At 43.0% G+C, this 121,896-nt stretch overlaps 1 protein-coding gene across 2 annotated transcripts; it reads left to right on the forward strand.

The window, feature by feature from the left end:
- Positions 1 to 56,823: 56,823 nt before the first annotated feature.
- On the forward strand, positions 56,824 to 121,393 carry daam1b (dishevelled associated activator of morphogenesis 1b; the record flags this gene model as incomplete). 2 transcript variants are annotated; one of them, XM_084151270.1, is made up of 25 exons in its annotated part: positions 56,824 to 57,012; positions 74,493 to 74,582; positions 90,108 to 90,179; positions 91,801 to 91,895; positions 93,106 to 93,439; positions 94,365 to 94,475; positions 94,622 to 94,725; positions 94,832 to 94,898; positions 94,994 to 95,111; positions 95,702 to 95,840; positions 96,256 to 96,314; positions 97,149 to 97,336; positions 97,629 to 97,922; positions 98,636 to 98,743; positions 100,010 to 100,039; positions 101,811 to 101,911; positions 107,763 to 107,847; positions 108,216 to 108,322; positions 113,005 to 113,093; positions 113,255 to 113,423; positions 113,596 to 113,703; positions 117,371 to 117,431; positions 118,137 to 118,268; positions 120,004 to 120,174; positions 121,067 to 121,393. In XM_084151270.1, the coding sequence occupies 25 exons, from the start codon at positions 56,824 to 56,826 to the stop codon at positions 121,274 to 121,276; spliced, it is 3,231 nt and encodes a 1,076-aa protein (XP_084007396.1). In that variant the 3' UTR covers positions 121,277 to 121,393. The 2 variants fall into 2 exon arrangements, with proteins under 2 accessions (XP_084007396.1, XP_084007397.1); XM_084151271.1 differs by lacking the exon at positions 100,010 to 100,039.
- Positions 121,394 to 121,896: the final 503 nt, after the last annotated feature.

A 121,896-nucleotide genomic window follows, 5' to 3' on the forward strand; every position in this document is an offset into this window, starting at 1 on the left:
AATGGGCCAAAATACCAGCAACAGTGTGTGAAAACCTTGTGAAGACTTACAGAAAACGTTTGACCTGTGTCATTGCCAACAAAGGGTATATAACAAAATATTGAGAAACTTTTGTTATTGACCAAATACTTATTTTCCACCATAATTTGCAAATAAATTCATTAAAAATCCTACAATGTGATTTTCTGGAAAAAAAATTCTCATTTTGTCTGTCATAGTTGACGTTTACCTATGATGAAAATTACAGGCCTCTCTCATCTTTTTAAGTGGGAGAACTTGCACAATTGGTGGCTGACTAAATACTTTTTTTCCCCACTGTACATCTCTCTCTCATGCGGTCTATGCGGTCTGCGTGTATCTAACATAGCAGGTGTAAAAGTGGATCCATCTCGGTCCGAATTGGAAAAAACAGTCAAAATGGATTATGGTCATTGTAGTTCATTACCACGTTCTTGCGCTGAACTAGGTAAATTAGTTGTTTAACTCAATGGATGCACACACTCCTATTGAATATGCATTCACCTGTATTGTGGAAAGGCTACGTCTTGATTTACCCAGTTTATCAATAGAGATTTACCATTCAAATAAATGATTACAATTATGTAGTTAGATTGCTAAAAACAAAGTCAAATTGATTGTATAATTGATTCATTATAATTGCAAATGTAATGACATTGAACTCGAAAGATGCCCAACTATTGAACAGAGCAGTAGCTGAGTTTATCTGTCTGGACCAAGTGCCATTTGGTGACTTTGGCAAATATGCCTGGTATCGATGTAAAAATTCTGGAATCGTGACAACATTAGTAGATGGCATTGCGGCGACAACCCAATTGCAAAGAAACTCAGGTAGCATTCCTCTCTGAGTGAGCGCTCTATCCTTACACACAGAGTGGTGAGAGCACATGTCCCAAAAGCAATGCGTCGCATGGTCATTTTTAGGTATTTTGGAAGCCATTCAGCCCTGTCATGTTGAAATGTGAGTTACAGTGGGGGAAAAAAGTATTTAGTCAGCCACCAATTGTGCAAGTTCTCCCACTTAAAAATATGAGAGAGGCCTGTAATTTTCATCATAGGTACACGTCAACTATGACAGACAAAATGAGAAACAAAATTCCAGAAAATCACATTGTAGGATTTTTTATGAATTTATTTGCAAATTATGGTGGAAAATAAGTATTTGGTCACCTACAAACAAGCAAGATTTCTGGCTCTCACAGACCTGTAACTTCTTCTTTAAGAGGCTCCTCTGTCCTCCACTCGTTACCTGTATTAATGGCACCTGTTTGAACTTGTTATCAGTATAAAAGACACCTGTCCACAACCTCAAACAGTCACACTCCAAACTCCACTATGGCCAAGACCAAAGAGCTGTCAAAGGACACCAGAAACAAAATGGTAGACCTGCACCAGGCTGGGAAGACTGAATCTGCAATAGGTAAGCAGCTTGGTTTGAAGAAATCAACTGTGGGAGCAATTATTAGGAAATGGAAGACATACAAGACCACTGATAATCTCCCTCGATCTGGGGCTCCACGCAAGATCTCACCCCGTGGGGTCAAAATGATCACAAGAACGGTGAGCAAATATCCCAGAACCACACGGGGGGACCTAGTGAATGACCTGCAGAGAGCTGGGACCAAAGTAACAAAGCCTACCATCAGTAACACACTACGCCGCCAGGGACTCAAATCCTGCAGTGCCAGACGTGTTCCCCTGCTTAAACCAGTACATGTCCAGGCCCATCTGAAGTTTGCTAGAGTGCATTTGGATGATCCAGAAGAGGATTGGGAGAATGTCAGATGAAACCATAATATAACTTTTTGGTAAAAACTAAACTTGTCGTGTTTGGAGGACAAAGAATGCTGAGTTGCATCCAAAGAACACCATACCTACTGTGAAGCATGGGGGTGGAAACATCATGCTTTGGGGCTGTTTTTCTGCAAAGGGACCAGGACGACTGATCCGTGTAAAGGAAAGAATGAATGGGGCCATGTATCGTGAGATTTTGATTGAAAACCTCCTTCCATCAGCAAGGGCATTGAAGATGAAACGTAGCTGGGTCTTTCAGCATGACAATCATCCCAAACACACTGCCCGGGCAACGAAGGAGTGGCTTCGTAAGAAGCATTTCAAGGTCCTGGAGTGGCCTAGCCAGTCTCCAGATCTCAACCCCATAGAAAATCTTTGGAGGGAGTTGAAAGTCCGTGTTGCCCAGCGACAGCCCCAAAACATCACTGCTCTAGAGGAGATCTGCATGGAGGAATGGGCCAAAATACCAGCAACAGTGTGTGAAAACCTTGTGAAGACTTACAGAAAACGTTTGACCTGTGTCATTGCCAACAAAGGGTATATAACAAAGTATTGAGAAACTTTTGTTATTGACCTAATACTTATTTTCCACCATAATTTGCAAATAAATTCATAAAAAATCCTACAATGTGATTTTCTTTTTTCTCTCTCAATTTGTCTGTCATAGTTGACGTGTACCTATGATGAAAATTACAGGCCTCTCTCATATTTTTAAGTGGGAGAACTTGCACAATTGGTGGTTGACTAAATACTTTTTTCCCCCACTGTAATTGTTTGGGCGATTTGACAATATATATCTGAATAAAAATAAGTTTTGCATTTTCTCTAAATAAGCTTTGTTGCACAATTAACGGTCAAACCACTACATGTAAAATTATACTTAGGCAAAATAGAAACCTTCCACAACCATAAGATCCACTAATAATTACATTATTTCATCAAAATAGTTGAACCTGCTTTTTTTGCAGTCTGTCTATAAAAATGCTATTTTTGTTACAAATTTTACCAGAACCATGCACAATGCACATCCACTAATAATGACCAACTTCTTGTAGCAGGATTATAGAAAATTAACACAGGTCTCATAAACAATCTCTCAAGCACAAGCCCACGTGCTAGTGAGTAGCCAGCTAATCTTTATATTTAAAGTCTGGCCAGTTTAGATGTATTTGCTTGCTAACAAGGTAGAACAGTTTAACTGTTATGAATACACCCTCCTGTCAGTCTCCAACTGCTTGAACAACAGCCTGTTCACTTTGTTAAGATATTGAAATCAAGTGGCCTACCTGGATAAGAAGATGCTTATTTCTCAGGATGAGAACAAGTTGCCAATTCCTTACATATACAGTGTGTTCAGAAAGTATTCACACCCCTTGACCTTTTCCACATTTTGTTGTTACAGCCTGACTTTAAAGTGGATTAAATTGAGATTTTGTGTCACTGGCCTACACACAATAGCCCATAATTTCAAAGTGGAATTATGTTTGTAGATGAAAAGCTGAAATGTCATGAGTCAATAAGTATTCAACCCCTTTGTTATGGCAAGCCTAAATAAGTTCAGGAGTAAAAATTTGCTTAACAAGTTACATAAGTTGTGTGGACTCTGTGTTCAATAATTGTGTTTAACATGTTTTTTTGAATGACTACCTGAATTTCAAACACAGATTCAACCACAAAGACCAGGGAGGTTTTCCAATGCCTTGCAAAGATGGGCACCTATTGGTAGATGGGTAAAAATAAAAAAGCAGACATTGAATAACCCTTTGAACATGGTGAAGTTATTAATTACACTTTGGATGGTGTATCAATACACCCAGTCACTACAAAGATACAGGCATCCTTGCTAACTCAGTTGCCGGAGAGGAAGGAAACCACTCAGGGATTTCACCATGGGGCTAATATTCCAAAACATGCATCCTGCAAAAAATTTTTTGGGGGCAAATTACATTTACAGATCATTCGGAAAGTATTCAGACCCCTTGACTTTTTCCACATTTTATTACTTTACAGCCTTATTCTAAAATTGATTTAATAGTTTTTTCCCCCTCATCAATCTTCACACAATACCCCATAATGACAACAGGTTTTTAGACACTTTAGCAAATTTATTAAAAATGAAAACTTGGCACACCTGTATTTGGGGAGTTTCTCCCATTGTTCTCTGCAGATCCTCTCAAGCTCTGTCAGGTTGAATGGGGAGTGTCGCTGCACAGCTATTTTCAGGTCTCTTCTGAGATGTTTGATCGGGTTCAAGTCCGGGCTCTGGCTGGGCCACTCAAGGTCATTCAGAGACTTGTCCCGAAGCCACTCCTGCGTTGTCTTGGCTGTGTGCTTAGGGTCGTTGTCCTGTTGGAAGGTGAACCTTCGCCCCAGTCGGAGGTCCTGAGCGCTCTGGAGCAGGTTTTCATCAAGGATCTCTCTGTACTTTGCACCGTTGATCTTTGTTTTGATCCTGTCTAGTCTCCCAGTCCCTGCCGCTGAAAAACATCCCCACAGCATGATGCTGCCACCACCATGCTTCACCGTAGGGATGGTGCCAGGATTCCTCCAGACGTGACGCTTGGCATTCAGACCAAAGAGTTCAATCTTGGTTTCATCAGACCAAAGAATCTTGTTTCTCATTGTCTGAGAGTCCTTTAGGTGCCTTTTGGCAAACTCCAAGCAGGCTGTCATGTGCCTTTTACTGAGGAATGGCTTCCGTCTGGCCACTCTACCATAAAGGCCTGATTGGTGGAGTGCTGCAGAGATGGTTGTCCTTCTGGAAGGTTCTCTCATCTCCACAGAGGAACTATGGAGCTCTGTCTGAGTGACCATCGGGTTCTTGGCCACCTCCCTGACCAAGGCCCTTCTCCTACGATTGCTCAGTTTGGCTGGGCGGCCAGCTCTAGGAGGAGTCTTGATGGTTCCAAAATTCTTCCATTTTAAGAATGATGGAGGCCACTGTGTTCTTGGGGACCTTCAATGCTGCAGACATTTTTTTGGTACCCTTCCCCAGATATGTGCCTCAACATAATACTGTCTCGGAGCTCTACGGACAATTCCTTAGACCTCATGGCTTGGTTTTTGCTCTGACAGGCACTGTCAACTGTGTGACCTTATATAGACAGGTGTGTGCCTTTCCAAATCATGTCCAATCAATTGAATTTACCTCAGGTGAACTCCAATCAGGTTGTAGAAACATCTCAAGGATGATCAATGGAAACAGGATGCACCTGAGCTCAATTTTGAGTCTCATAGCAAAGGGTCTGAATATTGTAATGTCTGTAGGGGCGTGGATCAGAAAACCAGTGAGTATCTGGTGTAACCACCATTTGCCTCATGCAGCGCAACACATCTCCTTCGCATAGAGTTCATCAGGCTGTTGATTGTGGCTCTTGAATGTTGTCCTACTCCTCTTCAATGGCTGTGCGAAGTTGCTGGATATTTGCGGAACTGGAATATGTACACATCGATCCAGAGCATCTCAAACATGTTCATTGGGAGACTTGTCTGGTGCGTATGCAGGCCATGGAAGAACTGGGGCATTTTCAGCTTCCAGGAATTGTGTACATGGGGCCGTGCATGCGGATGAATGGCACGACAATGGGCCTCAGGATCTCGTCATGGTATCGCTGTGCGTTCAAATTGCCATCGATAAAATGCAATTGTTTTCGTTGTCCGTAGCTTATGCAGCCCTGAACCTTAACCCCACCGCCACCATGGGGCACTCTGTTCACAATGTTGACATCAGCAAGCCGCTCGCCCACACGACGCCATACAAGCTGTCTGCCATTACATTTTAGTCATTTAGCAGACGTTCTTATCCAGAGCGACTTACAGTTAGTGAGTGCATACATTTTCATACTGGCCCCCCGTGGGAAATGAACCCACAACCCTGGCATTGCAAGCACCATGCTCTACCAACTGAGCTACAGGGGATCCATCTCCCGGTACAGTTGAAACCGGGATTCATCCGTGAAGAGCACACTTCTCCAGCGTGCCAGTGGCCATCGAAGGTGAGCATTTGCCCACTGAAGTCGATTATGACGCCATAATTATTCGGTTGTGTAAACCCTTAGTTTCATCAGCTGTCCGGATGGCTGGTTTCAAACGATCCCGCAGGTGAAGAAGCCGGATGTTTAGGTCCTGGGCTCACGTGGTTACACGTGGTCTGCAGTTGTGAAGCCAGTTGGACGTATTACCAAATTCTCTAAAACAACATTGGAGGCAACTTGTGGTAGAGAAATTAACATAAAATGTTCTGGTAACAGCTCTGGTGGACATTCCTGCAGTCAGCATGCCAATTGCACGCTCCCTGAAAACTTGAGACATCTGTAGCATTGTGATATGTGACAAAACTGGGCATTTTAGAGTGGCCTTTTATTGTCCCCAGCAGAAGGTGCACCTGTGTAATGATCATGCTGTTTAATCAGCTTCTTGATATGCCACACCTGTCAGGTGGATGGATTATCTTGGCAAAGGAGAAATGCTCACTAACAGGGATGTAAACAAATTTGTGCACAAAATTTGAGAGAAATAAGCTTTTTGTGCTTACGGAAAATGTCTGGGATCTTTTATTTCACCTCATGAAACATGGGACCAACACTTTACATGTTGCATTCATATTTTAGTTCAGTGTACATTTGAATGCGAAGTCTCAATGCATAGGATGTGTGGTTCCCGTCCTGGAAGCCACACTTGTTCAATTAAGATATCTCAGTCAGTACGTACATGCCTGTCAGATTCCATCATCAGTAGATTTCCCCATCGGAGGACCATCCCCTCCTCTCTCAACTGCAAGAGATGTCTAGTGTTTTGCCACCATGCTTTCTTCTACTTTGCTTCCACACCTATTTGTTCGCCTTTCTTTCGTTACCTGTGACAAGGCATTGTCTTGTTAGTCATTGTTTGGAACTGAGCAACATCAGACACAGGGAACCACGTGAGCAGAGAGTAACCTTCAGACAAGAAATGGAAGAAACTAAAAACACAGCCTCTTTGGGTTAAGAGGACAGAGAGTATAGGGGTCATGGGGCCAGTTGTTCCCCCTGGGTTCCAAAAAGCCCTTCCTTGTTAAAAAAGTATTTCCCCCCACATTTGGAAGATTTGATATTTTCACCATATGTGTGGTTTGATAGTTATTGGGTTTCTCCAAGCCATTTTCAGAAAAGTGACAAGACAGGAGGCATCATCCAAATACCAAAAGTGCTTCAGCAGCGACACAGATTGCCTTGGCTTGTCCTGAACCCTGCTGCTAGCCAGGGCTCTGAAAATACCTAACCTGATCAACAGTATTCCACTAGTTGGTGTGAGGACAGATGCTGGAAAAGAGGCCATTTTTATTTGAAAACATTGCTCTGTTGGGAAAGCACTAGATTTAATGTGTCTTGGGGGTAAAGGGAGCAACAGGGCGGCAGGCTTGAACACTCATGCGTCTTCAAATTTGCTCAACTTGTCTCCAGTACAGAATGTGTTGGTAGTATTTTCTTAATAATTATCCAGAGTTGCTCAGTTGTTTACCTGTAATTGCCAGGGTTGTTTCTGGTCAGTGGCACTGTTCTTTGAAATATTATGCCATTCGATTGAAGGAGGAATACTTTTTGCAAGTCTGGTCAATAGTACAAGAAACAAGGATGTGGAACACTAGCTACACTGAGCCATCTGAGCTGCGTCACCAGCGACCTGGGTACAGCTCTTGAACCAGGGGGCACAGAATGGCGTGCAGTTCAGAGCATTTTCTCGTACACAGTGAAGGGGGAGATGAGCAGCCTTTGAGTTTACTCTCTCTTAAAGCTGCAATATGTAACTTTTTGGGCGACCAACAAAATCCACATAGAAATGTGAGTTATAGATCTGTCATTGAAAACAAGTCTAAGAAGCAGTAGATCTGTTCTATGTGCCCTATGCTTCCCGTTCTTAAGTTTCGTTTTCATGTCTTTTACTTTCGGTTTTGGATACCAGCTTCAAACAGCTGAAAATACAATATTTTTGGTTATGGAAAATCTATTTCACAGCGTTTTAGATGGTAAAATGATTTTCTAAACTATAGTTGCTTATTTTGTCACAAACTGAAATTAGGCAAACTATTAGTTGCAAACAGGAATTTTTGCAAACAGGAAATGGCGAAGCGATTTCTGCATAGTGCACCTTTATGCCTGTGACTGTATAGGACCAGCCCCCCCCCCCCCCCCCCCCCCCCCCCGATCATATCAAGCTTACAGACATGCTGATGTTCATGCTTATGTATAGCTTACTAGCTATCTATGAACTTTAAAGCACGCAAGAGGGTGAAGTAAAAGGGCAAAAGGACAAGCTCTCATTGCTTTGTTTACTCGCAACCTCTGTCATGTACAGTGAGGGAAAAAAGTATTTGATCCCCTGCTGAATTCGTACGTTTGCCCACTGACAAAGAAATTATCAGTCTATAATTTTAATGGTAGGTTTATTTTAACAGTGAGAGACAGAATAACAACAACAAAATCCAGAAAAACGCATGTCAAAAATGTTATAAATTGATTTGCATTTTAATGAGGGAAATAAGTATTTGACCCTTTCTCAATCAGAAAGATATCTGGCTCCCAGGTGTCTTTTATAGAGGTAACGAGCTGAGATTAGAAGCACACTCTTAAAGGGAGTGCTCCTAATCTCAGCTTGTTACCTGTAAAAAAGACACCTGTCCACAGAAGCAATCAATCTATCAGATTCCAAACTCTCCACGGCCAAGACCAAAGAGCTCTCCAAGGATGTCAGGGACAAGATTGTAGACCTACACAAGGCTGGAATGGGCTACAAGACCATCGCCAAGCAGCTTGGTGAGAAGGTGACAACAGTTGGTGCGATTATTCGCAAATGGAAGAAACACAAAATAACTGTCAATCTCCCTCGGCCTGGGGCAAGATCTCACCTCGTGGAGTTGCAATGATCATGAGAACGGTGAGGAATCAGCCCAGAACTACACGGGAGGATCTTGTCAATGATCTCAAGGTAGCTGGGACCATAGTCACCAAGAAAACAATTGGTAACACACTATGCCATGAAGGACTGAAATCCTGCAGCGCCCGCAAGGTCCCCCTGCTCAAGAAAGCACATATACAGGCCCTTCTGAAGTTTGCCAATGAACATCTGAATGATTCAGAGAAGAACTGGGTGAAAGTGTTGTGGTCAGATGAGACCAAAATCGAGCTCTTTGGCATCAACTCAACTCGCCGTGTTTGGAGAAGGAGGAATGCTGCCTATGACCCCAAGAACACCATCCCCACCGTCAAACATGGAGGTGGAAACATTATGCTTTGGGGGTGTTTTTCTGCTAAGGGGACAGGACAACTTCACCACATCAAAGGGACGATGGACGGGGCCATGTACCATCAAATCTTGGGTGAGAACCTCCTTCCCTCAGCCAGGGCATTGAAAATGGGTCGTGGATGGGTATTCCAGCATGACAATGACCCAAAACACACGGCCAAGGCAACAAAGGAGTGGCTCAACAAGAAGCACATTAAGGTCCTGGAGTGGCCTAGCCAGTCTCAAGACCTTAATCCCATAGAAAATCTGTGGAGGGAGCTGAATGTTTGAGTTGCCAAACGTCAGCCTCGAAACCTTAATGACTTGGAGAAGATCTGCAAAGAGGAGTGGGACAAACCTGGTGGCCAACTACAAGAAACGTCTGACCTCTGTGATTGCCAACAAGGGTTTTGCCACCAAGTACTAAGTCATGTTTTGCAGAGGGGTCAAATACTTATTTCCCTCATTAAAATGCAAATCAATTCATAACATTTTTGACATGCGTTTTTCTGGATTTTTTTTGTTGTTATTCTGTCTCTCACTGTTCAAATAAACCTAACATTAAAATTATAGACTGATCATGTCTTTGTCAGTGGGCAAACGTACAAAATCAGCAGGGGATCAAATACTTTTTTCCCTCACTGTATGTCCCTTGCAACTCTACTTCTCTTTTTAACGTTAATGCACTTTCTTGGTTAAACGCAAGTAACACACCCAAAAGTCTTCACATATTCCCAAGAGAAGTAGCCCTTGTAGCTGCACTCTACTTTATACTACTATAAATAAATATACTGGAGATGCATAACTGGGTGACCTATGTAATGGTTTTTTGGGCCACTCTGAACTTCTTACAGATGTGCCCTTGAGTCAAAGGCACAGGCTGTTCTAGTTCTGGTGTAACTGTGCCACCCTCTCTGGTTTCTCTTCAGTGGAGGAGCTACAAGGACCCGCAAAAACGCATACAAATATCAGGCTGTTTTAGTTCTTTGAAAGATTTGACTTGAATCGGGCATCCCTGTAGAGGGCTCAAATATGCAGATTTGGAAACAACGCAGTTTCCGTGTTAACTGTCTGTAAAGCTCATCTCATAATCGACTGGGCTTCCCGAATAGGATAATGTCTGAGATTTAAATGTTTATTTTAAGTGACATCTGGAACGCAGAGGGCCTTCGCTAGAAAGATTAGGGTGACTCCAACAGTCTAGCAATGTAGAGCTATTGGCACAACCCAACAATTGTAGGGTTATAGGCACAACATTTTTTTATTGAATTTCCCTTTAAGAGGGTCGCAGCAACTCCCTCTCCACTGCAGTCTGTGTCAAACGATGGCCTGTTTTAAGTGTCACTTTGTCCCCAAGCGACAGTTGCTTTGCCAGAGAAGCGAGAGAGAAGCCAGAAGCGGAACCAAGGCCTAGATTACCATGATAATGAGCAGAAAATTCCCAAATGAACAGCTTGCAGAACCCTGTCGATGAGGAGAGGGCGTGCAGCACTAACACCCAGTGCAAACAAAGAGTGGTGGTGTGGTGGTGGTGGGGGGGGGGGGGGGGGGGGGTCAGCTGGCTCCAGTGAAGCCGTGACAAGACCATGGGGGGGAGAAGGGGCTTGGTGTATGTGAGGTGGGGGTGTATTTCATAACTAGGAAGACCCTGTTCGAAGTCTTTGTCTCCAGGTCGCACAATTGTAGCTAAAGGATGGAGTGCAGATATTGCCAGTCTGCAGAAGTCCTTGGGTAGGATGCTATGGACTTTAGACTGTATTCAGGATACACTGGGGTCACACGGAAAGAGATGCTTTCATGGTGCCAGAACTTTCAGTTGACAATGTTCTCTGCAGCAGTTAATCTGGGATGCGTCAGCAATATTTCATACTACTACTCAGATTATCAGACCGTTAGGTTTCCTAGCCTTTCCTACAACTAATCTGAGGGCATTTAGCATTTTACTCCATTTATGTTTTTTGTCATGTTATTTAGAGAAGAGCAACCAACAATTGGCACGTGCTGTCGATGAGGGGGTGGAGCAGCAGTAATCCATTCTAACTAATGTTTCCTTAGAAACCAAACACAATGGTAGTCTCCAGCAGGTCATGGAATGGGTTGAGGCGAGCAGACAGTTGTGAGCAGGGGATTATCTATAACTGTTTGGAGGAGCATTACCTGCTTTGCACTGCTCTCTAGCAAAATGGTGACCTACCTTCCAGACAACAAACTCTTGTTCTGACATGTTATTGAGCATGAGTGAGCTTCCATAACTGAATGAAGACAACGGTCGAGTCCAAATACCCATACTTGCGTTCTAAATAGTAAGTATTTTGGGTATGCAATTAATTTTATATAGTACTGTATGTGAAATTCCGAACATTTTGTATGCTTTAAATGCCAGGATGTCATTGTCATTTTGGCTTTTCATCTAGTAGAATTCACTGCACACTATTGAGGAAGAGAATAATCTTTCGAGACTCACGTGCGTTTGACAATAGCTGATAATCAGTTGAGGGGACACGCTGTACCAAAAATGAACGAATGGCGGGAATCAACAGAATTGAGCATAAGATGACGCATTCTCAGTAGGATGAGCCGAGTATGCTGATATTTGTTGCTTAGTGCATTCGTTTTTACTAAACAGTATGTTCTAAATAGTATGTTGTATGATTAGTACACAGTATGCAGTTTAAGTAAGTATACTGAACAAAAATATAAATGCAACATGTAAAGTGTTGGTCCCATGTTTCATGAGCTGAAATAAACGATCGCAGAAATTGTCCATACGCACAAAAAAACATATGTCTCAATTTTTTTTGCACATTTGTTTACATCACTGTTAGTGAGCATTTCTCATTTGCCAAGATAATCCATCCACTTGACAGGTGTGGCATATCAAGAAGCTTGACCTGACTGCAGTTCGCCATCGTAACTGACTTCAGTGGGCAAATGCTCACCTTCGATGGCCACTGGCATGCGGAAAAAGTGTGCTTTTCACAGATTAATCCCGGTTTCAACTGTACAGGGCAGACGGCGTGTATGGCGTCGTGGGGGCGAGTGGTTTGCTGATGTCAACGTTGTGAACAGAGTGCCCCGTGGTGGTGGGGTTATGCTATGGGCAGGCTTAAACTACGGACAAAGAACACAATTGCATTTTATCGATGGCAATTTGAATGCACAGAGATGCCGTGATGAGATCCTGAGCCCGTTGTCGTGCCATTCATCCTCCGCCATCACCTCATGTTTCAGCATGATAATGCACGGCCCCATGTCGCAAGGATCTGTACACAATTCGTGGAAGCTGAAAATGTCCCAGTTCTTCCATGGCCTGATCATCTCTATGTGAAGGAGATGTGTCACGCTGCATGAGGCAAATGGTGGTCACACCAGATACTGACTGGTTTTCTGATCAACGGCCCTACCTTTTTTTTTAAGGTATCTGTGACTAACAGATGCATATCTGTATTCCTAGTCATGGGAAATCCATAGATTAGGGCCTAATTTATTTATTTCAATTGACTGATTTCCTTATGAACTGTAACTCAGTAAAATCTTTGGAATTGTTGCATGTTGCGTTTTATTTTTGTTCAGTGTAGTAGGCAAGACATATTTCGGACACATCCATGTTCTTTATGTAGAATTGGGTAAAACGACCTCTCTCTCCCTCTATTAACCCACCTCACTTTCTCCCATTTACTTTTTTATTTCATCCTCCTCTCTTCTATGTAGGTCTTTAGCCTTCTCTGCCTTTCTCTTTCACAACCATCTGTCCCTTCCCTCGTTTCTCTACCCTTTCTGTTTATTTTACAGTGAGGGATCCTTTTATTGTTTACACCTTTTGAAATGTGATGATACCTCTGGCCCTACTCTCCCCCTACCCTTCTTGATCAGACTAATTTCATGTGACAAACATTTATTTAGAAATAAAATTCGCCTGAACAGACAGGAGCACACAGGATAGAGACCTTGTTGACTTAAGTTTTGACGCTGCGTGGTAAGGCTCAGCGATATGGCCAAAATATCATATCACGATATTTAAATCTTTTCTACTGTATTTTTATGTTTTTGAATAATAACAATTCTAAATTTGCTTCATGAGTAGTGCGTGACCCTAGGGTGGCAACACATACATTCTAAGTGATTTCAATGGGTCTTTCTCCATTCTGATTGTTTTATATTGTTCAATTCAACGTCAACCAAAAATAATTTTCAGCATTTTCATCAATTTCTGCATTTCCTGCACTCATTTGAGATCATTTCCACACTGCCACGTAAGGCTGCACAATATGGGGAAACAATCTACGCCCGTTGTTGTTGTTTTTGTGTGTAAAATGTTGCAATTGCAATTTGACTTGCGATTTTTTGACAAATACTTTGGTGAACTGTTGGAATCATGGAAATAGAATGATTATTCTAATTCTATAGTTCGTTTTTAATAGTGGGCACTTTGAATAAAGTGTTTGACATGAAAATGCCAGGGAGGAGTTATTGTGACAGGGTAGGAACTAGGAAACAAAGTGTTGATAAGTGTTTCCTAGGGGACCCTATAATCTTTGGTTACATTTAATGTTTTTCCATTAGCTACTTCATGTAGCAAACATATTGATGCTTCGTGTATTTCTCTTTGATATAGAAGATACTGTTGCACAAACCACAAACTATCAGGCTGTATAGCTAGTTGCATTTGCTCTGACTCAGTACATTTATTAGCTAGCTAGCTAGCCAGCTATCTAGCAATTAGCATTAGTAGCTAACACGATTTAGGCCCAACTTGCTAAGAAAAGACAAACTAGCCATTTGCAGATGTAAGAAACACAAACTAATAGTGTAATTATTGGGCGCTAGTGGATTTATATTAAGAAGCAAAGTGAAAACAGCATCGTTGTCATCAACATTGTTGCATGTGCTGCATTAACCATGCAGACTGAACGCAAGTGTCTCGTGGTCGAGGAACAACAAATGCCCTCCTTAAGTGACGGGGCGGGGCTAGGTCTGTGTGGAAAGCTGCATGGAGATAGAGAGCGGAGAGAGATGACTGACTCAAGTAGCGCGGCGTAAACAATAAAAATGGACATTACACACGGTGTGTCACATTTAACAAACCAAACACTCAAATATCGTTATAGAAGGTAAAGTAAAAACCCCAAACCGGTCCATAAATCAATACCGGTATACTGCCCAGCCCTACTGGAGGCATAATGTACAGTACCAGTCAAAAGTTTGGACACACACCTACTCATTCAAGGGTTTTTCTTTATTTGTAATATTTTCTACATTGTAGAATAATAGTGAAGACATCAAAACTATGAAATAACACATATAGAATCATGTAGTAACCAAAAAAGTGTTAAACAAATTTATATTTAAGATTCTTCAAAGTAGGCAACCTTTGCCTTAATGACAACTTTGAACACTCTTGGCATTCTCTACACCAGCTTCACCGGGAATGCTTTTCCAACAGTCTTGAAGGAGTTCCCACATATGCTGAGCACTTGTTGGCTGCTTTTCCTTCACTCTGCGGTCCAACTCATCCCAAACCATCTCAATTGGGTTGAGTTCGGGTGATTGTGGAGGCCAGGTCATCTGATCACTCATCACTCTCCTTCTTGGTCAAATAGCCCTTACACAGCCTGAGGTGTGTTTTGGGTCATTGTCCAGTTGAAAAACAAATGATAGTCCCACTAAGCGCAAACAAGATGGGATGGCATATCGCTGCAGAATGCTGTGGTAGCCATGCAGGTTAAGTGTGCCTTGAATTCTAAGTAAATCACAGACAGTGTCACCAGCAAAGCACCCCCACACCATAACACCACCTCCTCCATGCTTCACGGTGGGAACCACACATGCGGAGGTCATCCGTTCACGTACTCTGCATCTCACAAAGACACGCCGTTTGGAACCAAAAATCTCAAATTTGGACTCATCAGACCAAAGGACCGATTTCCACCGGTCTAATGTCCATTGCGTGTGTTTCTTGGCCCAAGCAGGTGTCTTCTTCTTATTGGTGTCCTTTTAGTAGTGGTTTCTTTGCAGCAATTCGACCATGAAGGCCTGATTCACGCAGTCTCCTCTGAACAGTTGATGTTGAGATGTGTCTGTTACTTGAACTCTGTGAAGCATTTATTTGGGCTGTAATTTCTGAGGCTGGTAACTCTAATGAACTTATCCTCTGCAGCAGAGGTAACTCTGGGTCTTCCTTTCCTGTGGCGGTCCTCATGAGAGCCAGTTTCATCAAAGCGCTTAATGTTTTTTTGCGACTGCACTTGAAGAAACTTTCAAAGTTCTTGAAATTTTCCGTATTGACTGACCTTCATGTCTTAAAGTAATGATGGACTGTCATTTCTCTTTGCTTATTTGAGCTGTTCTTGCCATAATATGGACCAAATAGGGCTATCTTCTGTATACCACCCCTACCTTGTCACAACACAACTGATTGGCTCAAACGCATTAAGAAGGAAATAAATTCCACAAATTAACTTTTAACAAGGCACACCTGTGAATTGAAATGCATTCCAGGTGACTACCTCATGAAGCTCGTTGAGAGAATGCCAAGAGTGTGCAAAGCTGTCAACAAGGCAAAGGGTGTCTACTTTGAAGAATCTCAAATATAAAATATATTTTGATTTGTTTAACACTTTTTTGGTTACTACATGATTCCATATGTGTTATTTCATAGTTTTGATGTCTTCACTATTATTCTACAACGTAGAAATAGTAAAAATAAAGAAAACCCCTGGAATGACTAGGTGTCTAAACTTTTGACGGGTACTGTAGATTGTGTGTGCGTAGGTGTATGGACTTCTATGTGTGGTACACGCGCTGCAGGCCAGAGACTGATCCTATTACACAGCAGGTGGCCTCATCAACATCCTCCCAAGATCCTTTCCTCCACCTCGCTCTCTCTCATAAACAAAACATGCAGCAGTTTGTGACCAGCTGTCCCCAAAGTATTAAAGTCTTGATTTTCATCATGTGAATCTGGGGAAGTTGAGGTTATGAAGAAGAGACTCTATATTTACTGTCACCTCATTGCCTCTCTTGTTTTTCACGGTTGAGATTTAAACGTGACACACTTTGAGATGGGGTCGTTCCACTTCAAATGAGCTCAAGAAAGAGGATTTTGACACGCATCATCTCAGATTGTTCCTAAACAATCACTAGATTCACTGGGAATACATTACATAGTGTGGTGGCAGAATTTGGGGTAAGCTGTTGTAACTTTTCTAGGTTTATGCTCTGTTCTGTGTTGAACTGTGATAAACTGCATTTCTTATACTGCACCCTTATGTGTGCACCCTAACACAAGGCCATTGTGTTCTGGAACTGTTGCTTGTATAAAATAACTAATGTAAACAATATAATTGTATTAACACCTCCCTCTATATGAGGGACATGCAACCATCTCCCCTGCGAGTTTCTTCCCTGACTGTGATCAGAGACAGATCTCCCCTGCAGCTGCTTGAATAAAGGTTAATTATTATACTCCAATGACCTCTTCCTACTCTTTGGATAGAGTTTTCCATAACAATAGTACGAAGAAAAAATACTCCAAGCCACAGCTTCATACTATTTTTCAGACATAGAGAACTGACACTGGCCAAACTGGCCATTGGGATAGGATTGGTTTGGGGGATCCGTCTGTGGCTTGCCTTTTTTATTTTAATTTTATTTTGTCATAATCATTGTTGGGAATAAGTCTAGTCCAAATTGGATGTTGGGTACTATATTTATGTAACATTATATGAATCCAATCAATTAAAATGGCCAATATGGTTGCAATCAATTAACTTAAATTATACAATTATAGTTCAATAAAATAATGGTGCAGGAATGCTTATCTTATCTGTTTCTAACTGCAGAAACCATTTCAGAACAATCTGAGATGGTGGGTGTCATGGCTTGCTGAAATGACATGGAATGACCTGATAAGCAGCTTGAGATTTGGCCAGCTGAGCATGTGTGCCGACTTGGTTTCACCTGAGAATTAGTCTACATAGTATGTGTCACAGGAGGACAACAGCCAATCATGTGTCTGGTTGTCCGTGGAATATTTGGACCCAGAAATTTGACCATTAAATTGACTGAGATTAGCCATGAGTTTTTGCATAGTGCAGGGGTGCATACAGTATGGCAGAATGGTGTGCAACGTTGAATTTAACAGAAACGGTACTGGACTGAATGCCCAGTTGAAAAACGTTGTGATTATGGTGGCCCAAAGGGCGATTACCATATGGTGTCCTGCACAAGATTTGCGATTTCAAATGGTCACACCCATATTAATCAGGCCACACCTCGCCACACCCACCTAATGGGAGCAAATCTACCTCAAAGGCTGTTGAAGAACGGTGCACATTGTTTTGAGGAAACCTGTCGTTCAGTACAAACCATCACGCAATGTAGAAAATGTTTAATTGAACTGAGCGCACCCCAGGTGTCTGGGATTCTCTCTTTCACTCACTTCCTTGCCTACCCACACAGTATGTATGTGGTTTTGTTCACCCTGTCCCCTCACCCTCTTTAACCCTTCAACTACAATCGTGCCAGATGTATTGTTAAAACAGAGGCACAACATGAGGCATCTGTCCTCTGGTGCAGGACATGTTATGGCTTGTGTGTATTAGAGTAGGTATTGGAACACAGAGTGCATTTGCATGATGGTATTAAGTGGTCAAGCCAAGAGGCCATCGGTACAGCATCAACCAGTGGTCACTCTACGTCAATGAGCTTTTACACCTAGAAACTTGTTGTTTTATCATCATCACATGACATGTATACAGACTGTTTCAGCCTCCTAAGGTACAATTTTGATAGCCCATGTCTGTTTAGTCAAAAAAGGAGTCATGCCATTAGATCAATTTCCTACTATGGCCAATACTTGATTATATCGCTCAGGATATGCATAGGCCTACATTCCCATTAGTTCTGAATTGAGATCTGGCTGAGGATCAAGTACATATCTCATGATAGTCTCCTTGTCTGCCCTCTCTCATTCTCTCCACAAATCAGCAATGGTTGCTTGAGCTCTTCATAGCATTGAGGCACGTCTGTGGGGGGATCAACAAGTTAGGCCCTAAACCAGAACTGTTAACCCCCAAATTCCATAAATCCAGTGCAAGCACGTTCCCCAACAGCTGCAGTCCTTTGCCTTGATCTTTCCTTTCTCCCATTAAAAGTTTGGAATTCCTTAATGCACAACACGCACAACACATCAAGCAAAGCTCCCATGGAAGGACGTAATGTGCGAGCCAGACAGGCACTAAGTATTTTTTGTGTGGTTGATGTACCTTGCCAGCTTAGAGTTGGTTAATTTATTTAATTTGATTTCATCCTTTATTTAGCCAGGTAAGTCATTGAGAACAAATTCAATAACAACCTTGTTAATTATTTAGATGAAGTGGTTCAACTGGAAAGTATTTCACGTCCCTAAATCAGATTGCAGAATTCAGATTTTGCCAAGGCTGTTTGCCAGAGTTGGAGAGGACATTCAGGAAAGCCTAAAACCTTGGAGGTGGACACCAATGCAAATAGACCGGGATCCCCTGAAAGTTAAAAACACAAGCTCCCTCCCCTCTCTTCTACTCATATTTCCCACTCTCAATCACTCCCTCTTTCCCATTCTCACTTTATCTTTCTTTTGAAGTTCAAAAGACAGCTGCATGGAATAAAATGCTATTTTTACCACAAACAGGAGGAGCAGTTGCTTTTCTCTCCTTTTATTTTGGATCACAGATTCAAAAGCGGTGATCCCTGCCTTGGCGAGATAGTGGCCCTTTTTTTTCACAGCTCCAGTTGTTCAGTGGCATTCAGGGTAGATTACAGGACACAATGCATGGCAAGGCCCCTCGTGGGGCGTCCTGAGGGATACCAGGCGGCAATTACAAGGCCCTCAGTGGGGTGGGAAGGCCTAACGCAACCCTCTACTCAAAGCTTTTAATTTGTGATCGCGAGGGCCCCAAATTAGGAGGGCTGCATTGATGGAATTTGTGGATATGGCCCATCCCTGAATCTACCACTCCTTTTGGTTTGGAGTGGGACAGCTGGGCTTTTATGTAAAACCCCTACACATGATGCACACCCCTACATAGTTTAGTGGTTTAGTGTACTTGGTTCAGAGGCAGGGCACATATCAGACTTTACTCAATGGAACTTTGCCCCTCACACTGCAGAGCAGAAGCCCAGAGAGAGTCGGGGCCGCTCTCCATGGAACAGGACCTGTGTATTATTCCAGCTGCAGTCGGCCCTTTTCAGAGGCGGTGTCCCAGAACAAGATAACTCCTTGTGTTATCCATTGGTTCAACACATGCCCTTTGCTTTAGGTACATCGGTTACATTACTATATTGTTACTAGCACAACTAGAACGGTGATGAACAAAGGAAAACATGTAGGCTGCTTGAGTTGGGGGTCAATTACATGTCAGTTCCAATAGGAGGCCCTACATTATGGACATTTTTGTTAATTTGAAAGGTATTCCCTGTTGGACACATTTTGATTAATATAAGTATGTTCCTTGGAGCATTTCTGTATCCTGCTGTAAATTATGTAACCTCCAGACTAGAATGCTGCGGCTTAAGGCTGCAAAGCTCATCCCTCTGCATTGTGAATAGTGTTGGCCTGACGAGGTTGTTGTTTCTTCAAATAAACAAATGTGAAGACCAGCCTCACCATCTTATTTCTACAAATGCTCAATACACCATAAAAACAAACGGTTTGTGCCATGTCCATCTCTTTCTGACTCTCTTTTAGTATCCTAATACTGATTTAAATGACTTTTTCCACATTTTGTTACGTTACAGCCTTATTTTAAAATTGATTAAATAAATACAAATTCTCATCAATCTAAACACAATACCCCCTAATGACAAAGCAAAAACAGGTTTTTAGAATTTTAGCAAATGTATGAAAAATTAAAATCAGATATTACATTTGCATAAGTATTCAGACCCTTTATTCAGTACTTTTGTTGAAGCACCTTCAGCAGTGATTACACCCTCGAGTCTTCTTGGGTATGACGCTACAAGCTTGGCACACCTGTATTTGGGGAGTTTCTCCCATTCTTCTCTGCAGATCCTCTCAAGCTCTGTCAGGTTGGATGGGGAGTGTTGCTGCACAGCTATTTTCAGGTCTCTCCTGAGATGTTCGATCGGATTCAAGTCCGGGCTCTGGCTGGGACACTCAAGGACATTCAGAGACTTGTACCAAAGCCACTCCTGCGTTGTCTTGGCTGTGTGCTTAGGGTCGTTGTCCTGTTGGAAGGTGAACCTTCACCCCAGTCGGAGGTCCTGAGCGCTCTGGAGCAGGTTTTCATCAAGGATCTCTCTCTACTTTGCTCCGTTCATCTTTCCCTCTATCCTGACTAGTCTCCCAGTCCCTGCCGCTGAAAAACATCCCCACAGCATGATGCTGCCACCACCATGCTTCACCGTAGGGATGGTGCCAGGTTTTTTCCAGACGTGACGCTTTGGCCAAAGAGTTCAGTCTTGCTTTCATCAGACCAGAGTCCCTTTTTTCTCATGGTCTGAGAGTCCTTTGGGTGCCTTTTGGCAAACTCCAAGCGGGCTGTTATGTGCCTTTTACTGAGGAGTGGCTTCCGTCTGGCCACTACCATAAAGGCCTGATTGGTGGAGTGCTGCAGAGATGGTTGTCCTTCTGGAAGGTTCTCCCCTCTCCACAGAGGAACTCTGGAGCTCTGTCAGAGTGACCATCGGGTTCTTGGTCATCTCCCTGACCAAGGCCTTTCTTCCCCTGATTGCTCAGTTTGGCCGGGTAGCCAAGAAAAGTCTTGGTGGTTCCAAACTTCTTCCATTTAAGAATGATGGAGGCCACTGTGTTTTGGGGGTCCTTCAATGCTGCAGACATTTTTGGGTACCCTTCCCCAGATCTGTTCCTAGACACAATCCTGTCTTGGAGCTCTACGGACAATTCCTTCGACCTCACGGCTTGGTTTTTGCTCTGACAGGCACTGTCAACTGTGGAATCTTATATAGACAGGTGTGTGCCTTTCCAAATCATGTTCAATCAATTTAATTTACCACAGGTGGACTCCAATCAAGTTGTAGAAACATCTCAAGGATGATCAATGGAAACAGAATGCACCTGAGCTCAATTTCGAGTCTCATAGCAAAGGGTCTGAAATATTTCTAAAAACCTGTTTTTGCTTTGTCATTATGGGGTATTGTGTGTAGATTGATGAGGGAAAAACAACAATTTAATCAATTTTACAATAAGGCTGTAATGTAAGAAAAAATCTGGAAAAAGTCAAGGGATCTGAACACTTTCCGAATGCACTCAGACACATTAACTAAACATATTTTAGAAGCTTTTCACAGACAGCCGCAACTCAATAATCAGTTAGGCCTATTGCCACGTGCTCTGCCCAAATTGTGGGCTTCCCAAATAGGTATGGGCCTACAAGCTTGCGATTTGAAACAATACACAGCAAAACAGTTTAAGAAGTTAATGATCCTCAATTCCTCTGTGGTTAAGTCATGCTTTTTGGTGAATTATTTTATAGATTTCTTTATAGACCAGAGTAATTATATCATTTTGGCAAATTGTATAATACATTCTATACATTAGTTTATCCTGGATTAAGCGTACATTTTCGTTAACTGTAATTTCATTAATTATGTTCCAACATGTTCTAACACTCCCTCCATCTTGTACAGATATGAGTATTTCTGGCAGTCATGAATAGCTAGCTAGCTAAATAACTGACTAGGTAGCTAACGTCATAACTTTTAGGACCTAGACAGAAAAAACAAGACGTTTCCACTACACAATAACAGCACTTACAGTTGACCTGGGCAGCTTTAGGAAGGCAGAAATGTGACGAACTGACTTGTTGGAAAGGTGGCATCCTATGACGGTGCCACATTGAAAGTCACTGAGCTCTTTAGTGAGGCCATTCTACTGCCAATGTTTGTCTATGGAGATTGCATGGCTGTGTGCTCAATGTTATACACCTGTCAGCAAGGGGTGTGTCTGAAATAGCCAAATCCACTAATTTGGAGGGGTGTCCACATACTTTGTATATATTGTTGCATGCTGTCTTTGTGTATAGCTGTATTGTAATATGTGCTGGTAGCAAATACATTTTCATACAGTCCTTCATTAGTTAATAGCCTTGTTGCTCTAGTTGTGCTATCAGTTATTCTATTGTGTGCAGTGCATTCATTACCTCTGTGTGTGTGTGTGTGTGTGTGTCAATAAAGTATCCTTGTGTGTAACTCTGAGGTTGCCTTATTCCCCTCTTACTGGGGGAGGTGCTAGCGGGTCACAGACCAGCCCAAAGAGAGAGTTGCTCTCTTTCAAACAGGGTATGTAGGAAATTGCATGATTACATTTTTTCCCTATTGATGCCAAGTGTCAATTAACACTTTTTAGTCAATCTTTTTTTTGGGGGGGAGGGGAGGGGGGGGGGGGGGGGGGCTCACAGAGCTCATTTTGCCACTCACAGCTGTCCCCCCAGTGTTTCTTATGAAGTTGACTGGGTAATGAAGAAAAGTGAAGAAATTAGGTTGGCAGTATAGCCACATGTACAGTCCCCACCATATGTATTTGGACAGTGAAACTAAAATGTTAATTTTGGCTCTATTCATACATCTGGAATTGTCCTTATGGTAATAGTTTTCTTTGCCATTTGGTTCTGTTCTTAAGAGGGAGCCATTTTTGGACCCGAGGCCATTTTCTGACATGCTGAAAGCATGTTTACGGTTAATAAAAAGGACAACCTGTGTACAGAAGGAACCTCTGTAGAGGAAGGGTTCAGCTAGCGTGTGTGTGTGTGTGTGATGAACCCATATACGTAAATACCCATCCACATTTATTTAGCAACATTATTTATTGCTATCTTTTTTACACCCTCACTGACACTCAGTCCTCTCTCTTTCTTTCGCTCGCTCTCTTTCTCTCACACACTCAGACATACACACGCACACACAGGCTAACACCTAGGCTTCGTTTTCTCACAACCTTTCTCTAAACAAACCCTAAACACTTTAGCAAACCATAAGGGGGTTAAACTGCCTGAGCTAAACTGCCTGAGTCCTATAATGGTTCTGGCTGTTGAAAAGGGGTGTGTTCTAAAGCCAGTAACATCTGTGCCTTTACCCTCAGCCCCCACAGCATGCTGGTGGAACAGAGCGAGAGAGGGGGAGGGAGAGAGATTATGACGGAGCGAGGCAGGGATAGACCATTTGTTTTCGCAGATTCTCAGGAATAGTAGGGAGAGGCTGCATTTGCCGGCCGGCTGGGGGAAGATCAGGAACGCCTGCTTGTGCTGTGTGCTGTTCACCTCCCACAATCCGGGCTCTGGGAATACATCCAACCAGAACTAGCCTATATTCTTCCTCCCTTTCATTGTGGACAGCCCTTGGGGAATTTTTTCACTTGAGGCTTTTTAATCATGTGCTGAGATCCAGTTAGTGTGTTACCTGGATACTGATAGCTCCCAGAAACAGTATTTCGCTGGTAAGCTGTGATGGAAGCAGCTCTGTAGTAATGTGCTTGTGCAAAACTGGATACTGCAGCAACGTGGACTCTTAAAGGGGATACAGCAACTCTCACTCACTTCAATAGGGGGTAAGAAAATACTGAATTTGATATCCCACATTCCTCCCACATGATGAAACGAGAGCAATGGGGTTGAGCATTGTCCAGTCAACGAGCCTGTCTGCTATCTCTGCAGATAGGAATGTGTTATGCCTGCATGTGATTGTTACCTCTGGGAGGGGGGTAATGCCTTGATTGACTGTTAACCCTTCAGTTGGCGATCTCACTGTATTCCACTCGACGGGAGGTGTGACAGCGTGTACAATTAATTGTAAGGTGGTGGTCTGGTGAAAGGGGAAGGGGGGCTGGCGGTGCCTTGGGCTGGTTTTAATGTAGAGATCTGTCCTCTCTGCATGCGGGGGAATGCCCCATCATGACAAGCTTCGTCTGGAGATGTGCTGAGGTGGTGGGATGAAAAATCGTCCAACCTCCCTCAAAAGTTTTCTTTATCAGAGTATGCAGCCTTTGAGCAGAACTGTGTGTATCTGTGTCTCTAACGTGTGTGTGTGAGGTAGATGAGCTGGCATCCATTTTTATCGGGGGGGGGTGGGGCAGTGCAGATAAGGTCAATGAAATGGAAAGTCACCTTGAAAAGAGAAGTCTCTTCAAGCTGTCTCTCTCCCAGGCATGCTATTTTCCACTCTTCATATGGTCTCTCTCTCTCAACTCATTTTGCTTTGCTTTATCAACATGCCCATAGGAGATGCAGCAAATCCAAGGAACAAACAGTTCAACTTAATGCCTACGTAGATGTAACATGGCGAGATAGTGAAAGGGATTTAAGCTAACAGTTGGGAATGGTGGGGCAGACTCCTGTGTAACCTAGTTCCAATGTGTGTGCAGCCCTACCTCTGGCTTACATCCCTCTCCTCCCCTCCCCTGCCCCCACCCCCATCAGCCTGTAACGTTAAGCAGTGTGTATGTTTTGTGTGTGTATGAGAGTGGGATCCCCTAGCTGGCTGTCATGGCAGTTCCTAGAACTCATCAGTCCATCCATCCATTTACAGTACATCTATCCATCTTTGGGTATTTTAAAACTCCATCAAAACATTTTAAGGTAAGATACTGAACATGCATACTTTAGTGTGAGATATGACAGAGAATTAGACCTTTACCAGTTTTTAAGCCAATATGTAGGCGTGGCCTCTGCTTAGGGAGTGGACGCTCTCTACAAATCCGATTTTGCTTTTGTCTGGCGAATTTGGAAGAAAATAACTTTTCTCCCCACAAATGACAACAAATGGGGGATTAAAGAAAAGGTAATATGTGGAAATGCGATTTTTAAATAACACACAAAGCTTTTGCCAGTCATCCAGCTGGGGGTTGCCATGGAAACTGAGGCATAGCGAAGATTCTGCAGTTTGAAACTGTACCTTGCATGATAACTGGGAAGGGTGCAGTGTCACACATATTTGTTCATATGCAGTGTCCACAGTGTAGTATATAGGGGTCTGTCCAATGGCTATATATATATGAATGGGCAAAGCCATCGACTACATGATACTATTCATTCCTATGTGAAGATTCAATAGCGCATTGAAGCCAAATCAAGTCGGTTAAGATGGCGTCTCATGGAGACATAACATGCACAGCTTGAGCTACTCCAGGAAGTGACGTTGCAGGCTATCTCAGTGCTGGCCCCTCTCACTGAGTAACTCTAGTTGAAGGCCGACTGGGTACTGCAGGCTAACTAAATGATCCTTATAACTTCTTCTGTGTGCGATTTTAAAACAATCTGTTCAAGGACATACAGTGCCTTTGGAAAGTATTCAGACCCATTGACTTTTTCCACATTTTGTTACGTTACAGCCTTATTCTAAAATTGATTAAATCGTTTTTTTCCCTTATCAATCTACACCAAATACCCCATAATGACAAAACAAAAACAGGTTTGTAGAAATGTTTGCTAATTTATGGAGAAAAAAAAACAGTATTCAGACCCTTTACTCAGTACTTTGTTGAAGCACCTTTGGCAGCGATTACAGCATCGAGTCTTCTTGGGTATGACGCTACAAACTTGCAACACCTGTATTTGGGGAGTTTCTCCCATTCTTCTCTGCAGATCCTCTCAAGCTCTGTCAGGTTGGATGGGGAGCGTTGCTGCACAGCTATTTTCAGGTCTCTCCAGAGATGTACGATCGGGTTCAAGTCCGGGCTCTGGCTGGGCCACACAAGGGCATTCAGAGACTTGTCCCGAAGCCACTCATGCTTTGTCTTGGCTGTGTGCTTAGGGTCGTTGTCCTGTTGGAAGGTGAACCTTCACCCCCAGTCTGAGATCCTGAGCGCTCAGGAGCAGGTTTCATCAAGGGTCTCTCTTTACTTTGCTCCGTTCAGCTTTCCCTCGATCCTGACTAGTCTCCCAGTCCCTGCCATAGAGAACATCCCCACAGCATGATGCTGCCACCACCATGCTTCACCGTAGGGATGGTGCCAGGTTTCCTCCAGACGTGACGCTTTGGCCAAAGAGTTCAATCTTGGTTTCATCAGACCAGAGAATCTTGTTTCTCATGGTCTGAGAGTCTTTAGGTGTCTTTTGGCAAACTCCAAGAGGGCTGTCAGATGCCTTTTACTGAGGAGTGGCTTCCGTCTGGCCACTCTACCATAAATGCCTGATTTGGTGGAGTGCTGCAGAGATGGTTGTCCTTCTGGAAGGTTCTCCCATCTCCACAGAGGAACTCTGGAGCACTGTCAGAGTGACGATCAAGTTTCTGGTCACCTCCCTGACCAAGGCCCTTCTTCCACGATTGCTCAGTTTGGCAGGGCGGCCAGCTCTAGGAAGAGTCTTGGTGGTTCCAAACTGAGAATGATGGAGGCCACTGTGTTCTTGGGGACCTTCAATGCTGCAGAAATGTTTTGATACCCTTCCCCAGATCTGTGCCTCGACACAATCCTGTCTCGGAGCTCTACGGACAATTCCTCATGGCTTGGTTTCTGCTCTGACATGCACTGTCAACTGTGGGACCTTATATAGACAGGTGTGTGCCTTTCCAAATCATGTCCAATCAATTGAATTTACCACTGGTGGACTCCAATCAAGTTGTAGAAACATCTCAAGAATGATCAATGGAAACAGAATGCACCTGAGCTCAATTTCGAGTCTCATAGCAAAGGGTCTGAATACTTATGTAAATAAGGTATTTCTGTTTTAAAAAACACACACATATATATATATATATATATATATATATATATATATATATATATATATATATATATATATATATATATATATATATATATATATATATATATATATATATATATATATATATAAAAATCAATTTTAGAATAAGGCTGTAACGTAACAAAATGTGGAAAAAGTTAAGGGCTCAATACCTTACGAAGGTGTATTAGAAGCAGTTACATTTTTATTTATTTACACGACCATTGACCATGAAGATTGCCATTTTTCCATTCACTATAATGGGGATCCTGTTTTCTGCTAACAATACCTGCAGTACCGCAGTAGGCCTTGAACTTCTGTGGCTTCAATGAGAGGGGGTAGTCATTCTCCCCTGGATCTGTCTATGTATTGTATACACAATTGCTTTGAAATAGTGCTCAATAGTGGCACGAACGGTTACCAGTTTAGTGGATTGGAAAACCAGAGAATATGTTGTTTGGGATTCAAATGAGCAATTTATGAGCTTTTCTAAGAGTCCAGTTCAAAGTTCAAAGCTCCAAGGATTCCCCCTGACCCCACCTGTTTTCTTTCTCTTCCCTTTTTGCCCTGCCTTCCTAGGCCCCTTGGCCAGGACAAACAAGCATACACTGCCTGGATGACACCCACCTGACCAAGTATGTTAGCACATTAATGTCCCTCCCAACCGTTTCCTACTATTTGCACTAATCTTATAGTTATGGCCTTGCTTAAAGTGGTCCTTTGCCAAAAACTATACTAATAAAACCCTATGAAATATGTAATGAAGACATTGTGACAACAAGCAACCACCTTTTTAAGTCTTCTGGGAGTGTGGAAAGGATAGACCATTGTCTCTTTGCATTGGAATTTTAATATCTGGCTGACTTTTCTTGTAATGAATCTCTAGTGGCATGTCAAGAAATATAGTTTTAATGTTTGCTTAAAGGAAGGAATTTAGGAGAACAGTCATTTTTGGAGTCATGGGTGCACACTAATTGCCTGGGACATCACGATATTTACAGAAGATGCCGATACGATATGTATTGCGATTTGATATTCCAAACATATTGCTCACCATATGTCTGCTGCGGAGGTTGAAGAGAGAGCCATGAGGAAAGAAAGGTAAAGGTAATATCATCTGCGGTCCTCTGTAGCTCAATTGGTAGAGCATGGCGCTTGTAACGCCAGGGTAGTGGGTTCGATCCCCGGGACCACCCATACGTAAAAATGTATGCACGCATGACTGTAAGTCGCTTTGGATAAAAGCGTCTGCTAAATGGCATATTATTATTATTATTATTATTATTATTATTATTATTTATTTATTTGAGTAATTTGACCCCCATTTTTCTCCCCAATTTCGTGATATCCAATTGCGATCCAATTACGATGTTGTCTCATCGCTGCAACTCCCCAACGGGCTCGGGAGAGGCGAAGGACAAGTCATGCGTCCTCCGAAACACGATCCACCAAGCCGCGCTTCTTAACACCCACTCGCTTAACCCGGAAGCCAGCCGCACCAATGTGTCGGAGGAAACACTGTTCAACTGACGAAGGATGTCAGCTTGCAGGCACCCGACCCGCCACAAGGAGTCGCTAGAGCGCGATGAGCCAAGTAAAGCTCCCCCCGGCCAAAATCCTACCCTAACCCAGACAACCCTGGCCCAATTGTGCGCTGCCCTATGGGACTCCCGGTCCCAGCCGGTTGTGACCCAGGGATCGAACCCCAGGCTGTAATGACGCCGCAACGCTGCGATTCAGTGCCTTAGACCGCTGCGCCACTCGGGAGGCCCGAGAAAACAAGTTTTCATCAGTCATGGAAATAAAAGTGCTGAAAACAAATTGGCTCCTTATTTGAAAAGAAGATGGAGAACAAGCTATGAAGTGCAAAAATAATATTGGGATTCACATAGCTTAATACTGAGAGAGGGTGACAATAAAATAAAACCGATTGGAGATCTTACAACTAGACAAAAATGAAATGGTTATTTGAGAAACACAGACACATTAGAGACAGAACCCATTCCCCTCTTTATTGCAGGATTGTGATGTGATTAATCAACATTGACACTAGTTCATTTTGAATAATAGTTTAAACACTTCAAAGAATCAACACTTCATCACTTCAAAATATACAAATGAGCTAACTCATATGTAAAGATGAAATATCTTAGTCTAAACAACAATAGATAATTGAGTTATAACATATAACACGCTATTATTACTAAATAATCATTTCGGGTTAACAAAAAAAGCTCCATACCAGCGGAGGCCAACCTTGCTCCACTGATCCCTGATCTACTGGGTGAGCAGACTTCTATTCCAGCCCAGCAATAGCACACTCATTAGTTTTGATAAGTTGAATTAGGTGTGTTATTGCTTGGCTGAAACAGAACACTGCACACCCAGCAGACCTCCAGCAGGGTTGGCCTGATCCAATTGTTTGTGATGTGTAATTGTATGTTTTGTATACAACATTTGCTAACATAGGTAGGCCTACACATTTAACCCATGGCATATAGGATATACCCTTAGTCTCTTGGGACATTCATTGGGGCCGCTCTCTTCATCTGCAAACAGGCTTTCACAGCTTTCCATATCTGAGGACAGAAAACATCACAAAGAAACAGGCTTCATTATACTAAAATTAGATGGCACTGAATGTTACGTTGCTATTACTGTATCTCACTGTCCTCAAAGTTTTCCCCTCTAGGCACTGGAACTGGAGAATCTTTTCATAATGTCCTCCCACAAAATTGCCTGCCCTACCCTTACCAAAAAATATTGCAGTTTTGAAACCGCAGTAAAAGTCGACTGTGGTATTTTGGGCGCAGTAATGGCAGAATAACCGCAGCGTACTGCAGTTGAACTGCAGTTATACTGCACTCTAACTGCAGTTATACTGCAGTGTACTGCAGTTATACTGCACTATGACTGCAATCTTTTTTCGTAAGGGTATCCTGTAGCCTACACCCTTACTTTACTGACAGCTGGAGCTACAATTTCACCCTCTTCCATGGCTGTTATCTACAGTGGCGTGCGAAAGTATTCACCCCCCTTGGCGTTTTTCCTATTTTGTTGCTTTACAACCTGGATTTTTTTTTGTGGGTTTATATAATTTGATTTACACCACATGCCTACCATTTTGAAGATGCAAAATATTTTTTATTGTGAAACAAACAAGAAATAAGACAAAAAAACAGAACACTTGAGCGTGCATAACTATTCACCCCCCAAAGTCAATACTTTGTAGAGCCACCTTTTGCAGCAATTGCAGCTGCAAGTCTCTTGGGGTATTTTTGCCCATTCTTCAAGGCAAAACTGCTCCAGCTCCTTCAAGTTGGATGGCTTCCGCTGGTGTACAGCAATCTTTAAGTCATGCCACTTAAATGTTTCCCCTTAAACCACTCGAGTGTTGCTTTAGCAGTATGCTTAGGGTCATTGTCCTGCTGGAAGGTGAACCTCCGTCCCAGTCTCAAATCTCTGGAAGACTGAAACAGGTTTCCCTCAAGAATTTCCCTGTATTTAGCGCCATCCATCATTCCTTCAATTCTGACCAGTTTCCCAGTCCCTGCCGATGTAAAACATCCCCAAAGCATGATTCTGCCGCCACGCTTCACTGTGGGGATGGTGTTCTCGGGGTGATGAGCGGTGTTGGGTTTGCGCCAGACATAGCGTTTTCCTTGATGGCCAAAAAGCTCAATTTTAGTCTCATCTGACCAGAGTACCTTCTTCCATATGTTTGGGGAGTCTCCCACATGCCTTTTGGTGAACACCAAACGTGTTTGCTTATTTTTTTCTTTTAGCAATGGCTTTTTTCTGGCCACTCTTCCGTAAAGCTCAGCTGTGTGGAGTGTACGGCTTAAAGTGGTCCTATGGACAGATACTCCAATCTCCGCTGTGGAGCTTTGCAGCTCCTTCAGGGTTATCTTTGGTGTCTTTGTTGCCTCTCTGATTAATGCCCTCTTTGCCTGGTCTGTGAGTTTTGGTGGGCGGCCCTCTCTTGGCAGGTTTGTTGTGGTGCCATATTCTTTCCATTTTGTAATAATGGATTTAATGGTGCTCCGTGGGATGTTCAAAGTTTCGGATATTTTTTTATAACCCAACCCTGATCTGTACTTCTCCACAACTTTGTCCTTGACCTGTTTGGAGAGCTCCTTGGTCTTCATTGTGCCGCATGCTTGGTGGTGCCCCTTGCTTAGTGGTGTTGCAGACTCTGGGGCCTTTCAGAACAGGTGTATATATGCCGAGATCATGTGACAGATCATGTGACACTTAGATTGCACACAGGTAGACTTTATTTAACTAATTATGTGACTTCTGAAGGTAATTGGTTGCACCAGATCTTATTTAGGGGCTTCATAGCAAATGCACGCACCACTTTTCCGTTATTAATTTTTTAGAATTTTTTTAAACAAGTAATTTTTTTTCATTTCACTTCACTAATTTGGACTATTTTGTGTATGTCCATTACATGAAATCCAAATAAAAATCAATATAAATTACAGGTTGTAATGCAACAAAATAAGAAAAATGCCAAGGGGGATGAATACTTTTGCAAGGCACTGTACAAATGCATTTGGAGACTGTTTTTAATTTACAATGATTACATCAAGATAACTTCATATTAGCTAGCTAACTAGCTGACATTTAATTCACTTAGCTAAACCGTGTGTAAAGTTAGCTACCTAGCAGCTCAGTTGAGTTAGCCTACTGTAGCTAGCTAGTTTGCTAATAATATATCTTATTTTTACATAAAAATAATGTATTTCCTTACTTGAATAGGTTCTCCCGCTGTCCTTACGAAAACAAAAGAATGTAATAAAGATTTAGTGACGCACATAACACGCAGCACCCCTTCTACAGGCGTGTAGAGGGAGGGTTCTTGAAATGTAACATCCAATACTAATTTTTCCGCTGGGAGCCAGAGGATCATTCAAACCGTTTATGCAATACACATTTCTCCAGACCTCCAAAGGAGGTGGTTATTTTAATTTAATTTAGAAAAAGCCTTTTCAGTGTTAAAAATAAAATAATACTCACACGTATTCGAATACTAATATCCATTTGAATATTCGAATAGCCGCGCCATCCCTAATATGAATGATATTTGGGGAGTCACCAGAACACTTCAGGCCAGGTTCACTTTCAAAGCAGTTAAACCTCTGTACCAAACGCTTGCCCTTCCTTTCACCTCAATTTGAAGGTCGACCTGGAGAAGAATGCGAACTCATCACAGTAAAGTTTAGACTGGGGGGTGGACGACAGGTCTTACTGTCTGCAGAACAAGTTTGACAACGCTGCCTGTCTTTCAGCCATGTCTTTAATCCTCCCTCCCAGTCAGGAGGGAGTGTGGAATTTGTCCCCTGTGATGAGTTTACCCGAGAACCTGATTGTCTTTTACTCACACTGTGTAACCACAGTGGGCAAATGCACTGTCCTTACCATGGCTCTGTAAGGGGAAAGACTAGGGCTGGCATAATACTCAACTAAACATACTCTGTAAGCGGTTTGTTACTTCACTACGCACCGTAGTGCAGGGCTCCATACGGGGAGACACTGTCGATGTGGAACACAAGCTCAGACCATGTGACATAGATTCGTTATTCGTTATCATACTCTCTGGAACACAACACAGTCTTTGGATAAATGGAGTTCCTTCCCTTACAAAAAAGATTGCAGTTAGAGTGCAGTACAACTGCAGTATGCTACAAATACTGCGTCCAACATGTTTATTTTACTGCAGTAATTTGCAGTTTTAAAACGGTAATCTTTTTTTGTAATGGATATTCATATAATTGTTCCTCACCTCCTAGATCTTATCACATACTGTACTCTGCAGTATCAGTCCCTAGGTAACTTTTCAGTGTACTACAGCTGCCGAGTCCAGCCTTGACTATATACGATTGTGGAGTTTAGAACCGCCCATCGTAGTTGGCTTGTGAAATAAGTGAATTTTCTCCTCCTAGGTCATGACACTAAGTGTTGATGACTGAACTGTCACCCCACTGATGTGTTCTCGGTTAAACATGGCCCTAAGCCATTTACCCAAATCAAATGTGTTTTTCCCAACAGTCACTGATTCACCTAACTCTAGCCAAAGTCAGTTCAGAGCAAAACTTCCTTACTTCCTCCCTCTTTCTTTTTCTATTTCTCTCACACAAACTCTCTCTGTTCTCTTTCTCTCTGTTCTCTCTGTTCTCTCTGTTCTCTCTCTCTGTTCTCTCTCTGTCTGTCTGTCTGTCTGTCTGTCTGTCTGTCTGTCTGTCTGTCTGTCTGTCTGTCTGTCTGTCTGTCTCTGTCTGTCTCTGTCTGTCTCTGTCTGTCTCTGTCTGTCTGTCTGTCTGTCTGTCTGTCTGTCTGTCTGTCTGTCTGTCTGTCTGTCTGTCTGTCTGTCTGTCTGTCTCTGTCTGTGTCTGTCTGTCTGTCTGTCTGTCTGTCTGTCTGTCTGTCTGTCTGTCTGTCTGTCTGTCTGTCTGTCTGTCTGTCTGTCTGTCTGCGTCCGTCCCTCTTTGTTAATCCAGTAATCTGAGAAGGATCTCGGACGCCACTCCCATGAGCACCCTGGGCCTTCGCCCATGTGACATTCACACTTCAGAGACACTGCTCCCCTGTCACATCAACACAAACCCATTCATAAGAACTCATACTTTTGTGTTCAGGGCTTGCCATACACTTGCAAGAAACTCACGTGTACAATTATGTTATACTCTAAAAACCTGGGGTTAATCCCATTTAAGATGGATCACATTGCTGTTATGATAATGTAGTCCATATCGTTGTTATAGTTTGTTATGCGTGTACAGCACTTAGTCGTTTGGCTCAGAAGTCTAGGGTTATATCCATATTAGACCTAAAGTTCGTTGCTTTATTAAAGGAAAGGTTCATATTTTTAAACCAAATTTACCGGACCTATATGCATTGGGTGCGTAACCTGATTATGGGGTCCACCCACGGTGCTCAGAATGACAGAAATAAACAGCCTATTCAAAACAGACTGGGACAGTTGTGGGACGATAGATCCCAAATTCATACAACCAGTAGGCCTAGGCTACATCTAAAAAACCTAAAGAGCAATGATGCTCATGCAACAGATCAGAAAGTTTAGCTTAAAATGTTGATCAACTATTATTTCTTCATATTATAAGCGCAACAATGCAGTAGGATACGCGCAAATGTTCATTCCATAATGCAATTAGCGGGAAAACACCATTGTCAAAAGTGTATCACACATGCAAGCGGTTTCATGAGCTGGAGATGAAAATATCAATTAGAAATTTAGAAAGAGTGGAGATCTGAAGGTGCAACAACTAGCATGGTTTGCTAATATGACCAGGATTGTGTCTTTGGCTACTGGACAATGAAATAAAGTTGATTTGAAAACCAATAGAACATGAGAGAAATAGGCTACAGGCTTCAATGGCATATGAAAGTATTTATAAAATAATTACAGTGGGGAAAAAAAGTATTTAGTCAGCCACCAATTGTGCAAGTTCTCCCACTTAAAAAGATGAGAGAGGCCTGTCATTTTCATCATAGGTACACGTCAACTATGACAGACAAATTGAGGAAAAAAAATTCAGAAAATCACATTGTAGGATTTTTTATGAATTTATTTGCAAATTATGGTGGAAAATAAGTATTTGGTCACCTACAAACAAGCAAGATTTATGTCTCTCACAGACCTGTAACTTCTTCTTTAAGAGGCTCCTCTGTCCTCCACTCGTTATCTGTATTAATGGCACCTGTTTGAACTTGTTATCAGTATAACAGACACCTGTCCACAACCTCAAACAGTCACACTCTAAACTCCACTATGGCCAAGACCAAAGAGCTGTCAAAGGACACCAGAAACAAAATGGTAGACCTGCACCAGGCTGGGAAGACTGAATCTGCAATAGGTAAGCAGCTTGGTTTGAAGAAATCAACTGTGGGAGCAATTATTAGGAAATGGAAGACATACAAGACCACTGATAATCTCCCTCGATCTGGGGCTCCACGCAAGATCTCACCCCGTGGGGTCAAAATGATCACAAGAACGGTGAGCAAAAATCCCAGAACCACACGGGGGGACCTAGTGAATGACCTGCAGAGAGCTGGGACCAAAGTAACAAAGCCTACCATCAGTAACACACTACGCCGCCAGGGACTCAAATCCTGCAGTGCCAGACGTGTCCCCCTGCTTAAGCCAGTACATGTCCAGGCCCGTCTGAAGTTTGCTAGAGTGCATTTGGATGATCCAGAAGAGGATTGGGAGAATGTCATATGGTCAGATGAAACCAAAATATAACTGTTTGGTAAAAACTCAACTCGTCGTGTTTGGAGGACAAAGAATACTGAGTTGCATCCAAAGAACACCATACCTACTGTGAAGCATGGGGGTGGAAACATCATGCTTTGGGGCTGTTTTTCTGCAAAGGGACCAGGACGACTGATCCGTGTAAAGGAAAGAATGAATGGGGCCATGTATCGTGAGATTTTGAGTGAAAACCTCCTTCCATCAGCAAGGGCATTGAAGATGAAACGTGGCTGGGTCTTTCAGCATGACAATGATCCCAAACACACCGCCCGGGCAACGAAGGAGTGGCTTTGTAAGAAGCATTTCAAGGTCCTGGAGTGGCCTAGCCAGTCTCCAGATCTCAACCCCATAGAAAATCTTTGGAGGGAGTTGAAAGTCTGTGTTGCCCAGCGACAGCCCCAAAACATCACTGCTCTAGAGGAGATCTGCATGGAGGAATGGGCCAAAATACCAGCAACAGTGTGTGAAAACCTTACAGAAAACGTTTGACCTGTGTCATTGCCAACAAAGGGTATATAACAAAGTATTGAGAAACTTTTGTTATTGACCAAATACTTATTTTCCACCATAATTTGCAAATAAATTCATTACAAATCCTACAATGTGATTTTCTGGATTTTTTTTCCTCATTTTGTCTGTCATAGTTGACGTGTACCTATGATGAAAATTACAGGCCTCTCTCATCTTTTTAAGTGGGAGAACTTGCACAATTGGTGGCTGACTAAATACTTTTTTTCCCCACTGTACCTGCATGTTTGTTTGGATTTTGGCTAGGCTACAATAAAGTAGTAAAATGTTCAGGTTTCAAACAATTTATGTTTTCAAAATGCATACTTCTCCAGCTCATTGCAAAGTGGTGTGACACGCTGAAGCCTGCCTATGCATTTGAATGGCGAATGGGAATTGTGCTTCAATTACCAGTTGAGAAATAGAAATAGCTATTTTTGGGCCTCCCGAGTGGTGCAGCACTACAGACCCGGGTTCGATCCCAGGCTGTGTCACAACCGGCCATGACCGGGAGTCCCATAGGGTGGAGCACAATTGGCCCAGCGTCATCCGGGTTTGGCCGGGGGGGCTTTACTTGGCTTATTCCGCTCTAGTGACTCCTTGTGGCGGGCCGGGCGCCTGCATGCTGACTTCGGTTGTCAGTTGAACGGTGTTTCCTCCGACATATTGGTGCGGCTGGCTTCCGGGTTAAGCGGGCGGGTGTTAAGCGCGGTGTGGCAGGTCATGTTTCGGAGGATGCATGACTCGACCTTCGCCTCTCCCGAGCCTGTTGGGTAGTTGCAGCGATGAGACAAGATCGTAATCACGAAATTGGGGAGAAAAAGGGGAGTAAAATACCAAAAAATAATGAAAGAAATAGCTGTTTTTAATCGTAGCCATCAACTGTTTTTAACACGTGATCGCGTTTAGAATTGTTGCGCAATGATTGGGCTTATAAAAGCACGTTTCACTACATTTACATTTTTACATTTACGTCATTTAGCAGACGCTCTTTTCCAGAGCGACTTACAAATTGGTGCATTCACCTTATAGCCAGTGGGATAACCACTTTACAATATGTTTTTTTTAATATATTTAAATATTTTTATTGTTTTGGTTCTTTTTTTATATATATATATTTCTTTCTTTTTTTTTTTTTTGGGGGGGGGGTGGGGTAAGGGGGGGTAGAAGGATTACTTTATCCTATCCCAGGTATTCCTTAAAGAGGTGGGGTTTCAAGTGTCTCTGGAAGGTGGTGAGTGACTCCGCTGTCCTGGCGTCGTGAGGGAGCTTGTTCCACCATTGGGGTGCCAGAGCAGCGAACAGTTTTGACTGGGCTGAGCGGGAACTGTTTTTCCGCAGAGGTAGAGGGGCCAGCAGGCCAGAGGTGGATGAACGCAATGCCCTCGTTTGGGTGTAGGGACTGATCAGAGCCTGAAGGTACGGAGGTGCCGTTCCCCTCACAGCTCCGTAGGCAAGCACCATGGTCTTGTAGCAGATGCGGGCTTCAACTGGAAGCCAGTGGAGTGTGCGGAGGAGCAGGGTGACGTGAGAGAACTTGGGAAGGTTGAACACCAGACGGGCTGCGGCACACCAGACGGTTTGATGAGCTGTAGCAGCAGCTCTTGCGCTTCATCGACTGGTATTTCAATCAATTAATGGGATAAAATGCATTTTCGCAATGGGATTTATTTCTTCTCCCAGACAATTGGCCGGCCCCAATTTTATTTATTGTCTTTTCTGTTTTTTTATCAGCCAAAAGGCTGAGGAAACCCTGCTCCAGACACTTTTTGGGTGAGTCACTTGGTTTTGGGGAACTTACCCCAACCAGTGATAGACTTCCTCATGCTCATTCTGCAGTGCCAGGGCATGGATAAAACATTAACAAAAGCTCCAAAACACCCAAATACATCCTTTTAGACACGGCAACTCTCTTAGTATAGGCTAGTGATGCAGGTCTTTTAAATGTTGTGCACATGAAATTGTGTCATTCCGAACTTTATCCTCAACGTTATATTTCATTGTGTTTGACTCAAGCGAAACTTTTCTGTGTGCGCATGCGCTCACCCAAGCTGTAGCCACTAGCCAAGCCATTGCTTTTTGTGTTGATCCCCCCCTAATGTTCACATTCAGATTGAATTGCAAGCAGAAGTGCATGTTGAGTGAGCCAAAGTCAACGTGATGTCATGACATGTCTTATGGAAAGAAGAGCAAATGGGATGCCATTTAATCTCTCGATGCCCCAGAGGGATTCAAACCGTTATTAAAAATGCACTCTTACTTCCCCTCTTCCCGAAGGTAGCCTAATCGTCAGACTTGACTGGATTAGTGAATCAAATATCAGTGACTGGTTTAAGGAAGGGATGAGGGAAGGCTGTGTTTTGAACATACTCTAATAGGGCTGTGAACTTAAGATGGGAATGTCTTTTCATACTGGAATGGAAGGAATGGTTATACGTGATATGGAGATGAAGTCCTCCCCTCCTTGTTTCTACCCATAAAGGTTATCTGGCACAGTGTTTGAAGCTTGCACAAGCCAAGAGATAAAACATAACATCTAAAAGAAACTGAGTGAGGCAGGGGGAGAGAGAAAGGGGGTCGAAGAAGAGAGGAAGGGGGAGAGAGAAGAAGCAAGGGAGAGCGCAATGAAGAAAGAAGAGAGAGAGAAGAGTGTTGGTTATGTGAGTGAGGGAGCCAGAAGGGAGGGAGGCCGCTGGAGTGAAAGTGTCAGCTCTCATTTGATGTGTGCAGCACAGAAGACCTCCTTTGTGGGGTTGCCTCCAGACTGCCAGCGATGATACACCTCTGTCCACATCCATCCATCACCTTCCTAAGTCTGGTACATGGTTTAGGAACGTGAGCACCACCCACCCACGTTTAGGGCTCTCATCTTCTGTTTTTTTCCCTGCAAGACCTAATAGAGGTGAATGCTTCTTTGGCTTACTCTCAGATACAATACCAAGTACTGTATGTAATGTGCCCTTGTCTCAAGCTACAAGGATTTGATGCTACTCTACACAGCAACTCTGCACCAAGCCAGGAGTAGACTTAACTATCGGAATTAGAATGACAGTTTTTGGTTAGTTTGCGGAATTAGTTTTTTGTGTGCATGTGTCGAAGAGAGAGATATTATTGCAAGTAATAATGTGGTCGAGATTGTGGGAGAACTAGTAATATGAGGTGACAGTAGCTGGTAGGTGTTGTTGTGTGGAAGTTGTTCAGGGTCATTGAGCCCTCCAAAATATGAGTGGAATGTGATCCTGTCTTGACAAGCCAATGGGAGGGGGGGAAACTTGACACCGTCACAGATAACCTTATAGAGGGGCAAGTTCAGGGGCCAGAGTCACAGGTTAATGAAATGACTGTAAACATGCAAACCCTCTGAGGCTTACGGTGACATTACTGCTAATCCGGCACACACATACACACACACACACACACATACACACACACACACACTATCTCTCTCCCTCCCCTGTTTCACGCTCCCTTTATTACATTCCCCCTCTTTCTCCCACAATTTTTCACACACTCTCCCGCTTTTGCTCTCACAAACCTCCTAGCTCTTTAAAACTAACATGGTCTCCCAACTAGAGGTCCGAAAAGGCCCGTGGAAAAGCAGACCCAAACAGACCCATGCCCTTTTGGATGTTAGAGACTCGTTCAGATCCGAGAGTAGAACGAGGGAGAGAAATAAACCTCTGACCTGGCGCAGCCAGCGCCATCAGGGTCATGCCTTTTCATTAGATAGCAGGGGGGGGAAATAATTCAGTCGACATTCATAACGGTTATAGACTATGACGATATTGTCTATCAGGGGTGTCAAATAATGATAATGGACCTACATTTATACAGTTTCTTGACTGTGTCCAGCTCGCTAATAATCACCGGAAATAAACTAAACAGTCGGGAGTATTACGGGCAACAGGTTCAGTACCCATCACTGCATTCTGTATCAGAAAGTAGGCTGGGCCTCTTTTGAAGTCTTGTAGATCGATGCATTGCACTCTTTTTGTTTATAAAGCCCCTTTGCACAAACCTCTGCTGTACTTTACTTCAACGTTAACCTACAGACGTACGAGCTACCAGACCCGGTCTCAGGGATGGTTCTTCAGAGTATAGAATGATCGACAGAGTTCCCTGCAACTTGATGTTGTGTAGCCTCTGGGGCAGTTCAAATTGTTGATTAAGGACCTCTTTGCTAAAGAATTTGATTGTTTTCTTGAATGACTCCCTATGGAAATAGTTAAAAAAGAAATGTGAAAAAGAAACGAGCGATATTGGCCAAATGAGCCAGAATTGCGTGTCCCTAAAGACTACCTATAACAAATTACAAAAATATAATTTCCTTGTGTTTCGATGTGTAGTATATTTAAAACCTTAGGCTATAGCCTATTGAACTCGCACAGTCAAGTCAAAGGGTCGCTAAATGCGACCAAATGGTCACACTCTGGAGCCCTGTAATCGTTGAGCTTGTCCTACTTTAGTACACGTTCATGCCCAATTAAGACTTTGTTGTGTGCCTTAGTCTCTTCTGCCTTATGCGCATCAATATACTGTACTGTATCTAAAGAAATAGGTAACTGGCTTTGACTGTTCTCATGGTTGGTGGCATTTGGGTGACTATCTTTGGACACACTTTTGCCTGTGTCTGTGTCTCTTTCTTTTGGATTTCCAGTATCAGAGTATTTAACTATAACCACAGAGAGACTTATTGTTGTGGCAGACTCAGAGTACTGTGTATTTTTGTGTGTTTGTCAGATGTGTTTCTGAACTGGTACCACAAAACCATTTATCCAAACCACCCCTTTTGGTTAATCCACAATATCACAGGTCATAAGTTCAGCCAAGAGGACAGGGAGTCCATGACACTGGAGCAAACTTAGCTTCCACAGGGATAGAGATGGTAGAATATGTAAATTAACCAAATCCAATCAAATATCAAGATGGATTTCCAAAGACTATACAAAGGGACAATGGGAACCATTTCCAGATGCTTTGCTCTGGCTTTAAGAGTCCAGTTTCCTCCCATTTGGATTTGAGTCTGCTTCAAACATGCACCTGCGCACTGCACTTGTACTCAACAAGAAATGACAGTTTGTTGTTGCAGCGATAGTTCTGCTGCTGGATGGAAGCGCTTGATCACGGAGGTCCAGCAGGGACTAGAGACAGCTGCTGACAGATCCCTTGCTCGTTCGCCGCATGTTTTGTCCATGTTTTGATGCTGCTGTGCTGCTGGCAGGCAGGGCGACCCTTGACTGCTTGCACAGTTAGGGTGGTGGCCAGACCAGATGTATTTTTTTTCTCTCACTGGTATTGGGCAGTATCTGTGTCGGGGTGTTCCACACAACCCTATTGGAGTATCTAGAGATGCACAGCTAGACCACAGCTGGTCATTCTGTGGCGGACTGCGCCTAAATGAGGGGTTGTCTTTGAACACTGGTCGACATTGGTAAACGTTGTCTTATCCCTCAGCAATATTTTAGCCTCCCTCGTTGCTTGAATGAGACAGATTTGCATTCACATGCATTCACAATCATACATGCATAAGAAATATGTTTTTTGTATTTGTTTGTTTGTCGAATCTCTGCTAAGAATGTGTAAAAAAAAGTTGCTTTGTGGTCTGATTGCGTTCAGATCTGGCTGACCACTTCAGGAGGTGGTAAGAGATCGTCCATTTTATCCACGCCAAACTTGGTGCAAACCACACCCACGAGAAACCTAGCAACATTCAAAGCCGTGCTGATTAGTCAGAGTTTGGTTGTTCCCTGTGAGAAGTAAAGGTGCGCGAGAGACGGAAGAACGCTAGAGACTGAATCCCACCAAAACAAAACATTGCCATCAATACCTTGCATTTTCCCGAATTTGGATATGAAGTTGCATTAAACTATGTAGCTTTTCAGTGAGTGATTGCAGCCAGCCTGACCAGATGGATAGCATCGACATCATGGATAGTGGCATTGTTGTTGGAGGTAAGTAAGCTGTGTATTATATCAAAGTGTTATCGCTATCTTAGAACGCCGATTGGGCTGAAGCTATCTAGTAGCGTTAGCTTAGTGTGATTATCTAAGTGTTTACGAAAGGACTATTGAGATACTTATTTTTTATTTTTATTTTTTTTGGGGGGGGGGGGGGGGGGGGGTGGATCAGCTTAATATTGCAGATAGATTGTATCTTCTGTCAATGTAATTGTCTGCATCACTTCCAATCCCCCATGTTGTTTATATATATACTCCCCTTTATTACTTTTCAACCCCGCCATCCTTTCCCTACTTGGAGTAAATTAGTGAACAACAATGCCCAGGCCTCTACTTCCGGTCTATACTTACTATCTACACCTTATGGACAGAGTTAATTTTACAATAATTCTATTATATATATATATATATATATACAGTGGGGAGAACAAGTATTTGATACACTGCCGATTTTGCAGGTTTTCCTACTTACAAAGCATGTAGAGGTCTGTCATTTTTATTATAGGTACAATTCAACTGTGAGAGACGGAATCTAAAACAAAAATCCAGAAAATCACATTGTATGATTTTTAAGTAATTCATTTTCATTTTATTGCATGACATAAGTATTTGATACATCAGAAAAGCAGAACTTAATATTTGGTACAGAAACCTTTGTTTGCAATTACAGAGATCATACGTTTCCTGTAGGACTTGACCAGGTTTGCACACACTGCAGCAGGGATTTTGGCCCACTCCTCCATACAGACCTTCTCCAGATCCTTCAGGTTTCGGGGCTGTCGCTGGGAAATACTGACTTTCAGCTCCCTCCAAAGATTTTCTATTTGGTTCAGGTCTGGAGACTGGCTAGGCCACTCCAGGACCTTGAGATGCTTCTTACGGAGCCACTCCTTAGTTGCCCTGGCTGTGTGTTTCGGGTCGTTGTCATGCTGGAAGACCCAGCCACGACCCATCTTCAATGCTCTTACTGAGGGAAGGAGGTTGTTGGCCAAGATCTCGAGATACATGGCCCCATCCATCATCCCCTCAATACGGTGCAGTCGTCCTGTACCCTTTGCAGAAAAGCATCCCCAAAGAATGATGTTCCCACCTCCATGCTTCACTGTTGGGATGGTGTTCTTGGGGTTGTACTCATCCTTCTTCTTCCTCCAAACACGGCGAGTGGAGTTTAGACCAAAAAGCTCTATTTTTGTCTCATCAGACCACATGACCTTCTCCCATTCCTCCTCTGGATCATCCAGATGGTCATTGGCAAACTTCAGACGGGCCTGGACATGCGCTGGCTTGAGCAGGGGGACCTTGCGTGCGCTGCAGGATTTTAATCCATGACGGCGTAGTGTGTTACTAATGGTTTTCTTTGAGACTGTGGTCCCAGCTCTCTTCAGGTCATTGACCAGGTCCTGCCGTGTAGTTCTGGGCTGATCCCTCACCTTCCTCATGATCATTGATGCCCCACGAGGTGAGAACTTGCATGGAGCCCCAGACCGAGGGTGATTGACCGTCATCTTGAACTTCTTCCATTTTCTAAATAATTGCGCCAACAGTTGTTGCCTTCTCACCAAGCTGCTTGCCTATTGTCCTGTAGCCCATCCGAGCCTTGTGCAGGTCTACAATTTTATCCCTGATGTCCTTACACAGCTCTCTGGTCTTGGCCATTGTGGAGAGGTTGGAGTCTGTTTGATTGAGTGTGTGGACAGGTGTCTTTTATACAGGTAACGAGTTCAAACAGGTGCAGTTAATACAGGTATTGAGTGGAGAACAGGAGGGCTTCTTAAAGAAAAACTAACAGGTCTGTGAGAGCCGGAATTCTTACTGGTTGGTAGGTGATCAAATACTTATGTCATGCAATAAAATGAAAATTAATTACTTAAAAATCATACAATGTGATTTTCTGGATTTTTGTTTTAGATTCTGTCTCTCACAGTTGAAGTGTACCTATGATAAAAATTACAGACCTCTACATGCTTTGTAAGTAGGAAAACCTGCAAAATCGGCAGTGTATCAAATACTTGTTCTCCCCACTGTATATATATATTTATTTATTTTTTTTGCTCCTGAACTTCTTCTACTCTCAACCTCTCCGATCATTTTCATGATGTCCATCCGGTTTGCTTCTATATGCCATATCTTTCTAACTGTGCTCTTTCCCAAAAGCTCCCAACTTACAACCTATATACTTATTATGGACACAGTATGCTTACATTATTAGCTATCTTTGTTATTATTTGTTGTTATTCCCATCCTTCAACTCTGTTCAATACCTCCCATCTATCTCTTAACACCATCCATATAGGATTTCTATTTGCCATATATATTTCAACCGTACTGTGATGTTTTACAAAAGTTCTGAACCTTTCTATTCTCATTGCTTCTACAGATTGTGAATAAAAAATAAACATTTTTGCTAAAACTTTTTTAAATATTCTGTCAAAAAATAAAGGTTTTTTGTCAATTAGTATATTTGAATTTAACCACAAAATTTGTTGCATTATTTGTTCTGTCGTTTCTGGAGGATTAAATTGAAATTGCAACCAACTTTCTATGGCTTGTTTTAGAAATGGTGATATTTGGGAGATGATTTCCTTTTCAAATAACTGCAAATGAGTTGTTGTAATCTGAATAAAGGGAAAAAGGCCTTTCTTGAACATTGGGTGAGACAATCTTACTAATTTGCTTGAGAACCAGTTCGGGTTTAAGTATAACTTTTGTATGACTGAAGCTTTTAATGATAGGTCTAATGCTTTAATATTTAATAATTTCTGTCTTCCGAATTCATATTCATTATATAAATATGCCCTTTTAATTTTGTCTGGCTTGCCGTTCCAAATAAAATTGAATATTTTTTTCTCATATAATTTAAAAAACTGTTCGCTAGGCGTAGGCAAGACCATAAGCAAATAGGTAAACTGGGATAATACTAAAGAGTTAATCAGGGTGATTTTTCCACAAATTGACAGGTATTTTCCTTTCTATGGTAGTAAGATCTTATCTATTTTTGCTAACTTTCTATTAAAATGTATTGAAGTGAGATCATTTATTTCCTTTGGGATATGTATTCCGAGTATATCCACATCACCATCAGACCATTTTATTGGTAAACTACATGGTAATGTAACATTTTTATTTTTTAGTGATCCAATACGTAATATAGTACATTTGTCATAATTTGGTTGTAATCCAGAGAGGTTAGAAAATGTATCTAGATCCTCTATGAGGCTGTGGAGGGATTCTAGTTGTGGATTTAAAAGAAAACATGAATCATCAGCGTACAATGACACCCATTATTATTGGATCTGATTTTAATAGCTAACATCTCGATGGCCACAATAAATAAATATGCCGATAGTGGACAACCTTGTTTCACTCCTCTTGACAGTTTAAAACTTTCTGAGAAATAGCCATTATTTACTATTTTACACCTAGGGTTACTATACATGATTTTGACCCATTTTATAAGAGATTCTCCAAAATTGAAATGCTCCAGGCATTTATATATAAAACCCAGTCGAACTTTATCAAATGCCTTTTCGAAGTCTGCTATGAATAGCAGGCCTGGTTTCCCATATTTTCCATAGTGTTCTATTGTTTCCAATACTTGCCTTATATTATATCCAATGTATCTTCCATGTAAAAAACCTGTCTGATTAGAATGAATAATATCCGACAATACCTTTTTAATTCTATGCGCTATACATTTTGCTAGGATTTTTGCATCACAACACTGAAGTGTAAGGGGCCTCCAATTTTGTAAATGGACTGGATCTTTATTTTTTCCACTTGTATCCTGTTTCAGTAATAATGAGATCAGACCTTCTTCTTGAGTGTCAGATAATCTACCATTTACATAGGAGTGGTTAAAACATGCTAATAACGGTCCTCTTAGTATATCAAAAAAGGTTTGGTATACCTCGACTGGTATGCCATCCAACCCTGGAGTTTTCCCAGACTTAAAGTCTTTAATTGCATCCAGAAGTTCCTCCTCTGTAATTTCACCTTCACATGAGTCTTTCTGTGTGGCTGTTAATTTGACATTATCAATAGAAAAAAAATCTCTACAATTAGCTTCAGTTAGAGGAGATGGAGGCGACTGAAAAGAAAACATATGCTTAAAGTACTTTGTTTCTTCCTTCAAAATATCATTTGGTGAATTATGGGTGACTCCGTCAATTGTTACTAGTTTCATTAAGTTCTTTTTGGTAGCATTCCTATGTTGAAGATTAAAAAAGAATTTTGTGCATTTTTCCCCATATTCCATCCAGTTTGCTTTATTTTTATAATATATTACACTTGATGTTTCTTGAATAAGTTTCTCCATTTCTTTTTGTTTTTCCTCTAATTTATTCTGAGCCTCTATGTTACAGTTTTTATTGCCATCTATCTGTTCTGTTAGACTTTCTATTTCCTTTCTTAGTATAAACTCTTTTGACCTAAATTGCTTTTGTTTTCGAGATGAGTACTGAATTGCATGGCCTCTATAGGCACATTTAAAGGTGTCTCATACAATAAGGGGATTCGCTGTACCTATGTTATGTTGGAAAAAGTCAGTTATAAATTCCTTTGTTCTAATTATAAATAAATTATCATCCAATAGGCTTTGATTACATTTCCAATATCCTCGCCCACGTGGAAATTCAGTAAGAGTAATGTATATGCCTATTATATGATGGTCCGACCGCATTCTGTCCCCTATCAACACTTTTTTTTACTTTTGTTGCCAACGAGAATGAGATAAGAAAGAAGTCAAGACGACTAGCTTGATTCAGTCTCCGCCATGTATATCTCACTAGATCAGTATATTTAAGCCTCCATATATCTACTAATTCTAATGTATCCATGACATTCACAATTTCCTTAAGAGCATGTGGGTGATTGTTTGTGGTGTGATTTGAGATATTGAGATATTGACTATTGAGATACTTAGCTACACGACATTTGTGCTGGTTGGCAACTAAAAGAGATGCTGCAAAGCTAGCTCCTACTGAATGGGCAAAGCTAGCTCCATTGATTCACTATTAAGGACAATCATGTAATGTTAGCTATCTACAGAGTCAATTGTTGCTTGCCTTTCGTTTAGCTCATTTCAAACGAGGTTGCGAAACTGCGCATCTCTCGCGGTTCGTGGTATGGCAGGCACGAGCAAACTCTGAACTCCCTATTAACGGGGATTCCCTCTCTAGCGCTCTTCCTCTCTCACACCAATTTACTTCATCACAGGGAGGCTCCTTTTCATTACAACGTTGGAGGAAATACGTTCCTAGCGTGTGAGGAACATGTTTGCTGGCCTCATAAATGCTAGCTAATATTTAGAAAAAAAATAGGGTTGTGCTAACCAGTTTGCAATCCCTTTTGCGTCGCTTGCTGGCTAGTTAGCTACAGTAGTTAGCTACTGCCATCAGTTGTTGTGTTATCATATCTTGCATATTCCACCGTTTGTAGAATGCATACTGGCATTTGAATATAGCACAGGAAAAGGGAATCTGGACACAGTAGACACATTTAAATGTAGGTGTAGATGCATGACGCGATCGGAACTCAGAATACTAAAGCTGCATGAACTGTCAAGTCTAGACACGGCCTGAGCACAGTCTGACATTCTTAAAGAAGGGGCAGCTGGGAATTCCTCTCCAGCGTCAGATTAGCTGAGATTTGAGGTTCAGCTGTGCCACTGTGGTGTGGCCAGAAGTCTGTCAGGCATCTATGCCAGGACAGCCCTGGCCCCCTCTGAGGAAATGTGGACGATTCCCTCTATTGTGTATAACTTTGCCACTCAGGACTCCACCTTCTACAACTTGATTTTTTTTCCCTCGCCCCATGCTTTGTCCTTGCAAACTCGTTATCTGGGCTACACTGACACATTCACCGATTTGGGTTTTTCCCACAATCGTCCACAGCCCTCGAGCGAAGCAGCTGGGCTGAGATACCATACCGCCGCCCTCTCACCTCTGTCATTATACCCACATTCTGCACAGGTGTGCACTCCCTGCTTGTGCATGAGTAATGCTACACTTGTGGATCACCCTGCTGTGTTACACCACTTGAACTTTCCGGCTGACTGGATGAACTGTGGGGTTGGTGTGGTGATCCTTTAATTCTCAGTGGCAAATCTCATTGGGGTGTGTACAGGAAAATGAATCTGAAATATGGGCTCAACCCACCCCAGTAAAGCTACACATTTACAACTGCTACAGTAAGGACTTCAGGGTGCATGTACCCACAGAGCATCGCTTGGAATGCACACATTTTTGTTTTGCGACAAATGTGGAAACAGATGTTAGCACAGGGCTATGTGAGGCATGGCTTGAGTCCATAAGGCCAAGTGTTGTTTACCCAGCATCTTCTGCTGGCATAAGACTGCTTCTCTGAAGTGTGCACATTTCAGCAGCTCTGAGTGAGGCGGTGACCTCCTACCCTTGTCTTGGCCCGCCCTGTGATAAAATCTCTGGTCCTAGACTGGTGTATGGCTAGAGACAGTAGCACAGTGGTAGTGAAATTTGTTACAAGCTCAAAGGGCTATCGTAGATTGTAGCTGAGACAGCTGACACATATAGCTTTCTGGAAGATTTGGGGAGGCATACTGTGGAAGCATAAAGAAAGTTATATTTTTGCCTATATGGGTGATTCCAGTGTTATGGATGTGACATTTGCATGCAAAATCACAAATGAATGTCTCACATAATGGACAAACAAAGCATAAATTAAAATGTTGACGTATGTGTCTAGTACCGCTTTGGGGGAGTGTATACCCCAAAAAACGGACTCCTAAATATAAATAAATAAATATATAAAACGATCATTTTGAAAAGATTGTCATATCCATTATTACTTTAGAAAGGAAAAACAACCGTTACTCTTCGTTATTGTCACGGTTTCGGCCGAGGCTGCTCCTCTTCCTTGTTCGGGCAGGCTTCGGCGGTCGTCGTCTCCGGAGTACTAGCTGCCACCGTTCTATGTTTCATGTTCATTTGGTTTTGTCTGTTCATAACACCTGTCCCTTATTTGTGTCTTAATTGTTCCCTTATTTAGTTTCGTGTGTTTGGGTCAGGTGTTATGCGTGATTGTTTATTGTCAGCCTGCCTCTGAGAAGTTTATTGTATCTCTCGTTGTTGTTACCCGAGAGCTCGCACTGCGTGCGCTTTTCTTGTTTAAACGCACTGTGTTTTTGTGCGTAATTGTTTGCGCCACCCGGTTGGGTTGGCGACTCATTGTTCACGTGTTTTTGAACATTACTAAAGACGGTTGAAGTCATCCTGGTTCCTGCGCTTGATTCCTTCCACTCATCTACACACACCACTCTGACAGAATCACGCATCACCTCCATGGAATCAGCAGGAGCGACCGCGCCGACAGCCGAGATGGCTGAACGTCTTCGTGGTCAGGAGGACCGCATCAACCAGGTCTGTCATGCCCTGGAGGGGGTGATGAATACTCTGCACCGATGGGAGACCAGCGGGGTTCCCACACCTCCACGAACCGAACCAGCCCCATCGGTCAGCCCTCCTGTCTCATCTCCGGAACCTAGTGGGATTCGGCTCTCGCTCCCGAGGGCGTACGACGGCTCCACTGCCGGGTGTCAAGGGTTCCTGCTGCAGGTGGAGCTCTACCTCGCCACCGTACACCCGGCGCCCTCGGGACACGAGAGCGTCTCAGCCCTCATCTCCTGTCTCACCGGCAAGGCGTTGGAGTGGGCCAACGCCGAGTGGAGGAGAATGGACGCCGCTACCACGAACTATGCGGAGTTCTCCCGCCGCTTCCGTGCTGTGTTCGACCATCCACCAGAAGGGAAGGCGGCGGGGGAACGTCTATTCTACCTCCGACAGGGGATGAGGAGCGCCCAGGACTTTGCCTTGGAGTTTCGGACCCTAGCGGCTGATGCAGGGTGGAATGAGCGGGCCCATATCGACCATTTCCGCTGCAGCCTCCGGGAGGACGTCCAGGGAGAGTTGGCGTGCAGGGACACGTCGTTGACTTTCGATCAGCTGGTCGACATGGCCATCCGGCTGGATACCCTGCTCGCCACCCGTGGGCGTCCCGGAGGAGGGGGTTCGCCCATTCCACTCTCCAGCACCTCCGAGCCGAGCCCTATGGAGCTCGGAGGTGCTGGCGCTAGGGAACGGAGGAGGAGGAGCCCGAGGGGACCCGGCCCTTGCACCAACTGTGGTCGTGGAGGGCACACCGCGGCTAGGTGTTGGGGCGGGTTCTCCAGTGAGGGAGAAGGCAGGTCACGCATTGGGGGGTCCCCCCAGGTGAGTAGGCGCCCTGCTTACCCAGAGCTTTCTGTCGTGCACCTAACCTTGCCTGTTTGTTTCCCACAGGTTGCACCTCGTTCCCAGCATAAGGCGCTGGTAGATTCAGGCGCAGCTGGGAATTTTGTAGATCGCCAGTTCTGTATAGAGTTAGGGATTCCCCTCCTCCCAGTGGATAAGCCTTTCCCCGTCCATGCCCTAGATAGCCGTCCGTTAGGGTCTGGGTTGATTAGGGAGGTCACAGCACCCCTTCAGATGATGGCGCAGGAGGGTCATGAGGAGAGAATTCAGCTCTATCTAATTGACTCTCCTGCGTATCCGGTAGTGCTGGGTCTTCCCTGGTTGATGACTCATGACCCTATTATTAGGTGGCGAGAGAAAGCTCTTAAAGGGTGGTCTGCTCAATGTGAGGGGCGGTGTCTGGGTGTTTCCATAGGGGCGACCTCGGTGGAGAGTCCGAATCTAATGCCAGCACTGCAGATTCCCCCCGAGTATGAGGATTTGGCACTGGCGTTCAGTAAGACTAGGGCGGCGCAGCTGCCGCCTCATAGACGGGGGGATTGTGCGATAGATCTCCAGTCAGGAGCAGCTCTCCCGCGGAGCCATGTGTATCCCTTGTCTCAAGAGGAGAGAAAGGCTATGGAGACATACATCTCTGAGTCTCTTAGACAGGGATACATACGGGCCTCCGTTTCACCCGCTTCCTCAAGTTTCTTTTTTGTGAAGAAAAAGGATGGAGGTCTGCGCCCGTGTATTGATTACCGCGGTCTCAATCAGATCACAGTGAAGTACAGCTATCCACTTCCTCTGATTGCGACTATGACGGAGTCACTGCACGGTGCGCAGTTCTTTACAAAATTGGATCTTAGGAGCGCATATAACTTGGTGCGCATTCGAGAGGGCGATGAATGGAAGACAGCGTTTAGCACGACTTCCGGACACTACGAGTATCTAGTCATGCCATATGGGTTGATGAATGCTCCCTCAGTCTTCCAATCCTTCGTCGATGAGATTTTCCGGGACATGCAGGGACAGGGAGTAGTTGTGTACATCGACGACATTCTGGTGTATAGTCCTACCCGTGCTGAGCATGTAGCCCTGGTGCGCCGAGTATTGAGGAGGCTGTTGGAGCATGACCTATATGTCAAGGCAGAGAAATGTCTGTTTTTCCAGAAGTCGGTCTCCTTTCTGGGTTACCAGTTATCTGCGTCAGGGGTGAAGATGGAGGTAGACCGGGTGTCAGCTGTGCGTAATTGGCAGACCCCAACCACTGTGAAGGAGGTGCAACGGTTCTTGGGTTTTGCGAATTATTACCGGAGGTTTATCCGGGGTTTTGGACAGGTGGCAGCTCCCATAACGTCTCTGTTAAAGGGGGGTCCGGTGCGCTTGCGGTGGTCAGCTGAGGCGGACAGGGCATTTGGGAGACTAAAGGACCTGTTTACCTCGGCGCCGGTGTTGGCGCATCCGGATCCCTCTTTACCGTTCCAAGTAGAGGTGGACGCGTCAGAGGCCGGGATAGGGGCCGTTCTTTCCCAGCGTTCTGGCACTCCACCTAAACTCCGTCCCTGTGCGTTCTACTCAAAGAAGCTCAGTCCGGCGGAGCGGAATTATGACGTAGGAGACAGGGAGCTGTTAGCCGTGGTACAGGCCCTAAAGGTGTGGCGGCATTGGCTCGAGGGGGCTCAACACCCTTTCCTCATTCTAACTGACCATCGTAACCTGGAGTACATCCGGGCAGCTAGGAGACTGAATCCTCGCCAGGCTCGCTGGACTATGTTCCTAGCCCGGTTTGTGTTTAAAATCACATACATCCCTGGGTCCCAGAACGGGAAGGCAGATGCTCTGTCTCGGCGGTATGACGCAGAGGAGAGGTCAGTTGAGTCCACGCCCATACTACCGGAGTCTTGTCTGGTTGCTCCGGTGGTGTGGGAGGTTGATGGTGAGATCGAGCGGGCGTTACGCACCGACCCGAGTCCTCCACAGTGTCCTGTGGGTCGGACGTACGTTCCGCTCGAGGTACGCGATCGCCTCATTTGTTGGGCTCATACGTCCCCCTCCTCTGGCCATCCGGGTATCGGCCGGACAGTGCACTGCCTTAGCACGAAGTACTGGTGGCCAACGTTAGCTAGGGATGTGAGGATTTATGTCTCCTCCTGTTCGGTGTGTGCCCAGTGTAAGGCGCCCAGACATTTGCCCAGGGGTAAGTTACAACCCCTGCCTATTCCACAACGACCCTGGTCCCACCTCTCGGTGGATTTTGTTACCGACCTTCCCCCCTCACAGGGGAATACTACCATCCTGGTCGTTGTGGATCGGTTCTCTAAGGCCTGTCGTCTCCTTCCCATGCCGGGTCTACCCACTGCCCTACAGACCGCTGAGGCTCTGTTCACCCATGTCTTCCGGCATTACGGGGTACCCGAGGATATAGTGTCTGACCGAGGCCCCCAGTTCACCTCTAGAGTGTGGAGAGCATTTATGGAACGGTTGGGGGTTTCGGTAAGCCTTACCTCGGGGTACCACCCGGAGAGTAATGGGCAGGTTGAACGTGTCAACCAGGATGTGGGTAGGTTTCTGAGGTCATACTGTCAGGGCCGGCCGGAGGAGTGGGCGAGATATGTGCCCTGGGCCGAGATGGCACAGAACTCTCTTCGCCACTCCTCCACCCAACTAACCCCTTTTCAGTGTGTGTTAGGGTACCAGCCGGTTCTGGCACCATGGCATGAGAGCCAGATCGAGGCCCCCGCTGTGGATGAGTGGGTGCGGCGCTCGGAGGAGACGTGGGACGCTGCACACGTCCATCTGCAGCGTGCCATACGTCGACAGAAGACGAGCGCCGACCTACACCGCAGTGAGGGGCCAGTGTACGCACCTGGAGATCGAGTCTGGCTCTCAACCAGAAACCTGCCCCTCCGCCTGCCCTGCCGGAAGCTGGGTCGGCGGTTTGTGGGGCCATTTAAAGTCCTGAGGAGATTGAACGAGGTGAGTTATAGGTTAGAACTACCTGTTGATTACAAAAATATTAACCCCTCGTTCCATGTGTCTCTCCTCAGGCCGGTGGTAGCTGGTCCACTCCAGGACTTTGAGATTGAGGAGACTCCTCCGCCCCCGTTGGACATCGAGGGGGCTCCGGCGTACACCGTGAGGTCCATCCTGGATTCTAGACGCCGGATGGGGGGTCTTCAATATCTCGTGGAGTGGGAGGGGTACGGCCCGGAGGAGCGGTGCTGGGTGCCAAGGAGGGACGTATTAGACCAGTCCCTACTGACCGATTTCCATCGGGGTCATCCTGCGCGCCCTGCTCCGCGTCGTCCGGGTCGTCCCCGAGCTCCGGGTCGGCGCACGGCTGGAGCCGCGCGTCAAGGGGGGGGGTACTGTCACGGTTTCGGCCGAGGCTGCTCCTCTTCCTTGTTCGGGCAGGCTTCGGCGGTCGTCGTCTCCGGAGTACTAGCTGCCACCGTTCTATGTTTCATGTTCATTTGGTTTTGTCTGTTCATAACACCTGTCCCTTATTTGTGTCTTAATTGTTCCCTTATTTAGTTTCGTGTGTTTGGGTCAGGTGTTATGCGTGATTGTTTATTGTCAGCCTGCCTCTGAGAAGTTTATTGTATCTCTCGTTGTTGTTACCCGAGAGCTCGCACTGCGTGCGCTTTTCTTGTTTAAACGCACTGTGTTTTTGTGCGTAATTGTTTGCGCCACCCGGTTGGGTTGGCGACTCATTGTTCACGTGTTTTTGAACATTACTAAAGACGGTTGAAGTCATCCTGGTTCCTGCGCTTGATTCCTTCCACTCATCTACACACACCACTCTGACAGTTATGGATGTGACAGTCATCTGAAATCGATTATATCACATTTAGTTGTCATCTGGAATGTTTTAAAAATGTTAGCAGAAGGCAGAGTACTTTAGGGTTACATAATTACAGGTAGCCAGAATAGTATACTGCATAGGCTAAGGCCAGGAAGGAAACACATCCTAATGGGGTCATTTTTATATCTTTAAATACATCAAAATTGACCTTTGACTCATTTTAGACTTTTTTAAATGTATTATGCCTTTTCTGAAATATTGTAATAAAACATGCAAATGAGGCAATATACTGTACATATGCTTACACCGCCAATACACTTTTCGGGACAATGGATGAAGTCAGCATATTTTGGGTGGGTTTATTAAGCAATAAGGTGCCTTATTGCTATTATAAACTGGTTACCAACGTAATTAATGTTTTGTCATACCTGTGGTATACAGTCTGATATACCACGGCTGTCAGCCAATCAGCATTCAGGGCTCGACCCACGCAGTTTATACATTTGAATAACACACTCTAGGACTATCCACAGATTGTGGATAAACACCTTTTTCATCTTTCTAGCTAAAACTCTATCACTAAGTTACTGTCGTGTGAGAAATGCATGTAGGCATATTCTGTATTCAACAATTGCTTCATTGAAAGTCAGAAGAGTATATCTCAGAAGCACACAAAATGTGGTGAATGCACATGCTTCTGAAGCCAAGATAAGATAAGTCCGTATCCATCTAATCTACAACCGTTATGGATGTGACTATATCATAATGCTGGAAAAGGATACTGACAATGAAAAGATGCCAATTCTAGACCATATAAAACCTTGATGGAAGTTGGCTTTACAGAGTAAGTTACAAGATGATCTGATGAAAGGTGCATATTTTACAAAAACCTTTCCTTTTACAAAAACGTTTCATGTTCCTAAAAGACTGTAGAACTCAGGACAGTTCAATGTAGTATTATGATGTCAACTTCATAACAAACACTGGGGGACAGCTGTAAGCGAAAAAAGAAAGAAAAAGAAGCTCTGTGAGCCCTTTCCAAAAGCCATTAAATATGATTGACTGAAAAGCCTTATTTGAGACTTGGCATCATATTCCGTAATGGACAAAATTCATGCAATTTCTTACTTAAACTGGTGAAATAAAGCATACACTCCAACCAATAATTATGAATGTTGTGTCATTTGGAAGTTAATAACTATTTTTGCATACTCAGGTTGACTTTCCCACAGAATTGACCATATGCAAGTTTTCTTTCTTACACAACATTGTCTCTTCTTTGGTTTATTCTTCCCATAAAAATGACTAATAGACATATTACGTGCATGATACTACCTTATCTCTAAGATTTTCATTATAATTGAACAGCTGTTGTGGTTTGATTTAAGTTATATAGCAACTGTGCTCAGAAGGCCTGAGGTTAAAATGCATTTATGAATGTCACGCCCTGTCTCTGGGGACTATTAAATGTTGAGCCAGGGTGTGGAATTTCTGTTACATTTTCGATGTTTTGTTCTAGATCGTTTAGATCTATGTTGGCCAGGGTGGTTCCCAATCAGAGACAGCTGTAGCTCGTTGTCTCTGATTGGGGACCATACTTAGGCAGCCTTTTGGCATTTTAGTTTTGTGGGATCTTGTTCCGTTTGGTTTGTTGTATGACCTAGGACTTCACGTTTCGTTTTGTTGTTTTGATTCGTGTTGTGTACTACGCAATAAAGTATGTACGCCTATCACGCTGCGCCTTGGTCCGCTTCTTATAACGATCGTGACAATGAACCATATGTCTGGTGTTTCTCATGCTCTTTAATGCCTGTTTTAGACCTCTACTCATGCATGGCAAGACAACATGTTCACAGATGCTACTTCTGTTATGGTCTTTACATTACATCTAACAAAGACAGTTTAGGATTCGTGGTCTCATTGGTCCCTAAGTGAGATGATTTTCAAACGGTTAGTTAATAAACAAATACCTGTGACATTATTTATATTATTTGCTTGCCTAGCAGCGCATTTAATGTTACTGGAAATGCAATTGAAGCAGAATAATGAAATGTGATAAGCTTGGCACTAGTCTCTAGTCTTATCATGGGACTTACACTGATGTGTGCAATGATTATGATTCATTGTCAAGCAAATGGCTATGGTTATTGTCATAATTGTCATTTTTGTTTAAACATGTTTTGAGCTTGTATTGTATCATAATTCATCTTTAAAAATTAGCTACGACACACCTAATAAATGAAACACAGCATTGGTGGCACCGCTGTCTCAAAAACGAATGGTTTTGACCGCTTGGAACTTTTTAAAATTCAGTTTTTCCTCCTGACCGTGGCGTTCTGCTTGTAAAATGATTACTAAATTTACCCTCTTCATGTAAAAATGAAAAATTGCTATTGGGTCAACTATATCTACTCAAAAATACATCTATTATATACTTTCAAGTAGAATATCTACTATATACAAAATGAATGTATTAAGACGATTATGACGATTGTTTTTAGTTGACGGTTATTGTCCATAATTGTGGGTTACATGATTATACGATTATTGTGCCAGCCCTACGCCCAATAACATTGCCAAGGAGTTAGCATGTGACTCAATATCAGCCTGAGTAAGGGGAATTATCTTCATCGTGTGTCCATCACTCTCTGAAAAGCCTTTTGGACACAAAACCAGATTATAAATAGACTGCACTGATCACAATCATTACGTCCTGGGAGGAAAGCTGATGCTTTCGAGGGAGAGGGTCTAGATTTCACCTGCCATCTGCTTTGTACCCTCTGTTGTAAATCAATACAAGTGGCTGTGCGCGTACAACCAGTGAAGTGCGACAGTGTGCCACCCCTTTGTGATTTAATATTAAGAGAATCCTCTTTAAATATTTGCATTTTAAGTGTGAGGTTTCTATCAAGCCACTGAAAGTATTTTAATTTTGGCAATTTTTCTGTGATTCGGCTCAGAAAATCTCTGGCCCTGGCTAACTATGAGTTTTTGTCAGCACACATGGTCAGGAAAAAATAATTGGGCCTAGAGCAGGGAAAAAACCCTAGCCTTACTTATAATCAATGCATGCTGTGTAAGCCAGGGATGTTGTATTGTTTAGTTATTGTGTTATTTAACCCACCCCTCTTCTCCATTTTGTGCCTTCACAGGGCTCTCTAAAGGAGGTGAAACACTGAGGTAGAGGAGGCAGGTGTTGCAGAAAGAGCCTCACCCCCTTCTCACCCCAAATCCGACCCCCTCCGCTGCACCAGCGGTAGCCATGGCCCCCCGGAAGCGTGGCGGCGGCGGCGGCGGTGGCATCTCCTTCATCTTCTGCTGCTTCCAGAGTGGCAGCGACCACCCAGAGATCACCTACCAGCTGCGCGAGGACTTTGCCCTGCAGACCATGGAGCCTTCGCTGCCCATGCCAGGCTATGACGAGCTGGACGGCATGTTCTCCGAGTTGGTGGTACGTAGCAACCAGAGTTTCCTTTTTGGTATTATTGTCAGTGTTGTCATGATTTATCTTCTGAACATGGGCCACAGTTGGAAATGAGCTATGTTGCTAGCTTGTTCTCATAGACCACAAGCAAAAAAAAGCATACATTTACATGTTGCTTATGAGTGCATTTCACACTACTTTTGGATTACAATTGGATTGTAAGGCTCGAATGTCCTGCTTAATATAATGTTTGTGTAATCGTCGCTAACCAACTGCATTAAACTTAAAAATCACTTCAACTACAACCAGTAAAATGCAAATTTTTCCTCTCGTCTCAGTTTAGCTGCCTTTTCTCATCCTTTCCGTCTGTTGCTCTCACTTCTTTCCCCTGCCATCCACTGCCTATGTGGTCCTCTGACATGGTTGCCACACTTATGCAGGCCGCCACCAGATCGTTTTGCACATCAATAGACCCCATTGAGAGGCCCTGTGTCTTGGCCTCCTCCTTCTGCTAATTGCTTGTTTTTGTCTGGCCCGCCCTCCCTCTCTCCAGCCTGAATTGAATAAGTGGAGTGTGACGACAAAGGGGGCTTCCAGTCGCTATGTTTTCACTGAGGGGATAGACACAAGCCATCCACCCGCCATCCCCCATTTGTCTGGGTCGGAGGTAATCTCAGTGAAAAGGCTTGAAAAGATTAGGGCTGGCAGGGAGAATGGCGGCCACCTATAATATACCATTACCATTACACTTGAACTTTGGATATTTAACAGATTTATATTCTGCTCAACTGTAGACATAAAGGGGATTGTTTGCTCTTGTATAAGGAGGGGAGGGCAACCAGGTGGTTGTCCCTGTAGTCTTGAATATCCTTTATCTCGGGTGTCCTTTCCCTTGTGACCAGTGACAGGCTTGTGACCACTAGCCTGGTATTGGTCATGGGGCTAGAAGGTATGAAGGAAACTGTTTGAGACAATTCCAGCAGCATTTAGTCTCCCATCTAAGGATCAGCCAGGCCCGATCCTACTTAGCTTCAGAGGCAAGCCAACAGCGAGATGCAGGATGGTATTACATGGTATAGTATGGCGACTAAATCAAACGAATGATGATTGTCCCCTTCATAAAAGCTATTTTGTTATTTTATAACAATGCAGCAGTCACTATCCTTGTAGGAACCTGAATTGATTCCTTGAGTCAGATAGATTGTAGATGGTGAGGCACTCTATTCTCTTGTCATAATTTAATTCAGTCTGCGTGCCACAGTAACAATTCTATCCTTTGTCTTTTGGATCGTTTCCACAAAAATAGTATATTTTGAGTAGTGTAACTTGGTGAGAAAAAAAAGTTGTATTTCTTATAATTTTAACATTCTGTAATAAAGAGCACATCAGATTAATAAAAAAAGTTTTCCCATCTCAAGAGGTTAAATATAAAAACGACTATAGTAAATGCCAAATTAAATAACAGGGTTGAGCATAACAGGGTTGACGATTTCACCTTAAATCAGACATCAATCCCATTGTGACAAGAGGAATGGAAGCTTGTTGTGTGCAACAGGGAGAGGTAATTGAATGCAAGTTTTAAAATATATATATATTTCTTTTTACAACATTTCTATCCATGGGTAACAGGATTGACATGTTAAACTCAACCCGCTCAGTTTTCCACCACAAAACACCAGAAAATGACCAAAAAGAGTAGAACCATCTCACTTGCTTTTACACTGATTTTACTATTAGATGTTTGTTTCTTTAAAAAATATATATATATATATAATAAAGGAATCGTTTCACCATAATAAAACGAAAGTTCAGTTCACATAACAGGGTTGACCTTAAAATGAGGGACAGTTGATTTTTTAAATGAATCATTAATCCCATGAAATAAATCATCTCCAGAAAGGACTTTGTCGAACTAGTGCTTTACAATGATGGTGAAAACATGGAGGAATTTGGGGGTTAAGTAGGTAAAAAGGGTGCACAGAGGGACATGCCAAAATGCAGAATTGTAGCAAGTCTTTATTCATATAAAACAAAGCCCATTTATACATTTTTTTTATGTGGTCTATCTTATAAAGGGCACTTCATTTTAATATAACAGGCTTTTAAAATTCAATATTGGTGCACACTTTCTACTTAAAATACCAAAGGGATGCAAAAGGGACTCATTTCGTGGAACGACCCTTTTGAGTCGCTAAGTTGAATCACAGGGCATATGAATTGAGCTGCCACTGGCCTTATAACTAGCGTAGAGCCTGTGCTAATATGATTAGGGAAAATTAAAAATTTAATATATTTTACTGCACTTTCACTGCGTCTTTTTAATGTTTTGTGTCTGTAGGCAGATGCTGGATAAATGTGGGGATTTTCCCAAAGACTGTAGGACAGTTGGTGGAGGCTGTAGTGTTCCTTGGTGGAGGCTCTGAGATGCTTGAAGTCTGGCGACTTCACCGAGCAGCTCACAGAGCATGGAGACATTGCCAGTCTCATTTTAGATTGTGTCAGAACATCTTAAGACCTCAATGGCAATCTGCGTGCTGCTGTCTCTAGCCATGAATGTCGCATGGAAGCATCTTGTAATGCATCTTTGTAATCTGTCTTTTTTTTTTTACAATGTCCAAAATGTTGCATCACATGCTATTGCTAGCTGAAGTGTCGTCCTGTGTATTGGTGTGCAACAAGCGCTGTTTTGTGGAGAGAAAATACATTAAACATAGTTGTACTGATAGTTAGGCTTTGCCTTTTATAGGCCCAAATAGACACTTCCCTGGGGAACGAAAGAGAGTAACCTAATTGTTCTTCTGAACCACAGCTGTACCTCAAAAGGAATACCATATTAGGGAAATACTGGAAGATCCATAAATCATATGCTTAATGTTAAACTGAGATTAATTTGGGATTTAAAAGGCCAACCAACTAGTCCTGTGTCTTTTTCTTTGTCTTGGTCTTATAAGTGGAATAAAACAAACTCAGTCATATTAAAATATATTTAGACCTTGATTCAAGAAAACCTGCCTCAGCAATGTTTATACAGTACCTTTGTTTATGCAACGAGCTACTGCCAGGCAGCGAAGCCTTATTCTGAAACTGGAAGCATCGTTCGAAGAGCCTTCTTTGTCTTTACTCAACACAAAACCAGATTTTATTTGACTACAGGAAAAATGGGTTTGTTTATATGCTACCACAGAAATCAAAACACATCCGGACAGGATTCAATTGGACATGTAGCAATGCGCAGACATAAGCAGTGACATAAGTACAAGTGTGAGTCTTTGTTGCTGTATTTGTCTATTGCTGTACATCTAAGAGTGAAATTGATTGTTTGAATTTTCAGGCATTGTTTTTGGCTTGTCTGTATCTTGATATCTCTAGCACTATATGGTAGTTGATTCAGAACAGCCCCCTTCTTGATGGCCCTAGGAGGATAGGCTACTGGAGCTAGGTAGGAGAGGCCTATCTGGTGAGGTCATCTAAAGAGGCCTTCAGCCTCCCACTACTCATCAGCTGGCAGCTTGGCTCATCCCTGCCTTATGACAGTTAACTTAAGCTCTACTGGCTCTGGTTTCCCTCAACATGCTATCTTTCATAGCATTCGTTTATACACAACATGGGAACTCTCTGGCCCTGTACACATAAAGTCTGCATAAAGCCCACTAAGGCCATTGCCAGATGTCTGTCATGGCGGGCATCTTTTGAACGTTCCCCCCCCCCACAAACATAAATAACATGTTTGATGACCATGACACATTGCAATGAAGGTCAGATGTCTCATGATGACTTTGATGTATGTGTTATGTTGCTAGCTGAACTATAGATCTTGATATGTAATGCTATAATGCTCTATAATTTTAATCTTATCAATGGATTTGTTTGAAATGACATGGAACTCTTTCCTTATTACTGTGGTAAGGACATTTGTGCCTGTCATAAGTCTAAGTGTAGAAGCAAATCCTTGTCTAGGGTTAGTGACTATTATACAATGTTGCTTTCTTATATGACGCCCAGCTGACCAAGTCCTGTCTTTGATCAGTGGCAGGTTGACTGGAGTGCTGTCCAGTGAGCTTGAAGTGGAGGTTGGTGGATGGAGCCTTGGGTGCCTGTCTGCCATTTTCTTTTTTATTTACACAGCTAAAGCTCTGAAATGGAGATGGCCTTTGGGAAGCATAACACTAGCTTGTTATCATTATGCTACTACTTCAGATGAAACGGCTTGGCTGGTCGGCTTTGCATACGGATGACATGCAAAGCCGACCAGAGCCGACGTTGACGTACTTACATTTACATTTACATTTTAGTCATTTAGCAGACGCTCTTATCCAGAGCGACTTACAGGAGCAATTAGGGTTAAGTGCCATGCTTAAGGGCACATCGACAGATTTTTCACCTAGTCGGCTCGGGGATTAGAACCAGCGACCTTTCGGTTACTGGCACAACGCTCTTACCCACTAAGCTACCTCTAGTTTAAAACAATTGTAACCTGTTACTATGACTGCCTCCACAGGGTAACACAGGCAATTAATACTAAATGATAAGGTAATGGAGAATATTAAATACTCCATTCATAGTTTTCCCCCCAACATGTTAGCTATTATGTTATGTTTTTTTCTACTTTGTAATGTAATTAATGTCCTACATTTCAGAATAAAAGCTCTGTTTTAAGCATTGCACAACTATTTGCAATGCATTGGCCACCTCCTAACCAGAAATAGATGTCTCATGTCCTATATGCAACGTTGGCTAAAATGCTTCTAGCGGTACCACAATGCCACGCGCAACAGAAACTGAGTATTAATTTTCCACAATCAATGTTCATTGATACTCTTGTTTTAGTAGGGTCTGCTCTGTTCTACATTTTGGGAGTTGAGACATAAAAAAGGTATAATTTCAAAAGGTTAAGTTCTCGTCTATTACAGTAAAATGTCTCTAAGCGTTTCGGTGTCCATATGACCGATTCTGTTGGACCAAACCTCATGTAAATGGCGAGTTTAAACTGCATGTTGTCAGAGAGGAAGAAGTTATCTTTCATCATTGTTGTTGTGAGTGTGTAAATGGGAAGGTGCACACAGCACAGAAGGAGCGAAGGAGACGAGACCAAAAAGACAACGCTCATAAAAACGAAATAAAATACAAATCTATATTCTTGCCATACAGGCATTTGGAACATCGTGCTAAAACATACATTGGAATTAATTCTATATATCGCCCAGCCATAGCATGACGCTATTAATTATGCACCCAAAACATCTGGCTTGCGTTTGATCTGGCTTGCGTGTTACACAACAGCACAGGTACTAATTTAACAATTCCACGGGTCCGCCACTGCCGTAGCTGAAAAATAATTAAGAGGAAGAGCTCCTCCACCCTGCATCCCTTCCCAGTGGCTCCCTGCCCAGATAGGAACCCTATGAACACATGTGAGATAGTGTTCAGTTCCAGAGAGAGTGCCTGTTTGCTGCAAATGTGGTTGCATGCAGAAATTATAGTTGGATAGTCGAGCTGACTCTCTCACACCCCCCGCCCCACGAAGACATACCAGTACACACATTTTCTACACAGACTTGCATGCATGCTCTGACATAGTTAGTACTCACACACAGTGCACATGGATATATACAGACACATGGACACCATTAAATTAACATGACATGTTAATCATTTGACAGACACTTTGGCTAAGACTGACTTACAATAAGTCTATCCTGGCTTTGTTGATCACTTTGTTCACTGTCCGAGGGAGGAAGTCTTTTTAGGTTAAAATACATTTAGAGAACAATGCAGTCTCTAGTCTTGTGTGGTTGTCGGTGTTGCTATCAGAGGTTTGTGGCAAAGATTTGGTTCTGCAGTACCTGATGAAAGACTTATTTTGATTCATACAGTGCAGTAGGTTTTCTTTCAAGACAAAAATGTAGCTCACTGGCCTGTGAGCATTTGCTTGCAAGTTCATTCTTGATTGTTGTTACTTAAAATCATGGTATTTTTCTTCACATGACCAAGACCCATATCCACAAAGCATCAAAGATGCTTAAAGATCTAGACAAACAGAAAGCCACAGGACTGGATAACATCCCAGCTAGATTCCTTAGTGATCGTATCGGACCTTATGTAACACACATCATCAACCTTTCCATTCAACATGAAAGGTACCACAAGAGTTGAAGAGTTGTTCCTTTATACAAGAAAGGAAGCAAAGTTGATCAAGGGAACTACAGACCAGGGTCAATCCTGAGTGTGTTGTCAAAGATTTTAGAAAAAGCACTCCATGAACAGATCATAAAGTACATTGATGACCATTACATTTTATATGACCTTCAGTCCGGTTTTGGACAATCCTATTCTACCAACACTTGTTATAATAATTATAATATAATATGCCATTTAGCAGACGCTTTTATCCAAAGCGACTTACAGTCATGCGTGCATACATTTTTTTTGTGTATGGGTGGTCCCGGGGATCGAACCCACTACCTTGGCGTTACAAGCGCCGTGCTCCACCAGCTGAGCTACAGAGGACCTTGTTTACTATACTTGACAGATTTTATCAACATTGAAGGTCCCCAAGAACACAGTGGCCTCCATCATTCTTCAATGGAAGAAGTTTGGAACGACCAAGACTTCCTAGAGCTGGCCGCTCAGATAGAGCTCCAGAGTTCCTCTGTGGAGATGGGAGAACCTTCCAGAAGGACAACCATGTCTGTAGCACTCCACCAATCAGGCCTTTATGGTAGAGTGGCCAGACGGAAGCCACTCTTCATTAAAAGGCACATGACAGCCCGCTTGGAGTTTGCCAAAAGTCTCCTAAAGGACTCTGACCATGATAAACAAGATTCTCTGGTGTGATGAAACCAAGATTGAACTCTTTGGCCTGAATACCAAGCGTCACGTCTGGAGGAAACCTGGCACCATCCCTACAGTGAAGCATGGTGGTGGCAGCATCATGCTGTGGGGATGTTTTTCAGCAGCAGGGACTGGGAGACTAGTCAGGATAGAGGGAAAGATGAACGGAGCAAAGTACAGAGAGAACCTTGATGAAAACCTGCTCCAGAGCGCTCAGGACCTCAGACTGGGGCGAAGGTTCACCTTCCAACAGGACAACGACCCTAAGCACACAGACAAGACAACGCAGGAGTGGCTTTGGGACAAGTCTCTGAATGTCCTTGAGTGGCCCAGCCAGAGCCCGGACTTGAACCCGATCTAACATCTCCTCTGGAGAGACCTGGAAATAGCTGTGCAGTGACTCTCCCCATCCAACCTGACAGAGCTTGAGAGGATCTGCAGAGAAGAATGGTAGAAACTCCCCAAATCAAATTTTATTTGTCACATGCGCCGAATACAACAGGTGTAGACCTTACAGTGAAATGCTTACTTACAAGCCCTTAACCAACAATGCAGTTTTAAGAAAAACAATGCATATAGTCCAGGTAGCCATTTGATTAGCTGTTCAAGAGTCTTATGGCTTGGGAGTAGAAGCTGTTAAGAAGCCTTTTGGACCTAGCATTGGCGCTCCGGTACCGCTTGCCGTGTGGTAGCAGAGAGAACAGTCTATGACTAGGGTGGCTGGAGTCTTTGACAATTTTTAGGGGTTTCCTCTGACACTGCCTGGTATAGAGGTCCTGGATGGCAGGAAGCTTGGCCCCAGTGATGTACTGGGCCGTACGCGCTACCCTCTGTAGTGCCTTGCGGTCGGAGGCCAAGCAGTTGCCATACCAGGTGTGCCAAGCTTGTAGCGTCATACCCAAGAAGACTTGAGGCTGTAATCGCTGCCAAAGGTGCTTCAACAAGGTACTGAGTAAAGGGTCTGAATACTTATGTAAATGTTATATTTCAGTTTTTTTTTAAATATATTTGCAAATATTTCTAGAAACCTGTTTTTGCTTTGTCATTATGGGGTATTGGGTGTAGATTAATTAGGGGGGGAAATGATTTAATCTATTTTAGAATAAGGCTGTAACGTAACAAAATGTGGAAAAGGTCAAGGGGTCTGAATACTTTCCGAATGCACTGTACTTGGGATATGAACTGGACCAACACATGAACGGTGAACTCATGGCTCTGAATGTCATTGGGGATGTTCATTCCAGAACAAAGATCCTGGCAAGGGTAGCCAAGTTCCTGGATACAGAGACTATGAGGACCCTGGCAACATCTCCGATATGGTGCCACTGTGACTATGCTTGTATCTCATGGTTCAGTGGCATTAAAAAAACTCTGAAGTACAAACTTCAAATGGCCCAAAACAAACTAATGAGAATTATACTCAAGCTCAGTCCTAGGATGCACTTTTGTCCTAATCATTTCAGGGAACTGAACTGGCTTCCAAGTGGTGCAGATCAAACTGTTGATGGTTGTTAAAGTTGTACATGACCTTGCCCCCAGTTACCTGTCTGGTTATTTTAATTTCATTAGAGACTCTCATAGCCATCACACCAGAGCCAGTGTTGCCAATATCAGACTGCCGCGCTATTGGAGCATGGTTGGAAAAAGCTTTTTCCTTATCCCTGGTGCAGATTAATGGAATGGTGTACCAAACCATATAAAATCCATCCTTACGCTAGGGAGTTTTAAGATAAACCTTAAGAAAGGGTTTATGGGCAAAATGCTTTAAAACTGCACAGGCTTAAAGAAAGGATCATTGTTTTCAATTAATGTTACATGGTAATCTATGCTATTCCTTTTACAGTTTCCACCCTATTGATGAGATGTATTTGAGATGTATTTAGTTTTTATGTTATCTTGTGTATATTTAGTTTTCATGAGGATCACAATGGAAATATGTTTTTTAACTTTTTTGTGTCATGCTGAATGATTTTAATGGCATTGTATTGTATCCACATGCGTGGTTGTATTGTGTTCTAAATGGTCAAATAAATCAAATACAAATATCTCATAAAAGGTCCTAGGAATCCTGTTAAAACCTGTTTTAAGACTAAAATAACTAACTCCCAGCTCAGAGTAGGTTATAGGATGATGTTAAGACAATGTCCAGACAAACTCTAAGCCAGGAGTAAAATCAACTCATAAAAGTTTCTCAGCTGGTAATCATTACAGTTTGAGGCAAAGGAAAGATTGTGATGACGCTCATTGACATTGTTGCAAATTATGGGGAATAACCAATCGCTATGAGGCATCGCTTCAGACAACCACGGTGAATGTGACTGTACATCAAATGTTTGCAATGGTAAAATGTTTGATATCATTTTCACCTGACACAGTCACTTTGCCTACTCTTAATTGTTGCTTAATATGTTGGCATGCATAACCTTTTTTTTTTACCAATTCTGATGGATGGAAAAAGTGGAATTTTAACAATATTACCATTATATTAACACGCTCGTCAATCCCGTTTACAGTAGTCATCAAGTCACTTGCCGATAAAGTTGCATACAATGTTTGAAAGGTCTATAATTTACATTGAACTAAAATCAAGGTTAACATAAGCACTAGATACACTATATATACAAAAGTATGTGGACACCCCTTCAAATTAGTGGATTCAGCTATTTCAGCCACATCCGTTGATCCCAGGTGTATTAAATGAAGCACACAGCCATGCTATCTCCATAGACAAATGTTGGCAGTAGAAAGGACATTACTGAAGAGCTCAGTGACTTTCAACGTCTCACCGTCATAGGATGCCGCCTTTCCAACAAGTCAGTTCGTCAAATTTATGCCCTGCTGGAGCTGCCTTGATCAACTGGAATTGTTGTTATTGTGAAGTGGAAACGTCTACAAGCAACAACGACTCAGCCGCGAAGTGGTAGGCCACACAAGGTCACAGAACGGGACCACTGAGTGCGTAGCGTAAAAATAATCTGTCCTCGGTTGCAACACACACTACCGAGTTCCAAATTGCCAATGAAAGCAACGTCAGCACAAGAACTGTTCATCGGGAGTTTCATGAAATGGGTTTCCATGGCCGAGCAGCTTCACACAAGCCTAAGATCACCATGCACAATGACAAGCGTCGGCTGGAGTGGTGTAAAGCTCACCACCATTGGACTCTGGAGCAGTGGAAACGCGTTCTCTGGAGTGATGAATCACGCTTCTCCATCTGGCAGTCCGACGAACTAATCTGGGTTTGGCGGATGCCAGGAGAACGTAGTGCCAACTGTAAAGTTTGGTGGTGGAGGAATAATGTTCTGGGGCTGTTTTTCATGGTTCGGGATAGGCCCCTTGGTTCCAATGAAGAGAAATCTTAACGCTACAGCATACAATGACATTCTAGACGATTCTGTGCAGTTTGGGGAAGGCCCTTTCCTGTTTCAGCATGACAATGCCCCTGTGCACAAAGCGAGGTCCATACAGAAATGGTTTGTCGAGATCGGTGTGGAAGAACTTGACTAGCTTGCACAGAGCCCTGACCTCAACCTCATCGAACACCTTTGGGATTAATTGGAACGCCGACTGCGAGCCAGGCCTAATCGCCCAACATCAGTGCACGACCTCACTAATGCTCTTGTGGCTGAATGGAAGCAAGTCCCCGCAGCAAGGTTCCAACATCTAGTGGAAAGCCTTCCCAGAAGAGGCTGTTTATAGCAGCAAAGGGGGGACCAACTCCCGAGTGGCGCAGTGGTCTAAGGCGCTGCATCGCAGTGCTAGCTGTGCCACTAGAGATCCTGGTTCGAATCCAGGCTCTGTCGTAGCCGGCCGCGACCGGGAGACACATGGGGCGGCGCACAATTGGCCCAGTGTCGTCCAGGGTAGGGGAGGGGAATGGCCGGCAGGGATGTAGCTCAGTTGGTAGAGCATGGCAATTTGCAATGGCAGGGTTGTGGGTTAGATTCCCACGGGGGGCCAGTATGAAAAATAAAATAATGTATGCACTCACTAACTGTAAGTCGCTCTGGAGAAGAGTGTCTGCTAAATGACTAAAAAAATAAATGAAAAAATATTAATGCCCATAACTTTGGAATGAGATGTTCGACGAGCTGGTGTCCACATACTTTTGGTCATGTAGTGTACCTTCAATTGCCCAATTTATAGGCATGCCCAATTTAGATATATTTTTTAACAACGTGATATAACTTGAAATAACATGATGTAGGTCATTAAATAATCGAAAGAAAACATGTTTATTTATTAGCCTAGTGGTTATAAGTATTTAAGCATATCATGTGAAATAGGCCTTGTGAAATCATTTTTTAATACATTACTTAAACTTAACCCTATGCATTGCAATGTTTTTATTTTCAGACAATTAAAAAAGTATATTTCTAAACTTATGGTATATGATCACACTGGTAATAGATCATTTGTTTTATTACTTGTGAGGGACAGCTGAGTGAGCAAAAATTGAAATCATTGGCTTTATTTTAATTTTAATAGACTGATGGTGCCTGCGTCTGATGGTCAGTCTCTGCAGAGGGAGTCTGACCAAAAGGAGACACCGTCTTCCAGCTGATGGAGAAACTGGAGTCGCACTTCATTATTTCTGCCTCACACCAATTCATGTTGCTACTCCTATGACCAGAGAACGTTAAATATTCCTCGATATTAAAAAAGACACAAGCCGCTAATAATAACAATGCAAGTCTGTCGATACACTTTGTAGTGCGAGTGGATAGGGAGAAGCGCGTTTTATGGCTCATAAAAGTGTTGAATAAAACGTCTAATCAAATTTGATTGGTCACATACATGTGTTTAGCAGATGTTATTGCGGGTGTAGCGAAATGCTTGTGCTCCTAGCTCCGACAGTGCAGTAATATCTAACAAGTAATATCTAACAATTTCACTAAGTATACCCAATACACACAAATCTAAGTAAGGAATGAATTAAGAATATATATACTACCGGTCAAAAGTTTTAGAACACCTACTCATTCAAGGGTTTTTCTTTATTTTTACTATTTTCTACATTGTAGAATAATAGTGAAGACATCAAACTATGAAATAACACATATGGAATCATGTAGTAACCAAAAAAGTGTTAAACAAATCAAAATATATTTTATATTTGAGATTCTTCAAATAGCCACCCTTTGCCTCGATGACTGCTTTGCACACTCTTGGCATTCTCTCAACCAGCTTCACCTGGAATGCTTTTTCAAAAGTCTTGAAGGAGTTCCCACATATGCTGAGCCCTTGTTGGCTGTTTTTCCTTCACTCTGCGGTCTGACTCATCCCAAGCCATCTCAATTTGGTTGAGGTCGGGGGATTGTGGAGGCCAGGTCATCTGATGCAACACCTCCTCCTCCATGCTTTACGGTAGGAAATACACATGCAGAGATCATCCGTTCACCCACACCGCGTCTCACAAAGACACGGCGGTTGGAGCCAAAAATCACAAATTTGGACTCCAGACCAAAGGACAAATTTCCATCGGCCTAATGTCCATTGCTCATGTTTCTTGGCCCAAGCAAGTCTCTTCTTATTATTGGTGTCCTTTAGTAGTGGTTTCTTTGCAGCAATTCGACCATGAAGGCCTGATTCACATAGTCTCCTCTGAGCAGTTGATGTTGAGATGTGTCTGTTACTTGAACTCTGTGAAGCATTTATTTGGGCTGCAATTTCTGAGGCTTGTAACTCTAATGAACTTATCCTCTGCAACAGAGGTAACACTGGGTCTTCCTTTCCTGTGGCGGTCCTCATGAGAGCCAGTTTCATCATAGCGCATGATAGTTTTTGCAATTGCACTTGAAGAAACGTTCAACTTTTCCGTATTGACTGACCTTCATGTCTTAAAGTAATGATGGACTGTCGTTTCTCTTTGCTTATTTGAGCTGTTCTTGCCATAATATGGACTTGGTCTTTTACCAAATAGGGCTATCTTCTGTATACCCCCCTACCTTGTCAAAACACAGCCGATTGGCTCAAACGCATTAAGAAGGAAATAAATTCCACAAATTAACTTTTAGGAAGGCACACCTGTTAATTGAAATGCATTCCAGGTGAGTACCTCATGAAGCTGGTTGAGAGAATGCCAAGAGTGTGCAAAGCTGTCATCAAGGCAAAGGATGGCTATTTGAAGAATCTCAAATCTCAAATATATTTTGATTTATTTAACACTTTTTCGGTTACTACATGATTCCATATGTGTTATTTCATAGTTTTGATGTCTTCACTATTATTCTACAATGTAGAAAATAGTAAAAATAAAGAAAAACCCTTGAATGAGTAGGTGTTCTAAAACCTTTGACCGGTAGTGTACATATATGGACGAGCGATGTCAGAGCGGCATTGGACTAAGATACAGTAGAATAGTATAGAATACAGAATATACATATGAAATGAGGAATGCAAGATATGTAAACATTCTTTAAGTGGTTAGTGTTCCATTTATTTAAGTGGCCAGTGATTTCTAGTCTATGTCTATAGGCAGCAACCTCTAATGTGCTAGTGATGGCTGTTTAACAGTCTGATTGCCTTGATATAGAAGCTGTTTTTCAGTCTTTCGGTCCCAGCTTTGATGCACTTGTACTGACCTCGCCTTCTGGATGATAGCGGGATGAACAGGCAGTGGCTTGGGTGGTTGATGGCCTTGATGATCTTTTTGACCTTCCTGTGACATCGGATGCTGTAGGTGTCCTGGAGGGCGGGTAGTTTGCCCCCAGTAATGCGTTGGGCAGACCGCACCACCCTCTGGAGAGCCTTGCGGTTGCGGGTGGTGCAGTTGCTGTACCAGGCGGTTATACTGCCCGACAGGATGCTCTCCATTGTGCATCTGTAAAAGTTTGTGAGGGTAAAAGTAAAAAAGTAAACATGAACTCACGCATAAAAACAGCAGCTCTTTGCTGTATTCGCTGACAGTCTCTCTTTAGTCATGGTTTTTTAGTTTTGAAATCTCACAGTATCAACTTCGCTGTGGGCTCATGGAAGCTGCACGGTGATCTGCGATATCTGATTTGCCAGCGGTAGGCCTATAGGTGCACTTGATTCACTCTCTGGGTTTGCTGGGTAGACTGAGTTTGTACGTTCAGACACTTGAAATGGTTCAAAATAGGAGCACCTCGACTACCCGGCGCACAAGGCAGCTGAATCAAGTGCACCTACTGCAAAAAAAAACTGGAACACAAGGCTTGGAGATCGACTCAGAATGTCTTGGACATCGACCAGTAGATCGCGATCGACCGTGTTGGTGACTACTGCACTAGAATACATGAAATCTAAATATGTACGCAAGTAACCATCATTATTCCTTATTGTACTTTCTCCTAGCCTGTTTTGTTTTAATGCATTTTGCCCATTAACCATTTCTTAATGTTTGCCTTAAAACTCCCTAGCATACGGATGGATTTTATTTTATTTGGTACACCATTACATGTCATGACTGCATGACATGACTGCAAATTCCACGTGACCGTTTAGGCATGGCAATTAGTCTTCTCCAAGCTCTGATGTTTTGTATCTCTCCTTGTTCGTTATTGTTAAACTCACTAACTGCACCTGCTTCCTGACTCCCTGCGTCTACGTTGCATAATGGAACACACGCGCTTAAAGCCTACTGCCGTGTGCACATTGCTGCGCTTATAATGTGAAGAAATAGCGTAATAGTTTATTAACATTTTAAGCTAAACGTTATCGTCTGTTGCGTCAGGCTCATTGCTTAAAACAGGTTTTTTGTTATGCTAGTGGTTGTATTAATTTGGGATCTATCGCATCCCACAACTGTCCCAGACTATGTTTGTAATATTTATTTCTCGCACAGAATAGAATAGGTGGACTTTTGTACTATGGGGGATAGTAGATAGACATAGGGTAGTGCTTTGCTGTTCATTAGGCCTACTCATCTTGTTGCATGAAGAAAAGTAAATGTGGACAGTTCTTCCAATATCTTCAATATGCGCCTCCAGAATCAGATAAGGACGCGTGCAGTTGCGTCCCCGATGTGTTGGTCTTCACTTGTAGCCTGTGAGAAAGACCCGATCACATGACTGAGAGCCATGTGAGTGAGAGGTGCTTCAGCATGCAGCCGGGAGAAGGGAATTATAATTATTATATTCAGCCCAAGGGCACAATGGCCATTGGCCGCAAAAGGCATGGATTTTTTTAGGGGGCGTTTAGGCCACACAAAGGGGATGCAGCCGGGAAAATCGAGGCATTATCAAGTGCTTGTCAAATTGTGAATGAGAGACTGATGAAGTGTGTACAGCCTGCACAAAAAAAACAAAGCAGAGCTCATGCCTTTCATGCGACTTTTTTGAAATCATCATTAGAGTCGCATCATGCAGCCAAAAATCAAAACACATAGCTCAACATTTGTATCACAACTGAAGTTACATAAATAACTCTAAATTAAGCATATTCCTAATATTGAGTTGTACCCCCTTTTGCCCTCAGAACAGTCTCAATTTGTCAGGGCATGGACTCTACAAGGTGTCAAAAGCGTTCCACATGGATGGTGGCCCATTGTTACGGATACAGGTATCCTGTGTGTGTATTTGTTTTTCCTCTCCTTCTGCCCTAATCACAGGTGTCCCTTGTTTACCTGATTAGTAGTCGTTGGGGTGTCCCACCTGTCCGACATCCGTTTGTCTGCTGATTGCTGAGGTGGACCAATCAGTGGACATTCCTCCGTATTGCACCACCTGTTTCTGGTTTTACATTACCATATCAAATCCCCTGGTTTTAAAAGCCAGTCAGTTGTGTTTTCTGAAAGAGGATATTTTCCTTTGTGAGTATTGATACTGTGGTGTCTTGTTTTTGTGTACTCAATCGTTTGCGGTCTAGTCCATATTGGACCTATGTTGTTTGTTTGTGCCTGGGAAAGGGGGGGTTTAGCAAGTCGCCCTTTGGCATACACTACCGTAGGAAAACCTTGTCTAAACACACTAGTTAGACCTGAGCGGACCACCCACTGTATTTTTGTATGATTAGCAGTAGCTTAGCGGTTCTTGAGGCAGGCCAGATCAGTTTAGTTATTTTTTTACTTTATTGTTTCATTCCTTGGGTCCAGCTCAGCCCCTTTTCCCCAAACAGTTTACCGTGTGTTTATAATAAACATTTTGTGTTTGACGGTAGCATATGGTTGTCGGTGTATTTTGTTCTCACTGTTCCTTGTCAATATTCTAATTTGCATGAGTTATGTTACAGTTCTCTTTTCCATCCACCCTAGACTTTTAAAGCCACGGGGTTCATAACACCCATGTTAACTCACTCCATTGCTTCCCACAGTTGTGTCAAGTTGGGTGGTGGACCATTCTTGATACACACGGGAAACTGTTGAACGTGAAAAACCCAGTAGCGTTGCAGTTCTTGACACAAATCGGTGTGCCTGGCACCTACTACCATACCCCATTCAAAGGCACTTAAATATTTTGTCTTGTCCATTCACCCTCTGAATGGCACACACACAATCCATGTCTCAGTTTAAAAATCCTTCTTTAACCTGTCTCCTCCCCTTCATCTACACTGATTAAAGTGGATTTAACAAGTGACATCAGTAAGGGTTCATAGTGTTCACCTGGATTCACCTGGTCAGTCTATGTCATGGAAAGAGTTGGTGTCCTTAATGTTTAGTACACTCAGTGTATATGAGGCAATTTAGCAATTAGGATTTGTTATCTCTAATGGTTATGATAAATTAGGCATTGTTGCTCACTGTTTGCATATAGATAAATGCTCACCTTTTTTTCCAGTGCACCAATGTTCTAAGAATAGCTTTTTAATTTGATTTGAGTACTCAAAATTATCATGCGAGTACTCGAACAGTCAAAATAGGTAAAATGCCCATCCCTACTCCTGTGGCACCTTTCTCCGTTGAATGGAAAGGTTGATGTGTGTTACATAAAGTCCAGTACGATCTGCAGCATCACTCAAGAGTTGCAAAGAAAAATCCATATCTCAGACTGGCCATTAAAAATGAAAGATTAAGATGGGCAGTCTGAGATATGGCTTTTTCTTTGCAACTCTGCCAAGAAGGTCAGCATCCCGGAGTCGCCTCTTCACTGTTGACGTTGAGGCTGGTGTTTTGCGGGTACTATTTAATGTACACAGCGTTATACGAGACCTTCAGTTTCTTGGCAATTTCTCGCATGGAATAGTCTTCATTTCTCAGAACAAGAATAGACTGACGAGTTTCAGAAGAAAGTTCTTTGTTTCTGGCCATTTTGAGCCTGTAATCGAACCCACAATTGCTGATGCTCCAGATACTCAACTAGTCTCAAGAAGGCCAGTTTTATTGCTTCTTTAGGCAGCACAACCGTTTTCAGCTGTGTAACATAATTATAAAAGGGTTTTCTAATGATCAATTAGCCTTTTAAAATGATAAACTTGGATTAGCAAACACAACGTGCCATTGGAACACAGGACTGATGGTTGCTGATAATGGGCCTCTGTACGCCTATGTAGATATTCCATTAAGAATCAGCCGTTTCCAGCTACAATAGCCATTTACAACATTAACAATGTCTACACTGTATTTCTGATCAATTTGCTGTTATTTTAACGAAAGGACATTTCTAAGTGACCCCACATTTTTGAACGGTAGTGTACATATTGTGTGTAGATGAAAATATTTTTAGGCTACTCACACAGACCAATTATTCCATATCTCTCCCCACTCTCTGTCTCTGCAGGATGAACTTGACCTCACAGAGAAACACAGGGAGGCCATGTTCAACCTGCCTGCAGAAAAGAAATGGCAGATCTACTGCAGCAAGAAGAAGGTAGGTTTTCCTGTCTACATTATTGTGTGCTTGTCATGTCATTCAAGTGTGTCTGCGTGCATATGTATGTTTGTGTCGGTCTCCCTGTTATAGTCATCTTGATATTAGGGCATTTCTGTGCCCCATTAAGAGGGCGTAATGCAAGCCCAAGCATCTTGCCCTTTTAGCTTAACCAATCCATCACTGGTTAATTTCAACAGAAACCTGTGCCTACTTCTCCAAAACATTTTAGAGGACCACTCCACTTAATGAATCAGCAAAGCATCTTATCTCATTTACCAAAGAGCTGAAGTGAATAAATCTCTCATCGAGTGGAATGGCCCACAATATTAATGTGCCCCCCTCCCCCTGTACCAGTCACAATAACTCTTGCTGAAGTTTCTCATTTGCCTGAAGCAGTGCAAGGGTTTCAAGCTGCCAAAACGCAGGATAGCCGCTTTCTGTGGAGAAAAGTCTGTAAGAGGATGTTTAGTATTTTCCTGTACTCCTTGACCCCTATGAGAGGTCTTTTGGGTGGAGCCTGTCGCCATTTAGAGATGCTGCCCATCTCCCCACACTTTAGTTGTTTTAAGGCCATGGCGAAGTGCAGGATATCCTTAGCCAGTTGGAGGCTGGGTAGGTTGCACAAATCTGTTGCTTTATCCCATCGTTAACTCCAGGTGATGAGGCAGGGGAGTCGAATTCGCTGACCAGGATAATACACAAAAGGAACCATCCTGCAGGGATATGACTGCACAGCTGCTTTTCCAAAGACTTCAGCTGTAGAATTGTCCGTGCTGGTATTCTCAGAAAGTCCAGATAATTTGGAAGATTTATGATCGTAGGTAAAAGGATATATTAACTGCATGAGTTTTAGTGATATGAATTGTATTTGGTCTGAGCTGTATCTGGTTAATGGTCTTGAAGGGAGACCGGAGTTTGATACAAGATGATAGATCGCTCAATGTCTGGAATGGAGTATGAAAGTGAAAGTGGTGAGAGACAGCTTAGTTTTGTTGGAGTAACAACTTAGAAAATATGGTTTGTACTCTCACAGTGAGTCTAGGGAGTTGATAAGGGCACGCCACATTTCACATTCAGTCACAACTGGTGACCTCATCAGCTTTTTGACATGTATCCTCTCTGCCCTCATCCACACTCTGCTTACTGCTGGACTTTTTGGACTCCCGTCTTGGGACATTACCCTTGGGTCTCACCAAACGACCTTTCCATGACCTGTCTGTACAACTCATCCTCAAGCATTGGCTGTTGATCCTTATATGGACACTAAAACCCCTACACTGCCTCTTACATATCCAATGTTTGTCCTTTGCTTACTGAGTTTTAGGCTTGTCCATACAACAGGTTGCCATGGTTTAATTCCAGGACCTTTTGAAGCAGCATGATCCTGGAAAAACAAATTCCAAGAAAGAACTGCCTCCCTCCTTAGCCTGAAGATGGATGATTCCACTGTCTAGAGTAGCAGAATGCATATTCTAATGTTTGTCACATGCTGCTTTAAGATATTAATATTATCTTGACAACGAAGCTACCCCACCCCTCAATCTCTGCAGCCTCACCTCAAACAGAAGCTTTAACTCTCTTCGAAGCTCTGGAGAGACAAGGCGGCCATTTTATCTAATGCTTCCCATCAGCCTCCAACAATGAGGATTTTAATTTGGTCCAGATGGCAGGCAGACACCAGGTTCTGCATTGTAGAATAATAGTGAAGACTTCAAAACTATGAAATAACACATATGGAATCATGTAGTAACAAAAAAAGTGTTAAACAAATCAAAATATATTTTATATTTGAGATTCTTTAAATAGCCACCCTTTGCCTTGACGACAGCTTTGCACACTCTTGGCATTCTCTCAACCAGCTTCATGAGGTAGTCACCTGGAATGCATTTCAATTAACAGGTGTGCGTTCTTAAAAGTTAATTTGTGGAATTTCTTTCCTCCTTAATGCGTTTGAGCCAATCAGTTGTGTTGTGACAAGGTAGGGGGGGTATACAGAAGATAGCCCTATTTGGTAAAAGACCAAGTCCATATTATGGCAAGAACAGCTCAAATAAGCAAAGAGAAATGACAGTCCATCATTACTTTAAGACATGAAGGTCAGTCCGGAAAATTTCAAGAACATTGAACGTTTCTTCAAGTGCAGTCGCAAAAACCATCAAGCGCTATGATGAAACTGGCTCTCATGAGGACCGCCACAGGAAAGGAAGACCCAGAGTTACCTCTGCTGCAGAGGATAAGTTCATTAGAGTTACCAGCCTCAGAAATTGCAGCCCAAATAAATGCTTCACAGAGTTCAAGTCACAGACACATCTCAACATCAACTGTTCAGAGGGAACTGTGTGAATCAGACCTTCATGGTCGAATTGCTGCAAAGAAACCACTACTAAAGGACACCAATAAGAAGAAGAGACCTGCTTGGGCCAAGAAACACTAGCGATGGACATTTGTCCTTTGGTCTGGAGTCCAAATTGGTGATTTTTGGTTCCAACCGCCATGTCTTTGTGAGACGCGGTGTGGGTGAACGGATGATCTCTGCATGTGTAGTTCTCACCATAAAGCATGGAGGTGTTATGGTATGGGGGTGCATTGCTGGTGACACTGTCTGTGATTTATTTAGAATTCAAGGCACACTTAACCAGCATGGCTACCACAGCATTCTGCAGCGATACGCCATCCCATCTGGTTTGGGCTTAGTGGGACTATAATTTGTTTTTCAACAGGACAATGACCCAACACACCTCCAGGCTGTGTAAGGGCTATTTGATCAAGGAGAGTGATGATGCTGCATCAGATGACCTGGCCTCCACAATCCCCCAACCTCAACCCAATTGAGATGGTTTGGGATGAGACGGACGGCAGAGTGAAGGAAAAGCAGCCAACAAGTGCACAGCAAATGTGGGAACTCCTTCAAGACTGTTGGAAAAGAATTCCAGGTGAAGCTGGTTGAGAGACTGCCAAGAGTGTGCAAAGCTGTCATCGAGGCAAAGGGTGGCTATTTGAAGAATCTCAAATATAAAATATATTTTGATTTGTTTAACACTTTTTTGGTTACTACATGATTCCATATGTGTTATTTCATAGTTTTGATGTCTTCACTATTATTCTACAATGTAGAAAATAGTAAAAATAAAGAAAAACCCTTGAATGAGTAGGTGTGTCCAAACTTTTGACTGGTAGTGTACATAGCCTTCTTTTGTTAGGCACACTAATCAGAGGACTAGGTAGATCTATCACCATATTGCTAACCCTATCCAGTCCATTCAGATCTGTGAAAAATAAGTCGTACTCTGCTTCTCCCACTTTTACTTTTCCATCATGGATGGGTCTCTCTTGTTCTGCTCTTGTGCAGACCAGGTTGGTCACTGTGGTCTGCCCACACTGTGGTCTGACCCATGCCAGACCTAGGCTGCAGACTTTAAAAGAGTTGGCTTGTGATTTCCCTCACACCTCCTTACACAGTCGGTTAGATAAAACGCAATTGTCCACTCCTGACGGTGAAACTACGTGCCGTGCCCCAATTAGTGGCCTAATTAAGAATCATCTAGGGGCCTGGACTAGCCTAAATGGGTCTCCCTGCATCTGAAAACAAGCCAAAAATGTCTCCATGCCCTCATTATTATAAAGGGGAGAAATGCTTGCAGTTGCACTTTATCCAACCTGCTTTCTCTTCACTATGTTATTTTTATTTTTCTCTCTTTCTCTCCCTCTTTCACTTGATTCTTTCTGCATGTTTGCTTAGCTGTGGTCCAAGGCAGCGTGGATCAGCAGGATTTTGCTGAGATTTTTAACCAGTGTTGCAGTGAGGATCAAAGCAGGGTAGTGTGTTTGGGCACAATTAATCAGCAGAGTTGGAGGAGGATTAATCCCTAGAGCCAGTGTGGAGGAAGGGGAAGCGGGAGAGAGGGGATGGATGGATGGCCTTTGGGAGGTAGTTGGCTGCGGAGAGAGGGGAGTCTTGGCAGCGGGACGTCAATAATGCAGACTCAGCAGTGAGCCTGGCCCGGGCCCAGCTAGCAAGGGCTTGGCATGGCTCCCCAAAGGCCTAAAGCTCACAGACAGAGCGGGTGGGGGGTTGTAAGGGAAGTGCTCAGTCGTCCAAAGCAAACAGGAAAGCCTCCCTTGGCAGGTGCAGCTTTTGTTTTCGAGGGAGAGGGGGATGAGGGAGATGAGGCTGGGGTTGGTGGTGGGGGCGGCCAAGCCCGCAGAGTGATGGAGGCACTCCTTTCTCAGTCCCCCCTTCACAGCCAGCCAGTTCATTATGGAGCCTTTGTGTTCCAGAGGACTTGGATACGGTAACAGTTATCCAGTAAACACGATCCCCTGCAAGTTCCGCAGAACAAGCGACGGATGGTGAGGCTAGCAGCGGTGCTGTCTCTCTGAATGAATTGGATGTTTGCTTTGGCTCGGCCACCTGAATTGATGAGGTCATGCTGGAGAGCATCAATCTCTTTCCACATTTCCTTTCGTATGGTTTCCTCTGTATTTGTCTCTGTTAATCAGGAGGTGCCCTGGTTAGTTGCTCTGTTCGCAGATCTGCAGTTGAAACACAAGCAAAATGAAGGACGCTATGGGGGATGCATGTTTTTTTCTGTTCAAATATTTCTTTTATATATATTTTTTTGTTGTTGGTCAAATCCACTTTGCACTTTTGCAATCTGCTTTAAAAGTTATTATAGTTCCCTCCCTGGGTGCACTAACTACAGTAGGCACAATGCCACCCAATTATGTTCCAGATTCTGGATTATGTCCCAGGTGAAAGTACACATGTGCACACACACACACAGAGGCATACTACTGATTATGTTTGGGTGAAGGCAGTTTTGTTTTGCTATATGGAATCCAGTGTAGTTGCTGTTGTTTTAGTTTCAGTCAACTTTCTTGTCAGCCCTAGACTATGGCGACATAATCTATATGAACACAGCTGCCACTTCTTTATCACTAGAACCGCTGGGCCTCGAGGGACCCCCCTTCAAACTAATGAGCAGTCATTCTGACTGCAACATTCTAGCAGCGTAATTAATACATTTCATATATGCTATCACAAAAATTATAATTTGGGTGTGTTTGACGGTCTTTGGTAACCTTAGAATACATCAATGTTTTTATAACACAATAGCATTTTCATTCGTTTGTTACTGTAGAATATATGTAAAAATATTGTTATTATTTTAAGAAAAAAAAGTTAACGCGTTCAATCAATTTTATTTGTGGAGGGCCTTTATTACAACTATGAAACAGAACGCATATGTGTTGGAACATGGTAACAACTTCTTGACAAAATATATATTTTAAATACCCCTACCACCAAGACGCACGGTCAGATAATGAAAACATCAGAAGACTAAACATAATTATAAGCGCCAATTGTGTTTGATAAAGTGAAAATCAGCACAAAAGTGGCATTACAAAACAACAATAGTGTTATAATTTGACTGCTGTCGATATGCTGATAATCTGACCGTAGCATTGTCACCGGCTGGTTCAATCCAAACAGTGTCGTCCCTTCCTGTCTCACCGTTTCGTTTGGTGGTGGCAAGGGCACCTGCTCAGTGCGCACCGTTCTGGCTTTTTTGCGCTTAGGCCTTGGGGGTGTAGGTTCAGGCTGAGGCTTAGAATTAGTAGTAGAATCATCAGAAATGTCATGATTCATTTCTTCCCTACCATCTGAGTCGTTTTCATTCAGATCTTGTAGCAGCGCTGACGCAGCATCTGCATCCATTCGTCTTGGTATTCTTGCCACTGTAAATTACGCACGCTCTCACTGTGTACTCCAAGTAGGGTAGAGTGATAAGACTGCTTGGATTCGATGGACTGATATAGGGTACATTCCATTTTGAGATTACTAGAATAGATCAATAAAATAAAATGGCCCACCTTGTTCTTCATTCACAATTTGTGATTACATAATTATGCATCATTCACTTCCCCTCACTCATCAACTCACCCATTCTCCACCATTCTCCCCCTTTCTCCCATCATAATTTACTTCATTTATTTGATATTTGTGAAATTAGTTTTGGTATAGTTTAGGGGCAATTATCAATGTGAATATCAACTGGGCACAGCGAGAAGGTGCGGAGCAGGCCCTACTTTCGGGAGAAGGAGGAGCAATGTGGAAAAACCAAAAATGACATTACATTTACATTTACATTTTCGTCATTTAGCAGACGCTCTTATCCAGAGCGACTTACAAATTGGTGCATTCACCTTATGATAGCCAGTGGGACAACCACTTTACAATATATCAATATATATATATTTTTTTTAAATTGGGGGGGAGGGTAGAAGGATTACTTTTATCCTATCCCAGGTATTCCTTAAAGTGGTGGGGTTTCAAGTGTCTCCGGAAGGTGGTGAGTGACTCCGCTGTCCTGGCGTCGTGAGGGAGCTTGTTCCACCATTGGGGTGCCAGAGCAGTGAACAGTTTTGACTGGGCTGAGCGTGAACTGTGCTTCCGCAGAGGTAGGGGGGCCAGCAGGCCAGAGGTGGATGAACGCAATGCCCTCGTTTGGGTGTAGGGACTGATCAGAGCCTGAAGGTACGGAGGTGCCGTTCCCCTCACAGCTCCATAGGCAAGCATCATGGTCTTGTAGCAGATGCGGGCTTCAACTGGAAGCCAGTGGAGTGTGCGGAGGAGCGGGGTGACGTGAGAGAACTTGGGAAGGTTGAACACCAGACAGGCTGCAGCGTTCTGGATGAGTTGTAGGGGTTTAATGGCACAGGCAGGGAGCCCAGCCAACAGTGAGTTGCAGTAATCCAGACCGGAGATGACAAGTGCCTGGATTAGGACCTGTGCCCTCCTAAAACTGATTTTAACTCACTTTCTGTAGGTGATATTAAGATTCTACCAACGACAGTGTGTTATATAGACTTATTTAGGAAAAATCAAGGACGGAGGGGGGCATGACTTAAAAAATAAGAGTAATACATTTTTTAAATTCATGAGCAGTCAAAATGACTGCTTTAGTGGTTCTAGTGTTAAAAACCATTGGATGCTGTTTATCATAGAGCACTACGGTTTATTATGGATTACCGATTTTGCTCTCGTGCTAAAACTACCATACTGTATTACCTCACATCGCTCCTAATTTACAGAAGTACAAAATACATTACTCGCTCACAGGAATGGCTAACTTGAAATTCCTCGCCGCCAACGATTTAGGTAAAACAGCCTTTCGTTTTTATGCGCCACATACTTGAACAAATTTCTGAATACCCTGCGATTGGATGCACTAGTGCTTTTCTGCCATTTATGGGTATTGGTAAATTACCTGTTCTCAGAAGATAAAAAAATAAATAAACACTACCGTTCAAAAGTTTGGGGTCACTTAGAAATGTCCTTGTTTTCGAAAGAAAACCAATTGTTTTGTCCATTAAAATAACATCAAATGGATCAGAAATACAGTGTAGACATTGTTAATGTTGTAAATGGCTATTGTAGCTGGAAACGGCAGATTTTTAATGGACTATCTACATAGGCGTACAGAGGCCCATTATCAGAAAAAGCCATATCTCAGACTGGCCAATAAAAAGAAAAGATTGAGATGGGCAGTCTGAGATATGGCTTTTTGTTTGCAACTTTGCCTAGAAGGTCAGCATCCCGGAGTCGCCTCTTCACTGTTGACGTTGAGACTGGTGTTTTGCGGGTACTATTTAATGAAGCTGCCAGTTGAGGACCTGTGAGGCGTCTGTTTCTCAAACTAGACACTAATGTATTAATAATGTAAAATAACATCAAATTGATCAGAAATACAGTGTAGACATTGTTAATGTTGTAAATGGCTATTGTAGCTGGAAACGGCAGATTTTTAATGGAATATCTACATAGGTGTACAGAGGCCCATTATCAGCAACCATCAGTCCTGTGTTCCAATGGCACGTTGTGTTTGCTAATCCAAGTTTATCTTTTTAAAAGGCTAATTGATCATTAGAAAACCCTTTTGCAATTATGTTAGCACAGCTGAAAACTGTTGTGCTGATTAAATAAGCAATAAAACTGGCCTTCTTGAGACTAGTTGAGTATCTGCAGCAATTCTGGGTTCGATTACAGGCTCAAAATGGCCAGAAACAAAGAACTTTCTTCTGAAACTCGTCAATCTGTTCTTGTTCTGAAAAATGAAGGCTATTCCATGCGAGAAATTGCCAAGAAACTGAAGATCTCGTACAACGCTGTGTACTACTCCCTTCACAGAACAGCGCAAACTGGCTCTAACCAGGATAGAAAGAGGAGTGGGAGGCCCCGGTGCACAACTGAGCAAGAGGACAAATACATTAGTGTCTAGTTTGAGAAACAGACGCCTCACAGGTCCTCAACTGGCAGCTTCATTAAATAGTACCCGCAAAACACCAGTCTCAACGTCAACAGTGAAGAGGCGACTCCGGGATGCTGACCTTCTAGGCAGAGTTGCAAAGAAAAAGCCATATCTCAGACTGCCCATCTTAATCTTTTATTTTTATTGGCCAGTCTGAGATATGGCTTTTTCTGATAATGGGCCTCTGTACGCCTATGTAGATAGTCCATTAAAAACTAGCCGTTTCCAGCTACAATAGCCATTTACAACATGAACAATGTCTACACTGTATTTCTGATCAATTTGATGTTATTTTAATGGACAGAAAAATTGCTTTTCTTTTGAAAACAAGGACATTTCTAAGTGACCCCAAACTTTTGAACGGTAGTGTATATAATTTGTGTTATTCCTTATTATTTATTTTGTGTTTTCTGCATTTTTGTGAAGCAGGGCTCCCTTGAAAAATAGACTTTGGTCTTAATGGGGCATCCCTGATTAAATAAAGGTTAAATAAATAAATGTTACCATGCTCTCTGTAGTGAACTGCCAGTGCCAGCAAACCATCAAATCTAGGCTGCCATGGTTTGGGGTTGACCCTCATTTCAGGTCTCAGGTGAGGTAAAGTCACTGTGCAAAGTTAGACTAGCTGACCTACGCTACACTAGACAAACACTCTGGCATATACACTACATGACCAGAAGTATGTGGACAACTGCTCGTCGAACATCTCATTCCAAAATCATGGGCATTAATATGGAGTTGGTCCCCCTTGTGCTGCTATAACAGCCTCCACTCTTCTGGGAAGGCTTTCCGCTAGATGTTGGAACATTGTTGCAGGGATTTGCTTCCATTCAGCCACGAGCATTGGTGAGGTCGGACACTGATGTTGGGCAATTAGGCCTGGCTCGCAGTTGGCGTTCCAATTCATCCCAAAGGTGTTCGATGGGGTTGAGGTCATTGCTTTGTGCAGGCCAGTCAAGTTCTTCCACACCGAACTCGACAAACCATTTCTATATGGACCTCGCTTTGTGCACGGGGGCATTGTCATGCTAAACAGGAAAGGGCCTTCCCCAAACTGATGCCACAAAATTGGAAGCACAGAATCATCTAGAATGTCAATGTATGCTGTAGCATTAAGATTTCCCTTTACTGGAACTAAGAGGCCTAGCCCGAACCATGAAAAACAGCTCCAGACCATTATTCCTCCGCCATCAAACTTTAAAGTTGGCACTATGCATTCGGGCAGGTAGCGTTCTCCTGGCATCCGCCAAACCCAGATTAATCCGTGGGACTGCCAGATGGTGAAGCGTGATTCATCACTCCAGAGAACACGTTTCCACTGCTCCCTAGTCCAATGGCGGCAAGCTTTGTACCACTCCAGCCGTCGCTTGGCATTGCGCAAGGTGATCTTAGGCTTGTGTGCGGCTGCTCGGCCATGGAAACCCATTTCATGAAGCTCCCGACGAACAGTTATTGTGCTGACGTTGCTTCCAGATGCAGTTTGGAACTCAGTAGTGAGTGTTGTAACCGAGGACAGACTATTGTTAGGTGCTACGCACTTCAGCACTCAGTGGTCCCATTCTGTGAACTTGTGTGGCCTACCACATCGCGGCTGAGCCATTGTTGCTGCTAGACGTTTCCACTTCACAATAACAACACTTACAGTTGGCCGAGGCAGAAATTTGACAAACTGACTTGTTGGAAAGGTTGCGTCCTATGACGGTGCCACGTTGAAAGTCATTGAGCTCTTCAGTAAGTCCATTCTACTGCCACCATTTGTCTATGGAGATTGCATGGCTGTGTGCTCGATTTTATACACCTGTCAGCAATGGGTGTGGCTGAAATACCCGAATCCACTAATTTGAAGGGGTGTCCACATACTTTTGTATATATAGTGTATGTAAATCTTTGTAGGCCCATGCTGGTCAACATGACCTTGAAGGGAGGCAACTGAGTTGAGGGCTGCTGGCCACCTATGTGTTTTTCCGTCTTAAGGTCAGTACTGGAGGTGCCAGAGAGAGACGCCAGTTTTTACCCAGATTTCCAAAAGCAACCACCGAATGAATAAAAAAAGCAGACAGCTTAGAGTTCACTCAAAGTTGACTCTGAATTGCACAAGATCAAATCTGTCTTGACGAATGCAATATGTAGCACATTATGTATGGAGAAAACAAAAATGTTGGCCAATGTTGGATTTTTGAGGTTGGTTCTTTTTTAAATTTATTTTACATTTTGGTTTCTCTGAGCAGTTGTATTTGTATAATATAATATAATTTTCCAAATGTTTTCAGCATACAATATAGCTCAGTATTAGTATTATTTATTGTATACAGTCTTTTTGGCACATCTTTATCAAGGGTGCCAATAATTTTGGAGGTGACTATAGGTTGTAGGCCATTTGGTCTGCCTGCTTGTAGTCCCAAAACTGAAATAGAGCAGAGACTCAAAGTAGGACAGTGCAGATAAGAGGGCCTAGTTTATCTTCAACTCATCTCTGAGAACTGTGGCCCAGAACACAGAGGAAGAAAACCATCCTTTATGTCCATAGATTCCGCCTGGCTACATGCGAAAAGCACGACCTTGATGATAACCTTGGGAGATCAGTGAACAAATGCTCAAGTTGTGCATTGGGGACATTGTTCGAATTTGGCAGGCTACATCTGCCTTGCAGGGCTGTAGTCCATTAATTACAGTGGGCTCCAAAAGTATTGGGACAGTCACTGTTGTTGTTGTTTTGGCTCTGTACTCCAGCACTATGGATTCCAAATGATACAATGACTATGAGGTTAAAGTGCAGACTATCAGCCTTAATTTGAAGGTATTTTCATCCATATCGGGTGAACTGTTTAGAAATTACAGCACTTTTTGTACATAGTCCCTTCATTTTAGTTGACCAAAAGTATTGGGATAAATTCACTTACGTGTATTAAAGTAGTCAAAAGTTTAGTGTTTGGTTCCATATTCCTAGTATGCAATGATTACATCAAGCTTGTCACTCTACAAACTTGTTGGATGCATTTGCGGTTTGTTTTGGTTGTGTTTACATTTTACATTTACATTTTAGTAATTTAGCACACAGAGTCACAAGTATGATGTAATCATTGCGTGCTAGGAATATGGGACCAAATACTAAACATTTGACTACTTTAATACACATTAGTGAATTTGTCCTAATGCTTTTGGTCCCCTAAAATGGGGGGACTATGTACAAAAAGTGCTGTAATTTCTAAATGGTTCACCCAATATGGATGAAAATACCCTAACATTTAAGAAAAAATCCACCCAGAGCCACTCAATCCTTTAAATTACAGTGTTAAATAACACTAATATGTGAGAACAATACTTTTTGTGAACAAACGTTTCATTTTGGTGTTATAAAAACGTTGGTAGCAACATGGAAAATTGTTGTGGAAATTTGTTGCACCTCAAGTCGGCTACAAAATCCACAATGCAATGCTCTCTATGGGCTGGATAGCTAGCTAGCAAACGTGGCTACACACAATAATACCAAAGACAATATCAGCATGAAACATAGCTAGTTAGATTTAACATTGCCTAAACAAACTACACTATCAATTTAGGAGTCTACAATCTCTTTTCTATAATATACACTGCTCAAAAAAATAAAGGGAACACTTAAACAACACATCCTAGATCTGAATGAATGAAATAATCTTATTAAATACTTTTTTCTTTACATAGTTGAATGTGCTGACAACAAAATCACACAAAAATGATCAATGGAAATCAAATTTATCAACCCATGGAGGTCTGGATTTGGAGTCACCCTCAAAATTAAAGTGGAAAACCACACTACAGGCTGATCCAACTGTGATGGAATGTCCTTAAAACAAGTCAAAATGAGGCTCAGTAGTGTGTGTGGCCTCCACGTGCCTGTATGACCTCCGTACAACGCCTGGGCATGCTCCTGATGAGGTGGCGGATGGTCTCCTGAGGGATCTCCTCCCAGACCTGGACTAAAGCATCCGCCAACTCCTGGGCAGTCTGTGGTGCAACGTGGCGTTGGTGAACGGAGCGAGACATGATGTCCCAGATGTGCTCAATTGGATTCAGGTCTGGGGAACGGGCGGGCCAGTCCATAGCATCAATGCCTTCCTCTTGCAGGAACTGCTGACACACTCCAGCCACATGAGGTCTAGCATTGTCTTGCATTAGGAGGAACCCAGGGCCAACCGCACCAGCATATGGTCTCACAAGGGGTCTGAGAATCTCATCTCGGTACCTAATGGCAGTCAGGCTACCTCTGGCGAGCACATGAAGGGCTGTGCGGCCCCCCAAAGAAATGCCACCCCACACCATGACTGACCCACCGCCAAACCGGTCATGCTGGAGGATGTTGCAGGCAGCAGAACGTTCTCCACGGCGTCTCCAGACTCTGTCACGTCTGTCACATGTGCTCAGTGTGAACCTGCTTTCATCTGTGAAGAGCACAGGGCGCCAGTGGCGAATTTGCCAATCTTGGTGTTCTCTGGCAAATGCCAAACGTCCTGCACGGTGTTGGGCAGTAAGCACAACCCCCACCTGTGGACGTCGGGCCCTCATACCACCCTCATGGAGTCTGTTTCTGACCGTATGAGCAGACACATGCACATTTGTGGCCTGCTGGAGGTCATTTTGCAGGGCTCTGGCAGTGCTCCTCCTGCTCCTCCTTGCACAAAGGCGGAGGTAGCAGTCCTGCTGCTGGGTTGTTGCCCTCCTACGGCCTCCTCCACGTCTCCTGATGTACTGGCCTGTCTCCTGGTAGCGCCTCCATGCTCTGGACACTACGCTGACAGACACAGCAAACCTTCTTGCCACAGCTCGCATTGATGTGCCATCCTGGACGAGCTGCACTACCTGAGCCACTTGTGTGGGTTGTAGACTCCGTCTCATGCTACCACTAGAGTGAAAGCACCGCCAGCATTCAAAAGTGACCAAAACATCAGCCAGGAAGCATAGGAACTGAGAAGTGGTCTGTGGTCACCACCTGCAGAACCACTTCTTTATTGGGGGTGTCTTGCTAATTGCCTATAATTTCTACCTGTTGTCTATTCCATTTGCACAACAGCATGTGACATTTATTGTCACTCAGTGTTGCTTCCTAAGTGGACAGTTTGATTTCACAGAAGTGTGATTGACTTGGAGTTACATTGTGTTGTTTATGTGTTCCCTTTATTTTTTTGAGCAGTGTATTTTCTATAATATCTCTGATAACTGCACCATGCAATGCACCCTGGACTAAAGAGGCAGACAAATAGGAAAAATGTACTAGACCCTCCATTAAATTACACATTTCTCGAGGTAGGAATATTGCAAAAATATGATCAAGACATCCTCCCGAGTTATGACATCGGCCAGGATTGAAATCTGACATGTATGATGGATGTTTTTGCGATCTAAAAGTCGTATTCCTATTAACTTCCGGTGTAGTGAGAATGACTAAATCACGGTGCTACGTAATACCGGCCGGATTTCTCCCTGCCTGAACGCCAATAAACTCAGATACACATAAAACATGAAATGACCCAGGGAATCGCTAGAACATCACTCAGAGATGCACATAAACAATATAGCAATTCCCTTTAAGGCTGACAGTCTGCACTTTAACCTCATAGTCATTGTATCATTTCAAATCCAAAGTGCTGGAGTACAGAGCCTAAACAACAACAAAATTGTCACTGTCCCAATATTTTGGAGCTCACTGTAATTAGTGGACTACAGCCCTGCCAAATTCGAGCAATGTCCCCAATGCACAAGTTGAGCATTCATTCACTAATCTCCCAAGGTTTTCATCAAGCTTGTGCTTTCAAATGTAGCCAGGCAGAATCTATGGCCATAAAGGTTGGTTTTTCTTCCTCTGTGTTCTGGGCCACAGTTCTCAGTGACAAGTTGAAGATAAACTAGTCCCCCTTATCTGCACTGTCCTACTTTGAGTGTCTGCTCTATTTCAGTTTGGACTATTCATGTACTAGATCTACTCCCTGTTTCTTGTGTAAAGTTGTGTGAGCGTGTGTTTGCGCTCATATATTTTGTGTTCATGTTGTGTGTTTTGTGTCTGTGCACACATGCCTGTTTATGTCAGTGTGAATTGTGTGTAAAGTAGGTCATTTACTCTCTGGGCCCCTGAATCGAAGTGACAAATGTGCTACATTTGTTTCTGTTTTCAAGAGGAAATGCCTGTCATGTGATGGCTGCAATGGCATGTGAAATGTGTTATTCCCATGGTTCTCATTCAGAATATATAATTTCCACATTGTGTTACCAGCATTTTATTCCAACTATCCAATTCCCACTAATTTCATGCTTTACATTACTTTAATCATTCTGTCCTGTTATACATTTACATTTACGTCATTTAGCAGACGCTCTTATCCAGAGCGACTTACAAATTGGTGCATTCACTTTATGATAGCCAGTAGGACAACCACTTTACCATTTATTTATTTTTATTTTCATTTTTAAAATATTTTGTATTTGTTTCGATTTTATATTAGTTTTTATTTTGTTAATGTTATTTTATTTTTTATTATAATTTAAATAAAATAAAACTATACATATGTGTGGGGGGGGGGGGGGTAGAAGGATTACTTTTATACTATCCCAGGTATTCCTTAAAGAGGTAGGGTTTCAAGTGTCTCCGGAAGGTGGTCAGTGACTCCGCTGTCCTGGCGTCGTGTGGGAGCTTGTTCCACCATTGGGGTGCCAGAGCAGCGAACAGTTTTGATTGGGCTGAGCGGGAACTGTGCTTCCGCAGAGGTAGGGGGACCAGCAGGCCAGAGGTGGAAGAACGCAATGCCCTCGTTTGGGTGTAGGGACTGATCAGAGCCTGAAGGTACGGAGGTGCCGTTCCCCTCACAGCTCCATAGGCAAGCACCATGGTCTTGTAGCAGATGCAAGCTTATTGTTGAGGATGTTTTCATCTTAAGTAGGACATATGATTGATTGGAGTCATGATAATTAAAAACAATATGCCTCCGTTACCATGTTTTATTCTCAACACCTCTGTGCTCCCGGTCTCTTTACATGCCTCAGGCTGTGTCCTGCGTGAAGTGTGCACACTTTCTTGCATGGACTTAACAATGGTGGAAACTCAGTCCAGCCAATGCTTACACCAATCATTTGAGATTGTACAAGTGCACCCTGCTGGAAAAGGGTGGAGAATTTAGACGCAGCCATAGTGGAAGACTCTAACTGACCAAAGACATACTCTCTTCTCCTCTTTTTTTTTTAGGAACAAGAGGAGAACAAAGGTGCAACCAGCTGGCCAGAGTATTACATTGACCAGCTCAATTCCATGGCCGCCGTAAGTAATGACTCCTTGTCATTCTTTACTGTAGGTCTCTTTACTATGATTTTGTGTCAATCTCTGTCATTGACACTTCCAAAGTGAGTGTAGAGTCTACAGTGGTACTGAATTTCACTTTCACACTCCTTAAACAGATCTGGAAGAGACTTGATTGTCAAATATAAGCATTTAACTTAATTATTTACATGCTTGATATCAGTGATCCTAAAACCTGCTCCGCAGTATGCAGGTTTATGTCCCAGTTTAGTGCCATCACTCCTGATTCAACTGATCTGCTGAGCTGGGACTTAAGCTTTGAACACACTGCGACGATGAATGGCTAAAAGCTGCGGGTGGCCGTCCTATTTGCTGTCGCTGCACAGTGTTATAGGGACCACTCGGTTGCACTCGGCCGTCCATGGTTCTGGTGTGTGTTCCCCATAAAACTTGCAGTACTGCGGCTCTCCAGCAGCAGGATGGACGATCACTGTGTCTATATCAATTTTTGCACTGATTTGAGATTATCCTTGAATCAAGCCTGATCAAGTGATAAAAAACATGTGCAATAACTTAAATGACTCCTAACTTATCAATAAAAGAGATTGTACTCTAACCTCAAAACAATGTACGAAACAAATATATACAGTATAATTACATCGGTAATCTGTAGCTCCTCTCAGATCAGACCAATCCTAAATCAGGTTAACTCTGCATTCATGTTAGATTAAAATGTAATCGCAGAGGACGGCAATTGTCAGCATTTTAACTCCTGGCACGTGCTATGTTGATATGTTTTTGGTAATAATATTGCAGTTTTGGCAGGTGCAAGAGGTTCTGGGAAAGCTCCAAAGAAAGACAGGCAATATCTAGCACAGACATGCCTCAGGCCTAGACACATCCAGCCGACTCAACTATCTAGAACGGCTCCTTTGTATTCAAAGAGCCGAGCAGAAACCTGGCACAGATCTCCTTTATCTAAATGGCACGTTTTCCACTACACGTCATTTATAATAAAAGCCACTGAACATAGAAATTGCTGGCACATGCTGGGATACTTGTTATCGGACCCAAACATGATGGGCAGTCCCTTTTCAGGTGCTCGTTCCCCAGCTATTCCACACGTTTGATAAGCAGCATAGGTTTTTAGCTGCCCATCTACAAAAAGCATAAAGACATTTAAGCAATTTGGTCAAGCAAAATATTACTTTCCAGTCAGAAATGGTATCTTTTTAAAGCCAGTAATTAAATACATGAATTATACACCTTGATTTTGAATATGACTTACAGTACAAATACCTTCATCAGTTTAGTACAACTTTCCTACCTTTATATAACCAAATAACGAAGGACCTATTACTTCTTGTTTTACTTCATGTTTTTGTTGTATTTTTGGAGACTGTGTAAGAAAACTATTTATTAATCTAATCGTGTTTAAAAAGTAATGTTGCTCTCGCACTACAGATATACTGTATCATGCAAATATCATGGTATGCATTTGCTCTGTTGTTTCTGTTGGTACTATTCACAGTTACAGTGTGGCTTGAAAATAAGGCACCTGGCTCAAGGGAGTAGTATAAAAAATTCACGCCATTGGACTTGTTCAAACAGCTTTGGTAAACACTATATTTATGTTGCACAGAGGAAGACACTCCTTGCCCTGGAGAAGGAAGATGAGGAGGAGAGGAACAAAACAATAGAGAGCCTGAAGACTGCTTTGCGGACGCAACCCATGAGGTGCCCTGGCTCTCAAACTTCCATGCACTTCACTGTACAGTGCATACACTCGCTAAAGAAACTCATTTAAATAGACTTATATACACACACCCTCTTGTAGCTACCATACATAGAATAAACACGAGGGAACAGGATTGTTTTCTGAAATGAATTTGATTACACAAACGCTTACAGACATACTATGTCGTGTATATATACACACACACACACACACACACACCCTTCTCTCTATTTCCCTGCACTCTTCCTTCAAAAATAATTTTTACTCTCATAGAATACACTCATAGCTGACCAGAGCTTTGAATTAGAATAACTGAAATAACAGGGCCCTACAAGGAGTAATTGCCATTGGAGTTACAGACCTATAGAAGTGTATATGCAGACCAGAATGAACAACAACGGCCCAGTAATTCATTGCTGTATGGTATATGGCTAGGCTGGAAGACCACTCTTGGATATTGTCACACATGTCATAAATGATATGGTCCCTCTGCTGTGCTAGTTACAGTACCAATGCTATGTGGAGCAGTTATGTAACTGCTCTAAATAAAAGTTGAAAGTAGGCTTTATTATTCTAATGCTTCAGGCAGTCCTTCCCAGAACACCTAATCTTTCATTCAAATCACCTATTAAGTCGTTAATCATACTGCTGTGGGGCAGTAACCTGGGTAGTGTTCATTGCAACGTAAAACGTTTTAAAATGTTTTGCAATGGGAAATGAAGATTAGTGTTTCTTATTGGCCCCTCCCGGTTTGTCTGTTTTCTTCAGTTTGGTGCCTAATGAACACGACCCAGATCTGCTCAATGAACATATGGTGTCCCTCTGGCTGCATTGTGTGTAGCACTTTTTTTTACACCATTTAATGACCCCATGCCTTGTGACCCGAAGATCAGGTGTCAGACTTTCACCCCCAGCGGTTATGGTGGCACTTGGTCACTGACTGGAATTGTATTTCTTCAGGCCTTTGTTTTTTAACAACTTTGATAACACACACACACTCACAGAGGTTGACCATTTTCTATGCATTTTAGACCTAATTACTATTTTGGGTATTTCCAGTGTGTAGGATTATAGTCTTCATACCCTATTTCAAGTGGAAGTAATGAAAATTACTACATGAGATCCCATAGACTCTTTCCTCCAACTGGGAACTTACACTTTTACCTTTGTATTTTTATTGATATCCTGTTTCCCCTTGACCTTCCTCAGGTTTGTGACTAGGTTCATTGACCTAGATGGCCTGACATGCATCCTCAACTTCCTGAAGACCATGGACTATGAGACGACCGAGTCGCAGATCCACACCTCGCTCATCGGCTGCATTAAGGCCCTGATGAACAACTCCCAGGGGCGCGCCCACGTGCTCTCGCACTCGGAAAGCATCAACATCATCGCCCAGAGTTTGGCCACCGAGAACGTCAAGACCAAGGTGGCGGTGCTGGAGATCATGGGCGCCGTGTGCCTTGTGCCTGGCGGCCACAGGAAGATCCTGGAGGCCATGCTCCACTACCAGCGCTTCGCCTGTGAGAGGACGCGCTTCCAGGTGGGCAAGGGGAGGGTTATGAATGAATCATTTAGTCACAGTTAGTTACCTATCCCTTTTCATTGTGTTGAATAAACATTCAGTACCATTTAATATTGTAACATTTTGACTTTTGACCGGGTTATATACACTGAGTGTACAAAACAACCAGTTAAAAGCTATGATCTCTTATTGATGTCACTTGTTAAATCCACTTCAATCAGTGTAGATGAAGGGGAGGAGACGGGTGAAAGAAGGATTTTTAAGCCTTGAGACAATTGATACATGGATTGTGTACGTGTGCCATTCAGATGGTGAATGGGCAAGACAAAAGATTTAAGTACCTTTGAAAGGGGTATAGTAGTAGGTGTCAGGGGCACCGATTTCTGTGTGTCAAGAACTGCAACGCTGCTGGGTTTTTCACGCTCAACAGTTTCCCTAGTGGATCAAGAATGGTCCACCACCCAAAGGACATCCAACCAACTTGACACAACTGTGGGAAGCATTGGAGTCAACATGGTCCAGCATCCCTGTGGAACACTTTCGACACCTTGTAGAGTCCATGCCTCGATGAATTGAGGTTGTTCTGAGGGCAAAAGGGGGTGCAACTCTATATTAGGAAGGTGTTCCTAATGTTTTGTACACTCCGTGAATATTAGACTGCGTGTAAAAGAAAGGCACCCAATTATAGGTCTTCATTTCAGCACTTTTACAAGCCGCATTGACTACTGCACATTTCCTTAGAACATCCACCCTTTATTCAAATAGCACTATTGGCTGGCCATTTGCAACAGTAAAGACTTTAATTTGGCTGAAGGGGTTTGGCTCTGTTTGGCTCCAATGGTTTGTGCCACTTTGTGTCTGCAATATAAATTGTGTCTACAATATGATTGATCTCTGAACGACTAGCCATAACTGTGGTCATCTCCTCACCTTCACCACCTAGACCCTGCTGAACGATCTGGACCGGAGTACGGGTCGGTACCGGGACGAGGTCAACCTGAAGACAGCCATCATGTCCTTTATCAATGCTGTCCTCAGCCAAGGCGCCGGAGAGGTAAAATTAGCCCTCAACCTCTGCATCGCTTGTCTCCTCACCCCACACTTGCACCATACCTCTCTTCAATCGAACTTGTGCTACACCTCAATCTGACTTAACTTTATTGGCACCTACTTTTGATCATCTTGTTATGTTGTTCCCAGGCCAGTTTGGAGTTCCGCATACACCTCCGTTACGAGTTCCTGATGCTAGGAATTCAGCCAGTCATTGACAAACTTCGCTCCCATGACAACTCCACGTTAGACCGGTGAGTTGGACCACAGTTCACGTTAACCTGAATAATGAAACAAGTGCCTTTTTCTCTTGATCTCTGACCATGCATGCCCCTATTAATTTGACTTAATCTCCCCCAGGCATTTGGATTACTTTGAAATGCTGCGCAATGAGGACGAGCTGACTATGTCGCGGCGTTTTGAATCGGTAAGTGTAAACTTGTTCTTGTTTCATTCCTGACTTCCATTGTCGTTTGTGCTTGATAAGGACTGTGACACGTCAACGTGTTCTCTCTTTCCCAGGTGCACATAGACACTAAAAGTGCTTCCCAGGTATTTGACCTCATCCGGAAGAAGATGAACTACACTGACGCATACCCACACTTTATCTCCGTCCTGCACCACTGTCTCCTCATGCCTCGTAAGTGTTTCCTGCCGCATTCCTGACCTGCTGCTAACGTTGACCCCGGTCAGTAAGAATTTAGCGCTGTGAGTATTGTGTTTCCCTATTCCAGTCAGTGAAGGCTGCTGAGGGGAGGACGGCTCATAATAATGGCTGCAATGGAGCAAATGGAATGGCATCAAACACATGGAAACCATGTGTTTGATGTATTTGCTACCATTCCACTGATTCCGTTCCAGCCATTACCACGAGCCCGTCCTCCCCAATTAAGGTGCCACCAACCTCCTCTGATTCCAGTAGAGCTGACCTGCTGTCTTCTTCCTGCTAGCTGTGTGTGTTTGCGTGCGAGTGCATGTGCATGTGTGTGGATGTGCACAAGTGTGAATGTGCATGTGTCTGTGCACTTTGAATGAATTTGTATCCGTATGAGGATCTGTCTGCAAACCAAGACGGCATCTTGCCCTTTAGCCACACTGTATAAATCAACTGTGGAAACCTCTTTCTGTCCCTAGCTAAATATCTACTTGTGCAGAGAGGCCTCTTCTACTCAACTTCCTCTCTGTATCGGCTGTGTTTGATGACACGTGTGATCTCCCTGTCCCCCCCAGATAAAAGGAGTGGAAACACAGTGCAGTATTGGCTGCTGCTGGACCGCATCGTCCAGCAGATGGTCCTGCAGAACGACAAGGGCCACGACCCCGACGTCACGCCCCTGGAGAACTTCAATGTTAAGAATGTGGTCCGGATGTGAGTGCTCTCCATGTGACCCTTTAAGATGACGAGGGAGAGAGGGAGCACGTCCTGCTTGAACTCAACTGACTGGGATGAGCTGGGATGATCTAGGCCTAGTAAAGACATGAGAATTCATAATTGAACTGTCTAATTGAAATATCTTCCAAGCTGACCCTCCAATCAATACTTCAATACTGTAGGGAACCTCAGTCCCTTGTAGGCTTCTTAGAAAATGTATTTAAAATCTGTTAGTCTGCACTGCTTCAGTGTGAAAACTGTATTTTAATTCCCATAATAGCAATGAGCTCAGCTCCATTTCCACAGGATTGATTGTTTGGGATATTGTCTTTCACATAAGTCAATGCATCAGTCATAGAATGCTCACATTGAGGACCCTCCGGTAACTTTGTTTGTGTCACTCTCCTTACAGGCTGGTCAATGAAAATGAGGTCAAGCAGTGGAAAGAGCAGGCGGAGAAAATGCGAAAAGGTCAGTTTAATTTTTTGAGTTGCTTCTTTGTGAAACACTGCCCTTTGGCTCTATTGCACATTTTTAAAAAGACCACAAAGAAACCGAGTTTTGAATTAATTTACACTTCACATGGAAGGGGTTGACTAATTTCAATATGTACAAGTAATACAAATCGGCAGGGATGGTTTTTCAGAGGATGCCAATTAAATGGTACAGTTCTCCACAGTGAACTAGTCCCCTGTAGCTCAGTTGGTAGAGCATGGCGCTTGCAACGCCAGGGTTGTGGGTTCGTTTCCCACGGGGGGCCAGTATGAAAATGTATGCACTCACTAACTGTAAGTCGCTCTGGATAAGAGTGTCTGCTAAATGACTAAAATATAAATGTAAATGAACTAGTGAATGTGTTCATCTTAATGCCTTTAGGCTTTATGCTTATCAGATGAATTGGACTGCTGTGGATATGAATGTAGCTACTTGCCGGTCAGCCAACACAAGTTTTGAACCTTTTATTGTGTATTCGTATCTCTTGTAGCTCACTATTGGACTAGTAGTCTTTGAAGAGTCCTCAACCTCACCAGTAGCACATTGATCCAGTCACTGCCTACTATTGCCCCATATGTTACCCTGCCCCTTTTAGATCTATCCTGCACTATCAGAAATAACAGCAGACAACCATAGCATCTTCTGAGCCACCATGTGGTCCCATGGGTTGATCACAACAAAGATTGTGATTTAACATTAGAAAATGATCATAGAAAGGAACGGGCAACATCCAAATGTCTTAATTGAATTGAAATGGAACCAAACCTGTTCACTCTCACAAACAACATAACCTCCAACCCCATCGGGCAGAGCACCACGAGCTCCAGCAGAAGTTTGAGAAGAAGGAGCGTGAGTGTGACGCCAAGACCCAGGAGAAGGAGGACATGATGCAGACCCTCAACAAGATGAAGGAGAAGCTAGAGAAGGAAAGCACCGAGCACAAGGCGGTCAAGCAGCAAGTGGCTGACCTCTCTGTCCGGCTGCACGACCTCAGCTCTGTACGTCACCCTTCAACTCCTTCATACTTATACAAAGAAATGGCACCAAATATGCCTTAATGTAGATTCATTATGTTTCATCAAGATTCATTAACTGTTATTAGATTTACAGTACATTATAGAAAATACATGATTTCAAGGCACCTAAAGTAAATTACTGGATGGGTCTCTGATGCAACCAATGTTACTACATAAGATTGAAAGTGAGCGATAAGATAAGGATTGAAATACGATTCATTAAGATGTGATGGTGCATTGTCTTTATCTGTGTATTTCCCCCCAACATTTCCAGAGACAGATTGCCAGTGTCCCAGGCGGTCCCCCCTTCATCCCTGGCCCCCCTGGTGGGCCTCTCCCGCCCCCCCCTCCCCCAGGAGGCATGATGCCCCCTCCACCACCCCCAGGGGGTATGATGCCCCCTCCACCGCCCCCACCCCCAGGTGGTCCCCCGCCTCCTTTTGGACGGCCACCCATGGGAGGGATACCTCCTCCCCCTGGGGCACCCCTAGGGTCCGCCCTCAAGAAGAAGAACATCCCCCAGCCGTCCAACCCACTAAAATCTTTCAACTGGGCCAAGCTAGCTGAGGTGAGAGTGCATGGGTTTGAACAGGGTCATGTTCATTAGAGATCAAACAGAAGTCAATGGACTGAAACAGGGATAGACTACCTAGACTTGTCCAATAAGGAACACTCATTTTTGTTCTCTGTTGCAAAACTTTTTAAAATGGTTTCCGTTGTGTGCCCTAAAGAACATGACCCTGGTAGTTCCCTACAGAGTCAATATGACCTCCTCTTTGTCATCATTGATAGCGACAGGGACATTTTAGTCTGTAAACCCTGCTCACAATATTTTGTTCCCTGAACGTTTCGGTTTAGTTAAGGAGAATGTTACCTTTTCCCAGTTATTCAAGTGCACTTAGAATGGGGAACCAGATGAAAACATTCCCGTATGTTCTGGGAATATTTCTTGTTAGCGTTTAAGCTAATTCTAGATTAGCTCCCATAAGTGATTATTCTTCTGTTGCAATCTTTGAATAACAGACTCTTGTGTTAGACCTTGGTGATTGAACTATGGTTGCTGGAGATTGCTTACAGAACATATTGAGGATACTGAAAGCCAGGGTTGGGGTCAATTCCATCTCAAATCAGTCATTTCAGGAGGTGAACTGACATTTTCCTAATTGCTTGGAATTTCAGTTTACTTCTTGAATTGCCTGAATTGAAATGGAATTGACCCCAACCCTGCTGAAAGCGCCACCTCAAAAAATCTAAATACAATTCTCCCACTCTCCATCCAAGAATAAGCTGGAGGGCACTGTATGGACAGAAGTCGACGACGGGAAGGTTTTCAAAATTCTCGACCTGGAGGACATTGAGAAGACCTTCTCGGCCTACCAGAGACAACAGGTACTGTACTGCGGCCAAGTGTTCTCGCTGGTCCTGCTGAACAAGAGAAGAGTTTTATAGAGCCCCCAACACATATCCATCCTCCACCCTTTCCCCTCTTATTCCGTTCTTGTTAGAAGCACCAATACAAAACATGACTTCACTCATGCTGATTATTTGCCATCTCACAAATGTAGAGTAATACCATATTGTTTGGCTAGTGTGCAGTTTTATGGCATTTGACACTACTAAGTAACATAAAAGCCTTGCATGTATGAATAACAGAAATACAAAAAAGCGCTGACTACACAGTATTTATAAGGTTTCTTAGCATACACTGTCATAACCTTTTTATGATGCTAGAGTATCAATGTAAAATATCTTAAAGATCATCAGACAAGTAAAGATTGGGTTTGGCCCTTAGTGCCTGCAGCTTAGTATTACCTAGTACCGCAACACTGATGCAAACAGATCACTATAGTGTCGTCAGGGGAAACAGAGGGACTTTTGTGTTAACAAACATTTGCAGACCGTGTCCTTAACCACTGACGAAATTGGACCCAGGGCTATTAAAAGCATCAGTTAGCTAGCACATAAGCCACAAACACGAGGGTAGCTCTTCTCTCGCTACTCACTGGCCCTCTGTATGGAATGCAAATCTGCTTGAGTTCACCTCGATCATACTAATACAAGAGATTTAGTCACAATGTAGCCTAGGTTTTCATTATGCGCTATTTAAATCAGGGGTGTCAAACAATGAGGCCCAACATCTGATTTAATATGGCCCCCATGTGTCCCCCATCACTAGTTTATTTGTATATTTAAAATATATATATTTGAATATGGTTTTTAAAAAATCTACAAACATTAGTGAATTCATAGTTAAGGCTCTGTTGTAGATGAGACCGCTCTCACATTTGCCTTAACATTTTGACATCCCTGGTCTAAATGAACATTATGACAAACATATCACACTCAACTGACTCCAATGTTACCACATTTGTTTTGCCTGTGACTCACACTAACACCAGCACCTCATGATCAGCTCGCACACATGCATGCACGCAAACACACATGTACATTTTGCAATGCCCCAGCCCCCAACCTACACCCATCTCTAATGGCCCAACAGCCTTTGCTTGCCTACGCAGTCACACTCCCTCTTCACTCATCTCTGATGTCCTTTATGAGCTTGTTTCTATTTGTTTGTTTTGGCCTGGATTCACCCAACTGTGCTATCATTATAACGAGTGCCCACATCTTCCTTGCTTCTTGCCTGCGTTCTAGGACTTCTTTATGGTCAATAACAGCAAACAGGTGAGTTCACTCATTTCCACACCCAAAATGGTGTGGCATTTTTGTCATCCTCCTCCTCTTCTATCATTTAGGACATTTTGCTTTTCTTATCTTATCCTCTTGACATCTTCATCCTCTTGAAGATATATACACTACCAGTCAAAAGTTTGGACACACCTACTCATTCAAGGATGTTTCTTTATTTTTACTATTTTCTACATTGTAGAATAATAGTGAAGACATCAACACTATGAAATAACACATGGAATCATGTAGTAACCTAAAAAGTGTTAAACAAATCAAAATATATTTTAAGTAGCCACCCTTTGCCTTAATGACAGCTTTGCACACTCTTGGCATTCTCTCAATCAGCTACATCTGGAATAATTTTCCAACAGTCTTGAAGGAGTTCCCACATATGCTGAGCCCTTGCTGGCTGCTTTTCCTTCACTCTGCGGTCCAACTCATCCCAAATCATCTCAATTGGGTTGAGGTCAGGTGATTGTGGAGGCCAGGTCATCTGATGCAGCACTCCATCACTCGTCTTCTTGGTCAAATAGCCCTTACACAGCCTGGAGGTGTGTTGGGTAGTCCCAAATGATAGTCCCACTAAGCCCAAACCAGATGGGATGGCATATCGCTGCAGAATGCTGTGGTAGCCATGCTGGTTAAGTGTTCCTTGAATTCTAAATAAATCACCGACAGTGTCACCAGCAAAGCATCCCCACACCATAACACCTCCTCCTCCATGCTTTACGGTGGGATTGACTGACCTTCATGTCTTAAAGTAATGATGGACTGTCGTTTCTCTTTGCTTATTTGAGCTGTTCTTGCCATAATATGGACTTGGTCTTTTACCAAATAGGGCTATATTCTGTATACCACCCCTAACTTGTCACAACACAACTGATTGGCTCAAACGCATTAAGAAGGAAATTCCACAAATTAACTTTTAAGAAGGCACACCTGTTAATTGAAATGCACCTCATGAAGCTGGTTGAGAGAATGCCAAGAGTGTGCAAAGCTGTCATCAAGGCGGCTACTTTGAAGAACCTCAAATACAAAATATATTATGATTTGTTTAACACTTTTTTGGATACTACTTCCATATGTGTTATTTCAATGTTTTGATGTCTTCACTACTATTGTACAATGTAGAAAAAAAGCAAAAATAAAGAGAAACCCTTGAATGAGTAGGTGTGTCCAAACTTTTGACTGGTAGTGTGTGTATGTATGTATGTATGTATGTATGTATGTATGTATGTATGTATGTATGTATGTATGTATGTATGTATGTAATTCTGATTTTTCAGGTGGTGCTTCAGCACCCCTGCTTCCCGCGGCTATGTAGCAACATGAATAAATAATTAAAGATTATGGTTTCCATAAATCAACAATTGCCTTTTGTACATTGCAGTAGTTTAGGCTTAGTAACTAGGTTTTTTTCTGTGAAGGAAATACCCGCTCTTATTTTAAAGTATGTAAAGAAAAATCCAATCCCCTCTTTATGAGAATGTCCATTCACTCTCAATGCGACATGTCTTTTTAAAATGTAATTTATGTCTGCGTCTGTTGCTGTGTGTTCGCACACGTATGTGCCTGTGCGCACGTATGTGTATTCGTCCATGTATTTTCGTGTGTTTTGTTTTTCTTATCTTTTCATAAGTTAGTGTCTCGTATTTGTGTGTTTGTCTTTCTTTACTTTTTTTGTGTGTGTGTGTATTCCTACTGTTGCTCCTACTTAAGATACCTACCATTCTGAAATGCCTCTCCTCTGAACGACTCTCCACAGAAAGAGAGTGAGGATTCGGACTCCTTGAGCTCCAAGAAGGTCAAGGAGCTCTCGGTCATCGATGGCCGCCGAGCCCAGAACTGTAATATACTCCTGTTGCGGTGAGTGTGTGAATCCTGGCAGCCAGATAAATTCCTGGTCAATGGCAGTTGTCAGAAACTGGGCCATGCTATTGAGGTCATTTCCTGTTCTGATGAGAGTAACATATAGCACTGCAATGTCATATCCTGTTGATTGTAAATACTTTTTATTGTCTAATTATGATTTGATCCTGATGTCAGTGAGTAGGCTTTCTTCTTTGCGTCATTCTTCTCTTTCAAAGCAGGCCCCAGTGAATCATGGGGGACTTTATCTCATAATCAAAACATTCTCTCACTCTCTTTCTTTACATTAGGCTAATCTTGAAAACCCAGAACTAAACTATTGCGTAATTGCGTCAGGTATGAGGGAAGATGTATGAGAAAATATACTAACGAGACTAGCGAAGTCTCCACCCCCCTAAACGGAAACTCTCAGCCAAAGCCCCTTTTGATGAAAGTTAGCTTTACAGAGAAAGTTTCATGATTATCCAATGAAAGGCGCATGTTTTACAAAATGGGCTACAATTTGGCAGCATATTGATGATTATAGCATCACAAATGTGTGGTTAATACGCAGATTGTTTTGCCCCAATGCAATGTGTAGAATGAGTCTTGCTTGTGCTACTGCAAAATCCTAAATTACAACAGATAGAGAAAGTTGTAGCCTACATCCTAAATTAGCCTACAAAATATATACAAAAATTTAATGTTCGTTCAAATCACTGTGGGGTTTTTTTTCAGCTGTTCAGAGATGTAGGCTACATCATGTCAATCAAATTGGTTGAGGGTTCAGAAGAGGGTGAGTAAAGAGAGAAGTGTGAAGGGAGGGGAGAGGAGGGTCAGCAGAAGCTACGTTAAAAAAAAATGTGTGCGGCAGACAGTAGATATTCAAGGTGATAATGCTTCATTTATGACATTGTTTTTAAAATATATTGACAGTAGAAGTTACTTGGAGACAAATTCCAGGCTCTCAAAACTTGACTGAAACAACATGAAACAGCAGCTCTCCGTTAGCAGAGCTGCTGTGATTTCTCATTAATTGAATGTGGTCTGGTATAATAAGTAAGCCACACATATTCACACAGAGGGGAACTTTAATTTAATCAAGACTTATCTGACTCAAAACGACCATGAAACAAGCCAAAATGGAACCCACTACTTCTAATGCTTTCTTTTTGGGTGTTCAATTCGGGTTGTCCCACATCAAGGCGATTTGATTTACAGTTTGGTGGAAGAGGACCATTCGGTTGTGATGCAAGATTAATGGTTTTGCTCAGGAAGAGAGATGGTTGTGTTTTTGGTTTTCCTGGTCATGAACTCCACTCAATAATTGCTCTCTATAAGTGAGCTTAGACCACTTCTAACAATTTATTGAAAGGGTGTGGTTTTACAATAGAAGTAGAGTTGATTGTAGGATCACAACTTGTTCTTTTTTTTCCAAAAGCTAGAAGGTTGAGGTTTCTCAGTCAGAGGATGTGGTGTGAAATGAAGTTGCTCCATAGCTAGCTTTTATTTTACAATGTGTTTATTAGGTTTCCCAAGTAAAAACTGTGCACGCACACACACACACACACACACAAACCGAACTAGCTCCCCTTACACAGTCTGGCCCATCTCGCAATTCACAACCCCCATGTCAAAAGGCTGTGACACAGAATCCTAGCTAAAATCTGATCAACCGCCTCTCCTATACTAATTTCATTTAATGGTTTTTAATGGGCTTCAAAAAGCCTTTAACAGAGACCACCCATGCGGACGCTCTCCAAAGGGATTGAATGGAGAACTACGCTCCCTTTTAAGAGGGTGCCCTCAGACGAATGTGGCCTGATTTTTGAGGAGCAAACATGATCTGTGGAACAGCTGTGGTCAATGCCATTTAAAGACACCAGAGACAAAGATGCTCCCATCAATGGGCAGTGATGCTAGCAGTTTAGTAAGCAGTAGCACAAGTAGACACATCTCAAAGGTGGAATTATCATTTAGAAAATACAATGTCACTTTGCTCTAACAGATCTACATAAACAGATAACAACAGTTGTATTTTGAGTTTGTCCCTTATTTGAGTCAGAATTTTGGGTCGAGACATACTTTATTGAACTTGCATGTAGACCCGTTAGTCCCGGGGAGAAAATTGCCTGCTTAGCAACATAGGTTAATAGTTTCAGCAACAACCATATAATACTTTTGTGTTTGGTCTAAAATGGCAGGGGCAGGCGCGATTTCAGCAATGGAGTTCCTATAAGTGTTCTGTGCATTTAAGTGCTCAGACGACTATGTGCTGTGTGCCAAGGAAGGTTCTCTTTGACATAGAAAGTGTTCTGGTCCTGTTTTCCCAGCATTCCTGTTTCCAACTCTCTGCCTTTCCTCTTCTTCTGGCAAACTAAATTTCATTCCGTAGAAAGGCAGTTATGAATATTCATGAGTCTCGACATAGAACCCGTCGGGTGATTGGTTGAACCTTATTGAGTGTGTGAAATTACACAAACGCTCTACAGAGTCGTCTGTTTAGCTAGCTCTTGCCGCGGGCATGAGCAGTTAACACCGACCGGACGACTTGGGAAACCCAGCTTCAGCTTGATCACCAAATTAATTGGGAAATAAATAAAAGCCTGTAGCTACCAATCTATGTTTGTTTCACTGTCCGATCATTGTAAAAAAAACGAGCACACTAACTGTTATTTAAATCTTTCCACAAACTGTTAAGTTGCGTCAATTCAAATCTGGTATTGGAACAAAAAGAGGTCAATACACGTCTTCTAAAATAGACTAGTATTTTAATTAATGCAAAACACTTCAATGGTAAATATGATGTTCGTATATACGGGTCCACTGAAATACCACACAGGGCAGTCAGAGAACTGGTCCATTGTTATAAGTTCTTCTTTAAATTCTCTGACAGAGATAGTTCCCGCTCGCTGCTGGCCTATCAGAGTAGAGACTGAGCGTGATTTAGACTTACTCAGCCTATCGTTGGCGCACTGGCTGGTCCCAGTCCCTTGGCGCTTCACTGTTGCCAGGTGTTTAGTTGTTTTGCAACTTGTCTCGAGTCAGCAACCTCAGACATCTTTGTAGCAGAACACATGTCCTTGAGCGGTCTAACAAAGAGGCAGTGTGTGTGTATGTGAGACACAAGTCTTATCTCAGCCTACCCCCTAATAGTTCCCCACATTAATCACAGCTTGTTATGTTAAACAGTCTATCAGTACAGCACAAACCTATTATGTTTAATCATTAATGCTTTCTTATTAAGCTAACAGCACATCTAAAATATAAGAGAATAATTTCCCACAAAACTGTCTGGTATGTGTTGGTTGATATGACCAAGTTAACCCAAATGTATCAAAGAATAGGTAATGCATTCACGATTAGTTAGTGGCTACTGCCTGACCAGTAAACTAGCTAGCTACATTTCAGTAATTAGCTATGCACCTAAATGCGGTGGTCAGTAGATTAACTAACGATGAGTTGAACATATTTGTCTGAAAACGAACTAGTCGCTAGTTATTGTTGCCCGTGTCGAACCAGTTGGCTAATGGGTAGCCCATGAGCTCCTGAATCTAGTAGTGATGTGCCTTTCATAAAAGCGTCGTTCTTTTTGAACGACTCTTTTTAATGACTCGAGTCATGATACGTTTTTCTCAGTGACTTAATACGCGCTCCTCCAGCAGGATTAATACACGCTCCGACCAACAACTGTAAAATAGATCATGCTGCAGGCAGCAATGACAGCAAAGAGAAGAAAAATACATGTTTAGAACTGGTTATTGATCTCATGGTGCAAGAATACATGCAAATAATTCATTATTTTTATTTTTTATTTTTTTTTGTCATTTAGCAGACGCTCTTATCCAGAGCGACTGGATCATAACATTCATTATTGAATGTTATGATGAACACAGCTTTGTAGAACCAAAACATGCACACAGTCTGCTCAACAAAATCGAACATGAGAAGAAATAGTTTGAGATGCTACAGTTCGCGAACAATATTGTGCTTATCACCCTCACGGCAAGCAATGCATTCCGACAATCTAGTCCGGTTGCAGCCACAACTAGACCTCGTTTCAAATGTATCAAGAAATAATCTTATTTGTATGCCTAGCAATCAACAAATGTACATTGTTTAAAGCACACTTTTACAAGTCTGTCACAAATGACAGCTCCAATAAGCCCCTTACGGTGAGCAAAATATTATTTCACGTTTTCAGTTCATCGTTTGCCGGTAGGGGGTCCTGCGTGCTCTGGGCATTATTGACTCAAATGAACAAAACGAGTCGTAAGATTCGTTATTTTTACTGAAATCAGTAAAAAGAGCCGACCTTCCCATCACTAGTCTAGCTAGCTGTGTCTTTTAGCGTCCACTACTAGCTAGCTAGTTAGCTACTGCATGGTCAGAGTGAGTCCTCATGTTAGCTAGCCAGCTAGCTACATTTCAGTCAGTAGCTATCCTTCTAAATGCGGTGGTCACTGGATAAACTAGCAATGAGTTGAACATATTTGGCTGAAAATGAACTAGTAGCCAGACTTTGTTGTTGCCCATGGTGGAAGCCTATGTGCCCATGTGCTCCCGAGTCTAAAAGCAGTCTAACTAACGTTAGCTAGCGTTGCAAATTAGCATTTCGCTAGCTAGTGGAGCTGTTTTGTAAGAAAATGGCTGAGATTACTCAAACACTGTAGCTAGCTAGCAAGCCCTCCTCAGCGACAATGTTATTGGGGTGGAATGTTAGAATGATATTTATTTAACTTATCGAAAAACGTAATAAAAGGTATCAGGTAGAAGTAAATTAATCCACAAATACCAATATAATTGTACATATCTTAAATTACCAAATGTTCATGAATTTGATGATATAAGCTTGAAGCATGTTCAAAAACAGTACAGGACTTGAATCGGGAAGTAGGCAGGACATTCATAGGGCTGGCAGGTAGCCTGGCGGAAAGGAGCGTTGGGCCAGTAACCGAAAGGTTGCTGAATCGAATCCCTTAGCTGACAAGGTAAACATATTTCGTTCTGCCCCTGAGTAAGGCAGTTAACCCACTGTTCCCCAGCCACAGAAGACGTGGATGTTGATTAAGGCAGCACTTTGCACCTCTCTGATTCAGAGGGGTTAGGTTAAATGCAGAAGACACATTTCAGTTGAATGCATTCAGTTGTACAACTGACTAGGTATCTCCCTTTCCAAGTGTGGCTGGTTTTTAAAGTGAGCAGCCGACAGAGCCTGTCTGGCACCTGTTCCCCCTCTGGGTAGTTCTCAGAGCCGGCGCATAAAATCAGACTCATCATTTTTACATTAAACAGGACAACTCCACGAGGGAGAGGCCTTTAAGATCATCTGTCTCTTTTTCGGCAAATCTCCCAGATGTCTCTCCAGACAGACATACAGTTCCTCCCTATGATATTGTATATAAATAAACTGCACATTTGGCTAATTTGTGAAATACATGTTTAAAAACACAAACCAGTTAGGAAGTGCCAAGAACTGGACACTGGCAATAAGGCTAAGAATTTAAGTTTGCAGTGTTTCTCACTTTACTTTTCCTGCGGTTTGAAGTTCAGTATTGCAGGCTAAAGTTGAATTATACATTTTGTATTATCTATTTGTTTAGGTTGAGGCTTTGTGGCACTTCTTGTTGATGTGCTCTTGACATCAAAGGAGAAAGCTGAGGCATATTCCAATTGAATCTTAGAAGTGCTTAAAACAAATTCTGTCAGTGATATTTGGGCGGGAGTTATTCGAATTTACAAATCACATGATGCCTCAAAAACAGTTATAGTATTAATGGTGGTTCTAGTGTGAATGAGAGTTCCTGTAGTTGAGTTGAGTTTTCCTGTGAGTTGAAAGTGGCTGACATCTCCTGTGATTGTCGTCCAGGCTGAAGCTGTCCAATGAGGAGATGAAGAGGGCGATCTTGACCATGGACGAACAGGAGGACCTCCCCAAGGATATGCTGGAGCAGGTAAGTCTAGCAAAATCACATGGGCTTGAAACAGTAAACTTGCACACCTGAATGTGCTTCCAGGTGCATGGAGCAAAACTTATACTTGTTAAAAAGAAGAAAAACTCCAGTAATCGTTATGCTCCCAATGTCATTTTCTGTCTCTCAGTGAGCAAAATCAAATAGATGAGATTTCAAATAGACAGGATGCATTTCTGGATTGCATCCACATAAGTGATCACCTCCATTTCATGAACATCATATAAAGAGAGATTTAAGATTCCATTGCAGTATTGTAAGTGACATAATAGATTTATGTCAGTGCAATGTTTAGCTATGCTACATATGTTGCTAGTGAATGGCCAGTCACTTTCATGGCTCCTCCTCAGATGCTGAAGTTTATTCCAGAGAAGAGTGACGTGGACCTCCTGGAGGAGCACAAGCATGAGCTGGACCGCATGGCCAAGGCTGACCGCTTCCTTTATGAGATGAGCAGGTAGGATGAACTGAGAGAGAGAACTCGAGAAGTAGACCAAGGGCCTGATTCGATCAAACGTGTTTTAGCTAAATGTATGCAGTGTATTTTTTTGCACCAGTGATTGTCCAGGGTTTGAACCTGAACCTCCTGTGCTACAAGTCAATCAATCAATCAATCAATCAATAGATCAAATGTATTTATAAAGCCCTTTTTACATCAGCAGATGTCACAAAGTGCTGTACAGAAACTCAGCCTAAAACCCCAAACAGCAAGCAATGCAGATGCAGAAGCATGGTGGCTAGGAAAAACTCCTTAGAAAGGCAGGTACCAAGGAAGAAACCTAGAGAGGAACCAGGCTCTGAGGGGTGGCCAGTCCTCTTCTGGCTGTGCCGGGTGGAGATTTTAAGAGTATGTGGTCATTTAAGGCCAGATTGTTCTTCAAGATGTTCAAACGTTCATAGATGACCAGCAGGGTCAAATAATAGTCAGTGGTTGTAGAGGGTGCAACAGGTCAGTACCTCAGGAGTAAATGTGGACTGGGGACAGCCAGGAGTCATCAGGCCAGGTAGTCCTGAGGCATGATCCTAGGACTCAGGTCCTCCGGGAGGGGAGGGAGAGAGAATTAGAGGGAGCATACTTAAATTCACACAGTACACCAAATAAAACAGGAGAATTACACCAGATATAACAGACTGACCCTAGCCCCCCGCCACATGTACTATTGCAGCATAGATACTGGAGACTGAGACGGGTGGGTCGGGGGAGACTGTGGCCCCGTCCGGCTATACCCCCGGACAGGGCCAACCAGGTAGGATATAACCCCACCCACTTTGCCAAAGCACAGCCCCCACACCACTAGAGGGATATCAACAGACCAAGAATGTACTACCCTGAGACAAGGCTGAGTATAGCCCACAAAGATCTCCTCCACCGCACGAGCCCGAGGGGGCGCAAAACCGGACAGGAAGATCACGTCTGTGATTCAACCCACTCAAGTGACGCACCCCTCCTAGGGACGGCATGGAAGAGCACTAGTAAGCCAGTGACTCAGCCCATTATTGGATCAGAGGCAGAGAATCCCAGTGGAGAGAGGGTAGCCGGCCAGGCAGAGACAGCAAGGGTGGTTTGTCGCTCCAGTGCCTTGCTGTTCACCTTCGCACACCTGGGCCAGACTACACTCAATCATAGGACCTACTGAAGAGATTAGTCTTTAGTAATGACTTAAAAGTCGAGACCGAGTCTGCGTTTCTCACATGGATAGGCAGACCATTCCATACATATGTAGCTCTATAGGAGAAAGCCCTGCCTCCAGCTGTTTGCTTAGAAATTCTAGAGACATTAAGGAGGCCTGTATCTTGTGACTGTAGTGTACGTGCAGGTATGTATGGCAGGACCAACTCAGAGAGATGGGTAGGAGCAAGCCCCTTAATGCTTTGTAGGTTAGCCTTAACAGGAAGCCAATGTAGAGAGGCTAGCACTGGAGTAATATGATAAAATATTTTGGTTCTAGTCAGGAGTCTAGCAGCTGTGTTTAGCACTAACTGAAGTTTATTTAGTGCTTTATTCGGGTAGCTGGAGAGTAGATTGTTGCAGTAGTCTAATCTAGAAGTGACAAAAGCATGGATTCGTTTTTTTCTGCATCATTTTCGGACAAAAAGTATCTGATTTTTGCAATGTTACGAAGATGGGAAAAAAAGCTGTCCTTGAAATATTCTTGATATGTTCGTCAAAAGAGAGATCAGGGTCCAGAGTAACGCCAAGGTCCTTCACAGGTGTATTTGAGATGACTGTACAACCATCAAGATTAATTGTCAGATCCAACAGCAGATCTCTTTGTTTCTTGGGACCTAGAACTAGCATCTCTGTTTTGTCCGAGTTTAAAAGTAAAACATTTGCTGCCATCCACTTCCTTATGTCTGAAACACAGGCTTCCAGGGTAGGCAATTTTGGGGCTTCACCATGTTTCATCGAAATGTACAGCTGTGTGTCGTCCGCATAGCAGTGAAAGTTGACGTTGTGTTTCCGAATGACATCACCAAGAGGTAGAATATATAGTGAAAACAAGAGTGGTCCTAAAACAAGTCCATGTTAAGCTCACTAAGCTAAAGCCTAGACATTATCTTGGTGAGCTAACGAAAGTCTACAGGTCACAGGCAAGCTAACTTACTCATTATGCGAGCTTGGTTCCCATGTTCTCACATTCCCACAGAAATGGATGATTCCCACCATTACTTAAAAACAAAACAAGTCCCATGTTGAGAGGGGGGTGTTTTATTCTCACCGTCTCAGAGTGGAGCCAATGACACCATGGTATTTCGACCTGTTCCAGACAGTGTATCTCGCTGTTTAGTCTATGCACTGTAAGTCACTGTTGACCAAAGAGTCTGCTAAATGAATTTAAACGCAGACACAGGGAACTTCCCTGCTTAGACCACCCACCCCAAAGCCTGAATTGAGTTTGCTGCCTGGGTGTCGTTCTTAAGAATATTTGGCAATACTGCAACAGTGACAGAGCAGTAGTAGAGCCCTGTTAATTGATACAGTTACATATCACAATATTATTTTTGAATGATAATAGAACGATATGACTTCAAGTATAAATATTTTTTTGATACTGTAGGTAGCGTTAGCAAGCGCTAGTCGGTTTTACAGTACCTGCGCCAAAACTCCAGTATTTTTCATCCAATAGCGTGTTCTCCATCTTCTTTTTAAAGTGAGCCAACATGCTTTCAGGACTATTACACTACATGACCAAAAGCATGTGGACACCTGCTCGTCGAACATCTCTTTCCAAAATCATGGCCATTAATATGGAGTTGGTCCCCCCTTTGCTGCTATAACAGCCTTTCCACTAGATGTTGGAACATTACTGCGGGTACTTGCTTCCATTCAGCCACGAGCATTAGTGAGGTCGGGCACTGATGTTGGGCGATTAGGCCTGGCTCGCAGTCAGCGTTCCAATTCATCCCAATGGTGATTGATGGGGTTGAGGTCATTGCTCTGTGCAGGCCAGTCAAGTTCTTCCACACCGATCTCAATAAACCATTTCTGTATGGACCTCGCTTGTCATGCTGAAACAGGAAAGGGCCTTCACCCAAACTGTTGCCACAAAGTTGGAAGCACAGAATTGTCTAGAATGTCATTGTATGCTGTAGCGTTAAGATTTCCCTTCACTGGAACTAAGGGGCCTAGCCCGAACCATGGAAAAACAGCTCCAGACCATTATTCCTCCTCCACCAAACTTTACAGTTGGCACTACGCATTCGGGCAGGTAGCGTTCTCCTGGCATCCGTCAAACCCAGATTTGTCCGTGGGACTGCCAGATGGTGAAGTGTGATTCATCATTCCAGAGAACGCGTTTCCACTGCCCCAGAGTCCAATGGCAGCGAGCTTTACACCACTCCAACCGAAGCTTGGCATTGCGCATGGTGATCTTAGGCTTGTGTGCGGCTGCTCGGCCACGGAAACCCATTTCATGAAGCTCCTGATGAACAGTTATTGTGCTGACGTTACTTCCAGAGGCAGTTTGGAATTTGGTAGTGAGTGTTGCAACCGAGGACAGATGATTTTTAAGTGCTTCAGCACTCTGTGGTCCTGTTCTGTGAGCTTGTGTGGCCTACCAATTCGCGGCTGAGCCGTTGTTGTTCCTAGACGTTTCCACTTCACAATAACAGCACTTACAGTTGACCGGGGAAGCACTAGCAGGGCAGGAATTTGACGAACTGATTTGTTGGAAAGGTGGCGTCCTATGGCATTGAAAGTCACTGAGCTCTTCAGTAAGTCCATTCTACTACCAATGTTTGTCTATGGAGATTGCATGGCTGTGTGCTCAATTTCTCTCTCTGCAGCAGACATAAAGTGAGCAATATGTTTGGAACATCAAATCGCAATTAAATCGCAGTATTGAATCGCAATACAAATAGAATTGTGAGAATCTTGAAAATCACAATACATATCGTATCTGCACCTAAGTATCGTGATAATATCGTATCGTGAGGTCCCTGGCAATTCCCAGCCCTACTGTTAACTGTGTTGGCTATAACCAAAAGAATGACACTCTTTCTTCATCAATATGTTCTAAACCCAAACAGGAAACTCGTCATAGCCGCACAACAGCCTCGTGTCCCAGTTGGGGGAATCATAAAACAAACAAGGAGCATGTTCCCCTGGAAACTACACTCCCTCTTTATTAGATTCTATTAACATAAATTGTGCAATAGCGTTTTTCCCCATCCTGTGGTTGGAGACGTGGGGTGCTTCTTTCCAGGAACTGGCTTAGTCCTCCAACAGAGTCCAACTAATGTTTTGGTTTCTGAGAGTGCGGTAGCCAAGGCGACAGCCCCCCCTCCCAGCACTGAAGTGTGGATAGCAACGCCCTAGTGATGAGTTCAGCCAAATGGGTCACTCCGTGTTTGCTCTGCCTTCCTTCAACAATCCATCTTGGTGTCTCACGTCTTGCCAGCCAACACAGAGATGGACGTCCGACCATGTCAATAGGGATGAGGGCGTCTTCATTTTTTTTCTAACTTTGCTAACAAGATCTTGTCATGTTTCCAACGTGACCTGGGCCATTTTGTATCCTATATCTGACTTTTTCCAACCTCCTTTCAGGACATATCAATTTCTTTCACTTACTCTTTTAGCACTTAAAAAAAGTAATATATAATCTATCTCTTTCTCTCCCTCTTTTGCTCTCAAAGGATAAATCACTACCAACAGAAGCTGCAGTCGCTGTACTTCAAAAAGAAGTTTGCAGAGACGATTGCCGGGATCAAACCCAAAGTAGAAGGTGTGTGTGATTGTGTGGGGCTTCTTGGCAAACCCTTACATAAAAAAACTCAAACACAATGAGGTCCGCTGTATCCACACATACATACATACATGTGAAGTACCCTACCCTACAGTTCAGGTGTCTTTTTTGTTTGGCTCACGTGTTTCTTCCCTCTTCAGCTCTGATCAAGGCCTCCAAAGAGGTGCTGCACAGCCGCAATCTGAAGCAGCTGCTGGAGGTGGTGCTGGCCTTTGGTAACTACATGAACAAAGGCCAGAGGGGCAATGCCTATGGCTTCAAAGTGTCCTCGCTCAACAAGATCGCAGACACAAAGTCCAGCATAGACAAGTAAGAGGAAGAACTGTGATTCAAATTACGAGTGTGATTCATGCTGTAGTGATACAGTCTATGGAGCAACCTGTTTGCATGTGTTGTCTGGAGTGGTGTCATGATATGGGTGTGTGCATATGTGGCCCATGCTGTGGTACTAGTGCTGTAAGTATTGTCTATGCACATGCAGGAACATCACCCTCCTCCACTACCTGATCACCATCCTGGAGAAGAAGTACCCCAAAGTCATGATGTTCCAAGAGGACCTGCAGAGTGTGCCGGAAGCCGCAAAAGTCAAGTAGGTCGAGCCACAAAGACACCCTCCACATGTACAGCTCACCAGTGTTTACATTTATGGGCCCTTGCTGTCTACTCTCGTTAAATGTCTTTAGGAAATGGTTTTCTGTGGTCTATCAGTCCCATTGAGTTATAATTCACCCTGTAGGTCGCACAAGCCATTGTAGACACTGCTACAGCACAAACTTCTCAATGCTGCCAACTGGGATTTGGGGGAACAGTTGTTCAGAATGTTTCCTTAGCATTTGCCTTAAAGGCGGAGATGATTAGTGAAGATAAGCTAATATAATACTGTATATACACTGAGTGTACAAAACATTATGAACACCTGCTCTTTCTATGACATAGACTGACCAGGTCAATCCAGGTGAAAGCTATGATCCCTTATTGAAGTCACTTGTTAAATTCACTTCAATCAGTTTAGATGAATGGGAGGAGACAGGTTAAATAAGGATTTTTAAGCCTTGAGATAATTGAGACATGGATTGTGTATGTGTGACATTGAGGGTGAATGGGCAAGACAACATATTTAAGTGCCTTTGAACGGAGTATGGTTGTAGGTGCCAGGCGCATCGGTTTGAGTGTGTCAAGAACTGCAACACTGCTGGGTTTTTCACGCTCAACAGTTTCTTGTGTGTATCAAGAATGGTCCACCACCCAAAGGGCATCCAGCCAACTTGACAGAACTGTGGGAAGCATTGGAGTCAACATGGGCCAGCATCCCTGTGGAACGCTTTCGACACCTTGTAGAGTCCATGGCCCAACGAATTGAGGCTGTTCTGAGGGCGAAAGGGAGGGGTGCAACTCAATATTAGGAAGGTGTCCTTAATGTTTTGTACTCTGTGTATATACCATTTAGCAGACGCTTTAATCCACATTTTACGTGTGGGTGGTCCTGGGAATCGAACCCACCTCCCTGGCATTACAAGCGCTATTGTTCTGCCAACTGAGCTACAAAGCTACTCTTACCATAAAAATTGTGTGGTGAGCTTCCAGCACCTTTGTGGCTGCATAACTAGCATCAGATCCATTAATTTATTCTGTAAGGTCCCTCAGTCGAGCAGTGAATTTCACACAGATTCAATCACAAAGACCAGGGAGTTTTCCAATGCCTCGCAAAGAAGGGCACCTATTGGTAGATAGAAATACATTTTAAATAAAAAAGCTGACATTTAATATCCCTTTGATCATGGTGAAGTTAATAATTACACTTTGGATGGTGTATCAATACACCCAGTCACTACAAAGATACAGGCGTCCTTCCTAACTCAATTGCTGGAGTGGAAGGAAACCGCTCAGGGATTTCACCATGAGGCTGATAGTGACTTTAAAACAGTTAGAGTTTAATGGCTGTGATAGAAGAAAAATGAGGATGGATCAACAACAAATATTCTAAAACATGCAGGCACTAAAGTAAAACTTTAAATGTGGCAAAGAAATTAACTTTACGTCCTGAATACAAAGCGGTTTGTTTGGGGCAAGTCCAACACATCATTGAGTACCACTCTTCATATTTTCAAGCATAGTGGTGGCAGCATCATGTTATGGGTATGCATGTCATCAGCAAGGACTACAGAGGTTTTTTTTGGGATAAAAATAAACGGAATAGAGCTAAGCACAGGCAAAATCCTAGATGAAAACCTGGTTCAGTCTGCTTTCCAGCAGACACTGGGAGACAAATTAACCTTTCAGCAGGTCAATAACCAAAAACACAAGGCCAAATATACACTGGAGTTACTTACCAAGATGACATTGAAAGTTCCTGAGTGGCCTAGGTACAGTTTTGACTTAAATCGGCTTGAAAATCTATGGCAAGACTTGAAAATGATTGTCTTGACAAAGCTTGAAGAATTTAAAGAAAATAATGTGCAAATATTGTACAATTCAGGTGTGCAAAGCACTTAGATGATTACCCAGAAAGGGGTTGAATATATTAGTTTTATTTTTCATATATAGTTTTTTTTTACAAATGTTAGAATTTTTCTTCTACTTTGACATTACAGAGTATTTTGTGTAGATCGTTGACAAAAAATGAAAATTAAATCAATTTTAATCCCACCTTGTAACACAACAAAATGTGGAAAAAGTCAAGGGGTTTGAATACTTTCTGAAGGCACAGTAGCTGTGTGTATAAGCTTACGCCCAGCACAGCTTTCATTGTAGTAAGGTAATGAGGCGAGAGGCGATTGTAGTAGAAATGTTTGAATGTATCATCAGCGTGTGTCAGTGAATGGGCTTTTTTACTACTGGGCCTATGAGTCAGCCTAGCGTCATCTAAGCATGTGCTGCCTCTTTTAGCCCCGAGGAACGGATGTGTGTGTGTGTGTGATTGGATCAGTTGCACTCCATAATGCTTCAATAGTAGATATCTGAAGTAATGGCTCTTTTGAACACACACACACACTCACTGATGTCATTCCATGTGACTGTGTGTAGTAGAAACCTACAAAAAGCGTTTTTTCCTCATTCACTCATAGAACTCGTGAGCAGTGTTCTGTAAGACTCAGACTACACCACACACAAGTCGTCCAGGTCCTGAGGCAGCAAAGCATCCCCTAAACCATCACACTACCACCACCATGCTTGACCGTTGGTATAAGGTTTCCTACTGTGGAATGCACTGTTTGGTTTTCGCCAGGCATAATCGGACCCATGTCGTCCAACAACGTATACTTTTGACTCATCTGTCCATAGAACTTGAGTCTTGATGATCATCCAGGTGCATCCAAGTGCTTCCAAGTGCTTTTTGGCTAACTTTAGTCAACTTTTTGGACGAGATGGTTCCCAATATGTCTGGCAAAAACCAAAAACACAGCATTCCACAGAAAGAACCTCATACCAATGGTCAAGCATGGTGGTGGTAGTGTGATAGTTTGAGGATGCTTTAATGCCTCAGAACCTGGATGACTTGCCTTAATAGAAGGAACCATGAATTCTGCTCTGTATCAGAAAATTCTACAGCAGAATATCAGGCCATCCGTCTGTGAGCTGAAGCTGAAGCGCAGCTGGGTCATGCAGCAAGACAATGATCCAAAACACACAATCAAGTCTACATGAAAATGGTTAAAAAGCAACACAAGTCCAAACGTAATCCCAATTTAGATGTTGTGGCAGGACTTGAAACAAGCAGTTCCTGTTTGAAAACCCACAAATGTCACTTAGTTAAAGCAGTTCTGCATGCAAGTGTGCCAAGATTCCTCCACAGCGATGTGAGGGACTGATCAACAACTACAGGAAGCATTTGGTTGCAGTCATTGCAGCTAAAGGTGGCACAACCAGTTATTGAGTGTAAGGGGGCAATTTAATTTTCCACACAGGGGAATTGGGTGTTGCATAACTTTGTTAATTAAATAAATAAAATAAGTATACATTTTTGTTATTCGGAAACTCAGGTTCCCTTTATCTAATATTAGGTTTTGGTTGAAGATCTGATAACATTCAGTATCAAACATGTGCAAAAATAGAGAAAATCAGAAAGTGGGCAAATACTTTTTCACTGCACTGTATTTCTAGATTGAAACAGTTCTAACTAGGGTAACACCATGGATGTGAAAAACACTGTTTAGTTGGTAGTGTGATGTTGTGTGAGAACCTTTTGTGAGAACAAGCTTTGCAATTGAAGAGCTCTCTTGACGATTTAACCTCTCTCTCTCTCCCTCTCACTGTAGCATGACTGAGCTGGAAAAGGAAATCAATAACTTGCGCAGTGGCTTGAAAAACGTTGAGAGTGTGAGTACAGTAATTGGCCCGGTCTTCATCCTAATTCCCTTGCTGTCGTCTCATTTTCTACCAATCCACACGTTTTCTTCATTCATGACCCTTTTCCTTTTTTCTCTTACTTTCTTTCTCTTGTCCTCTTTCTCTTGGTCTCTATGATTTTGTTTTCTCAATTCCTAGTACGTCACTCCCAATGGAATGTGGATCAGGTTGGGGTCAATTCTATTTCTATTCCAGTCAATTCAGAAAGTACACCAAATTCCAATTCCACATGTTCCTCAGTGAAAAGTATTGACGAGAATCGGATTTTCAGTCTACTTTCTGAATTTACTGGAATTGAAATGGAAGTAATAATAGCTGTAGTCAGTAGCAACCCTGATGTGGACTATCCTGCCACCAAGGCAACCACTGAATATTCTCCCAGGTATCATAGTCCACATCATTGACAGACCTAAAGGCAAGAGATTGTTTTGCTTGAGAGCAAATTTAACAGAGCAATTGGAAAAGTAAGCTGGAATTCTAGGGATATCACTTCTAATTATAAAAAGGTAAAAAAGCAAACAATGGGTGACCAAGTTAGTTGCACATTTTTTCCCCTCTGCTCTTTCACTCACTTTTGCTCTCTCTCTCTCTCTCTCTCTCTCTCTCTCTCTCTCTCTCTCTCTCTCTCTCTCTCTCACTCTCTCAATGTCCTTTTCTTTTCTTCCGCTCTGTCAGGAGTTGGAGTTTCAGAAGAAGCGGCCCCAGGAGGTGGGCGATAAGTATGTGTCAGTGGTGAGCCAGTTCATCACTGTGGCCAGCTTCAGCTTCTCGGATGTGGAGGATTCTCTCACCGAAGCCAAAGAGCTGGTGAGTGTGTGTGTGTGTTTTTATAGGGCCATGTGGGAGTCTAAGAAGCTGTGCTTCCATATCCATGCCTACATGTATATCTGACTGAGTGTGCCAGTCTTTAGTCTCTGATTGTGTTAGGGGAGTTTGTATGCGTGCCGTGTGTGCTGCAGATTAGGGCTGCCTCAGTTTCCTCATAAGGTACAGTAGCTGTTGAAACAGGCCTCCGTGACCCCTCTGGCCACCCCCTGCGAGGTGTGAGAGTAACATCAGCACAAGGCATGCTGGGAGCTTCCTGTGCTGCCGCCCCTGGCTTCATTATTGGTCCCTACGGGGCATCAAGAGACTGGGAGAGGAAACACGCCTGGAAATGCTGGCTCCGGCTCCAATTAAACTGTTGCATTTTTCTATAACATGCAAAATTGTGCACTTTTTTAAAAGTATGCTTTGAGATGCTATAGAGATTTTATGTTTGCTTGCAGATGTTAAATATGGTGAGGCGGTGCTGTGCGGATCCTCAGGCCACAGAATATCTCTGGTTGTAGTGAGCCATATACACAGGACCCAAACAGACCCAAAATGCCCCTCTCCCCCAACCCCATCACACCACCCACCGGCACCTGTAGCGTTGCATGCCCCATATGGCAGCGATGAACTCGCATCAAAGGCATAGTGGGAAGAGCAAAGTTACAGGACCCCCCCCCCCAGGTGCCCCCCACTTCACCCCATACACAACAACAAACACACACGCACACAGTTCTCATTTCTGCCCTAGGCCCAGGTTCACCAGCTGTAATCAGTAGCACATGAAATGTAAGTTAATGAGGGCTTCAAAGCCTTGCTACTGCTGCTCAGCTACCAAGGGAGCAGGACATCACTGTTTTACAGTAGAACAGGACCCTAACCCCCACTGTCGTTGTTGTGTTTGTTGGTTTCAAACCCTAGCATTAGAAGGCTTCCTTCCTTCCTTTTAATGACGTGTTAATAATATGACACCAAACACATATAATCAAGGTAGTGGGTCAAAGAAGAGGAGCTGACACTACTACAGACTCATTTACTGTCGTTATATGTCTGGAGAATCCGCACTGTTCTCAATTTCCTAACACACAACAATTATCTCCTGGTTACATGGTTAGGACTTGTTTTGTCCTTTTGGTTTTTGCAAGCTATGCTCAATGCAGTTGTTTGTGATGGGTGGTTGTTCTGTGTGGTTACAGTTGTTGTTGTTCTGAATAAATGACAGTATGTCTTTCTAGTAGTTGTTCTGTGTGTGTCTGTGCGTTGGTTGGTTGGTTGGTTGGTTGCAAAGCGCTGGCGTTTATTTTGGCCCTGCTGCTGCATCATAAAGCTGATAAACGGTTTGCCGTAATGGTACTGTCGTTGATTCTGTAGTAACATCCTCTGATAACGCAGGTCACACTGATTTAAACACGTCTTGGGAAACCAAGCTCTGATGTAGATACAGTATATTCTACTATGGTCAATATACTCACATTTCTTCTCTGGTCAATATACTCACCTTTCTTCTACAATGCTCTCATTGGTATTGTAAACCAATGTTTGGCCAAGAACAAATGCCTGTGTGGATCAGAAATAACTATACACACACTACCAGAAATAGCAGTACTTAAAGTCAGAACATATAGCCAGAAATGGCTGTATGTTCACATTGTTCTCGGGTCAGAGGTGGTTGCAGTAAAAAACAGTTCTAGGGCCAGTGAATGTTTTAGTGAATCTCTTCTCAATCCCACAGTTCCTGAGGGCGGTGAAGCATTTTGGTGAAGATGCCGGGAAGATGCAGCCGGACGAGTTCTTTGGCATTTTCGACCAGTTTCTGGGGTCGTTCGCTGAGGCGCGTCAGGAAAATGAGAATATGCGCCGACGCAAGGATGAGGAGGAGCGCAGGGCAAAGATGGAGGCTCAGGTGTGTACATACCCGCTAATCCTGAATTTAATTCAGATTTCCCCTGACAATTCTCCCTTATTTCAAAATCTGTGTGCAGTATTGATGTCGCATTTAGTGCTAAAGATCACAACCTCATTTCATTATGGATTTAAGTTACAGCTGTAAGGGTGAACATCACATTACCACAACCAATAATTACAATTTTATTACATCAGATATGTCCCCAGGGCAATTTTCAGATTTTACATTTTTCCTCAAAAGTGGTCTTGAGTCTAACCAATTTCATATTCCATGGCATTTGCTGATTAGATTGCATAACATGCATTAGGAGAGATCTGTAGGAATATATTTCAGATGAATGGGAAAGAATGGTCCCATCCAAAATCAGCTTGCCCGCTTTGAGTCCTTCAACCTGTTCATCTGGCAAAAAGCCTGATGTGTCCTTTCATTCAAGTACAGAAATCAGATAAAATGCTCAATTAGATTAAGAAATGTGCGTCATGCACAGAATGATTGAACATCAGTCTTTTTCATCAGGATATTGGGCTGGATATGTTGGCACTCCTGGTACAAGCCTTGCTCTTGGCTGGTACAAGCCTGGCACACAAGCCCATTTGCTTGTGAACACACTCGACAATGGCTAAACTAGCTACATCCAAACGTCCCATGGCTCAAGATCATATTAGCATGTTTAATGCCAGTTTGACTGATACATGGCATGTAGTCAATATGCAGAACACAAGGTTGACAGGTGGAAATGAGGTGCTTTTTGGAAAATATCACATCAGCTTTTGTTGTTACACCATTTTACCAATACCCCTTTTTCGTCCCCCATATCTTTCTGTCTTTCCTGTCATGATCTCTCCATATTTCCATCTACCCTACGTTTCTGTCTCTCTCGCTCTCTTAGCTGAAGGAGCAGAGAGAGAAGGAGCGGAAGGCACGGAAAGCGAAGCCCAGCGGCGAGGACGACGGCGGAGAGTTTGACGACCTGGTGTCGGCACTGCGCTCCGGCGAGGTCTTCGACAAGGACCTGTCCAAGATGAAACGCAACCGCAAGCGCATCAACAGCCAGCCAGATACTGGCAGGGAGCGGCCAGTCACCAAGCTCAACTTCTGAGATGTCCAGCCCCCTGCCCAGCCCTCCATCCTATGATCCACCCACTGCCCATCTCACAGGCCTATCAACTCAGACAACCCAGCCAGCCACAGGCTGCTTCACCCCTGCTTTTGGCCTATACTGTCATCCGGTGGCAGACGTTGGGAGTGCACGTTCTTGACCCATCAGCCTCAGAGAAACATAAAACCATGGTTCCACTCATCACAGTATAAAGTTCTGAAACATTTCAGGCTGTTAACCTCTGAGGTCTGTAGGAGACACCACTTCCATTGATAGTGAATGTTGCGAGGTGGTCTACTGTTCTTCCCCCAAGATGGAACAGAAGGATAAAATGGATATAGACGTTTGTCTGGAAATGAATAACCAAATAAACAGAGTTTGAGGTGGAAGAAGTTTACTAGAACCAGGAAGAGGCCTCTGACAATGCGTGTTATTTGTATTTCAGAAGATATCAAAATGGGAGGACAGAATGACGACACTATCGTGTGTAGGTCACCTGGGGCGTCATTTATAACCGTTGCGTAAATTTCACACTTTTTCACAAATTCCTGGGTGAGCCATTTCTGAAAAGTCTGCACACATATACAAATATTGAGATTTATCAATTTGGCGCACGCCTG

The sequence above is a fragment of the Coregonus lavaretus genome, assembly GCF_964263955.1.
Source record: "Coregonus lavaretus genome assembly, chromosome: 33".
NCBI lineage: Eukaryota > Metazoa > Chordata > Actinopteri > Salmoniformes > Salmonidae > Coregonus > Coregonus lavaretus.